Source organism: Anastrepha ludens, chromosome 5 (assembly GCF_028408465.1).
Source record: "Anastrepha ludens isolate Willacy chromosome 5, idAnaLude1.1, whole genome shotgun sequence".
Taxonomy (NCBI): Eukaryota; Metazoa; Arthropoda; class Insecta; order Diptera; family Tephritidae; genus Anastrepha; species Anastrepha ludens.
Genome location: NC_071501.1, coordinates 64,061,612 through 64,205,790, shown reverse-complemented (window position 1 = coordinate 64,205,790; position 144,179 = coordinate 64,061,612). Strand labels below are relative to the sequence as shown.

Here is a 144,179-nt window from a genome sequence, read left to right as displayed (position 1 = left end):
CTTGACATTGCAATGACGCTGAGCGTTTAACTTTGCTAAAACTACAAATAAGTGAAGGACGAAAAAGCGATAAGAAAAAATATAAGCAAGGCAGCGAAGATCTGCGAATTGCCGACGACGAAATGAAAAGGAATAGGGTGAAAACCCCAAATGTGTGTGAAACGACATTAATTTAGGCCTTAGACTAAAACCTTAACAGTATGCAGGTAGTAATCTATTAAGTAAACGCTACGTAGAAGCAATTGTTAATGTTTGTATGAATACTGCATGAATTATTCGGTAACAGAAATACCAAACCAAAGAAATAAAAGAGATCAATTTATCATTTACTAAGAACCAGTACTTTCTCTGAGTAGTTTGGATGCAATTTTTTAAGCGGGTATGAATTCCGATCGACCTTCTAGTTGAGATTGAGAATATTGGCCGAACTCTGCAGATGTTTCTTGATTAAGTGAAAACCATTGATAATTTAAATGCACTCAATATCTTCTAATTGCATGAAAAAGAAATAAAGTTAACATTAAATTCAAAGCTTTTTGGTACTACGTAAATTAATTCCAAATACTTTTTTGAGAAAGTGGAACTTTTCTTACATTGATGAAGTCATATACCACATACCGAATTTTGCTGTAAATTTGAAAACATGAAATCTGCCATACTAGTAGTATTATGATGTATTTGTACTTATATATAACTACTAGGCCGGGTCGATTTGTGGGGAGGCAAAAAAATCGCCCATTGCTCTGTGAAAATCATATTCTAGGGATCAAAATATGAAACTTTGCCGAAGGAACCATACCTCTAAAACGAATTCTGATGCCCCCCAATTTGGGTCGAACTTTTTAGTTTCTTTTCTTATGTAAAGGCCAAAAATGGTGATATTTTGAAATGATTGTATGGGGAACCCCCCAGGGGAGTTCCAGGGTGTGTGCCACTGGCATGGGTGGTTCGGCCGTCCAAAGTTAGTGGGGGTCGGTCATACATTTGGACTCGATTGGAGCACTCTAAATGGGTCAAAGTGGGATTTTTCGTTCGACCCAAATTGGGGGACATCAGAATTCGTTTTAGAGGTATGGTTACTTCGGCAAAGTTTCTTATTTTGATCCCTAGAATACGATTTTCACAGAGCAATGAGCGATTTTTAAATCGACCCGCCCTAATAACAACGTATACTTGGGTTTCCGTTTGTTTGAGTTCAGCCGCATATTCCAACAGCCTTCGCAGTGAGTAAAAGTTAGGGACAACTGCGCCTCCTCAGAGATTTAAAAACTTTATGAAAGCGGTTATATTACTTGGGTATCTTTCATGATGCAACAACAACAATAAAAGCACCAGTGGTTGTCATTGCCAGCAACAGTGGCAATGTCGCAAATTTTATTAACAACATCTTTTGCGTTTTATAACGAAATAAATTCTGTAGTTCGGCCGCAGCAACATCCAAAGTCACCGAAGATTGTTGAATGGTTTATTTATGAGTTTAAGAAAATTTCCTGTCACTTACATGCGAAAATAAAAAAACAAAAAAAAATAAAATCCAAACAAATGCAACATAAAGCAACAAATGGTAGAAGTAGGCGAAGTTACTGCAAAAAATGTTTAGAAAATCTTCATCCTACCCAACAGATGCCCCATAAAATATAAGCGTATTAAGCGTCAACAGCTTTAAAGCTTCAAATTCAATGCAAAAAATATTAAAATGCAGAAGAAGGCTATTGTGGGAAATGTCTTAATCGGCTTAAAACGTACTATCAAAATATTTGACCAATCACTAAATAAGTACTGCCCTGCAATTCCGTTACCAAATGGATATGTCAATCAATTGAGTAATCAGAGGGTATAAAGGCGGATATGCCGTAACGGAAGTAATTAGATAATGCATAGATATTTGTGCATCAATGTGGTTTTGTAAGCCGCAAATTGGTATGAATCCAAAAAAATTCTTGTTTACTTAAATTTTATTGAAGTACATAGTATTTGCGGGCGTACGTGTCGTATGAGTGATGTGTGTTGGTAGTACATAGATTCTGTTAGTAGAGTATTGGCGTATATTTACATAATTCATAGCAGCTTTATTTTTACAGCAGTATTTACTCAGTTTAATGCAGAGCAATTCTAGAGTTCAAGGGTTAAAGTCAATTACTTTCAACGGAAGCCGAAAGCTTACTCAGCGAATATTGACCTTCCGTAATGCTTCAGCATTTTTGTCTATTTTCATTACATGATCATGAGTCATTGAAGATATTACATCTTTAACTGTAGGACTACGTGGATGACTCCATGGAGCTATACAACTTCATATAAGTTTTTACGTCTGTGGTGATCGGGGAGATTAAAGCACAAGGTAACATAAATTTTTACAACACTTTTATCTCAATTACGCACAGAATTGCTTTATAAAATATTGGCATTGTGTACGTGTTTGCGCAAAACATTAGGCGAAGAGGAGGAGATTTATAGAAATTTCTCATTCCAAAAATGCGTCCTCAACCCAAAAGTTGTCAGCGATAAATATGATTCCCGAGTACGTGAAAAAATCTATTTCAATCATATCCTGACTAACTATCGAATTCACTAATTCCTACCTGCTTTATTCCCAGCATATTTCTGTTGCATCTATTGAATTCAAAACATACCAAAACGCACTATAGTTTTTTAAAACATGTGCAGTGACAGACAGAAAGAGAAGTGGTCGTCCTCGCTTGGTTCGAACCAGTGCATCCATAAAAGCAGAAAATCATGTCCGGGGAAATGAATGTATAGATCAGATACATGTCAGGACTAACTAGAGATGGTCTCCACATGAAAACCTTCCGTCGCTAAACTGGCCATCTTTTGACAATGCGCTTGATGAAAAGTAAACGCGACAAATGCAAGCAGCTTCTTTGGTCGCACGCGGTTAACGGCCATGAACATATTATCGTTCCCACGAAAGTCGGTTCTTCGCAACCGGAACGATCCGGATTTATAGCAAAATATTATTTTCATCGATGAAAAAGTGTTCACTGGTGAATAAGATTTTAATAAGCAAAACAACCCAAATCTATGGTAAAAATTCTAAAGACGCCAAAAATGTTTTCCAAGAGTTCAGCGTGGCCACCATCCAGCCTCCGTAATGGATTGGTATGGAATGTCTCGTAAAGGCGATATATCTCTTCATTTTGGCGAAAAGACCGGGGCAAAAGTGTACCAGGAGAATGCCTTAGAAGACGTGGTGAAGCAGTTCAGCAGTACTTTCTTCAGTGGAGAGCGATGGATCTTCCAGGAAGATTCCTTTCCAGCACATAAGTCAAAAACCACCCAGCAGTGGCTAAAAAGCAATATTTCTGAGTTCATAGCCGCAAAAGATTGCCCGACTGGAAGCTCAGATCAGAATTTATTGGACTACAGTTCGTGGTCAGAATTGGAGAACATGACCTGTCGAAGACCTCACAGAAATGTGGAGAGTCTCAAGCAATCTGTGGTTCGAGCAGCGACGTCAACATGCATGAAAACCATGCGTGATTCAATAGCTGAATGACATAATCGATTGAAGGCTTCTGTAAAAGCAAATGGTAGCTGTTTGAATGAAAATTAAATCTTTTTCTTTAAGATTTATATATACCTGTGGGCAAAAAGTAAGGTGAATTTATTTGTCAAAGTTCGCGGGATTAAAATTTCGCTCTAGTTATTTTTTTCATGAGTTGGCAGCACTGTTATTAACATCTGGGCCAACTTTCATGTGAATGTCATTATCAGTAATATATTTACGCTTGTGTTTACCAAACGACCAAGAGTGCATTTTGCGATTTTTACAATATCTGATTTGATTGAGCAGAGAAGTGCCATCAAATTGTGTTTGCGGAATGAAATTTCGCCTGCGGAAACGTTTAGCTTGTTGCAGAAGACATTTGGTGATTCGACCATGTCGCAGAAAAATGTTTATAAGTGGTACAAAGACTTCAAAAGTCGTCGCGTTGATGTGTGTGAAACAATGCTTTCAGACTATCAGGACAAACTCAAATGCATCATTACGGGAGATGTGACTTGGATTTATGCTTACGACCCTGAAACAATCACCAATCAAGCGAATATCGTGATAAAGGCGAGGCCAGACCGAAAAGAGCACGTCAAAGTCGTTCAAAAATATCCTCCGGGGAACGCGTTTCGAGTCGATTGAGGAGATAAAAGCTGAATCGAAGAAGGTGCTGATGGCTATACCGGAAATGGACTATTTGCCATATTTCGGGGATTGGAAAAATCGTTGGCATAAGTGTATTTCATCGAAAGGGGATTATTTTGAAGGGGATGAAATTGATTTACAAGAATTAATAAAGATTTTTCATTTTACAACCAAATTCACCTTACTTTTTGCCCACAGTACAATATATATAATCTGCGTGTGCACCCTTTTTGGGTGTTTGGCCGAGCTCCTCCTCCTATTTGTGGTGTGCGTCTTGATGTTGTTCCACAAATGGAGGGGCCTACAGTTTCAAGCCGACTCCGAACGGCAGATATTTTTATGAGGAGCTTTTTCATGACAGAAATATACTGGGAGGTTTGCCATTGCCTGCCGTGGGGCGACCGCTATTAGAAAAATTTGTCTTTTTTTCTTAATTTTGCTGTTTCGTCAAGATTCGAACCTACATTCTCTATGTGAATTCCGAATGGTAGTCATGCACCAACCCATTCGGCTGCGGTGGCCGCCATATATATACTTCACTTAAATTCACAAAATGTACACTTACACGTGTGTTTTTACTTATTTTTACACTTGTATTCGAAATATTTCAATGAAAATTAAATGCAAATGCATTTGCCCATTTCGCCACTTCCCAATTTTAAACGCGAATAAGAGTTAATTGGAATTGACAACAGTTAGTGTTGCCGGATGCCTGCAAATAAACATAAAAATATGAATAAATATGAAGTATTTCAGTTCAGTGTTGATGATGGGGATGGGGGTTATTGCGCCTCCTTACTACACACACGCGTATGACATTCTAATATAGTTTTGTAAAAATCAATTTTATATGTTTATATTTTGGAAAATGTTTCTCAATTCTAAACTAATGCAAAAAATATTCCAGATTTACAAACTGAACGTGTCTGCATCAAACTTCATTCTTATTTCAGGTGTCTGGCAACACCAACTTTTCGCCATATTACAGAACTTTAGCAATAAATTACTTAAAAACTATCCGAAGGGTACGGTTTTCAGTTTTAAGATGGAGATTCATCCCTCTATCCCCCCTTGCGACCTTTTTGCAAAGCATGTTATATTATACTAAATTTTTCCCCAGGCCCTCTATCAAAACTTCCGTAGATACATTGTTAAACTCTCCAGGTATGTTAAGGAATACTCCCATCGCATATTCTCCACCATGCAGCGCCTTCTCTATCTGTAGCACCACTCTGTGAAGAGCTATTTCAGTGGACTTCCCTTTCGTGTACGCATACTGATTCGGTGACAGTAGGCTAGGTTCAGTTCCTTCCTGAATTTAACATTCTTTCTAGCGTTGAACGACGCAATTAACTTAACATAAATTCGGGACGTTCACATAGCATAAAAGCGACTATCAAGAATTGTCAACGTCTTCTACGTCTCTTTTCATTTTGATAAATTTGTAGGAAATAAGATCCTTTTGTTGATCATTAATGTGTTTTCCTGGAGTTCTTTTTTAATTCGAAGTGATTTTTTTTAGCTGCTCTAATTTGCTACTTTTTTAATTTTTATATAAGAAAACTCAGTTGATGTGGTGCACTATAAATTTCTCTCTTTATTATAATTTTTGTTTTTTTTTAATCATTTTATAATGTTGTGCTAATATTAATTCTCACCCCAACCGAAGATCATTGATGAAAGTGGAGAGGATTTGCGTTCAAATTAGTTTGTGTATACTCAGGTATAACAACTATTTTGTTACTGTATAATTTTTTTGCACTATAAGTAGCCTTATCTGGTCTAGGTTGAGTTGTACTTGACTTTTCTCCACGCCGCATTTTATTAATTCAATAATTTCGCATTATTTATTTCCATTCAAAATTGCAAATACTTTGATGTTAGATAAATTTTCATACAGTTCGGTAAGTAAAAAGCTTGATTTTGTTCTTGACATTTGAAGTTTGAAGTGTTTGTATTTTGACTCTCTCACCTTATAGTACGACGCTGGATGCTTCGTAGACCCTTAGCCCTTTACTGAGAATGCGTTTTTAATATTTTGTTTGCTCCCAAACCTCCTTTTACCAGCCTTATTTAGAGCAGCCTATATCTTCATGTAATGCGTCATAGTCGTCTAAAGAAATCTCACATCCTCCTCTGCGAAAGCTACCACAATAGGAGAAAGATAACAAAGTTTATGTTGTGCTTGCCGCACTTCCGGCAAAAACAGAAAATAATTTTAATATTTTCATTTACGCTGAAGAAAAAACCGTTAACGCAGCAGTTTTGAAGCAACAACATTAACAAGATTAGGAGGAAGTGCAGCAATGAAAGTGAAATTATACTCAGGCAGTGGCGGCAAAGTAGCACAAGCAAACCGCCAGTCAGCCGGCGCATACAAACGTACAAAAAATGTATCCTTATTATCCCTATTGAAAAATATTAGCATTTCAAACAGAAGAGAGTGAGATAAATCAACGAAGGGGAAATTGAAAGCAAAAGTTTGTGGAAAAAGTTAAATGTGAAAACATTATGCGGATAAGTGCACACACACACATACATATTAATGTGCATATACATACGAGTACTTTGCCAAATGCGTGTGCAGATCTATATTTAGACTTATAAAAACCCTAGCCTGGGTGCGTTTTAACTTTTCTCGGTCGCTGGGAATCACACGCAGCCTTTCAACTTCAAAATGAAAAGCAAACAAAAGTGGAATGCACATAGATATTTACGCTGGAAAGTACTCGAATACGACAGACGTACAAAGTACGAGTAAGAATAGAAAAAAATGTGCGCTTTCTTTCGCAGTTAAACATCAACCCAGTACGAAAACAATTGTGAAATATTATGACAAGAGCAAATACGCTTTCACGTCCATTCCCTTAATCTGCGCAGCATCTAAGCGAACTGAAGCAAAGCAAAGCAAACAGAAAACAGCAACATGTCAATTTGCAGGGACAACACTCGAAGGCAGTGTTGGGACGGATTACGTACTACGAAAAGGGCGTAGCGAGGATTTCGAGTGATATCGTCAACCTCCTGTAGGACTTAATCGTTAGTGTCAGACAGCTGGTGTGAAAAACAACAAAACGAGAGAAAAGGTGCAGAAGTAATACAAATCGCGAAAAAGTAGTCTGGGCATGCCATCGTTTTTTGCTTTCCAACTGTAGCAACTTTGATATTGCTAGTTAACCCTAACATTATCTGGCAATACCTTTAGCATTCATGGTTGCCTCTATCAAACTGCGCCGATGCTTAGTGTTGTTGAAGTTGCGAAAGTTTTTATATGAAGTACTCCTTAGAGAGCGAGCTTAACTATTTCAGCTGAAGAGCATTAACCCTTTAGTGCGAAAAGTGTTAGGGGTGTTAGAGGGACTTCAGACTTGGAAGTTATAAAATTTAACTTTCAATTATTAATTTATCATTACAATTATGAACTTGAAGACTATGGAGCGATTCCACGACTAGTGATCCAACTATTGGGGACATTCACGTCAATTCTTCTACAAATTGGTTCAGTAGGCCTCAGTATGATGAGAAGTAAACTGAATAACTTAAAAAAATCATAATTTCGGGATTTATTTATTTGTTTCATTTTAGTACAGATTTTTTTAAATTGAAATATCTTTGAGGTGTCCAACATTTTAAGTATTTTTTATTTAATTTTTTAAGATAAAATAAATTTCTTTTAATTTTTCTGTGAACAAGTGATATAATTTTCTTAAAAATTTTCGGAAACAATTTTTTTTTTGTAATTTTTGAAAAACATTCCTCCTCTGATCTTTTTTTCGCTTCGTTCGAGCAATTATTTCGCACTGATTTTGCTGTAGGTATTTGAATGAAACACGAAAAAATATGGGAATCCCATTATAAAATTTTTAAGGATTACAATTTCCAAAACCTTTTGATCAAAAACAAAAATTTTTGGAAAAAATTAATTGTTATATATTAGTTTATTTGAACATAAAAAAAAGAAGAAAATTATTAGTCCCTTAACAGAACCGAGCATATTTCACTTTAAAAAACTATATACCAAAATTTTGAACATTGAGAGAATCTCAAAATTATAAAATTTCTTAAACAAAATTTCTGTTTACTTCTTATCGAACCCAAAGCTAGAAGTAAACAAATTTTTTGAAGCATGACGACAGTATGAAAAATACTTGGACCACTTGTTTGGCCCTGTTTTAGCTACTCGTGTATAATTGAGTAGGCCGAAGTATTATAATTTGAAAATCCAAGCACTCGAGCATAGATGACCATTCTATCTGAGACCTATCATAGGAAATATGGATAGGAAAGTGAAGAGAGAACAGAGTTATTAAAAAATTGACTCGCCTTTAAACTTTCCTACAGCAGAGAGATTGTGACTAATCCTTTCTAAGATAATCGGTATTAGTATCCTCTTTCTGACGGTAGATATACCTACATTGAACTAGTAGATTTGGAGATGAGATTTTCATTCTATGGTTAGGTGTAGAGGTTGTGCGCCTTGATCAATCCAATCAGCGACTGCGATTCCTTCATTTAAAGCTTAATAAAGGCTTAACAATCCCCTCGGACATCTGAGAGATAAGCCCATATTTTACATAAAATATCGTAGAACTACTTAAATGAACCGATTAATGAATTTGCATCGCTATTTAATGTTAGTTCGGCACAAAAGATGTTGCATCAACCAGAGAGAATTCGAAAAAGTGTTCAACAATTTAATTCTAACTTATTCGTGACTAAGCAGTAAGTATATATGAAGTTTTTATTTGAATCTGTGAGGGGCAAGCGGAACAAGCGGAAAAAGACACGGTTGATTGACTTAAGTTAATAATTAAAAATTAAAGGTAACCCATAAACACCACTTCGTATAATATTTATAAATATATAGATATTTAAACTATGATAGTATTGGATGGTTTCAAAAATTATTTTTATCATAATATCTCAGAATTTCATACATAATGAGAGCTGTAAACTTTGAGATGGCATGAAATGGAAAAAACACTAACACACAACTTCAACATATTTAATGGCTGCAGCGATACTAAGATGGTCGCTATTGCTTTCACAGTTCGAGCGCACCTATAAAACCCCTATCTATACATATAAATTCTGCGAAAAAACTAAAAGTAAATGCTACAAAAAAGTGAAGGCTATTTGTTGAATTTATTGCATTTAGCAGAAAAAGCAAAATATAAAAATATAAGCTATTTTATGCCACAATCAAATATAAAAAAACGCACGCATAGTTGCATATGTGCGTGTAGGCACTTTTGCGTGCATGCAATAGCATTAAAAGGCGATAGCGAATGCTTTTAGACGCCACATTAATTACCTGTACAGACGTGGCTAACACGTGCATAATATATGAGTATGTATGTATACATTGTGTATATATATGTATGTATGAGTGAATGTTAGGGACACCCATAATAGCTGTAATTGTTAGCCCTGGAATTTCGGTATGAATTTAGCGTAATTCCGGGATTGAGAGATCTAGCAAAATTTCGTATTAAATCTTAAAAGCCTGATAAAATTGGTCAAACCGGTCATGAATCTTACAAATCAAAAATTGAAGATGTTCTTTGGCATAACAAAGTATTTAGAGTTGCTTTTCGAAACGAGGAGACTAACGAAAGTTCGGTTAAGTGGCAAAAAGGTATGTTCGCGTTTTATCACACAGGCCGGACACGCGACCGTACCGGAAAAAGTAGTTTCAAGAAAAACGAGTTTAAAGTTTGAATAAAAAAAAAAAAAAAAGCTATAATATGGGGAATTTCCGCATGAAAACTTCGCAGTATATTTTTAAGATATTCTGGACGTATGTAACCCCTTAAGCCTCTAACTCTCTTCCAACAGAAGATTTTAGTTGTTTTCGAATTGGTTCAAACAAATACAAAAGCGTTTTGATAACGGTGGATAATATTTTGAAAAATAATACAACCGTTTACCACCGCCAATCTTAATTCTTTTATTGTCATATAAGTATAATAGCAACACTCGAGGGCAAATACAACATTTTTCTGGGTATTGGAAAAAATAAATCAGTCCTCCTATTTTTGTCCTATCTTAGAAGGGATGTCATCTGAGAAGCTTTTACTGCTGTGTGTTTTATTTGAACCCTGAAAGTTAGTATTAGGTCCCAACCTATGCCTAGGTGATTTAAAATCTTTTTTGTGGTTAGCGTATTGGTGTAAGTTTGCATACTAACTTTTAGTGGGATGTTCTTCTTGACTAGAAGTATTAACTTTGTTTTGTCTGTGGCTAATTAGACGCCACGTCAAACTAGCCACGTGTACGTAAGCTTTCTGTGAGCTTCTTCCAGGTTTCATGATGTGATTAGGTATTACGAGTTTGGCCGAGCCTCTCCTCATATTTGTGGTGTGCGTCTTGATGTTGTTCCACAAATGGAGGGACCTACAGCTTTAAGCCGACTGCGAACGGCAAATGGTTCTTTAAGAGGAGCTTTTTCATATATGTACACTCGGAGGCCTGCCATTGTCTACCGAGGGGCGACCACTTTTAGAGAAATGTTCCTTTTATTTAATATTCATGTACGGAGATTTGAGCCCACGCACTCCCGATTGATAGTCACGCACTAATCCATTCGTGTCCAGCGGCCGCGGATATTATAATTAGTAGATAATATAACAACAATTTATTATTATGTTTCAGAGATATCTCAAACATTGATTTTGCTATTCTAAAATGTATTCGACTATAAAACTGTGGACTAGAACCATACACTTTTTTCCAAAATTCGTATAAAAAAATTAAGAAATTTTGATGATAATTCATAGAATTTTTATAAATCTTGTACAAAATTTCAAATTAAAAAATTTAAGAGTAGATGGTCAGAACTTCTCAATATGTGGAGTCTCTTTGATTATTTCATGTGGTCTATTTGGAAACTGGGAGATTTAGTTAAAGAAACAAAAGTGGATTAATAAACTGTTTCAATAGTTTGAAAGGAGGTGCTTATAGGAGCTTATAGAACAGTTCTTTGGTATTTGGTTGAAACATAGATAAAGCGCGGAAATGAAGTATCTCGGAATGAACATCTCTAGTACATATGCACTTGTATAAGTGAATGTGTGTATACAAATATTTACATGCGAAGCCTTTTCAATTTGCAGTCCAGCCCTGTACTCAATCCCATTCTTTTTTCTGCGCCTTTTAGTTCGCAGCGTATTCAGCCTATTCAGAGACTTGTAGAAACTCGCGATTATATATTTATTAACACCAGATTTTCGCTTTGAATTTCAGCTGGTACACTCATTCATGCCGCACAGCATGCCTTTGTGTGCGTGATTGCCAGCACTCTCCCACACACAAAAAGCACACATATTCACTGGAAATGCTGGTTTAGTATGTTATGTTACTAGTTAATAAGTAAATACCTGTACACACGCACATACTTGTATGTATGTACAAGTATTTTCCGGTACATACCTGCATAATGGGCTCCAATTAGAGGCACGAAATGATTTACTAAGTAGTCGCCAGCTTTTCGACCGTCGTGCCAAATGCGTGAACCCCTAGTCCGCTCTGCCAAATAATTTTCTTTAATATTCTAATACTTACACCGATTTCACACACGTAAATGCAATAAAGAAACCATTTCAATTATTTTATTTTATTTTTTTTCACTTTAGTAATAATTCACTGCTGTTTTTCATTTTATTTGGTCATTAATTTTTACTTTATATTTCTTTCATTGTTTTTCCATTATTTTCAACAATTCCCTAGAAATTATATGAATATCATATAATATTGTGCTCTCTTACACACACATACATACACACTTAAATTGTGTAACATTAATTAACATATGTACTTAAATATATTTATGTATTCTTTTCATTTGCTTAAAGTTTTCCCTCCGTTAGTAACTAAATATTGTAATTAAATGTTGATTTTGGTGTTGGAAAATTTAATTGATTTATTATTAACTATTAAATTGTGTATATGGTATATGTATGCATATACATATACATATATATATGAAATAGTATTTTATAATTTTAATCCATAATTTGATTAGTATCTCATTTTACTGGTTAGTTTCTGAAGTTATTTTGATTTGTGTCTTAATTGAATTGAATGTAGCTCCACAGGGTGTGGGAGTAAACTGACAGAAGAAAGGTTTATAAGAGCATATAAAGACTGGGATTAAAAAATGTCTGGAAACTAAAGCAAGAAAAATATTTTCTAACTATAAATTTTTCCGAATGTATATAAAAAATTTAAAAACAGAAAAATTACATGTATTCAAATTCGGTTTGTCATTTTTTATTGCAGTTCTAATCAATGGTAATACAGCACTACAACTACATAAATTTTCAACCCCACTTAAGTGGTGAAATGATCCCCTAACTACCGAAAACTTATAAACTAATTCCTTTGAAAGACAAACCTAGAATATTTATCAGAAAATTTAAAAGTATTGGTGTAGACGGTTTTCGGATTGCTGAATCCGAATTTGTTATCCGTTTTCCAGATTGGAATCTTTGTCATGTTGAATCGAAGTCATGTTGATTGATTGATTAACCTTATCAAAAGTATTCAAAAAATTCACTGCGAATACTATTGCACTTGAGCTAAATTAGACTTTTGGCTGAGTATCAATCTGGATGTAGACCTGGTCATAATCGCTCCGTAAGGTGATAATGAGCATAGTACTACCGCCTGGCTGTCGGAATAGATATATACCTCCCTTCCAGTATTTATAGAAGAAATCAATTAATTCACTGATTTTTTTATGGAGGCTACCCCGGATTGGAAAACACTACAGTGGTTCCGTAGCCTTTATTTCAGCTGATGGAGAGCTCGTCGCAGATTACTTCCCCATCAACTCTTCCACCTACCTTCGAGCCATCCGTAAATATGTTTGTTATGCCTTACCTCCTAATGTTGTACACCGCCCTCAACTCCCTTGAGGGTATATGACTGGAAAAAGGGTCGTTCGATTCCAGCGAGGATATACACTGATCAAACACCAAGGGGATGAACTTTAAGTTTCAAAGAATGCTGTAGTATCCGTAGCTGAAGTCTAGCTTGTGACCCGAACCCCTCAATCTGATTGCGGTACATGCAGCAGCAGTATTCCCGTGATATCCACGGAGACCACACTCAGCATAGCGTTAAGCATTAGAGCAAAAGTGGTCCGAACTGATCCACTAATTACAATGAGGGGACATTTGGACTCTTTCCACTTCTTAGCTGATGTCGCGCTTTCTGAGACATACCTGTTACTGCCTATCGCTTAATTCAGATTAATCGTTGAGGCCCTTAGGTTGCAAACACAGTGCACGCTGAGACGAAGTCGAAGATGAGGACGAAACGCAAGCAATCAGCTTCAAACGCTGCTGTACTGAATTTGAAGACGAATCGCTTGCTAGTTACCGTGGTTTTTGTTCGTTTGTTCTGGCTATGCTTTGGCACGTTAATTAAGTTAAGACAGTCGATAAACAAGTAATTAAACGAGAAGTAATAATCAATAAAAGGCATACAACTAAATATATTTTAAAGTATTTTTTACCTTATCGTCACAATTAGCCTTTCAGCCCATATAATTGGCGTTTTATTAAAATTAGTCCAATTTTTAATAATAAGTGGCTCAATTTTAATTGGAATATAATCAAATGTGCTAATTGTCATTCTGGTATATTCCACAAATTTCTTTTCATCGTGGCGCAGCTCATCATACAAATGATGAAATTCACCAAATGCTTCTCTTCCCAAATTTATAGGGTGTACTTTTTTATTTACTTGTATACGTTTTAATTTAAAATATAAGCTTTGCTCAATCAGCAGGTCATCATCTGATGAGGAATCCATTGCGACTAACATAACAAAAGCGCAACCAATTCGTCTTGCACTGTGCAACCTATTCGCTTACTCGCAACGCAAGCAATTTCTCTTCAGCATCGTCTTCATCTTCGTCTGAGCGTGCACTGTGTTTGCAACCTTATTGTTGTCCAAAGTAGTATATTGGAACAGTATATGACAGTTTCGACTATGCATCTAAAAAGTCAATTAATCTTAATTTTGAAAAATTTGACAATATTCATATATTGTTAAAGACCCCATTTCGCCATGCGATATAAATATACTTGGTCTTGAAAAACACCGTCATATTTTATTTTTATTAAAAATACTGAACTATTGTCGCACTGATTCTATACCAACAACTTATTTTTTTGCAATCCGTCCGCGTTCATAACATCATATTACGAAAACATAAAAGGTGACGGTCTTGATGATCTACATTTCCTCGCCCCAATACATCGCTCTTCTATTAATCTTACCCATCCTACCTATACTCGTAGTAAATCTTTGTAAGTTAAGTTTTAATTTACGCTGAAAATTCGAAATCATTGGAAGGGCTCTATGGTCTTTACATTTTGCATCGTTTAAGAATACAAAGTCAGCACTTAGCCGACCCGTGTTATTCATTATTTGCAATTATGTTGAAAATTTACTGCAAATGAGACATATCTGCACATCCAGGCATATTTAGTTCGTACAAACGTGTGTCCGGTATGTATGAGTTCCGGAATTTTGCATTTTTATTGCATTCTTTATATTTTATTTCCATTATTGGGAATGTATGTAGTTTGCTTTTATACATTTTTTAAATTAGGGAATTATAATAAATATGATTACATTTATTTTATAAATTCATATATGACCTATAATATATATGTATAATTGTATTGAATTGACTCGTTACAGTTAGTTATTACGAAAATGTTGTGCTTATTTCAATAATTGTGATTATGCAAAATTTTTATATGAGTCAATTTGTACAGGTGTATATAAAATTCCTTTCAGTTGGCTGGATTTGGAGGAGTAAAATTTCTAATATTTTTGTGTTAATAGAAATAACATAATTTAATGAATTAATATTAAGTTTTTATTTAACGATTTAATTTTGCTTTTCGTTGCTAACAAACGAAATTTTTTCCGAAATAAATAAAAAAACATGTCTTTCATATTTTATATTTATGTAAGCAATTTGGGTAGTTCGCAGTTTCACATATATTTCCAGAATTTATTTATCATAATAATTTATTAAAAAACCTATATTTAGATTTTCAAAGAACAAAAAAAACTTAAAACAATAGATCACCGACCCTTTGCGGTGGTGTTAAATTTGGGCATGGGTGTTGTATTGGCCATATTTAATTTCCATTGAAAGAGCAGTGATGCTCAACATGTAAGATTATGAAGGATAAACAATATTTATTATTCTATACATTCTCCCATATTTAGAACCTGCACTGAACTAAACTTAAACTTCAATGCCTTAGATTTTAATTTTACGCAATCAGGTCCTTAGTATTTTTGAATGTTTTTCTCTGCGCCACATCACTTAGCTCATGTATTTACTATTTGCGCCAATTTTAAGATTGATCCATATCTACATAAGTGTTAGCTGTGTAGTCTGTAAGAATATTAAGACTTGGAAATAAATAAATATTTAATGTGCGTCTCGGTATTTTTCCACAAATACCTACAGTTTTACGCCCTCTCCGAAAGCAGACGGTTTTTATGAGTAGCTTTTTCATGACAAAAAAAACACTCGAAGGTTTACCATTGTCAGCCGAGAAGTGGCCACCAATTAGAAGAACGTTTTCTTTCAACTGGTGTTTCTGCTCTCGCAACAAAAACTCTTATCAAAAGAATTTTAATTTTCTCTATTTCCCGCCGAAATGCAAAAGTGTTTTCTTCGCTTTTTCAAAAGCAACTTAAACCGTCCCTCTTTCCTCCACATTTGTTTATATGTACATCACTTAATTACAGTTATTTGCTCTTCATTCATAGCCTCAGAGAGCTCAACGCTTCAATGATGGCTAAATATTGGCCCTGACAGCCTAATTACTTAGTACTTACAAAACGTGTCAAAAGAGAAACATGAAAAGTGCTTTCATCATCATCAGCCCATTTCATTCTTGCTGATTGGCCAAACCATACAAGCAAAAGGTCGTGTCATAATTGACAGTCGTTAATTCCCTATTTTAGCTAGCAATTAGGAGAAAAGCTGTTAGCTTTGAATATGTTTTAGTGCGACGGAGTTGTTAGGAGCAGAAAGATTATGCTTTCTTTATTGGAAATCGAAAGATTCAAATGAGACAAAAAAACGAGCGGCATAATAATTTATGTACGACATTGAACGACTCATTTGTATTGTTTTGCGGATGGAAAAAATGATTAGTATTTCTTATTGAATTCTACCAAAACAGCTGAATGGCTGGTGGAACGAATAGCTAAATGGTAGTAATCATATATTGCATTAAATAAATTTATTTTCTGACGAAGTAAGTTCATTGTTTTTATTGTTTATTTGTCATAGTGATAATTTTTTTACTTTACTTAGGTGTTCAAAGAGAAACTTGTCTTATGGCTGAGTAATTACTTATGTGTTTTTTTTTTTTGTCCCATATGTTCCGTTCAAGTTCACTTAACTAAGCCTGAAATATTGTATTTTAGCTGCCATTCATTTCCTGTTGTTGCGTAAGTAGATTACGTTAGGTTCGGTTGGGTGACTGTAACTCTATGCAAAATTCAGGGAGGCGGAGTGAAGGCACATAACCTAATGTGTTGCCACATGAGGGATGTTCAATTAGATTTCGCCCACTTCATCCTGCACTGCGGCCACTGCTTTCTTTCGATGAATGTTTAAAAATCCCGACTGTCCATTAGATATTCCAGAAAGTAATTACTAAGATAGTGTTGTTCTATCCAGATCAGAGCAATAAATGCTCTAAAAACCTCTCATATCCGCAATTCCGAGAAAAGCAATTCAAAAGGCAGCCTATCAACATGAGTAGAGTTTGCATTTGGCATATCGCGAAATTCGGTGAGATTAGAGCTAAAAATTGTATACAATTTTATTGAATTTGATTCAAATTTGATACTATTAACTACTCAACTCAATGAAATCCGAAACAAGTCAAAGTCTGCAAAAAGAAGGTTTTGTTAGGTGTTACGCTACAGCTCCTATAAATATATATACGACGTTTATAAACTTAAAATTTAATCTCGTTTCTTTTATAAGAGTAAGTTATTAACACTCTCTCTTGCCAACAAGTGTTACTTTGGACTAAGTAGGCAATTGAGTAGTAAACTCCTCTATACGAACAAAACTAACACTTTATAAGTCTCTTATCATGCCCGTCCTAACGTATGGTGCGGAAGCTTGTACAATAACAATATCCGATGAGGCAAGAGAGCAAAAGATACGCGACAAGCAAACTAACAAACATAAAGGTATTACCGAAACTTTACACCCAAGCAAAGAAGCAGCTGAAGCCGATAATAAAGATGGGCTACGTGAAACAGAAAATAAATAGAAAACTCTGCTATCAGCAGATACGGCACCAAAGGTGCTTACATTTGTAGAAACATTGAAGGCTAACAAAATTGAGGAAAATAACATTTTGAAACTGATCCTAGAGAAACTAACATAACAACTTGAATTCAATTTGGTACTCGAAAAGAGGCTGAAAAACGTCGAAAAATATCTGCAAAATAAGTCATAATGCCAAACTTTCTGAAAGTAATGCTTTTGAACGAGAAGGGGCTTTTAAAGGATCAAAAAGAGCTGGAATTTATTTTAGATTTTCAAAAAGTGGATGTATGTTTGATTGCAGAGACACACTTCACAAAGGAGTCATCAATAAAAATTAAAAATTACATTGTTTATCACACTATCCACCCTAGCAACCGTGCAAGAGGAGGGAGTGCAATTATCATCAAAATAAACTTGAAACATCACGAAGGCCAAAAAACATTCACGGAAGAATTCCAGGTAACAACTATTACGATATACGCCAAAACTGAAATATCAATTTCCGCGGTATATAGCCCTCCACGACATACAATCAAATGCGCACAATATATTGAACTGATAAACAGCCACAATAATAGATTTATAATGGGTGGCGATTTTAATTCCAAGCATACTCACTGAGGATCGCGACTCACAACTACCAAAGGAAGAGAACTTTACGATGCACTTAAGAAGACAGGATGCATTGCTGTATCGACGAGCAGCCCAACGTACTGGCCAACCGATCCACATAAAACACCGGACTTAAACATTGAGAATGGCATGGATATGTCATCAGATCACTCCCCTATTTATCTAACACTGCACGAAAATGTGAAGACAATACAACATCCATTTAAACTGACTAACCACCTTACAGATTCGGATTACTTTAAACACATTTTGGAAGGCCCAGATGACCACCTGTCGATAATCAACACAAAGGATCACCTCGAGGACGAAGTACTTCGATTGATAAATAACATCCAACGCACAGCTTGGCAGAGTACACCAACTATAAGGAAAACCATCTCAGGTCACAAGTATACCAAAGAAGTAAAGGAAATGCTATTGAAGAAACGGAAAATACGAAGAAGATGGCATCGAACAAGATCACCTCTTGACAAAGCTCAGCTAAATAAAATAACTAAAAACCTTAGCGACGAAATTAAAGCGTACAAAAACAGTTCAATCACAAAATTCCTGCAAGAATCAACAAATGAACGGAAGACAAAATATTCACTGTGGAAATGTACCAAAAAATGAAAACAACCGTTATCTCAGAACGCACCCATCAAGATACATGGCAATAAGTGGGCCAAAACAAATAAACAAAAAGCAGAAACATTCGCAAACTACCTCGAGGAGACGTTCACACCATATAGATCGGTAATGGCTGATAGCAATGCTATAAATGAGATCCCTCCGGCTTCACAAGACGAAATAATAGAAGAAATTTCATATCTAAAGATAAAAAAATCGCCAGGCTACGACCTTATTACTGCTGAAATATTGAAACAGCTCCCGAACAATATTACTGCTGTATTGACGAATATCGTCAACACCATATTTAAGCTAAAATATTTTCCAATATATTGGAAAACAGCGGAAGTCGTTATGTTCAATAAGCCAGGCCTATCTCAATATCAATACAGGCCTATCTCGCTTCTTCCAATACTATCGAAAATGGTGGAAAAATTGTTAATCAAAAGGATCACAATAATAATACAATAGAAAACAAAAAAATTATACCGACGCACCAATTTGGATTCCGCACGAAGCATTCGACTATCGATCAAGTACATAGGATAGTGCGAATAATAGAAAATGCTTTGGAAGAAAGAAAAACCTGCTCTGCGGTATTCCTTGATATATCCAAGGCGTTCGACAAAGTATGCCACTATGGGCTACAGAAGAAAATAAATGCGTTGCTACCCAAGCAGTACTCCACCATCCTACATTCGTATTTATCCGACCGTTACTTCAGAGTAAAACAAGGAGATTCATATTCATGTCTCAAACCAATCAAAGTAGGGGTTCCCCAGCGAAGCGTACTTGGCCTTTTATTATATTTGCTCTTTACATGCGATCTGACATGCAATTCAAACTGCGTAACAGCTACTTTTGCCGACGATACAGCTATTCTTTCGATAGCAAACACGGAAAACACATCGACATCACAATTACAATTAGCCATAAATGAAATATACGACTGGACCAATAAATAGCATATTAAATTAAATGAATGCAAGTCTGCGCATATAAATTTCACCCAAAACAAAATCAAATATGTTCCAATATATTTAAATGGTAGACAGGTTCCATACTCAAATACTGCAAAGTATCTGGGCATGACTCTAGACGCCAAGCGAAGATGGAACGCCCATGTAAAGAAAAAGAAAGAAATAGAAATGGAATTAAAATACAGAAATGGCTTATGGGAAAGGAATCAGCACTATCCACCAATAATAAAATGATTGCATACAAACAAATTCTAAAGCCTGTATGGTCCTACGGCGCACAGTTATGGGACTGCTCCAGCCAAAGTAACATTCAAGTTATACAAAGGCTCCAAAATAAAATTATTAAATGTGCAGTCGGTGCTCCGTGGTATATCCGTAGCTCCGATCTTGAACGCGACCTAAATATTAACTCGGTGGCAGACACAATAAAAAAGATAGCAAAGGCCAACGATGAAAGATTAAAAAACCGCGCTAATACGGAGGCCACTATTCTTGCTAATCCAGCTAATTGGAGAAGAAGACTGAAACGCAAAAAGCCCAAAGACTTAATGTACCTACTAACCACACCTTAGCGTTAATTGTTGTATATACCTTATTTTCTAAATTCTAAACAAATTGCTCGTTAGTTAATAAAATTTTTCTTTGTAATTAGTCGCAATGTAAAATAATAATAAAAAAAAACCTAAGTAAACAAATAATTCTCCCATATACGCAAGTTATTAACAACACAACAATTGGCTTGAAAATGTGTGACATTGAATTTTTCATAGCTATAAAAGCACCTGTAAGATGTTAATCGATAATCGTGGGTATATACAATGGATAACATTTGGTTTTACCTACCACTCCTACCAGTGATCTCAAAGCTGTTTGAAAAGCTGTTGATTAAAAGACTCAATAAAATAATAGAACGAAAAAAAAATAATTCCAACATATCAGTTTGGTTTTCGAAGTAAACATTCTACAATCGACCAGGTACAGAGGATCACGCACGAAATAGAAAAAGCACTCGAAAATAAAAAAGTATGTTTCTCGCGTATTCCTCGATGTGGCAAAGGCATTCGATAAAGTTTGTCACACAGGTTTGATTTTTAAACTAAAATTAATACTTCCTAAGCAATACTACGAAATCTTGGAGTCGTACTTATCAGATCGCTATTTTCGAGTCAAGCAAGATGATGCTTATTCAAGTCTTCGACAAATAAATGCAGGAGTACCTCAAGGCAGCGTTCTTAGGCCTCTGCTGTACCTTATCTTTACACATGACCTACCGTGTGATCTTAATTACGTCACAGCAACGTTTGCAGATGACACCGCCTTGATTGCAGTTGGTGAAACTGAAAACGAATCGACAGCCACATTACAAACCGCGTTAAATAAGATCTGCCAGTGGACTAATACATGGAAAATTAAACTTACACAACATATACAACATATATACTTACAACATATACCACTATACATAGATGATCAACAGGTCCCATACTCAAACTATGCGAAGTACCTAGGTATGACACTTGACTGCAAGCTTCGATGGAAAGAACATGTCAAGAAAAAGAGGCAAGAATTGGACATCAAACTCAAAAACATGCAATGGCTCATGGGTAGCAGATCAGCTCTCACTATAGAAAACAAGCTGTCTGTTAATTTGCAAGCAGTTACTAAGGCCAGTATGGAGTTATGGTGCGCAGCTATGGGGGTGCGCCAGTCAAAGTACGAAAAACCAAATCCAACACTTCCAAAATAAGGTCCTTAGGTGCATTGTCAAAGCACCATGGTACTGCAGAAGTGCCGACATTGAGCGCGACCTTAAAATAAACTCCGTCAACACTGAAATCGCAAAGACTGCAGTTGCCCATAAAGAAAGATTAATAAACCACATCAATGAAGAAGCACTTAATTTAATTGAAACCAACGGATTAATACGAAGGCTCAGACGCACTAAACCTAGGGATCTCAACCTCCATAGAAATGTTTTATGTCATGTAGAGTGAAAATTGTGTAATGTTATCATAATTAAGTTGCTTGTTAGTAATTTGCAAATATTTATGAACTAGTTGCAATAAAAAATTAAAAAAAAAAAAAAAAAGAAAAAAAAAAAAAAAACTTGGTTTTACCAAAACAAGATTTCGGCAATAGATTCCGGTAGAAGAAATCGGCAGTTTGAAAACTAAAGCTGATTTTTTCCTTTCTGAGAGGTCAAAGTTTTCAGCTTTTGCACATTCTTATGGTACCTACATCAACACTGGACACTATGATTCTTCCATTTTAGATTTCTGGTACGCTCAGCTGTTCTATCTAAAAAACAATGGGGACATTATTGTGACACATTTTAACCATTTAACTCTTCAATAGAAGAATTTTCTTGTCCTTTTGCGGAAAATGGCCAAAAATACTCATAACAGGCATAAAATGTACCAAGAAATATTTGTCACTAAATTCTACTATAAGTTTCTTAGTATATCAAAGCCCAAAATTCAACTTAAACGCCAGAAATAAACGAAAACAAAAAGTGTATGGTAAATTGCATGTATGTACATATTGAAATATCTTTTTCTTTTATTTTTTTTGTTTTGAAATTTCTTTTGCGTATAATAAAAAATTGTTATGATAAAATTTTGAATCTGTCACGCCAAAAAGAGAGTTGTGAAAGCAACTTTTATTAAAATCAAATTTATTACATTTCTAAATAGACTCATGTCAAGGCGGGAATGATATTTAAATTACGTTTTGCTCTCCCTTTTTAATGAAAAGGGAAAAATTTATTATACTCGTATATGAGAGTGATGTAAGAATTTTTAGTGCAGCTGTTTTTAATTATTAATATGTACATCAATTTTATCAAAAACATAGTCCGCAAAGATAGAAATAAAATCTATAGGAATAACAGATTATACAAAAGTTTACTCAAATAATTAGTTTTTTCAACACAAATTTATTTTCCTTTCTCTTTCTGCATTTTTGGAAAATATTTTGCTTAAAAGCGCGCCACTTTCCTAATAACGCAGATCAACTGAAATAACACTTAATTTTACTAATGCAGCCAATTTGGGTGATAGCGCATGATAACTTAAATGCTAATGCCTCTTTCATAGTTAATTTCAAAAATTGTTTTAATTCTAACCTATAAACTAATTGTGTTACTTAGTCACTATTAAATACAGCATTTAATTAGGAAAAGCTTTGATTGTGTGTGTGAGTGTTGGATTTGTGTATGCGAAACACATAGGTAAGTGCACTGTAATTACATTTAGTAACAAATAGAGAAGGTCAGAAGTACATTAATACATGCATATGCACTCATACATATACGTGCATATGTACGACGCGTGTGCTCCAACAACAAAAGTTACTTTTGAATTTAGCATTTGATTTATTGACATTTGCTTTATTTGTTTTTGTTTATTCGCTATAGCGAGAGTTATAACTAAACTTGTCAATTATTTACTTGTTTACTTTCCTGCTATTTAGCGTCTCAGCTTTGCCTATGTGCGTACTCACACATGCACACATACTCGTACAAGTATATCTTATTACATTAGTTAATTTGTTTTGACTTCTATTTATTTATTTAATACTCGCTCTTTGTCTCTCTCTCTCGCTTACCTCTTCTCTTAATTGCCTACTATGTGTTATTATTTGCATTTTTCGTTCGACACAATTGACAAAATGTGTCCGTCCATTTGCTTAATGTAGTGTTAGCTGTTGTTGGTGTTGTTGCTATTGCTGGTACCGAAGTCGCTGTTGTAGTAGTTGGGCGCTGCCCTCCCTCCATTCCCTAGGTTTCCTCTCAGAGATATCTCGGACGTGACATGCAGCACAACAAACTCATATTCTTGCAAATGAAGTTGTGATTGCTTTTCACCGATTCAAGCGCCGCACTGCGCTCTATGTGATCAGGAAGGTAGGCAGATAGGAAGAAAGAGAAAAGCAAATTCATATTAAATTTATGAAATTATTTGGGCGATAATTCATATGTTGTTATCTATGCCATCTTTGTTCTTAGTGCAAGGGGAATAAGAAATGGATTTGAAATGAAATAGAAAATTATTATAACTTCTCAAAATTACTCTGAAAGAACTGGTCAACAAATGAAAGGCATTTCTTTAGTTCTTGCTACGAATACTTTGCTATGGAAGAAAACTTTGTCTTCCTCCTAAAGAATGACTTCAGTTATTTTTCTTGCATCTGTAAACACCAATCGCACTTTTCTTTTATACACTCTCACACATTCCTGAAAGGGTATTCTTTCCCATTTTCAATTGCACCTCATGTACAAATATCTAAAGAAAATATTTGTTTTACTCTTTCCTTCGTTTTCCTTTCTTTCGGCCTGTCGTTGAAGAATGTAAATTTTATCATTCAACTGAGTTCCGTCCTATTTGAGGCCGCTGATTTTTTTGGTTTTTAATTTTTGTCAAAAATCCATACTCTATGCAAATAGTGACAAGGGAAATTAAAGATAGTCTTAATCAACCAGAAAGCGTTTAACTGCAGAAACTCAATTACAAGTCAAATGTCGAAGATAGCGCAAGAATAGTTACTATAGCATTTAAAGATGAATAGCATCAACTTGGGGACTTTCCCCTTACAATGTTCATTGGTTTCACGCAGCAATAGTCAGACTAATTTCAGCTAAGGCGTACTGGTATGATGGCCGGCTTTAGATGGGTGCTAGGTCATAGAAATATAGCAGGACTCTGTATGGCAGATGAACTTGCCCGAAAAGGTACAACCGAAACAATCGGATAAAGCGTTGATATCCATGTCCATAGCCACTTGGAAATTACTGATAGACAGAGAAACTTTTAAAATAGTAAATATAAAATGGCAAAAACTGATAACATGCGAATTAAGCAAATTGACATGGTCGAAGCTCAACAGTGGTCGTTCAAAACGCCTGCTAAAACTGAACAGAGAGAATAAAAGAACGTTGATTTGTGTATTAGATGGTCATTGTCTAATAGGTAACCATGCTAGAAGGCTGGGAATTCCATACTATGATTATTGTAGAAGACGCTATAATACAGAAGAGAAGGAAACCATTAGCCACTTCCTTTGTGAGTGTGAAGCATTAGCATTACCCGTTTGGCAGTACATTTTCAATAGATGTAGCGGATATAGCGCAATTTAAACTAACGAAGTTAAGCTCGTTTATAAAAGCCACAAGATGGTATAAAAGTGTAAGGAAAAAGTTCCAATGGTATAACCAGGGTCGTAGAGAGCATATCCGGGCCCCGGGGGAGAATTGCAAATGCGGGCCCTTTCCATTTATGTCTTGTGCATATAAATACGTATAATCTCGAGTCCGAGCCCTTTTAGAACTCCGTGCCCGGGGGAAAAAGTACCCTACCCCCCCCCCCCCCCCCCCCCCTCTCGTCGGTCTTGTGTCTACGGGATCAAAAAATTTCTCAATATGCTCTTTCACATCTTCGCCTTCCGTCAACTTCTATAGCACTAGCTGCTTCAGTAGCGTTGCCTTTCGCGCCAGACCCTTTGACGCATAAATCGATTCCAACTTGACCCACACTTCTCGTGATGTCTCACATCCACGATGGATGTATAGCCAAAATCAAATCAACTTTAGCTTTACTTTCATTTCTCAACCATGTGCTTCTTGCAACAGGCTCGGTTTCTGGCGGTGTCACAATAGTACCACTTACATATTCCCACAGATCGTTTTTGACCAGCAATGCTTCTACTTGCATGCTCCAAGTATCGAAATTCTCCTTCGACAACAACTCGATCCGGGATGAGCTGGATGCAGAACTCGTGAACATCACACTAAATGTCTCGCTATATTTGTATGTGTCGATTTGATTTACCAAATTTTGATTTATCTTCAAAATATTATCCATGGACAAACTATGGGACTAAATACGCTTTATTTTGGACACCTGGGCGCATAACCTAATGCGATGCACGAACTATTTAGCAATCTTTATATAGAGATTTACAAAAGACGATATTAATGCGGTCACAGAAATAAGAAGAATAAGAATAAAGAAACAGATGATAAGTAATAGCAGATGACACGCATAGTGTTGCCAGAAATAACTTCAGCACACCTAAATATAAAAAGTACCTCTCTTTGTTGCAAGTAATCGGAATTGTTAGACGATTAAATTAAGCAGCTAAAACGTAATTATAATTTTTATTAGTTGCAAAGCAAATTTGTGCACTTGGCATGAGCTCTTGATTCTCTACATCCCGAATTGGCGTGTTGCCCCACCATACATATGCGCGCCCTCTGATCATTTAAAACTTTTACTGTGCTTGCTGATTGCTCTGATAACTACTGTCCTGCCAACTTGTTGATACAATTTTCTCACTTAACCGGATCCATCAATGCCAGCAACTGGCAAGGGCCAAACACATACACATGCACACACATAAAATAATACTTACCAATGCACTTACATACATACAAACATGAAGAGTGGGCACATTCATTACTGGCTCGATAACTTAAATTTTAATTGTTGGTGAGCACTGCTGCAGCTACGAATATGATTGCATTCCACATGCATACAATAAACACAATACGTATATGTATGCATGTCACTCCGTATGCCCCATTGCTGCCCCATGAACTGTAAGTAATTCCACTAAAGTGCCCCATCGATCCCTAATGTGTAACGCATTGCACACACACATGCTAACATTTTCACGCTCGAACTAATAATTTCGTGTTTTTCCCCAGTCGATTGTAATAGCAACTATTGTAATTACACGAACAATTTTCGTGCATTTGCTGGTACTCACCCAGATATGTGTCATGTTGTGGCATGTACTCTTGCATCTCAGACAATAGCACCGCTATATCCTGCGAATCCTTTGTAATGCTGCATAATTCCTCCTGATTGAAGTCGGGTGTTATTTGCTTGCAAAGCAATATTTGGCTGATGACATTGCCGAGGTTGGAAGGTCCGGCGCGGTTTTCTGTGGAATGATGAATAATACAAATGAAAATTCAAGAAATCATTAATTTGGAATTTATATTAATTTATCTCTATATTCATTAACACAATATTGAATAAATTTATGGGCAGCATCAAAAGTTCGGTGAAAAAGTGCCGATATATGACTTTCCAATTTAGTTTCAGTTTTCGACTTTTATTTTGAAAAGGGTATATATACTGACACAGATAGGGAGATAGATAGACAGTCAGAATGTAAAATGCAGCAGAATGGAGTCACACTAAGATTTAAAAGAATTTTTGTATACCAGTAACATGTTCCTAACCTTGGTTGTCCAAAACACCTTCTGCATCTTTGAGGATCTTCTAACAGATCCTTTTTAAACAATTGCTTAACGCTTAAAAGTTCGACTATACAAGAATTTGAATACGCAAATCTAGTACGCAATTCTTAGTAGGAAAACCTTATTGGTGGTGGTGAAAGAGCAATTGTGACTGGGAAACTACCTATTACGATTACCAGCCTTGTCCAACAATCTAATTTGCTTGATTTTGAACCAATAATGAAATAACTTTCAGCTTCTCGCACTGTAATTACAAATCCCATCGAAAAATAATAAAGATACATATTTTTTCTAACCCCCCAAAAAGGCATTTGATGATTGATCAGCATAGCAACGCTCTTTTTTCTTCCCCAGCCGAATTCTAAAAATTGTTCAATGAAATTCTATAGAACATTGAGTAATATCAGCTCATAAGCATGACATTCATCGCTGCCGTGGGCGTAGTCTTTAGTGCCCCGCTTATGCAGAGACTAGCGCCCCTTTGAATACTTTCTAGGCGTTTTACTGTTGTTCTTTTCTCGAGTGTTGGCCACGAGACTAAGACACCGTACAGGGTTTGTTTGAAAAGTAATGAGCCTTATTTTTTTTAAGCATTTTTATTACAACTTTTGGCTTATAGGACTAATATTCTTCAAAATGGGACCCTTGAGCGTCAATACACCGCTCGTAGTGGTCCTTCCACTGCAGGAAACATTTTTTAAACTCATCCGCCGGAATCGCCTTCAATTCGGCTGTCACAGTTCTTTGGATCGCCTCGATGGAGTCGAAACGCCTCCATTTCAGCTTTCTTTTCAGGCGCGGGAACAAGAAGAAGTCCGGAGGGGACAGGTCTGGGCTGTAGGGAGGGTGGGGAAGCACCCGAACCCCCATCTTGGCCAATGCAGAGGTGCAGAGGAAGGCGGCGTACGCCAGCGCATTATCGTGATGAAGAGTCCAATTGTTGACGAGGTTGGGCCTCCCGGCCTTCCTTGAACGACTTGTACCACCGTTTTACCTGGCCGCTGGACAGAGATTGGCCTCGTATGCCTCCTTGAGTAGCCCAATGGTTCCGGTACTCGTTTTGTTTAGCTTTACGCTTTGATCGAGTAACGTTGCTCCAACGATCGTTGCATTTTCGCCACTGCAAAATCCTAACACAATTTTAAAACAGCTTTCACGCGCGGAGCGATGTTGACTGCACCGCTGTTGCCAGCGAACTGGAACCATTTTCTAGTGGAAGGGGAAGGCCCAACGATCATTTTCCCCCATCAGCCGATTCGGTTGATCGCTTGGCAGACGCTCCGCGCGGGAAGGCTCATTATTTTTCAATCAAACACTCTATGTCATGATAGGCCGTACCACCGCTGTATATAGCCAGTGTATAACAGTAAGTATCTGAATGACGAAGAAAACTTGGTTTTCCTAAGGTTCGACAGGTTATTTTCACTAAAAGACTCAAAGAAGGCTTGAAGAAGCCTTGACAAATCAACTATAAGTGAATAAGATCATCACCCAAATAAAGTTGCATGCCTTGCAAGTTCTCTTGACGCAACTTCAGTTTTCTCTTCGGCAAAAATACGAAGAAGGCCAAAAAATAATAAATATTTATATTTTCAAAGACAATTTTCTACGTAATATATTCTGGCTAAATTTTCAGGAGTTTTAAATATTATTTATTTATTGAAAATCTCTAAAATATTTACTGCTTTGCCAACTTAAACTCAACAAATAGTTTGGAAAATAGCTTGCGCAAACTACGATGTATCCACCGATGTCTCACCAAAACTAAATTTTTATGTGAAAAAACTTGCAAATTCTGTAGAGCAGTGCACAAGAATTGAAATTATTTTAAGTAGTTTGTTTGCGCTTGTAGTAGTGCTAGCATAGTTCCTGCATTAAATGTAGCAGAAGTAGTTCAAGCCAATGCAATCAGAGCGCGTGCAAAGGATTTAAATTGAAAGTAAAGCAAAGTTTTGCTAAGCTACTAAAGCAAAGTGAGAGTTGTTGGGATGCTGCTGAGAGTTGCTGAGTGTATTGGGTTACAAAGGGAAGCAAGAGCGAAGGTAATACGCAATGAACTTGAAGAAGTTTGTAGTAATGCTTGCAGCGAGACAAGCAATTCAACGAAATGGCAAGTCGGCATAAGGACCAACCCAAACAGACTTGTACACACACACATATAGGAGCATGCATAGTAAGCAAAAGTTTTTAATACTAGTTATAATTTAAAAACAAAGTGCTCGTACTAATTATACTTTCAAGTTGGGAAAAACAACAAAAAATGTAGCATAAGTCCCGATTGCCATTGTTCACGGTATAGACATCCTTTCGTAGTTCGCCAAACGCCACATTAACAAAGGACCACATCAACGAACTTCTCAGGAGGTAGCAGGAGAAGAGTTTCGTTGAACACTGGCAAAGTTCTAGGCAGAAAACGGCTTTACCATCTAAATTTTGAAACAATAAACTCCAGAATGAGCTAAAATTTTTAAAAAGCCTTCAAATTGAGGTACCCTATATTTGAGCCTTGCACAATCGATCTCTTTTAATCGCAGTGCGCAATAATAATGACGGCTCCAAATGGCAGATGGTTTCTATGGAAAAAGAAAACCCTATAATTGTGACTGCCGATAAGCCATCGCTACTAAAAATATATATTTTGCAATTCGTTGTCTAATGTGCACAGAGGTTTCTAACCCAGTGTAAAAAGACGCTCAGCCCTAAGGGTGCGTGCATGTCAGAGATGCGATAAGCGATAAGAGCGTCGATAAGAGCAGCGACAAAAGCATAGCGTCGAGCTTTAGTTTTGTGTGGTGTATAAAACAGAGCTGCGATAAGAGCGTTAGTTGCATTTGCAATTTAAGTTTTGAAAAGAGAAGAGTTATAATATTTATAATAATGAGTGATTCAGAGGAAGAAAATATGTTGTTGTTGTTGACGCCTACTGCTGCATATTATCATCTACATAATACTGTAAGGGAAAAACGTCAGTTTTCGGCGCATCCTATAAACCAAGGGAGACTAGAACTCGGAGAATTTCACCATCTCTATAATAGTTTGAGACAGGATCCAAAAAAGTTTTTCGAATATATGAGAATGACAAGCGATACATTCGATTATATTCTGTCTCAAATTTCGGATCGACTGCAGCATAATTGGCAAAACTGACATAACAGACCAATCTTGCAAGAGGAGCGATTGATGCTTACAATAAGGTACACACGTACGAATAATTTTATAGGAGAAAAATTAACATATTCATTGGTAAATAACAAAAAAAAAAGAAATATTTTAAACATTTAGAATATTGTCAATCTAAATCGGATATTCATTGTTTTATGCATTGTCATCACATCTAGCCGTGCTGTTTTCAGTGTTACATTCAATATAAATAGGTATTGATTTATTAACCAGTTCATGTGTCTGCTGCAATACTTTGCCACAATTTATCCAAAACGAACCTGTTGTGGTGATTTGGATCTTTTTGATCCCAAATTGCAGGTTTTAAAAATACTGCACTTATAAAATCTTCTGTGTCCATTATCGATAACAGCGAAGAAATTACTAGCCTACAATTTCTACGCTCTTATCGATGATAGCGAGCGAAGAGTGAGTTAGCGCGCTGCTCCGACATGCACACTTCTATTAAAATACATGCATTAATTTTCTACGCTTCGCTCTTATCGACGCTCTTATCGCTTATCGCATCTCTGACATGCACGCACCCTAAGTGAACACGGCTATACTCGGAGCAAGAGCTAACTGTCTGAAGAAACACTGTGCATAATCAGTTTTTCCACGGAGTGTTGCTCTCAGAGAAATGCTTTATAAAACCCTCGCTTGAAGATGCTTTTATCAAGAAGGTAATTAGGAGGTTTTTCGGGTAACCATAACGAATAACACTTTAGTGAGTTACTTGGATTATCTGACACACAATATTAAAAAAAAAAACTTTGGATACTTTTGATATTATCATTCGATACTTTTTAATATTTTTAATGTTAGAGGTTTTTGGGTGTCCTAGATCTGATGAGAATGTGAACAGGAAGCTTCAAAAAATAGAAAAACCGTGGATTCCTTGATTTGTAAGGCACCATTAAAATGCTCAGCAGAATATAGAGGAAAAACTCTGCTAAATATTTAACAATTGATACTATTCCTGGGGGTTGGACTTCGACTGCATCTTTTAAGCTCCTTTCGTAACGTAATTTTAAAGTATTTGAGGTCGGGAGCAGGATGTCTCGCTTAACAATCATAAAACAGTTAAAAGTTTTAAAAATATCAGTATAATAAAACAGGTTTTAAATTTTTCGTAACTTTTCTAAATAGCAATTAAATATAGTTTTATATTATTTTCGAGAGGCATTTGGGTATAGTGATCCTCATAGGGAGTAGTCTACAGTAGTAATTATTTCTGTAATTTATTTAGAAAAATTAACTCCGATCCATTTTTTTACACCATATCATTTTGTAATAAACTGAATATAATATAATATCTATATCCCAAGCTTTTTGCCAAACCTTGCCAACTAACAATTTTCCCAAAATTCTGTTCGGAGTCTTCTTTGAGGGCTTACAAGTGGCAACAGCATGACTTCTGTTCCGATAATTTTTGCACTGCAATGTCATCAATAGAAAAATAGAGCATAAAGAATATGGTCATATTGAATCAAATATTTATATAAGCTAAGTGTCTTGTGCTTACACTAAAAGAAAATTAAAGCCCAACTTAACAACTTAACAAATTATTTATTTTTAATACTAACAAACAAAAACTTTAAACTCATACTAATCCAGCATCCGTCCCAAACTAACTGCGTTTTACCGTTTTTGAAAGTTATCGTTATATGGAAGATGGGCGTGGTTATAGACTAATTTCGCCTACTTTGAATACTACAATCTTGGGCAAAGAGTAATACTGGTTCTTCAATAAGTTTTGCGGTTCGATAAGAAAAACACAATTTTATGATTCGAGTTTCATCCCTGAAGTGAGAATCTAGAAGGGTTGCAAAATACGTTTCCACAGCTGTTATGACGGATGGAAGGCGATAGAAGCCAAATCTGTTGAATACCGTGGAAACTTCAACAATTCGAACTTTAGTTCATGGATTTTAGCCATTGTCAAAATGCTGTTTGTTGTTGTTGTAGCAGCATAAACATTCCCCATATTTACATACGGAGATTGCTACTGGAGTGACAGTCCTTGGCCGGATATCCGGGTCGTTTCGGTAACGTAGAACCGACTTTCGTGGAAACGTGGTCAAAACGCTGCATTGTTTTGATGAAAAATAATTTTTTTCTTTTGCAAACTGTGTCCTTTCGCAATTAGTATGTCCTTCAGCTGCTCTAAAAGGTTACAATAATATTCAAAATTAATTGTGCAACCATTTGGCAAGAAACCCACAACATTCGTATCTTAAAAAACTGGCACCTGCTTTTGGACGACTTTGACGTGGTTTGGCTTCAAGGCTTGTGCGACAAGGTTCAAATTCCAAATTCAGCAACCCATCTTTCTACCGCACTTATTGATTGTGCAAAGTCCTTATGCACTTTCAATATTCGTTCATAAATTTCCTTTGTTTTTAATCCTTCCAAAAATAAAAATTCAATCAGTGCACGATACCTGACTTTTTCTTTTGTAGAAAATACTGCGACACGTCGATACTAAATGGCTTGTAAACGAAGAACGAATTTACAGATTCAAATGAATCTTCACTTACGTTCATATAAAGAGTGTACCAACATTACAGGTAGGTACACAAAAAACATTTAGGCTAGTGGCAATGTACTCTCTTATCGAACCGCAAAACTCATTGAAGAACCTAGTATGTGTATCAAGTTTCATTGAAATATATTCATTTGTACCCGAATTGTAGTGGGCAGAGGCCGGCATGGCTGAATCGACTCCTCTCAATGTTCTGAGCATATTGGTATTGGTATAAATGTATATATTTATCTCGATTTCCTTAAGTCACCTGTCACCCAACCGCCAAGACACGTTTCAAATTCACCTCATGGTCCAGAATCTCAGCCCAAAGACACAACATACGAATCTTCAGGCGAAAGGTAAGAAATGATCGCGCCTTTCTGCTCAAATTACACGATATAGATATTCTCCTGATCTCTGAAACTCACTTTAAACTAGAACTTTATTTTGAATCCCAAATTACAATCACACAATGCACCCCGACGAAAAAGCACATGCCGGCTCTGCTATTCTCTAGATGCATTACAGCACTATCACAGCAAACTCTTTTTCTACAGAGGCTTTCACAATCCCATCAGTGTATAGCCCACCATGCTATCAAGACAGAGGAGTATGAAAAATTCTTTAAAACCCTTGGAAACAGGTTTCTAGCTGGAGGAGACTATAATGCCAAACACATCCATTGGGGGTCCTGTCTCTCTACCTCAAAAGATCGCGAAATTGAATCTCACCACAGCCTCCTCAGGCTCTCCAACGTATTAGCCCACTGATAATAAAATAATAATAAAATATAATAATAAAAGTAATAATATACCAGATCTCGTCGACTTTTGTGTAGCGAAAGGTATTCCAGCCAGAGAAATAACCTGCAGCTCGTGTTATGAACTAGGCTCCGATCACTCTCCCGCATTTGTCACACTAAATAAAGATTCAGCTGAATCACTTGCCCACTGTTGTCTCCACAACAGTAAAACCTTTTGGCCGTATTTCCGAGCCCTTATTACTTCAACCATTAACTTAAAACATCCACTCAAGTGCAATGAAGACATTATAACTGCTGTCAAGCATTTCATTAATTGTGTCGAATAGGCGACATGGAACTCCACACTATGCCTCACCAAGCCACACCACACACCCATGAAGTAAAAGAAAAGCTGAAGGAAAAACGAGAGGCAAGAAAATCATGCCAAGAAGCAGATATCATGAGGACAAGGAAACACTTCCCTCACTCCTCACTCACAAGAACTCAAAGAACTCTTTAAAAAATAGCACAACTCTCAGCTCCAAAACTGTTTCAGCAAATTTGATGCAACCCCTGCTACTGACTAATCTCTATGTAAGGTAAAAAAATTCCAACTCTCAGACGCTCCAAGCGCTACTCAAAAAGTAAAGGATACCCTAGAACAACCGCAACAGATCGACCCGCCCATAAAAATGAAGTTAAAAAAGTGATAAAAAAACATAAAAAAGAAGGCGCCTGGATGTGACCTCATAAGAGGAGAGGCGTTGAAACAATTCCCAGAAGAAGGGCTCACTTCCCTTACGTACGTATACAATTCTATTACATTATTTGGTTTTAAGCTCAAGTAAACCAGGAAAGAGCGCTGAACAAGTCGGATCATATCGTCCCATACCTATCTAAGTCATTGCCTTCTCCTCGAAAGAATGATGCCTATAATTGAAGAACGAAATATAATCCCGAATCACCAATTCGATTTCAGGAAAAAACACAGTACCATCGAACAAGTCCATAGACTCATGACTAGCATATACAAAGCTTTTGAATAAGAAAAATATTTCCCAGCGGCTTTTCTTGATATATCTCAAGCCGTTGACCGCTTTTGGAATGATGGCTTACTCTATAAAATAACAGACACTCTTCTAATAAATTATAACATATTTATTAAGTCCTACCTCGAAAATCGATATTTATTTGTCAAACAAGTCGAGAAACAGTCTGAGTTTCTCTCGAAAGTAAGCTGCCACTTCATTCAGCTATCTTGAAACCGATATGGACATATGGTATTCTTCAAATATATACTTCAAAGATTCCAGTCAGAAACCCGCAGAAAGGTCGCAAACGCCCCTTATTATAACACAAGTGCACAAATTCATCGTGATCTTAAAGTACCTACAATAACTGAAAAAGGCCACAGTAGACATAGCTATAAGCTTATTGTATTTTATAGTTAACTGTAAATACAATTGCCAATAAAAAAAAAAAATAATAAAAAAAAATACGAAAATATGCCACATCACACAACACACGACTACAATCCTACTCAAATCCTCTTATCACAGGAATAATTCCTCTTCTTCTTAATTGGCGCGATAACCGCTTACGCGATTTTGGCCGAGTTTAGCAAAGAGCGCCAGTGGTTTTTTCTCGTGCTAACCGGCACCAGTTGGACACACCAAAGGAAGCCAAGTCCTTCTCCACCTAATCTTTTCAACGCAGAGAATGCCTTCATCTTCCTCTACTACCACCAGCTGGTACCACATAAAATATAGGGTTTTTCAAGAGCGGGTACCTGTTGAAATGGAATGAAATGGCGTTTGCTGTGTGGCACGTAGCGTCGTCCTGCTGGAACCACATGTCATCTAGGTCCATATGGTTCAATATGGGCCATAAGAAATTGGAAGGGCCACCACGTCTACCGCAAAATGGGCGCAATGCGCGCAACGTTTGCGTTAATGAACAGTCATTTTGATAATAAAATTTTATCATTTCAACGTGCTGTTCAATGGTGTAACTTGCCATGATGTAATAAACAACTGAATAATAAACAAAATATTTGACAGATGTCACCAAAACAAAATGGCTGCCACAGGGCGCCAAAATCGACCCGCGCCAATGAAAAAACCCTTTACTTTCAGAGCCGGAGCGTTTGTATAAATTCGGACGACATGACCCAGCCAACGTTGCCGCTGGATCTTTATTCGCTGCGGTATGTCTATGGCTTTGTTCTTACAGGAAAACGCCCCGTTCTTAAAACCTTCTGCAAGCCGCCGAACTTTCTGGTAGAATTTTCGGTAGTTGTTCCTGTTGGCGAGCATCTCAAAATCCTCGCGCTCACGTATTTCGGCCTTTCGTTTCTTCTGTCGGATAATACGTCTCTCTTCCTTCCTTAGCTCTCGGCAGCGATCCCACATGGCTCGCGTTGCGGCCGATCGCAGCGTGGCTCTATAGGCTGCATCTTTTCTTTCTGCGGCAGCACGACATTCCTCGTCGTACCAACTGTTCTTTCGGGCTCGCCGGAATCCGATTTCTTCTTCGGCGCCAGTACGTAGAGACCGAGAAATGTGTCTGCATTGCTCGTGCGTTCCGGTTTGTTGGGCAGTATGTATGTTGTGATTGCAGTTTTTCGATGTCGAACATTCTTGTGTTGTTAGATCTACGCTTTTTGCTGCTTAGAGTCGTGAGCGTAGTTTGGCTGCAACAAGGCAGTGATCCGAGTCGATGTTGGGTCCTCGGATCGTACGTACATCTAATACACTAGAAGCTTGTCTCCCATCTATCACAACATGATCGATCTGGTTTCGGGTTTTCCGATCAGAAGACAGCCAGGTAGCTTGGTGTATCTTTTCATGCTGGAATCTGGTGCTGCAGACTACCATGTTTCGGGCCTCGGGGAAGTCAATCAGCCTCTGTCCATTACCGAATGTTTGGTTATGCAGGCTGAAGTTTCCGACGATTTTTATGTCGTGACGGGGGCAGCGCTCATAGGTACGTTCCAGGGGCTCAAGAAATCTTTGGTGGCATCGTCCTTCTTTTCTATCGCGGCGTGTGCGCAAATGATGGAGATGTAAAAAAATCGCGCTTTAATGCGGATTATTGCGAGACGCTCGTTCACCCGAGTGAACGCCAGTACTTGGCGACGAAGTTTCTCTCCCACAACAAATCTGACACCAAATTTGCGCTCTTTTATATGGCTGTTGTATTAGACGTCGCAAGGTCCTAAATTTTTCTTGCCTTGTCCCGTCCATCTTGGATGGCAGTGAAGTCAGCCTTTACATTCACGAGGACATCAGCCAGTCAGGTAAAGGCACCTTCCCCATTAAGGGACTGGACATTCCAGGTGCATGGTCTCATATCGTAGCCCTTAGTTCGTTTGCAGGGGTCGTCATAAGTGTAGGGAGTTCTGATCCGAGACTTTGTTTGTGTTTTCATTGTGTTTTCATATGAAAATAAATTAGTCTAGATTATTATTTATCATAAAATTAGTAAATGGTTGCACCACTGGGTGTGTTCCGTAAATGTTCTTTTTTCTCTTAAATGAATTAAATAGTTTTAAGTAAAAATATTGCTCATTGTTTAAAAATAAATCGGAATAAAGAAATGGATCTAATAAAAAAAATTCTTTAAGCCGCTACATACAATCGTTATGTGAACAAAATTATACCTTTGAGCAAAATTAAGCGGATATAAAGTGGAAAAGAAATCGGCTGTATTCTACTCAGAACTCGAAATCAGAAGATTTTTTTAGGTGCCATATTACTTCGGAATCCTAAACGGAAACCTTCATATTGACATTCATTGAGCCATAAAGGTTTGTCTTTCATACAGAAGTAGTTGACCGAGTTACTCAATGGTCGAGTTAAGGCTCAGTGGTCGAAAATATTTCTGGTGGCACTATGGACTATGGAAGCTCTAGCACAATTCTAAAAAATTTAAGAGTTCTAAAAATGTGTCCAAAATTATCTACAATTTTCTGTTTATTAGATGCATTTGATAACACTTCAGCCCCCTTTGGTTTGCTGGGTGTAAAATTACATATTAAAAAACTTTACAGTGGAATGAGTACACAAAATGTACAATGATTTCTTCAAATGTATATCAATTTTTGCATTCACATGTGTGGGTATGCGAGTAACAGTATTTCTTCATGTGGGTTTATATTCATTGCGATGAGTAGAAAGTTTTACTTGATTTGTATTTTAGGTTCAACATGAAATGATAGTAGCAGAAGAAGTGACAATAGCGCAATACTTATTTCCTTCCTCAACACTAAAATTATACTAAAACCCTTGCTCAGCCATTCTGCACACAATCTCCATATTTTATACTACAATACTTCAACCGTCACTTTGAAATAAGACTGGAGACTGTAAGTGGCATACCGTATATGAATCTACAGTTCTAATACACTCAACTTTTTTTTTCTTTGCATTGCCTCTTTTTTGCGCTGACCAAATTTCACAAGATTTTCGTTAGTGTAAATTCCCATTTAAGTACGAGTACGAGTACGCTTGCCGAAATCACTTCAATTGCTGTCAGGGGTAATAAAAGTGAGCAGTGCATACCTTTGAGATTTTCACTGACAACCATAAAAGCAATAAAATAAGTTGCAGAGTAAGTGTAAAACCAAGTTTGAATGCGCTTTGAAACCACTTTACATACGCATGCGCATACTATGGTATATGTAAGGGTGTGTGTATGAGGTGCGAACTATGGAGTAAGTTTAAATGCACGAATGCATGTCTGCCTTAGTATTTGTGTGCACGTAACCACTTACCGTAATAACCGGACATGTCCATTGGCACCACCTGTATGAGGCGATAACTTTTTATTAGTTCGTGTAGAAATCGCTGCGCCAAGTAAAATAGCAGCACTAGATGCGGATTATCAGTGAGCACACCTTCGCTGACAGCGCTGTAAAGAAATAAAAGAAAGCAGGAAGAGTAGTGAATACAAGAAGTCATTGTGATAAGTTAAACGTAAGTTGAAAATAAAATGATATGTTCTATATTGGTTGGGGTATTTCAGCTGCGAATGCTGATTCTGGAGAAAAATCGCTTAGGTAGGTACGTCGTGCATGGATACATTGTCATGACATTCAAAATAGCGTAAGAAATGATAATATTTTACACATTCGATGCCATTGCACTCGTCTTGAAATTTCATTAGAAGTGAACGTATTTGTGCAAGTAAGCACAAGGAGATGCAATAAACGAATATATAATTTTTAGATGAAAATTTAATAGTGCCGTTATACGCTATTCGGTATACTTGCACTTAGAATCATTTTCTCAAGTGCGCATTTAAATGTATATGCTCGTTAAACATATTGTCGTTTTCTGGATTGTCTGTTAGGCGCATATACTGCGTCATTTCATATGACCGATACTTATTCCGTATAGAAGAACCCCAGCAACGTTAGTATAAACAAATTTCACAGATCAACGCGAGTTCACTATTTTGAATTTGTCTTTTTATACCAAAATTCAAAGGCCTATAAAACTGAATATTCGAAAATTTTCTAAATTTTTAGAAAGTCTGCAATTTTCTCTAAAATACTGTGAATTTTTTTTCAATTTGCACAAAGTTTAAAACTTTGGTTTATATGATTTTGTGGAAGAATGCACTATTTTTTCATGAAACAATTATTGAAATAATTTTTTTGCAAATTTAAACTGTTCAACAGCAAAATTTTTATTTAATTATATATATAGCATCTTGATCGTAGTACATCGTAGTACATTGGTATTCCTGGCTGAGTGCTTGGACAACCCCCCACAAATCTATATCTGGCATCTTGATCACAAATTTCGCGGAATATACTCTGAAAATTCAAAATAAAAGTTTATTCCTCAAAAGTGATATTATCGCCTTCAAAGTACTCGCCATCAACTGCAAGCCACTTATGACATCGTTTGATCCAGCTCTCGAAACATTTCTGGAACTCCATTTTCGGTGTAGCCTTCTTAGATTTCTCCATTACTTCCTTTTGGCTGTTGAAACCCTATCCCTGTAAAGTTTTTGCTCGATTAATCTGAAAAAAATCTCATTTAGTCATATCAGGAGAATTCAATGGCGATTGGATAGCATTCGTTTCATTCTTGGACAAAAATTCACGAATTTCGTGCAAAAGCCTCGGGTTGTTTTCCCACAAATCCCTTATTTTGCTTGACGAATTGCTTCACGGTAGCAACTCATAACGCCGAAATTATAGTATTTATTAACTAAAAAATTCGTTTGTAACTAAAAACTAAAAAAATTCGTTTTTAACTAAAATTAACTAAAAAATACCGTTTTAATCTGTAAAACCGTGGCCATTGCTTTCTTTTTTGACTGATTCATTCGGAGCTCGCCACTCACTCGCTTAATGTCTGGATGGTGTGTCGTACTCATAAGCTCAGGGGTTGTCTCTAGTAATGATGCGTTTGATGAACGTTTGGTCGGATTAAGCCTTGGAAATCTTTTTTTTTTTTTTTTTTTGGTGATATCAGCGCGGTCCATTTTTGACATGAAATTCAAGTCCTTTGGACCAACCATCAACTTTACAGTAACAGGTCGCAAACTCAAATCATTAAATATAATATCCTGAATGGTTCCATAAGCAATGTTTAAGTCCTGTGCCACATCTCTGATGCTTAATTTTCAGTTATTGATTAACTTTTCTTTCACTTTAATGATGTTTTCATCAGTTTTCGATTTCGATGGCCTGCCACTCGTTCATCATCCTCGATGGACTCACGATTTCTTCTGAAGCGTTCAATGTATTTTTAGTACAAAATCGTTTTCGCATATTCAGAACCATATTTAAACCTTAAAAATATGTAAAACACGTGCAGGGGTAGAATTACTCAAGACGGCATAACTTTTATCAATGTCAAGCAATGGCGATGCTATTTTACAGATTTGGTTACCTAGCAAAAAAAAAGAAGTCAAAATTCAATATATGACTTAAAGCGACACTTGGCGGTTGTTCCGGGAACTTTCTGATCAAAGCGGAATACTCATAAATAATTGGCTTTTACACCCTTTTGTTGGCGGTTTGGCCAATTCCTCTTCTTGCTTTTATATTAACGAAATATGGCCATTTTTTTGTTCCTTATTTACTTTTAATAACTTTTTTATGAAAACATAGTTAATTTCCTATAAAAACCATATAAGGGGGGATTCCCATTTCAAACGCCACAAAATACGGTTTTTTTACGATTTTTTATTGGAAAAACTATCAGTTGAGTCTTTTGGAAAATTTACAGCCATATTTATTATGCACTATATAAAATGAACTCGATTTCCTGGAAAATTGTGGCTTTGACAACGCTCGAGGTGAAATTTCTATCAAAATTCCTGGTCGCTGGCCGCCACGATAACTCAGCTCCGGGTTGTCTGAAAGGAAAAATTCAAATGGCATTTTACTCCTTATGAATATAGTTTCAGTATGAGCTATTGAAAACATTTTTTTCGAAAATTAATATAACTGCGATGGTTGCAAGACAAAGTTTGTTTTTTCGCACATTTTTTCCTCGGATTTTTTTATAAAAAAATGTCATGCATGTGTCTTATTTTCCGTAGTTTATGATAGAGACAGATATTATTTCGAGATTCGTGTCAAACTTGACAGCAATCGACCGAATAGTTCTCGAGATATCATGACGGCCGCATAGAAAAATGCTGTTTTGAAAAAAACGCATTCAAATATTTATGTGAAAAAAGGTATATATTTAAGACTCACAGCATTTTCGTGTTAATCAGTTATTCCAGGACCATATAGTACTCCCTCTTCCTCTTCAAAAAATTGATTTTGTACCATTTGCTGACCCCGACGTAAAATTCGAGCTTCTTTCGTTGCATTAAGGCTCGGCTATTGCTCGCGCGCTTTCTCAGCATTATGGAGCGCGCCGAGTTCATTGATCACGCGTAACTTCGTCAATTTAACGAATTTTGTCATGCAATTTTTCACAGAGTTCTTTGAAAGTGTAATAAACAAGAATCGGTAAAAAAAAATCGATTTTTTTAAGCCGGGGAATAGGAATCCCCCCTAAATTCAAGCTTCAGTCTTTGAGTAACTCTAAAAAATGTTCGTTCGAAAGTCTCAATCGAAGTCTAGAAAATATTTAAATTTTGTGTTTCTTTTCTTTGGTAGAGTAGTGATTATGTTTTAACTAATTATTTCTCCTTTTTTGTCTGCTTTTCGATGTAGAATCTGTTGGTATTGGAACAAGGCATAAGAATTTAGTGGCAAGGTCTGCTTACCCATCCACTACTCCGATATGAATGGAAATACACAGAATTTAAAACATAGTCTGGCGATTTATTAAACTCTTTATGAACTTTCTTATAGTCATGCATTTATTTGATAATTCGGATTTTAAAACAGAGAGGTTGTCATTAAAATTCAAAGGTTTCTGAAAACACTGTGGAACAAATTCAGGTTAGCCAAAATTAAGTCCATTCTGAGAGTGGCGGGTGAAAATAGAGGCGAAATTAGAAGACCCGTAACGCGCCGTTTTTTTATGTTAGTTCGAATTTTTTTTTAATCGGCCTTCGAAGTTTGCAGTCAAATGCCGATTTTCAGTATATTGTTTCATAAGTACCACAAAAATTTTCGAAATCAATTTTTTCAAAAATTGTAATTGTTGCACAGGTCTCTAGCAATAATTTGGCTTTTACAGATTGAAAAAATATCAATTAGTCGACGAGTTATAGCCAAAAAACCATATAAACAATTTTGCTCCGATTTCGAACTTCGAAGGCCGATTAAAAGAAAATTCGAACTAACATAGAAAAACGGCGCGATACGGGTCTTCTAATTTCGCCTCTATTTTCACCCGCCACTCTCAGAATGGACCTAATTTTTGCCAACCTGAATTTGTTCCACAGTGTAATTCTTAGCGCTACTTCAGCAGTAGATATCGAAGGCAAGTTGCGAAGTCGATTCAACACTAACATTAGGCTGTCATCTTTCAATACAACTTCATCTTGGAAAATAAGAAAAAGTCAGTTCTCTTCGACCATATCGAGACCTTAGAATAGACGCACCAACTTTGGAATGCCCTTTCGCCGAAACCGTACATTGATAAAGGGCCCGTGAATTGATGTTCTGTCAAAAAAGGATCGGGAATTGTTCAATAAAACCCAAAATAATTGCTTAGTTATCAATATTTATTTTGTCGCATTAAAAATATGCTCCTTTCGAACGAATGAAATGTGCCAAAGATTAGTCCAATCATCAAAGTACCTTTTAAACGAGTTTGAAGAGATCTTCTTCAGCTCCTTCAGCGAATTCTCTTTAATGAACTCAAAGCAGCGTCCGAAGAGTGGCAGTTTTAGGAAAAGGAAAAAGATACAGGGGGTTAAATCTGGTGAATACGGTGGTTGTTCGAGTTTTTGATCAAAAAAGTGTTCACAATATGAGCTTTGTGAGACGGTGCGTTATCATGGTGTAATATCCGACGAATTGAGCCATTTCGTACGCACATTCGTTCTCAAAAGCCGCATAACTTCCCAATAATATTCTTTATTTACCGTAGAACCATTTGAAACGAATTCCGAGTGCACAACACCATCATAATCAAAGAAAACGAGTAGCATGACATTCACTTTTGACCGACTTTGACGTGGTTTTTTGGGTTTCTGCTCATGTGGATAGCGCCCTTCAGCCGCCTGTTGACTGGTTTGCATGTCAAACTCATATACCCACGTCTCATCATCTGTTATGATGCGCTGGATAAACGTTAGATCCGAATTCCTTTGCTGAAGCAGCCACGCGTCTCATGCCCAATTTATGGGGTAAAATGTTGCGAATTGATTCATGAAACACGCTAAGATCACAACTACCTCCCTCAAACTCAAATGATGGTTTTCCAGCACCATTTCCTTGACTTTGTCGACGTTTTCATCCGTTGAAGACGTTGATGGGCGACCACATCGGGGCAAATCTCCGACAACTTCTCGGCTCTCTGCAAAAGCCTTATACTACTCGTACACCCGTGTTTTGATAAAGCACACTCACCATAGGCTTTCTGCAACATTTTCAACTATTCGGCACACTAAATCCCGTTCAAAACACAAAATTTAAGACAACTTCTTTGTTCGATATTTTTATCCATAGTGAAAATCGCAGACAACACCTGCGATTCACTGATATAATTATATAATTAAATGCAAAAACAAGCTAATTCACAGATCACGCTGAAACTCTGCGACACTATAGAGCGCAGTTCTACAAGCATTCCAGCAAAAAAATGTTGACATATGTGTAACGCGCGCTTTTTAAATGAACAATTCCCGATATTTTACAGAAGTAACTATCCCGTATCTTTTTTTTTTTTTGGGTAGGAGGTTAAAATCAAAATGTCAGAAACATCATCAACAGCGCCGTCGCACCAGTGGTATGTGGGGCATGCTCCCACTAACACTATAACATTCCTCCTCCTCGGCTGATATCTCCGCGCGTGTACGTAGTTACCGTAAGTCCCATAGTTATCTATGTAAACAAGGAGGCCATTCGAGGGTTGACTTTGGCCCTTATGGGGTCCAGAGTTTAGAGCCAGACTTCAAGCCGGAATTAATGGGGAGCCATCTCAACCCAACCTATGTGGTCACTGAAGACTACGCGCTTTGTGAGACCTGCCACGTTTGAAAGGAGGAGGCATTTTTGCAAGATTTCACTCCACATACTCAGGTAACAGAGATTCAAAGCCCCAGCCGTTGTACAGTATCTGTGTCTCCTGTAGGAATATATAGCGTCAGTCAGTCAGTCTCGGAGTCATACTCAAATATCCATGTTGTATCTCCATTACAGACAACCCGACTCAGTCTGACAATCACTGATGTCGCTACATATAGTATGCCACACACTCGTGTTCATCTGGTCATAGAGGTATTAAGAACTCGCATCTACTTGAAGGCCCTGGACCCGGTACCTATACGTTTTGTAGCTGCCGCATTAGCAAAGGCATCCTGTCCGAATTTGAAGTCTGCTTTCATGAGGTATAACTATACTCGCTTGCGGCGAGTCTTGTTCGATAGCTTTTTTATTGCTTTCATATTCGACTTTTCGTCTAACGAGCAGAGTCAAACATAGCGTGCGGAGAAATTGCCAAACGGAGGCGGCTATTCTCTTTTAAAATTGGCCAGTGAGATGTTCTTCTCAGCTCAATTTGATATAAAAATTTAAAATTTAAATTTACAGATTTTTGCCAAAAACGAAAATTGGTTGTATACCGCTAAGAAATAAAAAAATATTTAACTCGCACCACTATCCTTTAAAAATCGGTGCACTCGCAAATAACTTTATAAATTTTTTTTATTGCAACAAAAATCCTCCGTTGAATTACCTTCATATTATGTTTACTTGATACGCAATAAAAAAAAAACGTTAAATCCATCTACTCAATTCCTCGCTGTTACCAGGGAACGGGGAAAATTCTCGTAGGTTCATGAATTTCCACTGTAATGATACCGTTAACCTAAGTAATTACTAATTAACTGTACACGTAGCAGACCACTTCAGCGTTTACATCGACTAGCTAAACTTTCAGTACCAGCGAAATCCATAACAAAATTGTTGGCCTTGAGAGATTTGTCCAATTTCACCTGTTCAGGGGCGCCGCAACCAAATTTCAAGACAGCTTGGCAGACTAAGCGCGTTGATTTCATTTCAGTTGCTACAAAAAATAGTAATATAAAAGCAGTGAGTGTTAAGAAAAAGTGTAAGGTGGATGTTCTGTGTGTGAGTGCATCTGTGCGCGTTTTGGCAATTTGTATGCCACACTGGGGGCGCAAACGCCGATGGGATAACCGGGAACTACAGCAGCAAGGACCAGAAAAAGCTGAAGAAAAAAGAGGGTATGTAATGGAAATCAGAGGAAGAAATCGGTCAGTGATCCAATAAAACATTAATGTCCTTTTTATGTATGCAGTACGCAATCTGCATGTGCGAACACACACATACTTATTCCATATAAAACAGTAAAAAATAAAAAATACCGTATGTCCCATATGTATTCGTACAGCATTGTATAAATTACGTGTGCTTGTAATTTCGCAACTTTTGATTGCTTTACGAGCGAGATTATTAATATGTTATTGGATAGCAAATGAAAAGCGTTGTATTTTTCTTGGCAGTTGGCGAAATGAATAAGACTTTTTTCGGTGAGTGGAAAATTGTTTGATTTTTCCATCTTTTTTCGTTTTCTGTGTTCTTTAATTTCCTTCCACCTCCACAGAAATAAGCAGCTCTTGACTTTTGTAAAATTGAATTTCTGTTGGCAGGCGAAGGTCGCTCAAAGAGTGTTTTAAGAGTTGTTTACAAAGTGTGTTCATTTTTCTTTACATCATTCTTGCTAATTGGCTTTTCCTTGTATTGTTTCTTATTTCGGGTTGTTTTTAATAACGCTTTGTTGTTTTTCTTCTCTGCGTTAATGAAGCAATCAATTTCGCTGTTCACTTTCGCCTCACCTTTAACTTTGTAATGTTTGATGGACTAAATGTCGTATTACAATAATAAATTATATTGGCATTTGAAAATAAAAAAAAAAACAAAAAAGTGTTGCCCAGAAACGCTAAGTAAGTGTTTTACATCAAACTAAAAGTAAAATGATTTACAGTCAAAATGATTTAAAGTTCACTTGATTAATTCTGATAGACATGATGCGGCATATTCCTTTTCCATTCAGCTCTTCTGCGACTCATTCACTTCGTTTGATTTCAATAAGTTGCTGCTTTGTTATATACTCCTTAATAGGTTATTATGTGTTGGCAACCATGCTGATCTGCCATCATCTGTCAAATCAGTTTTTGTTTCTTTTTTTTGAAGTCAGAGGTGACAAAACACGATTGAGCAGCACGTGGAAATGATAAATCTTTATTTAAAACATTTAAAATAATTGGTTATTTCGCAAGATTGCGTCATTGGATAAACATAAACTTTTTTGTATGGATTTCAGAATAAAACACAATCAACCTATATACACGATGTTGAAATAGCACAGATCATTGCACAACAACTGCCGGATCTATGCAAGAGATTCATTGATTTGTTGGACTTCTCCAATTCGAGTCATCGTGCGAAACAGTAGAAAGCATTCGAACGATGTCACAAATATAATGTCCAAATATAATTTCACAAAAGGTGATTAGCCTCCTAATTTTGTTTTGGAATAACTTTTGTACTAAATTGCAGAAAAAATGATTTTCAGTGATGGAAATCTTTATTCTGGCTCCTTCAGCGGTCTTTTTGACAAGTGTCAAATATGATTGATGTAGGACACCATTTGCAAATATTATAAATTTTCCGATAGAGTGTTTAATTTTGAGCTACCTTGTTGTGAGATTTTTGAATAAAAAACCTTATTTTATTCCATTTCACCCTGCTTTATCAGAAATCCTACATATCCACGAGATAGGGGAAACTCAACTGGATTTCTATCAAGATTGGGCGTTGATTAATTCCTTTTTTAATCAGCCTTGTAATTGTCTAAACTTTTAATTTTACATTGCTATTCAATTATTTACAATTAAAATAATTGCAATTAACTTTTTTTAGGCCTGTGTTATGTTACTCTTTAGAGCATCGGTCGATTGTGGTTTATTTGCATAGACCTGAGACTTCAAGAAACCCCACAGGAAAAAGTCTAGCGGGGTCAAATCGCATGACCTTGGTGGCCAATTCACATCACCCCTGCGAGAGATAACCTTACCCTCAAATCGTTCATGCAGAATGTCAATCGTGGCGTTTGGTGTGTGGCTCGTAGCGTCGTCCTGCTGGAACCACATGTCGTGTAGGTCCATATGGTTCAATATGGGCCATAAGAAATTGGTTATCATCGTTGTTTAGCGCTCGCTGTTGACGGTGACCGCCTCACCAACGTCGTTTTCAAAAAAAAAACGGACCAATGACGCCGCCGGCCCAAAATCCACACCAAACGGTAACTTTTTGAGGATGCATTATCACCTGGTGAACCTCGTGTGGATTGGTGTCGTCCCATATACGGCAATTTTGTTTGTTAACACAGCCATTCATCCAAAAATGCGCCTCGTCACTAAAGATGATTTTCGCCCAAAACTGGGGTTCTCTTCCGAACGATTCGAAGCCTAGTCAGCGAACAAACGGCGTTGTCTATGGTCATCAACTTTGAGCTCCTGAGTCAGTTGGATCTTGTACGGGTGTAGGCCCAAGTCCCAACGCAAAATTCGCCAAGTTGAAGTCTGCGAAAGGCCAAGTTCTTGTGCACGGCGAGGAATAGACTGACTCGGGTTCTGCTGTACATTTTCACGGACCGCGGCAATGTTCTCGGCTGATCTTGCGTTCCTTGAACGTACGGGTATTGGCTGATTGTTTACTGACCCGGTCGTCTCAAATTTGGCCACCAAACGTTGAAGAGTCGACTTTGAAGAGCCACCACGTCTACCGAAAAATGGGCGCAATGCGCGCAACGTTTGCGTTAATGAACACTCATTTTGATAATAAAGTTTTATCATTTGAACGTGCTGTTCAATCGTGTAACTTGCCATGATGATTTGGCATAAACAACTGAATAATAAACAAAAGATTTGACAGATGTCACCAAAACAAAATGGCTGCCACAGGGCGCCAAAATCGACCCGCGCCAATTGAAAAACCCTTTATAATTGGCGTTTAGACTATTTACTTCGTGTTTGAACCTAACTTACAGTTTTAAACCGACTCCGAATGATGGTTGAAGGCGGACCATTGCTATTAAGAAAACTTTTAGCAAAAACGTTGTTTGCCATTTGGTGCTTCGTGCACGGAGATTCGAATCTGTGCACTTTCGAGTGGTAATCACGCACCAACCCATTCGGCTACGACTACCATACACTCAATGGAATTCATATTTTCTGTTCCCTTATTGCCGACTTCTCAGCGTTTTAAAATGTTTAGTTTTTGTGTCGCCATCGCTTTGAGTGAAAAAACAGAATCTTGCTGAAAGGTGTCACCCCTATCAATCAAGAGTTTCACTGCTGTCTCTCGAACCTCGATATAGCAACAAAATTCACTAGAAATCCTTGAGTAAAGAAATGTGGCGGCATGGCAAGTCCCTTAATGCTCGCAACATCTAAAGCTATAACAATGGCTGGAAACTTCATTTGAATGACAAGGGCCCTCTTATTGAATGAATCTGTAGATCGGACAGTGGGAGACCGTTTCTCATATTTTTTGTTTTACAACAGATTCTGCATCGCCGCCTTAAGCTTTAAATTCAAGGCGAACGAATGGACGCACTTAAGAAAATCAGAGATTTCGGAATCGGTGTGATATGTATGTACATAAACGACGAAAACTGCATGCCTCTTCATTTCTTGAGCTAAGTTGTAGTTCTCCGTGTCCTACCTGAAAAAGAGCAAAATAATAGTTTCGGCAAATTAAAGCTACATATGTGCACTCCGTACTATAATAACAAACTTGCTATTTGTGATATATGCATTACACACTTTTGTTCATTTAAATAATTCAGAAAATTTTAATTTCAATGCGAGATATTTTGTGAGCCAAAATTGTCATTAAGGGCCAATTATATTTGTACACTTAGGCAGAGTATATTTATTCAATAAGCATGTAGAAAAGAACCAAAAAATGTAAGGAAAAAATTCCACTTACATCAAAAAAGCTTAAGGGGTTATACGCAGTTATGACTTTCAAAAAAATCGATTTTTTTTTATTGCATTTTTGTAATGTACATATATTCAAAAGTATACGCACGAAATTTGAAGTGGATCTAAGCAATACTTTCGGAGTTATACCTAAATATGTAGAGATGCCTCGGCACGTTTTAAGGTAGGTATTGAAACTTTAAACGTGTTTTTTTTCAAAACGGCATTTTTCAAGTCGGTGTACACGATATCTCGAAAACGGCTTGTTTGATCGGTCAACCGTTTTAACTCAATCTTTAAAGATACATTTTCTAGTAATTAATCGTTCCTTTTGTAAATCTGTTACTTATTTTCCATTTTATAATCAATTTACGGCCAAATTTTAACGTAAAAATCGAAATCATTTCTATTTCATTCACTATTTTGATTAGCCGAAAGATTAATTACTAGATAATCTAATATATTAACAAAATTTGTTTGGTTTTTTGATTTCAGATAATCCAATCCTGAGTTACGATGTACACCGTAAATCGTCTTTTTTTAAAGGAGGTTCCAGAAATCGCCTGCAGCGCGCTCTATAATCAACATTTTCATAAATAAAAAATTTTGTTACGTTCTTGAAGGATGCTTTTATAACCGCCAAAAATTTTCAAATTAAAATATTCTGAAACAGTGCATAACTTCAATGACCTCAACAAATCATTTTTTGTCGCTCTTCGCTTTGGCCATTTAGACGCCTTTGAAGTACACAATCGCCAACGATCGTTCCATTCGAGGAGCAAAAAAATATTTCCTTATAAAATGCCAAATATGTGAAAGAAAATGTAACGCTACAAAAAAAGTCAACAGAGAAACATTTTTGAAGAGCAAAAAGTTTTATGCAGCTGTTGCCAATAGTTATTATGACTTTGCTACAGCGACAAAACTCTTCGGCGCTTTTACACTTTTGCACACTTGCACCGCTTTTTGTCTGTTCTTATTTATTTTTGTAATGATGCGCAATAATAAAGTCTCCAACATGGTATAAGGGTAACGTAGCGAAAACGCGGCCGAGACATGTCGACGATGACTTTATGCAGTTTGGGCTTTCGCATTGGCATTGACATTGACATTTTGGCTAAGGAGCAATGCCTAGTCCATGAAGTTGTAGCCAAACGGCGAATATAATAGGAAAGGCTAACTCAAAGTGCAGCATACATAAACATACATATACAGATGAAAAAAAAATTCAAGGCGAAATTCAGTGGCGCCTAATGCATTTAAAGAAAGCCAATGAAAAATTAAAAATATTTAAATAAAAAAAAAATTATATGCAATAACGTCTTTTATTTAGATTTATTATGCCTATTAAGACGAGAAATATGCCAGTCGCCAAGCTGCATACGTACAAACAAGCAGCACCAGACCAATTGCTTTATGTGACAAATTGTAGCTGCCGGCGAAACATAGCAGCGACATATAAAAGCGCCAAAGCCAACTTTGAATTCACTCTGCCGCGCTTGTGCGTCCTTACTAATGAATTCAGTGACAGAACGCATAATTTGCGTACATACGTACATACGTACAATATTAGCACGCACATTACTTTAATGCCACGCAATTTGTGCACGACATATTACACATAAGCCGCTGTACTGGCAAAGCAATTGCTAGGTATATTTTAACTGACAATTTTCGCTTTAAAGTTAGCTCCTCCCCGGCATCATTCTAATGGCACAGTCACTGTTTAGCTTTTGTTGTTGCTACTTTTGGCTTATAATTTCCTGCGTGCTTGTGAAATTGTGCCAATTGAATTTCCGGTTTTTAAAAATATATGCCCACCCATTTGCATATTGTGATATGTAAAATAACACAATTTACTTGTCGTTACGTGACTCCTTGTGCAGTAGCAACCAAAAAAAGCGGACAAAAATGAGTGCGCAATGTGTGTGACTATGCGTGTGTGTATGCGCACTATTTGACTGATTGTCTGTTGCTGTATCAACCCAAAGCCTGTTCGTGTTGCTAGGCACTCCCTCTTCGAAATCAAGGATTGACTCGTATTGTGCCCTGAAAACTTTACAGAGCGTTTTGCTTCAAATTCTCTTATGTTGTATACGCGTATGTGAGCGCATATGTTTTTGCGTGGTTGCCTGTTTTCAAAACATTTGCCTACAATTTAACTTCCCAGTCATGCATTGTCCATATCAATTTAAATTTTAAATACCACCCACAAAATGTGAAGTTGATTAAATATTTTCGTTACCGTTGATGTGGTTTGCCGCCAATTATGGCTTCACTCACTTAATCAAGTGTTTTGTGTGAATAATTGTGTGTACGAGATACTTAATTCTTTCCTTCTTTCTTAATGTGGTTTGCCGCAAATTATGGCTTCACTCACTTGTGTGAATAATTGTGTGTAAGAGATACTTAATTCTTTCTAACAGTGTATTATAGATGCATAAGAAAAATTAAATATTTATGAAATTTTAATAAGAAATAAGCGCACCCTAACTACACATAAATACAATTAGGTAAAAGTAAAAAATCGTGCACACACAGTGTGAGTATACTTTTATTATGTTTAATAATGTATGGTGGAGCCCGCAAATATGTACAGGGTTGCCCATATTCGACGGACCCATCTGGCAACCCTGCATCTTTTGACAGAGACGTCAGATCGCTTAATGACATACCGCGTTGAATGCGTCAGTCTAAGCAGATTTTTACCATGGAACAGTACACGCCACGCGAGTGCTCTCAATTTGTTGAAATTTACATTAAACAAAAGAAGTCAAAAGAAGAAGAAGAACAACAAAATCATCATGTCCGATGAGGCTCATTTCTTATTGAATGGGTCGGTAAACAAGAAAAATTGCCGTATTTACGCTACTGAAAATCTTCACGAAATTCAAGAGGTACCTCTTTACGACGAAAAGGTCACTACTTGGTGCGGCGTTAGTGCGAAAACGATTATTGGGCCGTTTCTCTTCGAAAATCAAGATGGTCAAGCTGTTACCGTCAATCAGGAGCGTTATCGCGATATGATAACCACTTTTGTGATGCCAATTATTCATCGAAAGCGTATGAGGCAGTTCTGATTTCAACAAGACGGCGCTCCACCACACACAGCTCGCACCATAATCGATTTTTTGAAGAAATTGTTCCCTCGTCTTGTGATGTCGAAAAATGGCGATTTTGACTGGCCACCACGTTCGCCCGATTTAACGCCACCTGACTTCTTCTTGTGGGGATATTTAAAATCAAAGGTTTAGAAGAGCATAGACTATAGAAGAGCTCAAGAACAACATCCGTGAGGAAATAGCCGCTATTCCAGCTGAAATGTTAGCTAAAACTATGGAAAATGCTGCAAAGCGGACACAATACGCCGTATAAGCTCAAGGCGGCCATTTGAGAGATATCATATTCAAAAGGTAATGCCACAAATCTACTTGAACCAAATAAAATGATTATTATCGTCAACATCAAAAAAATTGTGTTTTTCTTTGATTAAAAAAAAAAAAGCACATGGGTCCGTCGAATATGGGCAACCCAGTACAGAACTTTCTATGTACAGAATACTCCTCTTTACTCAAAGTTTTTTGTATTGTAGGGATAATGTATCCTTAAATTGCATAAACTTACAAAAGAGTTGTATCTATAAAAAAAACTATAGGTGGTCTAGAAATTTAAAAAAATTATTTTTTTTTTGTTTTTTCGATATTTTGAAAGTATAGTATCTTAAGAATATGCTGTGAAATTTGCATGCGGAAATTCCCAATATTATAGCTTCTATAGCCCATTAACTAGGAGGAGAGCGGTCTAGTGGTGCCTGTACCTCAAACATTAAACTCATTGATCTAGAAACGACTTTTTTCGGCCAGGAGTTGTCAAAAAAGAAAAAACTATCCAACTGAATCATCTGAAAGTTTAATATGTTGTTTACAACATCAATGGCTACCGCGCGTACTAGAAACATATTATTATTTCAATTATTTCGTATTTTTTAATTAAAAAACTAACGAAAACCCATTTTTAGAGAGTCAAATTCAAAACCGCGCCATTTTGTCAATTTTTTTTTATTCTACCTAGTAGCGGGACATAGCTACAGTCGTACTGATTAATAATTTTATTGGTTTTTGTGATTCAGATAAATAGAAGAGCCAAAATAGACAACACCGTCCAGGTCCAATTTTACGGGAGGGTCAAATTCAGCGCCATTTTTTAAATTTTGAAAAAAAAAAAAAAAAGTTTGCTTAATATAAAAGGCCGCCGTAGCCGGAGTTCACAGATAGAACGTTGGTTCGAATCTCAGTGAAACCAAAATTAATAAAAACATTTTTCTAATAGCGGTCGCCCCTCGGCAGACAATGGCAAACCTCCGAGTGTATTTCTGCCAAGAAAAAACTCCTCATAAAAATATCTACCGTTTGGAGTCGGCTTGTAACTGTAGGTCCCTCCATTTGTGGAACAACATCAAGACGCACACCACAAATAGGAGGAGGAGCTCGGCCAAACACCCAAAAAGGGTGTACGCGCCAATTATATATATATATATATATATATATATATATATATATATATATTGTGAATCGATAAAATTCAAAGCCCAAAGTTGACTTAAAAATGTCTTTAACGGGTAATGGCTTCAACTGGGCCCCATCTCGCCTATTCAATAACCGTGACCTTCCTTGTCGACCTTCCTGTTGTCCAAAAAGTAATAAAAAAGGGGTATACATAGATGACACAATGCATCATAAGCAATTTTCCAATTCCCATATCATCGCGTTTATAACCAAAGGTTTTAGTATTTACTCATCGGCCTTTGATATTTCGTGCACGCACTCCACCCTTTTGTTAGCAAAAATATGCAAACCAAATTATTTATTATTACATCTATCACAAAAGTAATAAATACCTAGCACCCTTCTAAAAATAAAACGCATGTATTTACCTGGATGCTTAATTGTTGTAGCAGAAAGCTTGGGTGGTATTGAAAAAATCGTTGTACATTTTTAATTGAATTTGCGCTTTCAAAAGCTCAGCTGTGAACTAACCTGCGAGAAAGTTTTCTTGAATACCAAAGATTTAGAGCACACAAATTATTGCTTTGAATGTATTCAAGTTAATTTTACCTTACATTATATTAATCGAATACTTCACTAACAATCCTCATAAACTAGCAAATTATCTCAGGTGAGAAAGCAGTTAAACAACGTTAGTTGCACACACTCACAAAAGAGAGGTGTAAATGAGAAAGTGAAACAAATAAATTGCACTAATATGCTAAGGTGTAGTGAGTTCAATTACTTCAGTAATACAGGGTGGCGCACGAATCGTGCTACAAAAACAAAACGTAATAACTTTTTTTCTGTGTGAGTAATCGGCTTTTTATTTTTTTTATTTTGCAGATTAGTATTTAGATTTACAAAAAATGGAGGCTTGGGATACCGAAAAGAGGATTTGGATAGTGCAGCGGTACCATGCTTTGCAGTCCATCATTTCCGTCCAAAGGGAATTTAGGCGGGAGTTTGGCGGCCCTCCCCCGAGCAGATGGACCACTATGAGGCTGGTGAACATGTTTGCTGAATCTGGAAGCATCGCACGCAGACCGTACCATCGAGATCCCCATGTTCGGGTCGAAGCCACAATCGCGGCTGTAGCATCGTCAATTCAGGCAAATCCAAGAGTTTCGACTCGTAACTTGTCGGCGCAAATTGGAGTTAGCAGACGGTCATTGCAGCGGATAGTTCATGATGACTTAAACTTATTTCCGTACAAAGTTCAAATCACAAGCAAATTAAACCCTCTGGATTTGCCTATTCGCCTGGAATTTTGCCAAAAAATTATTGAAATGGCCGAAGAAGACAACAACTTCATAAATTGCTTGTTTATGTCTGATGAGGCCCATTTTGATCTAAACGGCAATGTAAACAAGCAAAATTGCCGTATATGGAGTCAATCAAATACGTAAATACTCCATGAGATGGAACTGCACCCAGAACGAGTCACAGTGTGGTGCGCAGTTTCATCAAGGTGCATTGTCGGGCCATACTTCTTCGAAGAAAACGGTGTAACAGCGACTGTAAATGGGGACCGTTATTTAAACATGTTGAAGGAGTTTTTTTATCCAGAACTGCGGCGAAGACGTATCCCTTTTAACAGCATTTGGTTCCAGCAAGATGGAGCAGCTGCACATATAGCCAGACCGGTTATGGAGGAGCTCCAACGAAAATTTAAAAATAAATTGATATCCAGAAATTCCACTTTCCGCTGGCCCCCAAGGTCACCTGACCTCACTGCACCAGATTTTTTTTTATGGGGTTATCTCAAACAAGAGGTGTATAAAGCAAAACCAAGTAATTTGACTGAATTGAAGCAGTCCATCACAACAATAATTGAGGCGATCCCGACTTCAACCCTTCAGTGCGCAATGAACAATTTTCTCATCAGGTGTCGCATATGCGTGAATGAGCATGGAGGTCATTTACGTTCTATTATTTTCAAAACTAATTAGTTACATAAAATAAAATTGAATTATCTATACAATAAAAAAACAAAAAGTTAAATACATTGATTAGAAAAAAAGTTATTACGTTTTGTTTTTGTAGCACGATTCGTGCGCCACCCTGTAGATACAACAGAAGTTCGTTCGCGGAAGTATCTGCCTCACATATTATCATACATATTTACCTATACATATTTGACGATATGCCAGTTCATGCAAATAATCGTTCAAAGGAATCATATTGACATTCTTGGCATCCTGGCGAGCTATGTTAAGTTTGCTGCCATGTCTGTTGAGTACATAGTATCATAAAACAAAAAAAAAACCAAACAATCGAACTCAAACTTGAGAGCATTGAAGCGCTGTTCGTGTACCAAATGTAGGTATGGGTGTGAGTGCTATGTATTGTAGTAAATAACAGGTGGCGTTAAAGTAATTCTCCTATCAGAAAATGCTATAAATTTTGCGATTGGTCCTTAATGTCAGTTCTGTTTTGACATTTGTGTAGTAAACACATGCGAAATAAACGTTAATAAACAATGTTACGCCACACTGCTCCAGAACGCGGAATATTGCTGACTATTTATTTCACCAATAATCGGTCGGTGACTTTGGCACAACGTGAATTTCGTCGCAGATTTCCTCGCCGTCCAACACCTACTGGTGAAACACTGCGACGTTTAGCCGCTCGCCTCGAAGAGACTGGCACAACGCGAGATGCTACCAGGCGTGGCAGACCCCGGAGTAGCCGTTCTGCAGAGAATATTGCTGATGTAGCCGAGGATGTCATGGAAGCGCCGTCGACATCGACCAGACGACGTGCCACGCAAATGGGTATCAGTCGACGGTCTTCACAGCGAATTTTGGTACAAGATTTGAAGATGTTTCCGTACAAAGTCCAGACGGTGCATCAGCTGTTAGCTGCTGACCACCAATCGCGTCTAACATACGCTCAAGTCATCCTTAATCACCACCAAGAGGAAGATGATTTTTCATCAAAAATAATCATGAGTGATGAGGCCCATTTCCATCTTAGCGGGTACGTAAATAAGCAAAATTTACGCTTCTGGGACACTGAAAATCCGCGTGTAACCCACGAAGAGCCATTACACCCGCTCAAAGTCACTGTATGGTGTGCTGTTTTCGCTGGAGGAGTCATCGGACCTTTTTTTCTTCGAAGACGTCGCGGGCCAAACGGTTACTGTGAATGGTGAGCGCTACAGAGCAATGATCAACGAGTTCTTTTTGCCGCAACTTGATGAATTGGGATTGGAAAACATTTGGTTCCAACAGGACGGTGCAACGGCACACACTGCACGTGCCACAACCGATATGCTGAAGGATGCATTTCCCGGACGCCTAATCTCCCGTTTTGGCGATTTGTACTGGCCAGCAAGATCGCCTGATTTGACCGCTCCAGATTTCTTTTTGTGGGGCTTTTTGAAGTCGCGGGCTTACGTCAACAAGCCTCAGAGTCTTGCAGCTCTTAAAGACAATATCCGTCAAGAATGTGAGGACCTATCGCCGGAAGTTTTGGCCAAAGTGATGGAAAATGCCATAAGAAGGGCTCAAATGGCAATCAACTGTGGCGGCGGCCATTTACATGACATCATATTCTCGACTTGATGTAAAAAAATTTAAAAGACCAAATAAAAATAATCCACAAGAAGAATCAAAGTTTTTCATTTTTTTTTAAATTACAGCCAAAAAACTTCGCAAGGTTACTTTTGCGACACCTTGTATGTTATATCGGCCTTTACCTTAAATATTTAATATTATATAATGTACTGCAACCGCAATGCGCCAGTAAATCCATTATTCCTATCAATCGCCCTACTCTTTACTTTAACCCCTTGCTGTATTTTTCTCATCAACTGATAGAAAAGAAAAAAAAAAACTCTGATAGTTAAGTAAGAGATGAGACAACAAACTAACAAACTCCGAAATATTTTGTAGGACATATACATATATATTGAACATCATTTCAAGTTACCGAGACGGCGATAGTCAAACACACAACCGCATGGCTGCTGCTGCGACGGAGTCGAAAGTAAGTAAATTTTGCAATAAATGTTGCAAATGTTCACATGAACTGGCAAAAGTTGTTCCAAAATTCCTTTCAAAAACAAAAAACGATAATAGGAATAAAAAGTATTCATAGCGCTTGCATACAGTGTGAATAATCTCGTGAATTCTTGTGCATACTACAAGTATGCGAAAAGTTGCTGCAGCAATGCTAGCGCGGTCTTTAAAGTTGTACAATTACTTCCATACTCACAAAAGAAGATCAATATTCTTACAAAAGTGCTCACATTAACACATATTTTATCACACTCGAGTACGACTCTCCCTTGCCATAAAATACGAGTGTGGGTTGACTGAAAGTAATAGGTATTCGGGTATCGAGTGGTGTGATGTGCTATCGTTTTGGTACATCCAAGGACAAAACTCGGCTGATTTTACGTTTAAGTGTATGGGTGGATTATAACAGTATGCCATGAAATGTAACCAGTGCTTACATTAACTAACGGGTGATTTTTTAGCTATTATCTTTTTAAACAGTTGGTTGAAACAGCTGACGCACGTTTCGTGTTTTGTTTCATTGTCAAACATGTTCAGTTTGGTCCATAACTTATCCATGAATCGTCTTACAAACGAACAACGCTTGCAAATTATTGAATTGTATTATAAAAATGCAGCTCGCAAGTGTTAGCTTATGCCGATGACATTGTCGTGATTGCACAGAATGAACATGAGCTTAAGAAAATTTATATGCGATTGAAAAACACAGCTTTAGAAGTGGGTCTACGGGTAAACATAGATAAAACGAAATATATGCACTTCGCAAAGAAACCGAGTGAAGATGCACACATTGAAATAGATGGTGAATGCATACAGAAGGTCGACAAATTTAAATACTTAGGTTTTTTCATCAGCAGTAATTCTGACACTTCCGTGGCAATAAATGACCGAGTAAGTGCGGCAAATAAAGCATTCTTTGCTCACATAAAATTATTCAAGTCCCGATTGCTATCAAGAGATCAAAAGATAGCAATGTATAAAGCGCTTATAAGACCCATACTAACATACAGCAGTGAGGTATGGGTACTTAAAACAAAAGACATGGACCAAATACTAAGGTTTGAAAGAAAGATACTGCGAACAATATATGGTCCTTCCCGGCGAGATGACGGAACGTATCGGATAAGATACAATCATGAGCTAGACACATTGATACGTAATGGAAACGCAATACGCTTTATAAAAAGTCAACGAATCAGATGGCTGGGGCACATGTACCGAATGCCCAAATGGAGAGCTGCCAATATAGCGTTCCATAGACAACCAATTGGACGGAGATGTCGAGGGAGACCAAACAAACGCTGGGTAGATGAGGTCACAGCCGACCTGCAGAAAATGGGTATCACAAACTGGAAAGGAGTAGTAGAGAATCGATCGGAGTGGAGAACCGTAGTTGTGGAAGCAATGGTCTGCACAAGACTGTAATGCTAATGATGATGATGATGATTATAAAAATGCGTGTTCTGTTAAGAAAGTTTATCGCGCGCTTCTTCCATTTTATGGCCAGTTTAATCGATCCACTGAAGCAGCTATTCGAGCTATTGTGACTAAATTTAGAACCAAATTTACTTAATTGGACATCAAACCATCAACACGCTTAGGAAGAGTGCAAACTGAAGAAAATATCGCCGCTGTATCGGCCAGTGTTAATGATGACCATCAATTATCGATTCGTCGCCGTTCGCAGCAATTGGGCCTCTGTTACTCAACAACGTGGAAAATTTTACATAAATCAGAATGTGTGATATAATCATTTTTGTTACAACTGCGGAATGTTTGTTGATAAAAAGCATCGTTTGGAATTCGCAAAAAGTAAGGCCGTGGTTGAAGAATATAAACTTCTTTTTGAATGCACATACATTGAAAGTCAGTAGTTTGAACCTGAATATATTTGTTCAATGTGCACTACTACAATTAAAAAATGGAGATATGAAAAACGCGGCACGCGTCTTTTACCGATAATGATTCCAATGGTTTGGCATTATCAGAAGATCTAGAAGCAGGAAGATTGTCAGACTAACATCGCAGGTCATCACTACAAAACTCGTGATAGTATAAAGTATGCGAATGTTATAACTATCTCTAAACCAGTCTTACGAAAAATCCCAGGCGAGCAAATTTCAACAAAGAAGACAGAAGATTCATCTGAATCCAGTGACGGAAATTTAAATTAACTTTGATTGAACGTCATTTAGTATCAAATGAATACTGTCGTGATCTTGTACGATATCCAGGACTATCGTTTATTTGTAGATGTTTTGAATCGAGTACATATAAAAGTACAATGCAATCGGTTCAATTGAATAGGTTGGCATTGCAAACTTATCAAAATGACGTCCTTTTGCAATGCAGAAAAGCAGCACAATGGATTCGATTGTCTCACATTGTGTACGGTTTGATTGATTTCGATAACGTTAGGTTAGGTGAGGTTTAGTTAGGTAAGACTACGTCCGGGTAAGTCAGAAAATTGCAGAAGTAAGTCAACAAATTGCGTTACTTTTTGCATTCTTTTTTTTTTTTGACGTTATAATATTCTTCTACGGTCTCTGTTCAACTCGAGAATGTTCTGTTTTTATTTCATTTCTACAAAAACGTTTTTCACTTGGAAAATTTCTTATCAATTTTGATGAAATAATGCTTGCTAGATTCGGCATGAACACAGGTATGAGTAAATATACTTAATTATACACGTATTTCGCGAATAATAACGGAGAACCGCATTAAATTTGCAAATATGAAAGTAGTGAACAAAACTTTCAGTTTACTGATTTTTGTGTTTTACAAAAAAATCCGTTACTTCGACACATTTTGATCGATTTTTGAATTTTAATGCCTTTTACATTCAGAATAGACACAGCTATAAGACTCTCTACTAAAGAAAAAGCTTTCATTTCAATATAATCGACAACTTCTCGTTAACGTCGCAAAAGTTCGAAAAATTGACTACAATTTAAGTTTTGTGTTGAAAATGCAGTGGTTATTTTTGCTTAGCGTGAAAAATAGAAGACATACGTCAGAAGGACTAACATTTACCTCAACAAAACTGTTTCAAGGTTGGAAATCGGATAAAATGCAGACGAGCTACGAATTTTTAATTGTCGGAAAACACCCAACATCGGGTTTTTAACGATAAATATAAAATCTGAGGGTGTTAAAAATTTTATGAACACGGTTCCGCGTCGTTCTCGGCTAGATCTACAGTGCTCATTATGTCACTTTAAAAGTTCTGTTTCATTCTAGCGCCGTGTAATTAGCGCTCCGGCCGATTTCAAGTTATTTACTACTCCTCCAAATACAGAGAGCACGTAAAATTTTTTTTCACTATTGCTCTGACCTACTAGCAGTAACGAAACGAAGGGAAAATGCGAAGCGAATATAATATCGGAGAAGCGTGGTACTGGGATTCCTGTGTTTTTTGCCTCCCATCTCCGTTTGCGCTCTTGTGCTAGAATATCTATAGGGATGGTTCCGCTGATAACTAACACCGCTGCTTCAGATACTATTCTGCATGACGAAGCCACTCTGAGAGCTCCGATGCGTTGCACAGATTGCTGAGTTTTCCGCCGGCATTGCACCCTTAGCGAATCTACCCATACTTCGCATCCGTATAAGAGAATCGAGTTCGTCGTGTCCATTAAAAGTTTTCGCTTGTTCTGCGTTGGACCTCCAAGGTTTGCCATGAGCTTACTTAACATGCGCTTACTTTGGCAGCTCTTGTGGCAGCATAGTTTATGTGCACTCGGTACGTTAGCCTTGTGGCTAATTGCACTCCTAGGTACTTGACCACTCTTTTTGTCGATAAAGTGGCATTGAGTACTTGTATGTCTACTTCTAGTGGGATACGTCTGTTCTTTAGAAGGATTAGCTCTGTTTTCTCTGTGGCCAGCTATAATCCATGATCTTCTAGCCATGTCTGAACTCGGATCATCACCTGTTTTAACTTCCTTTTGGCTTCGTCAGTGTTTCGGGCGATTATTACAGCTGCAATGTCATCTGCGTATCCCACTAAATGCACATCCTTAGGCATCTCTATTCGAAGGATTCCATCGTAGCCTATATTCCAGAGTTCAGGTCCGAGTATTGATCCTTGGGCCGCACCTGCTGTTATTTGTTTGGTCTTACACCCTTCTCGCGTTTCGTATAAGAGCACGCGATTGCTTAGATATGTACGAATAATCTTCAATAGGTTATTCGGGATCTTGAATTTTACCTTTAAGGCTTCAATTACGTCGTCCCAACTTAAACTGTTGAAAGCATTTCTGATATCCAGTGTGGCTAGTAATACTAAACGTTTGGAGTATCGATTACCTGCCTGGGCATGTTCTACGCTAGTTATTACATCTTGGATGGCTCCTAAGATAGATCTGCCACTTCTGAAACCATGCTGCCTGTCGGAGAGGCCGCCGCTGTTCTCTACGGCTTCGCTAAGCCTATGCTTTATCAGTTTCTCAAATAGTTTTCCTGCGCTATCTAGCATACATAACGGTCTATAAGCGGACGCTAATGCTGGGTCTCCCTGCCCCTTACTGATTAGTACCAGTTTTTGTTTTTTCCATATTTCTGCAAAAATGCCTTGTACATGTACATGTTTAGCAGCAAAAGAGGCCGCTTTATTGCATTTCATTGCTTTTGCAGCATCCATTAGTTCTTCTTCTGTGAATGGGACAGGCTCCGTTGCTTCATACTCGAGCTCTTCCCTCTCAGCATGGTGTGTTGGGAAGAGTGTATCGACTATGTTGCTTACCATTTCGGTCTCCATATCAGCAGCAGGGGATTTGGCTCCTAGCTTTTTCATAAGGATTTCGTAGCCCAACCCCCATGGGTTATTGTTTACATCGTTTCGTAGCTCTTTCCATTTGTCTCTTTTGCTTTGGCTTTTAGCTTTCCTCCATTTTTTTCTGCTCTTTTTGTAGTATTCGGATTCCGTTATCGCCGGGCCCAATCTTCTGGCTCTAGTATACTTTCTACGCTTATGGATGCACATATCTCTAAGTTCTGCGATCTCATGTGTCCACCAGTATACAGCGTTTCTTTTTTGTTCTTATTTATTTTAGGCATAGATGCGTTGCAACCTATCGTAATGCATTATTGGTACAGATCGTCGTTTTATTTACGTCTATAGTCGCAGGGAGCGTCGCTGGGCTTAGCTCTAGCTATGACGGATAATAGATAGCAGTTAATATAGGAAAGGCTGCAAAGAAACCATTGTTTGTTGCATAACAGCCAAGAGGAGTGTCTTCTTATTTAAGCGAATAATGGCATTTTGCCTGCGTTCCATTAAAATACTCGTTTAGGGTGCTCGTTCAAGTCTGCGTTAAGACCAACAGTAGACTGCAATTCACTCCAAGATTGGGATCTATTAGAGGTCACTAGATGTATACTGGCATCACAGTCGACGGGGTGTCACTCTATTCAACGAGTAATTACACACCGAGAGGGCCTCCCGATCATTAGATCTACAGAATGTTTACCAACAACGGCCTCTTTACTGCCAATGAATGCCCCTCCCCCAAACACTTCGCCAGAACCTTGAAGACTAGGTGCCCTTTAGGCAACACATAATAGCGGTATATTACCCTGAAAGCTTCACAGCAATTTAAATAATCGCATAAGCGAAGTAATGGTGAAAAAGAAGTTTGTAGCTAATTTAATATGGGTTTGGCAAGTATCTGAAAGCCAATACCATCGAAAAATGAGTGACCCACACCAATTATGTCGTACGTATATACTTATATGTACAAATATAAATAGATAATTAAATCTAAACGTCGCAAACTTAAAATAACTTTCTTAAGAACTTGGTGCAGTTCAGTTTAAATAGCTAAAGCCTCTTCATTATTTTCCGATAAATCGATTCACCAACAGACTATTCAACCAACTAGACTTTTACTACATTTTCAATGCTCTTTACTTGCCATTTGTGACTTTTAGTTTTTACCACGATTTTTGCTGCTATTGAAGTTGTTGGCCACCTTGAAAGTTTTCTAGTTAGTTAGCCTTTTTTTCAAACTATATCTCCCTACTTTGAACATCCAACATCGCCATATCTCTTCCACAATGCATTATCCTTTCAACTCTCCTCTAAATAAAATTTTTTTCTTTGAAAGTGTCATTGTTGCGGTGATGGTAGTGCGGAAAACTTTTCTAGTGGTGAATCTACGCCAGTGAAAAGCGTCGCATCGCAACGCATTGGTGGCATTGCTGGTATCAGCTTTACATTTGTGCTAAGCGCGTGCCAAATTGGCTTTGATAAATTAAGTTGGTAATTAGGTAGATAAATTAAGTTGAGCGGTCAGATTGAGTGCAATTACGCCAAAGTCTGGCAGCCAGCAGTCTGAGAGATAAATGACATGCACATACATATATTTATTCAAAAGTTGAGGGTAGAACTTTCTTATTTAGAGAGAAAAAGTGTGTGATACTAATTATGGCTCCAAATAAAATTACTCCGTGTCCCGTAATTTCTGGCAGACATTATTGTATATAGAAGAAATGCTTAAATTATTTTTAATGCTTCAGTAAAAGCCAACTACTACGGGTACATATATATATATTAAATAAACCTTCGAAATCTATTACAGCGAATGTCTTCAGGTAAGGTCAGTTGGCGTTAGGTTAAATATAATTTGTTGTATATTCAGAGAAATAGATGGGAAAGAATAGAGACAGAGATAGAGATAGTTAGTCCTGTGAAAATTTTCCAGATTCTTTGGGAAATCTGTCAATATCCTCCAGTTGCAGAGAAAGAATATTACTGATTCTCACAATATCGGAACCCAAAACTCGTAGCCGTGCTCTAGCAAAAGCAGGGCACTCACTGAGAAAGTGATCAGTGCTATCCGCTGTCTCCAGGCACATAGGGTCCTCAATGATTCCAATGGTGGTCATATGCTGACCCCATGGGTTGTTCCCTGTAATAATACCGACCATCAACCGAACGTCTTTCCTTCCAAGTTTTAGTAATATAGAAAGTTTGACAGTTTTCTGTTCGAACTTGTCACAAAACACTATGCAGTTCTGCAGCGTTCTAGACCGAACCATCGTTCTTTATGTAGATTGCTTACATAATCGCTGATGCAATGCATGATTCCTGCGGAACTGATTGCGATTATTGGATCTGGCCCTTGTGGGGAACCGCTGATTCACGGTTGGCCGATGCAACGGTAATCTCGTTTCCTTGAACACCTGAGTGTCCTGGAACCCATATAGGTACAAGCATGTTCTGTCTTGCGACAGAATTAAGCTTCTTCTTACATTCTTGAACAATCTTTGAGGTTTGCTTCGCGTTCTCCAGGGCTCTCAGTGCAGCCTGACTGTCACTGAAAACTCCAATCTGTTTACCGCTCCATCTCCTCTCGATTTCCATTCGGCTACATTCAGGATGGTAAAAATGTTCGCTTGGAAAACAGTTGCCATTTCCCCCATAGCATAGTGATACTTATTACTATCGTTTAAATACCATCCGGCTCCAGACCCTTTCTCTTTCTTGGACCCATCGGTAAAGAAAATATCCTGAATGCATTTTGGATTGCTCCATTGCTCACGCAAATGACGTCAAATTTCCTTCCAAATGAAACTGTTGGTATCAGGTCGCCTTTAGGTGCCAAAAACAGAGGATACTGCTCAGATAGCCACTTAAAGTTTTATCTGTGTCCCGAAGTTCTGTCTTCGTGCCAGAAACCATATTTATGAAGTCTACACATTACTTTAATGCGCGATTCACCTTCAGTGACTTGGGAGACAGCTTCTTACTACTCCTAGATATTTAACTTCATCGGAAAGACCAAGTGTCACACCTTTCAGTGTTGGCAGAGACTGAGTCCATCCAATTTCCGTTTTCTCGTAAACAAAATTATGGTGGTTTTGTTCGGATTAACGGAGAGACCTTGTCTTATGCATCAGTCATTGATTTTTCCAAAATCCTCTGCACTTTCGTGCAAAGCCTCCTTAGGGATTTATCCGATGTTAGCGCATAGACATCGTCCGCATATGCTTGGACATGAAAACCGAGTTCCTGCATCTCCGCTAATAGGGAGTCCACGACGAAGCACCACAGCAGCGGAGAAAGAACACCCCCTTGGGGACATCCTTGCTTGGCCCTGACTGTGATTTGCTCGTCGTCGCTTCCACCAGCGGTTAACAGCCTCTCAGAGAGCATGGAGTATATCCAAGTGGCATTATCAAAAGCCCCCTCAATGTCCACGAACACGCCCATTGTGTATTCGTCAACTTCCAGCCCGGCTTCAATCTTGCTAACAAGATCATGTAAGGCTGTTCACATGATTTTTCTTTCTGGTAAGCGTGTTGATTTCTACTAAGTGGACTTCTCGGCATTATCTTCACTCGAATATGTTTCTCCACCACTCCTTCTAGACTTTTCAACACGAACGATGTCAAGCTGATTGGTGTAAAACTTTTTACTAGCGAATAGTCGTCTTTTCCTGGATTCGGAATAAATACTACTCTTACGCGTCGGGATGGTATATGACCAAGTGAAGATCCTTTTCAGGGTCACTATTAGCCTTTCTCCGCCTTTCTTAAGCATTGCTGGATATATTCCGTCAGGTCCAGGGGACCTCACAGGAAGACAAGGAAAACCTTATCAATTCTTTTGCCACTATCCGACTAGCAATATAAAAGACCTTAGTTCATAAAAAATTACTTCACTAGCTCTACTAGCAACGTATCTTTGGCCTAGCGACCATAACATGAAGCGTTTACAAAAGCCGACATGGGGATTACGTTCTGGACAACCAATATTGACTTATTATTGCCAATATTTTAGGTAATGAAAAATACTGCAAGAAATATACATTTTTCCTCTCTTATCTATCATTCGTTGAACTTAATGGAATTTTTTCATAAATTTTTATCTTCTTGTCAGTGCCAGTCGGCTGTGTGATGCGTTTCAAACCAGGTTTTATTTCTATAGCATAATTTGCTTTTTATAACTAGGAATCAATTTTCCAGAGCAATAATTTGGGAAATTGGAACACGAAAATTAGTAAAACAATGAAAATGTAATAAAATGGCAACAATGTAAAGATTTTAAAACGCCAATGCAACGTTTCTCCTGAAATATTCCATTGATATTGAATTCATAAAAAATTAAAATGAATCAAAAATGCAATACAGCCAAAGAATGATTGATTGCTGGTTAGTGCCGAAAAAAGCAATACAACAAATATACTTAAAATAATTGAAAATAAATCCAATGTTTTACATAAACCCCATAACCCTTCCATGTTCCTGTCATACTCGTATCAGCGATAGCGTAAAATTCAATACATAAAAATCGTGCGCTTACAAAAATATTTATATGAGAATGTCAGCGGTGGAGTATATCCCCGCAGTCAAACCTACTAGTTCTGAATTGTCTTGTTCCAAGTTGGTTTTGAAGCTAAAATAGTTCGTAGCAAAAGTCGATGGATATGGATGGATATGTCTCTATATTTGGAGCCTACTATTAGGCTTGAACGTGTCCAGAAATTCTTTGTGCGTTATTATTTGCGTTCTTTGCATTTCACTGATCCAGTTCCATTCTATAAAAGTCGGTGCTTGCTAATTGAACGAAAATCACTATAAAGTAGAAGGACTATTCCCGCCCTCACTACCGTTTTCGATTTGATAAAATGGGAGATTGGCTCGCCATCTTTACTCGAAAAAATTAATTGCAATATAACGAAATCATAATATTTTCTATTAAGGGATGATTAAAACTCATTATACCTCCAATGCTCCGATTTCTAGAACTTTGAGAAATTTTCATTCTCCTTCAACCCATATTGGCCTAGACTTTTCTTCCACAAAGTATTACTTCAAAACGTTAGTAAATGAATAACTTAGCTAGTTTCTAAATATTCTTTAATATTTTTTCTCTGTAAACTGTAAGAAATGTTTTTTTTTTCATTAAAATGAATCAAGTAAATCACATGCTTAATTTATTTTTGATTGCATTGTATTTTTTTATTTTTCTGTTTCTCATAATCTGTTAGAAATACTGCATTTTTAGATTAATAAATAAATAAATTTAAAGGTAATCTAGATATAAAATTGGACCCAGTTGTGTGTTAAAAGGTTCTCAAATAAAGGAAGAGAAGGGAAAATTCGATACATTCCTCAGTACCACTACAACTAAGGTGAACGGCGGAATAGACAAAAAAACTCTTATCTGCTTATAGGAACGCCATGACTTTAGCGGCCCCGTTGTGATAGGCCAGTCATAGAAAATGTTGTTAGAATCTTGGAACTCGTGGAATCGGACCGCCATGTTATCCTAACAATCTACGGTACAACTTCCCCAATCAGCATCCGCGTAGCCAATCAGTGGGTCATTCGTCTTACGAAACACTAATCCCCTATGTGCCGAGCCGGCAAGATATCTCAGAGCTCTCTTCGCAGCCAACCAATGGCACAACTTTGTTAATTTCACCATAGGAGTAAAGGAAAAACGCTGATAACTTTTTTACTTCACCTAATATTTAGTTTCATATAGAATACTACGAATTCGACATACCTTGTCACAGTATTGGCAATGATGGCTCCTAATTTTAAAAAGTCACCGTGGGTGTAGATGGCGAATCGAAAGGTATGTTGTTTACAGACATATGAATCTGCTCTGAAACAACGTGTTTTTTGTCGTAAGGCAAAACATGTATTTCCAACATGATGACTGCTCAACTCAACTCCAGGCGAAGTGTTAGAGCATGGGTCGATGATAACTATTCCAAATAATAGACACCTACACCATAGCCGACGAGAAGTCCTGCTTTATGCCGATGGATTTTCACGTGAAGGGTTAAATTAAACTACTCGTGTAAAATGCGATGACTTCGACTGAGAAGTACTTGAGGCGGCTGACGAACATCTAAGAACAAGCGTCGTGAAACGTAATTTAAGGAAAATAATGTAAATTTGTATCCGGAGTAGAGACGGTCTTGTCGAGAACGAATGAATGAGTATAATGAATGAGAAAGTTTGAATTGTTCATTTTTTGGTTTTAGTCACACTTTTTCTAATGTTTTCCTTCTTATGAAATTTTACCCTTCTTTAGTTGAATCTGAAATCCGCATTCGTATTAGTTCTTTAATTTACAGTCTGTTTAATAGAAGCGTGAACGAAAAAGTTCAAACTTAGAGTTCTGTTATGAAAATATTATATGAATATGCGAACGGGATAGCGAACGGTATATCGAAATTAAAAACGTTGACGACTTCCCAGCTAAAAAACAAGTTGGTATACCAGGTAACGAACTAGTTCATAAAAGACACAAAAACTTTAGTAAAATTTTTTACGGGTGATTGAAAACTAAATAAATAAAGAATTAATAAATGAACTTTTTAAAATTGTTTTATTAAGCATAGAACTCAGTTCGTGTTTCGTGCCCGTAAAAATTCATAAACATTACATTACCGTGAAATTTCGTATGAATCTGACGGCAACGTAGTATTCAGTTCAGTCCGTGATGCTAGCAAACATGGAAGGATGTGCGATTTGATCTCAACAGTTTTATTTTTTAGTTGTCATTTTTTTCTGTTTCTGTTGAGATTGCAGCTGAAATATCCGATTTAAAATAAAATACCGACTTACTCGTTTGTATTACAACTTTTAATGTGTATCAATAGAAAAGTGCACAAAAAGAATGAATAACAAAAGAGGGAGAAAAAGTATAATAGAATATTGACACTTGAACAGAGATGCCATACTAACCTGCATATTGTATTAGAGAAGTAGTGAAATATTTCCAACAGTTTCAGTGTGCATACATATTTTATATTATAAGGCAATTTCAATACTTCTTTAAATAAAGGTAGGTGGAAACGTCATTCCAAAAATGGTTTGATTAAAATTTTCCCAATCGTTTTTTGCATGATACCTACATTGAAATGCTTAAACCATCAGCACTGTTATTTACAATTTGCCCTGAAGAGTTAGGTGGCAACGCCATATACGAAAAACTGTAATTAAAGCATTGTGTATTGCTTTCAACAAACTTTCTTTGATACCCATATCCTTCTAATTAAATTTTACTAGGATTATTCCCTCAAGCGTGGAAAACTGCCGCAATTGTCCCCATCCGCAAACCCAATAAGCCCAACTCCCTCATATCTAGTTATAGACCTATACCCCTTCTCCCTTGCATGTCAAAAGTTCTAGAGAAAATGATTTCCCGGCAAATCATCTGGTTTGCCCAAAAAAATAACCTACTTAGCCCACACCAGTTTGCGTTTCAAAAAGGACTTAGTGTAATAGATCCACTTCTAATATTTGAACATTTCGCTAACTCAGCACTTGCCGATAGAAACCATGTATCTGTGCTTAGCTTAGATTTTGAAAAGGCACACGATCGAATAGGCTCTCACAATGTATTGGAAGAGCTAAATCGCTGGAAGATTGGGGGAAAATGTATAATACTATTAAATCGTATTTATGCAATCGCAAATTTTATGTTCGTGCTAACAACCATGAATCCCAAATCCTTCCCCTCTTTAATGGTATTCCTCAATCTGTCTCTATTTGTCATTTTGTTCATCATACCTTTTAATGAAGTTAACTCTTTAATATCCAAACATCTGCATGTCGAGCACTTCATTAACGCAGATGATGTAGAAATTTTTTCAAATACCAAAAATTTATCAGAAGTTGAAAGTACATGTAGCGGTATCCTTGCGGACCTCGAAGTTTGGTCACAAGCTTCGAGAGCCAGTATTTCTATGAATATAAGTTGTACATTCCATATATGTCGCAAGCATAAATGCATATTCCCACCTATATCCTTCTCCAATACCATAATCCCCCACACCAACACACTTAAAATATTAGGCATTATCTTTGATTAGCGACTAACTTATAAGCAACATTGTGAATACGTTAGGTTAAGCCTATTGTCAAGACTAAACATTGTTAAATACTTATCCTCAAAGCACTGTTTGATACATACAACTACATTATTAAGTATCACTAGATCTCTAATCTTATCTAAAATTGACTTCGGACTGGTTATATACGGACACTGCGCTAAAACTCATCTAAAGCGCCTAGAAGCACCTTACCACGCTGCAGTCAGGAGAAGCATCAGAGCCTTCCCCACTTCCCCCATAAACGTTACCTTAGCGGAAGCTGGACTTCCCACCATCTCGGAAAGGGTGGCCAACAATACAAGGACAAGTATTTTGAAGATAATTCAATGTAGAAACAGACTCTTGTTTAAACACATCAACTCGAGTACTCAAAAATTAAACAGAAAGAGCCGGGAATCAACAATCTCCATCATTTTAAAAGAAGCCGAAAAACTGGATATCATTGCTCAGCCAGTACTTGTAGAACCTGCAATACATCCACCGTGGGTCGTTCCCAACTCGATGATATTGAACAATCTATCCAAACATTTAAAAGATTCCACTAATACAAACGAATACAACCAGATTTTTCTCGAAACCATTTCCCCATTAAAGAAAGATTAGGAGATCATTTTTACCGACGGATCAAAAACCGACACCTGCACATCGTTTGCAGTGACAAACGCAGAAGATGTTACCATCTATGCCGGAATTTTGCCAAGATTCACTTCAATATTTACAGCTGAAGCAGCTGCGTTACTTGAAGCAGTAATCTTTGCCTCCCAGAAATGTAGCAAGCACTTAATTTGCACCGATAGCAAATCCTCAATCGAAGCTATCTTAAACCACACAAATGACACCCCGATGATAACAAAAATCCGCAATATAATTTCAATACACACAGGTGCAATCAAAATTATGTGGATTCCTGGACACTCTGGGATAAATGGTAACGAAAAAGCTGACAAGAGAGCGAAAGAGGCGAATAAGGAACCTCTACACACATTTGCCTATATCACTTGCAATGACATAAAGTTACTAGCGAAGGAACTTGCCGCAGATAACGCAGCAACTAAATGGAACATTTATCAGCATCCTTATAAAAACTTTAACCCCTTTGGGGGAAAAAATATCTACCCTCCATCTACATTATGTCACCAAGCAAAAATCTTTACTCGGCTGAGAATCGGTCACACACTCATGACACATGCCCACCTGCTCAGCGGTTCACCGAAGCCTACATGCCCTTTTTGTGGCTCTAACGAATTTACTACACTTCATCTGATAGATACTTGTCCTTCCCTACAAAATATCAGAACATCCTTTTTCTCAAGCATTAAACCATCGGAACTCCTCAAACAGACCACGGTATGCAATTTAAATAAGATTTGTGATTATGTATCTAGATGTAAGTTAAGGCTATAAGACACGCTGTCGTTTTTATTATACTAATTAATAGCCGAAGGCCATAGTGGCCAGTGCTTTAGCTCTTTAAGTGGAATAGTTATTTATAATTGTTACTCTTTTAATAAATAAATAAATAAAATGAAATGCCAGGTAAAAATAATTTTAAGCTGGTTTAAATATCAAACAGTTCAAATCTTTTTTTTTTATTTAAATGGTATATATGATAAATTACTTGTTACTAATTTGTGCAACAAATTAGGTGGCAACGCAATCAAAAAGAGTTAAAATCGGGCAGTAGTTTTCGAGTGTTGTCCTTCCGAAGAAACTTTCTACCTTCTTATTATATACGTAGAAATTTATTGCTTAAGCCGATGATGCTTAAGAAGATGATTGATGATTTTAATTTTAAAAATTACGCATTCCATGAAATTTAAATTCAATTATACATATTTTGTTTTCTACTTGTACATGCTCTCTTTAAAGTAATGGTAAGTTATTTAAGTTGGACTTTTAGAATACACTTCATACATTTATATTCATCTAATCATCATTTAATGCATTCTTAACATAAAGGCGCCACACTTTATTTACAATAACATGCTCACAAATATTTGATTTGCGGACATCTCTCGTCATTTTGCAACTGGTATACTTCTAGTCACTCTCGAACTAGTAATACTACTCCCTACAAATACCTGTCAATGAACTAAAATGTTTACTGGGTTGTTTGGCTCTTCACTGCACGTCTATACTACACATAATAAATTCGAGATTCGGATATAGTGCATATCCGTTACTTATAGACATATACAGGGTTTGATTGAAAAGTAATGAGCCTTATATTTTTTAAGCAGCTTTATTAAACCTTTTGGCTTATGCAACTAATATTCTTCAAAAGAGGACCGTTGAGCGTCAATACATCGCTGGTAGCGGTCCTTCCACTGCAGGAAACATTTTTTAAACTCATCCGCCGGAATCGCGTTCAATTGGGCTGTCACAGTTTTTTGGATCGCCTCGATGGAGTCGTAACGCCTCCCCTTCAGCTTTCTTTTCAGGCGCGGGAACAAGAAGAAGTCCGGAGGGGACAGGTGATACAATTGTCTAAAGTATTATCCTGTTCGTCACTTTCCAATACTTCACGACTCTTTTCCACACGCAATTGCTTTTGTTCATCAGTCAAAACCTTTGGAACCAATTTGGCACACACTTTGCGCATTTCAAGTTTTCCGGTCACGATTTCCCGCACATTGTAATAAGTGAAATTTAACTCTTTACTGATCTCACGTAGACTAGCACGACGGTTAATGTTCAAAAATTCACATCTTCGTCTGTTTGCGTCGTCGAAGGCCTTCCAGATCGCTGTTCGTCTTCGACGTCCTCCCGGCCTTCCTTGAACGACTTATGCCACCGTTTTACCTAGGCACTGTACAGAGATTGGTCCTTGAGTAGCTTAATGATTTCGGTACCCGTTTTGTTTAGCTTTACGCAAAATTTGATCCAGTAACGTTGCTCCAACGATCGCTGCATTTTCGCCACTGCAAAATCCTAACACACTTTTAAAATAGCTTTCACGCGCGGAGCGATGTTGAATGCACCGCTGTTACTAGCGAACTGGGACCGGTTTCTAGTGGAAGGGAAAGATCCAACGATCATTTTCCCACACCAGGCAGACGCTCCGCGCGGGAAGGCTCATTACTTTTCAGTCAAACCCTGTACATACATATACATTTATTTTGTGAATAATATGGAAGAAACAAAAAATGTCATGTTATTGACAAGAAAATCGCATGAAAATCAATGTCAGTAAAAAAATAAAATCCCGCTTCGTCAATTCAAGCATCATTCATTTCCTGTTGACAAACAATACCAAGTATGAAAACAAGCTATTGTATAGGGTGGGCCATGTAAAATTTGCTTTTTGAATCGGCTATAAAAAAAACTAATCAATATTTTTTCAAACTTTTTTTTTACTTTGAAGATTGAACATTGTCATTTATGAATAAAAAATAATCTCGTTCAAATGACTGCCACGACTGGCTTTATAGTAGGCCATTCGATCAACCCAATTTTTAAGCACATTTTCGATTGTTTGGGCTCCAATTTCATGAATGGCAACTTCGATTTCGTGTTTTAAAGCATCAATCGTCTCTGGATGGTTCGCATAGCATTTGTCCTTAACGGCTCCCCACAAAAAATAGTCCAACGGGCTTAAATCACAACTACGAGGCGGCCAATTGATATCGGAATTTCGGCTGACTATTCGGTTTTCAAAAACGGTAGCCAAAAGATCGAGTGTCACTTTGGCAGTGTGACAAGTGGCACCGTCCTGTTGAAATCAAATGTCGTCAATGTCATCCTCTTTAATTTTTGGAAACAAAAACTCGTTGAGCATGTCACGGTAACGCTCGCCATTTACTGTAACCGCGGAAGAAGAAGAAGACTCACCACTTTGGAAATAGGTTTTCAATATTTCCAAATTTTGTTCAGGCGTATAGCGTCCTATTTCGTAAATGTCAAACCTTTAAGTAAATTATGAACACATTTGACATGTCATTTGTGTTACCATTCTCAAAAAAATAGGTTGTTCAAAAGGTGTATGGCCCACCCTTTACATACACACATACATACATAGGTACATACATGCATACCTACCTACGCACACGACATTTATAAGCAACACAAAGTTGTTGTGCAATGATAAATCACATTAAAAATTGAGAATTTCATGTCGGAGTGAGAGGAGAAGGACAAGTTGAATGGGAAAAATCGTTGTCTGTGTGTAACTAGTGTATGATTCAGCAATTTAGGATGTCTTGTCAATGTGGCAAGGATTTCATATTAAAAGCACGCGAAGCGGCGCTAAGCAACGCCTCGAGCAGAAATGCCATGAGTGAGTTTATTGAGGATGATATCATACAGTTGGGGGCAAGACTGCAGGCGCTACTGAAGTACTGTCTTTGCTTTGGGCGTAAGTAGTGGAAATTCAATATTATTTGTACATGTATGGATGTGTGCCATACGGTTTTATAATTAACGACACTTCAAGATCAGTGTTTTATATATGTATGTCAATCGATCATCTTATGAAATTTCTAGCACATAATTTTTCATTTTCTTAGCTCGTCCCAATTCTTACTAATCTGAAAGGAAATTAATGAACTTCGTTTAGTATGTGGCAAAGATGATGTTGCATGTCTTTAGTATACTAAAATATAATATTTTCTTAGTACAAGAAGTTCTTCTCTGCGCTACAAACCTATTCATGTTGATGGAAATCAATGAAAATATTTAAGTGTTCGTACAAGTGTAATGCGGAACGCTAAGAATTTGAGTTCGTGGAAAATTACAAAAACGGTATTCAAAAGCCTACAAAGAAGCCAAATCTCACTTCTTGACTTTTTTAAAAACACGTCTAATTTTTTTCTTTTCGTTATCATTTTTTTAAGATTGGTATTATACAGAGCTACCGGACAAGTGATCCTGGATAATAAATAACTTAATTATTTAGGTCATTTCTGACCATTTCCGCTATATCCGATTTTAAAGATTATTTAACAAATATTAGTTTTTTGTGCTTGTACGTAATCTTTTTTTAATATTTTTGTTTTCCTTTTGCTTAAAGTGTATGCCAATTAACAAAAATCATCAATATAATTACTATCATATAAAATCAGCACCACAAGAATAGAAAAACTAGTTTAAATTCTTAAGCTTTTTGTTTCAGTCACGTATTTTTACAATTTTTTCCTTATGAAGTTTTACCCTCCTATAAATGAGCCGACAATCCACTCACGGATTAATTCTTTTCATTTTTGTATTTAAGTATTCAGCCGCCATTCGGCGTGACTACCACTCGAAAGTGCGTAGGTTTGAATCTGCGTGCATGAAACACCAAAATGATAGAAAAAGTGTTTTCTAATGCAGATAATGGCAAGTTTCCGAGTGCTTTTCTGCTATGAAAAAGCTTCTTATAGAAACCATTTGCCTTTTGGAGTCGGCTTTAAACTGTAGGTTCCTCCATTTGTCGAAGAACATCAAGAGGAGCCCCACAAATAGGAAGAGGAGCTCGGCCAAACTCCTAACAGAAGTGTACGCGCCAATTGTTTATTTTTTTTTCAAGTATTACACCTTTTTTGGGTAATTGATAAAACATACTAGTTTTCAGAATAACTTCGATATTGCTTTCATAACAGCTCGCCAGTTCTCAACTTGTACTCTGGCCACGGTTTCTTCGCTATTTTGCAGGCATCGGTTTTGTTTTATTTGTCAACAGCCTGCTTCTAGAATTGCAAAAAGATCTCCCTTTTGTAGACGCTTTGGGAGCACTCCACTGCTACCATTTCGGATACTTAGAGGAAGCTTCCTGCCTTGCCAGCTCATCAGCTTTCTCATTTCCTTCTATCTTCTTATAGCCAGGTACACAGATAAGAGTGATGTCTGTTATACGTGCTCAATTGAATTGGTTGTTGGTGACTTTATACCTAAGATGGCTGCTTCTGATAGTTGTTGGGGATGATTTTTGATTATCCTACAATCTTTCATTATCTCGAGGACCTCTGCTTGAAAGATGCTATTCCAATTCTCCAGGTGAAAGAACTTGGGAGTTTCGAGGTCAATCTGAGTATACACCCGCGCCGACGCCGCAATCCACCTTCGATCCATCGGTGTAAAGTGCGATGCTATCTTCTCTGACTTGTGCATTTAAACTACAATATATACAACAAAATTCAAGTATTCGTTGTGTGGCGGAAAATGCATAACACAAAGTCTAAAACTGTGTCAAATGAAGAAGTACCTGCTATGGGAATGGTCTATTACTCGAATCGTATCGAAGGGTATCGGAGAGGACATAGCTGTTCAACTGATATGCTTAAATTCTTTGATAAGAGCTACCTAAAAACACTAACATTGGGTCTCTCCGTTTGTTGGAAAACAACAAAACGCACACCTCAAATAGGAGGAGTGGCTCGGTCAATCAGCTAAAAGAAGTGCACGCGCCAATAATTTTTAAGGCGTTGAACGATATAGACATTCACTCATATCGTATTGTGTTAGCAGATTTTTGACGTACTGCTTTTGCCCAACAACTATTGCGCCAGTCTGAGCATTTGCGCGCGGCCTCCATTCCCAAAAAGTAGTTTAAGGGATCCTTCTCGACTAACATGAATTCGCTTGAGAGTATAGATTTAATATCACCACGGTTAGCTTTTGACACGCACGCTACACTTAAATCGTCAACATAAATATAGGGTGGGCCATGTAAAATTTGCTTTTTGAATCGGCTAAAAAAAAAAAAAACTATTCAATATTTTTTCAAACTTGTTTTTATTTTGAAGATTGAACATTGTCATTTATGAATGAAAAATATTATCGTTCAAATGACTGCCACGACTGGCTTTACTGTAGGCCATTCGATCAACTCAATTTTTAAGCACATTTTCGATTGTTTGGGCTCCAATTTCATGAATGGCAACTTCGATTTCGTGTTTTAAAGCATCAATCGTCTCTGGATGGTTCGCATAGCATTTGTTCTTAACGGATCCCCACAAAAAATAGTCTAACGGGCTTAAATCACAGCTCCGAGGCGGCCAATTGATATCGGAATTTCGGCTGATTATTCGGTTTTCAAAATCGGTAGCCAAAAGTTCGAGTGTAACTTTGGCAGTGTGACAAGTTGCACCGTCCTGTTGAAACCAAAAGTCGTCCATGTCATCCTCTACAATTTTTGGAAACAAAAACTCGTTGAGCATGTCACGGTAACGCTCGCCATTTACTGTAACCGCGGAAGAAGAAGAAGACTCACCTCTTTGGAAATAGGTTTTCAATATTTCCCAATTTTGTTCAAGCGTATAGCGTCCCATTTCGTAAATGTCAAACCTTTAAGTAAATTATGAACACATTTGACATGTCATTTGTGTTACCATTCTCAAAAAAATAGGTGGTTCAAAAAGCAAACGATATATGGCCCACCCTGTATGTATGTGCATTCTGAACATTTAATAAACTCTGATTAAAAGCCATTACTACACGCTTACTTTTACCTCCATTTAATATTTTTATATTCTCTCAGCCTCCCTGTGGTGGTGCATGCACGCGCGAATTTATGATATCCTTTAGTTTATTCAACTCAAAATTATATCACCATCGTCAGAGGCTGTGAGAGTGCAGCTATTTTTTGCCCATCGGGTTTTTGCATATTAATTATTAAATTCAATCAGTTTGATGCACTTCGTGAGTCACTCACTTACAATATTCATATGGCACTGTAGCTACGTCGAGGTGTTGATTAAAATGTGATTTAATAATGCCGGTATACTGATGGTGGAATACTCGTACACGTGCATTTCATATACACAAGCATAGTAATTGGGGATTCTTTAGGCATGCGAACGCACAAATTAATGCAATTTGCTATCAATAACACAGCTACCCTAATTTGCATGAATATGTGAAAATATTGCATGCATGCATATGCTGCCAGAACTACAGACTGTTAATGATGAATTTGAGTTTTCTGCTTACTTAGTAAACCCTTTAAAGAACTAGTTTATGATATCAAATGTCAAGGATCCAGTAAATAAAGTTTTCATATTTTCTATACATAACAGGTTATAGGACATTTTGTACTTTTAAACAAGAACTGTAACAATTATGAGGTATATAAAAACAGATTTATCCTAATTTTGAGATTTTAAAATTTCCGATCAATGAGAATAATATATTTCTGAGTTTTATTATATTTCTCGGAAAAAGAAATCATAAATCGGATGTTCTTCTTTTTCAATTCAAATGTTTGCTCATGAACTCTGGCACGAGATAGACAATCATCGCCATAAACTTGTTTCATCAATTCAAATGTTTCGGTAAACGTTTTACTGATTTTAAAAGAAAACTTGATATTATTGTAGCTCTTTGTTCGAAACTCATTTTTGTACCGATGACGCAAGCATACTGACACTTTAGATGCAATAACTTCGCTTCCACTGAACCGAATGTCACCAAGCTTTCACTGGAGGTCAGCTACACCAGACTTACACACGGAGACATCTGGAAGGGAGACACTGGAAATTCTCTTTTCATGTCTCATTCGCGGCCACACGGGCAAAATTGTTTTCGGCAACATTTTGACGTTTACTACTTTAGCATCTTCTGGTTCGAATCCGCTAACATGTAAAGCGGAAAACGTTCGTCAACAATTTCTTAAATATATGAATGAAAAATGCAAACTGGTTAAATAATAAATAATTTGTTGTTTTTTTATTTAAATATATTTATAAATTGTTGTACCTGAATAAAAGAAATTAGATTAAAAATACTTCATATATAAATAATTAAATTAAAATTAGCTTGAGTATCTAGAAATGCGGGGAAAATTAGAATTCAACATAAACATGCCCCATAATATATTTTAAATTATCCCTCGTTTACTAGCAAAAATAATTTGTTATCGTTGTTATCTTCCGTTTGATTGAAAACCAACACATAACTCAGAACTTTCTCCCACAAAAGAAGAAAACAAATAAAGCAACTGTCAAAAATTGCTTTAAGATTGGAAATACGAATAAGAAGAGCAAAGCGTGTCGCCAGTACAGGATACAAATTCCCTTCTCTCTCCCGCGTCCGTCCCCCACCCCCGAACAAAATGTTTCCCTTCCAAATGTTTCCGTGTGTAAATGGGCACCTAGGGATGTAACTTCCAACGCACTAACTCATTAAAAAGATGGCGACATCAAAAACATTTGTATGACGTCAGCCTTGGTTATTTTGGAATTCACCTTGCATATATTTTTGCGAAACGTTTTTAATGCAATGTTCCGCTTAAAATATTTTCCGAAACTCTAGAAAGTGGCAGAGATTATTGCATTGCCAAAACCGGGTAAAGATCCAACTACCGTGTCTTCATTAAGACCAATTAACTTACTACCGACAATATCTAAAGTTGCTGAAAAATTGCTGCATGATCAACTAAGCCAATTTCTAGACCAAAAACCTATAATACTAGATTATCTATTTGGATTTAGAAAAAAACATTCGACTATTCAACAGACTATTATCTCATCACAAAGAGTTACTTAACCGCTGGAGTTCCGCAAGGAAGCGTTCTTGGACTACTACTAGTTATATGTTGTATTCACCGCACACACACCACCTCCTGACGAAACTAGTTCTTCAATTGCTACGTTCGCAGATGAACAATATTATTAGCATGAGACAAAAGCTTAATTATGGCTTCTGAAAAGCTGCAGCGATACACAAACGCAGTTAAAGAATGGTTTGATAACTGGTGCAAAAATAAATGAAGACAAAGCCTTATAGGTTATATTTACTAACAAAACAAACAATAGAACCAACTACTAAATACTTGGGAGTTCACTTGTACTCCAAACTAAATTGGAATCACCACGTAAAGCAAAAGGTCAAACAAATAAAAGAAAAATTCGACAACTTGATTGGTTAGTCTGCTCAAAGTCCAGAGTTACTATACAGGACAAGCTGTTAGTGTACAAAACTATGATCAAACTAGTCTGGCTATATTGACAACAGGTGTGGTGGACGGCTAAAAAACTCATATAGAAAAAATCCAAAGACAACAATGGAAGATTCTTCGGAGTTTGACCATGTCTGACAGTTACACGAAAAATTATGACATCCACGGGGCTTTAAATATAGCAACAGTAGACGAAGAAATCAAAACAATAACAAGGCAGAATCAACAAACTTCTTGAAATAGAAAGAAACACAAAAAGACGTCTAAAGAGAACCCGACCAAGCGACCTAATAAATGCTAGACAACAATAAATATGTAAAAATAGTTAAAATGCTGTTATATTGTTGTAAAATTTTAATTATGTAAAGTGAAACTAGAAACAACAAAAAAGATGTCACTCAACCATTTTTAAATCGTAGCAAAAAAATGCACATATGTGGGTATATAGGACACTGTTCACCAGGTTGACTCGGTGACCCTAAGGCCCATTATGATACCTGCATTTCATTTCCATCCCCTAACTAAATTGCTTAAACTACTTAGATTTTTTTAAGAAGTGAGACATTGTGCAAATTTTCCAGGTCTTCAAAGAAATAAGCACCGAAATATTTGGCACGGCTTCTTTAAAGTGCAGGACATTCACACAGGAGGTATTATACCGACTCAATGTCTTTTTCATCTCCACAGCTTTTGCGGAAGTCAATGTGAGGTACGCACAGAAGTTTCACGGGCTTGGATCTAGCATACATATATTGTATCAAAAAGTCTAATTTACCTGGCCCGACAATTTCTATATTTACAGCAACTAATTCCAATTTAACTACATTGCCTTGTGGTATTCCATGCAGCCTCACAAGAAACGAGATATGCTTTAAAACTGCCACAAAGGGGTACCGCAGACAGTTGAAGGAGCTCCTACGCTTATCAAGGCAGCAGGGTATACATTTTACACCCCCGAATCTTGTTCAGGGCACAAAATTTATCGGAAACCAGTCTCATATCAACAAAAAAAATGCAAATTATAAAGAACTTAAAATTTTTTACGGAAGGATATATAGCATTATTTAATTGCCAAAGGGCAACTTTTATCAAATAATCTATTTTACCAACTTACTGAGACACAATAATTTAAGAAATGTTTTTCAGAAACTCTGTTTTTATTAATGCCGATGGAAGAAATTTTCTGGTTTTGAAATGTGGTTTTAACTCTAAATTATTCCACCTAAATGCAAAACACAATTTGTTGTCAAGTCCATGTGGGGAAAAACAAGCAATTCGTACCAAAACAATTGATAAAAAGTTTGCACACCATAGGAGAAAAAACATAAAGCAAAATTTTAAACACTCACCCCCAAGTGCAAAAGCCTTCGAATTTACATTCTCGTGCGCATCTACAAATATACCAAATTAAATATGTAGAGGCTGTTTGTATACCTTCGAACAAAATTGTTGGAAAATTTGAATTGATATTTTTAAACCCAAAAGGGAAAACTTTTACAATAGTTTTAGCGCGTCGATTTCATGCTGTCCTTTTACAATAGCGTAGTGTAGAAATATACAAGGTGAAGTCCAAAATAAACAAGACTGATCCAAAATAGAAACGATAGGAGCTTTGTTCTGATAACTTCCAGATTATTTATTAAGGGTACCCGGAAGTCTAGAGCACGAAAATTTCACCTATTTTCACGACTTTTTTTTTTGCCATTAAAAATTTGAAAAACGATGTTTGAACTTTTCGGGCTTATTAGTAAGTTTATTGAGCATACAAAAAAAATTTTTTTTTACTTTTGAAACAATACTTATTATTATAAAAATGCCGCTGAAGATGACCCTCTCGAAAAATCGAACCCGGACGGCGTGGATGGTTTCGAGACTTCTATTCATCTGAAACACAAAATTCAAGAAGATTCTTAATCAAAAAGAGCGCAGTTATGGTCGGACCTAGAACAAATCGAAAAAATGAAAAATTGGCAAAATAGCGCACTTTTGAAAAAAAAGTTCGTAAAATCGGGTTTTTTTTACTAGTTTTCTAGTTTAAAAAATAGGAAATTATTTAAATAAAATTATGATTCTAGTTCCGACGACAGCGATACATGTTGTGAACAACATATCCAAATTTCAAGTGATTCGGTTGAATAGTTTTTTTGTTTTCATCCCCGCCGTGCCGAAAAAAGTCGTTTCGAAATATTTGAGTTCAAAGTTTGAGGTTCAAGAGCGCGCGGTCCGCTCTCTACCTAGTTAAAGGGCTGCAGAAGCTATAATATTGGCAATTTCCACATCAAAGTTTCATAGTATATTCTTAAGATACTACACTTTCGAAATATCGAAAAAACAAAAAATCGATTTTTTGAAAATTCTACAATAGACCACCGGGTACCCTTAAAAATAGTCCCCTCTGGCCTCGTTACACTGTTTTGTGCGATCTTAAAGCTTTTCGAAAGAGTATTTCAGGTCATTGACCGGAATCTCCTTCAGGATATCGGTACAAGCCTTTTGGATGGCCTCTACGGACACAAAACGTTTTCTGAATAGGTAAAAGTCGCTGGGAACTATATCAACGTTATGACCCATGTTGCACAAGTCGTCAAAGCAGCGTTCCAGAGAATCGAATGGGAGATCCTTAAGCATCCACCATATTTTCCTGACCGATTACCATCTTTTTCGCTCCCTGTTAAGCCATATGAAGGGCGTTACCTTCGATAACAAAGAGGCTCAATAATTTCTTTGACACCAGACCAGGCGATTTTTGGCGGAACGGCATCAACAAATAGGTTGGGAGGTGTGAAGAGGCGAATAACGGCGAATACATAATTGATTAACCTATTTATATAATTATTGGTTTTTGTTTAAATAAAAGCCTTCGGTGAAAACGCTACGAACTTATTCCCCAACCTAATTCCATACCCATTTTGATGTGGAAAGCAAAACACTGTAAGCATACTTACATACATACCATGCATGCAGGCGAAACAATAAAATATTTTACTTCCAAGACAATAGACAATGGACAGTGAAAGTTTACAAGAGCATGATACAAACAATAACGCTAAGAAAAAATATGAGCCTCCATCTCCCTTTTTATATCTCATGCTTCCATGTAACATTTTTTTTTAAGATAATTAGTAGCTCCTATGCAAAATATGGTCGGAAGAATGCAACCTGTGGAATGCAAGTGTGCTCTGCTCAATTCATAACAAGGGTGATCCTACACTCACTGCACAAGTCAGCTACTGCGGAATTAGTCTTCTAAATATAGGTTCTAGCGAGCGTATTGTTTGAAAGACTGAAGCCCACCATTAACCAACTGATTGGACTTTATCAGAGTGACTTATGGTCTGGAAAATCCACAATTGACCCGACATTCACAGTACGCTGAGACCTGGAATATACCCATGAAAGGAAAATCGGCACACACCATCTTTTCGTCGCCACACACCATTTTAAAGCCGCATTCGACAGCACGAAAAGTAGTTGCCTATATGCCGCGTTGTGCAAGATGATGTTGCTCAATACCAGCAAGGCAGTCAGAATTTGGAAAGACATTTCCTATTAGCATCGATAATAATGTCAGTCTCCAAATCCAATGAAGAATCTCTCCTGCCAAGAGGTGCTACTGTGGAATAAGTAGGAAATTGAGTAGTGAAGTTCTCTCTGAAGGGATCATGTCGAATGGATATAAACGGATATAAATCCTCTGGTTCTGAAAGTATTCGCAGAAAGGCCTCTTTCATGTCGGAAATCATGTGGAAAAGGAATTGGCCTCACTCGGTGTTTCAAATTGGTGGCGGTTAGCTCGAGAAAGAGATGACTGGCGCGATTTGTTAAACTTGGCCAAAATCGATTAAAGGGCTATTGCGCCAATCAAAAAAAAAATGTGAGCCGTCATGGGATGCCTGGCAGATGTGAAACATCGTGTGCGTACAAGTAATATGCATAAAAGATAATATTATTACAGAAATTAAATATAGCCTAATGAAAAAATGAAGTATTACGAATTTCTTACAGAAAATGGTAACTTTGTTTAATAAACATTTATTTACATGTGATATCAAAATTCGATATAAATACCAAGCCACAATTTAAATATTTTCATCTGTGACTTCAGTAATAGTTATATTCGATGTTTCCTATGCCGGTATTACTGTGACGATTGGTCGATGATAACTAAAGTACGTTACAAAGGTATTGGATGAAATATTATCAAGATATCTCACAAATACAGCAACTATTGTTGTTCCATATTTGGTAGTAGATTCTCTTGGATTTTTGTTGATTTGCAATTGAAATTCTTTTTGAAGTGTGCTTTGAGTGCTGAAATTTTTTGAATTTTCAGGTGGCGCAAAACTAATCATCCAGTTTTTTATTTGAAAATTTTTAAATAAAATTAAAAAAAATTAAATAAAAAAATGACTTTGAGTGATAAAATTTTTTGAATTTTCAGGTGACACAAAATTAATCATCCGGTTTTGTATTTGAAAATTATTAAATAAAATTAAAAAAAAATGAAATAAAAGAATTACTTTGAGTGATGAATTTTTTTGACGTTTCTGGCGCAAAATTAATCATCCAGATAAAAAAAAATAATTAAAAAAAGAAATTATATTGAGCAATGACTTTTGACCTTTACGTCCACCAGAAATAATCCGATAGCATGATTAAATTTGTGTCACTTTGTGTGATAATCAAAATGTGCCTTCCTCCATAGGCTTCAACTTCAATTTCAACTTTTGCTCATTATGAGCTGGCATATCTCGAATTTGCTATTAAATAAGTTTGCACTTTTCATTTCGAATTAATAAAGCAATAAATTTGGCATTGCAAAATGGTTCTCCACTTGGTTTAAATAATTGAGTAATGAAACTTCTTTCTGCTGTGGCTCTGCTTTCTGTGACCTTTTGATATTTTTCAACTCAAACACTGACATTCGTCATTTCTTCGCACAGAGAGCGCGCCTCAAAGGTGCCCACTCCAGCCAGCCTTCGAGCTTCCCATGAATTCTCTGTAATCGAATTCCTATTATCTACATAGCAAATTACCGAACACATTCAAAAACACATAACGCACCAACATTTACTAAGCACTCACGAGCATCAAACTGGCCGCTCTCTAGCAACTCTACATTTGTCTCTCTAACATGGCACACATACTAACACACTTTAACCCACATCATTTGTGAGTTGTCCCTTTGAAATTGGCTTAGCACTTCTCATACTAGTACACATATATATATGTATACCTTAGTATAGCGTGGCGACCCACGGCAAGCGTCGCCACCCCAACGATTCGGTTTACAAGTGAGCCTATAGATGTTTCACATCAAAAAGAAGAAAAAAGAACTTTGCATTCAGAAGCCATACCTAAGAACCGTGTCGGCCGGCGTAATCATTTCATTTATAAACTAATGCACTGGCAATAAGACTTTCGTATACACGTGTACTCATAGTTTTTGTAAATTAAAAATGCAACAATGAATATTGCGGAAAATTTTTGATTTCTTTCAGCCAACTGAAATTTATTTTAGCGCTCTATTTTCTCTTCCTCTGCCGATTTTGATTGCTGAATAAATTTTAATTTTGTTTCTCAAATACACAAATATACTTTTACATCACTCACCTTTTCACCTGAGGCATTATTATTTGTCCTGTGTGTTTGCATGCTTCAACGCAGGTTCTTCGCAATTTTCGAATTTTTTCCCGCAATTCGGGACAGTCTTTAGTCTGGCCAACATGTATTAGCATATCACGAAAGAGCGCCACTTGGCTGTTGATTTCCACAATGAGCTAAAATGAAGTATTCACAAGAGAAGAAGTAAAATTAAACAATGGGGAAAATCATACGAAATTCAAGCAAACAATTAATATATTATATACAGATAAATGCTAAACAAACACAAATTGAACTTACGAACTCGTGAATGCACGCAAACATTTAAATATTAATTAAATTGGCTTTTGGAATTGCTGAGGAGGGCAAGGCCACCTGCTAAACTAACATTTCCGACTATTTGGGAAGCGAAAGTAATAATGACAACAACAAAAACTTACCAAACCAACAAACTCGACATAATTGTCTTGCTCACTAAAGTGGCAAGTGAACTGACTGATGCCACAATGAACCTTAGAGATTATTGCATACCAGTATGTATGTATGTATGTATGTGTCTACATATGCATGTAATTACGAAAAGGGTAAATAACAACATCAAAAGGGGCAAATGCCAAAAGAAACAGCGAGGCGAGAGGTAGCGGTTATGAGCTCAGGTGGAAACTTTGTTATTTCTATGCAAAGCGAGTGGTTTTAATATTTAAACCCAATGTGCAATTATTTGCGTTAGAACAACAAAAACTTAATTTCAAATCAGACAGCGCAAGGGAAATTTATAGGGCGAGGACGATGTGGGCGACTGGTTTTGGGTGGTCTGAACTCTTTTTTTGCCACCTTCATACAAAGAAAGGCTAGGACTTGTAGATTTGGTATTTAAATAAGCAAATGAAAGAAAAATGTTATTTTTTTTTTAATTATGAGCATTTTCTTTGAAATGTGCTTGTAAATTTATGAAAAGTTACATGATACCTTTGGCAGAAAATTGAGTTCAATCAATTGAATTGGGTTAAGTTTAATTTACTCCTGAAATTAAAAATATTAAACAATATTACAAATGTTACAAATAACGAAAGATATTTTAAATGTTTAACAATGATTAAATCTCGAAAAAAACTAACTTTTTTCATTTTACTATCATACTAGTACTCTGTGGGCAAAAAGTAAGGTGAATTTATTTGTCAAACTTCGCGGGATTAAAATTTCGCTCTAGTTATTTTTTTCGTGAGTTGGCAGCACTGTTTATAACATCTGGGCCAACTTTCATGTGAATGTCATTATCAGTAATATATTTACGCTTGTGTTTACCAAACGAGCAAGAGTGCATTTTTCGATTTTTACAATGTCTGATTTGATTGAGCAGAGAAGTGCCATCAAATTTTGTTTGCGGAATGAAATTTCGGCTGCGGAAACGTTTAGCATGTTGCAGAAGGCATTTGGTGATTCGACCATGTCGCAGAAAAATGTTTATAAGTGGTACAAAGGCTTCAAAGAGGGTCGAGAACGTGTTGATGACTTGGAGCGCTCCGGACGACCATCGACGTCAACAGATGACCAACACGTCAATAAAGTGAAGGAGTTAGAGCTCAAAAATCGTCGGTTGACTGTTAAAGACCTTACTGATATGATCGGAATATGAGAAGGATCTGTAAAAACCATTTTGAAAGACCATTTGGGCCTACGACAAGTCAAATCTCGTTTGGTACCGAAAACACTCAATTTTTTGGAAAAAAGTCTTCGCGTTGATGTGTGTGAAACAATGCTTTCAGACTATCAGGACAAGCTCAAATGCATCATTACGGGAGATGAGACTTGGATTTATGCTTACGACCCTGAAACAACCGACCAATCAAGCGAATATCGTGCTAAAGGCGAAGCCAGACCGAAGAGAGCACGTCAAAGTCGTTCAAAAATAAAGGTCATGATGACAGTTTTTTTCGATTTTCGTGATGTGGTGCACTATGAATTCCTTCCACCTGGCCAAACTGTTAATAAGGAATATTACTTGAGCGTTATGCGTCGTTTACGTGAAGCAATTCGTCTAAAAAGACCAGAATTATGGGCCAACAACTCTTGGGTTTTGCATCACGATAATGCACCGTCTCACACTGCACTCTTTCTTCGTGACCATTTCGCCAAAAATTCCACGCATATCGTTCCGCAACCACCGAATTCGCCTGATTTGGCTCCGTGTGACTTCTGGCTATTCCCAAAACTCCAGAGACCACTCCAGGGAACGCGTTTCGAGTCGATTGAGGAGATAAAAGCTGAATCGAAGAAGGTGCTGATGGCTATACCGGAAATGGACTATTTGGCATGTTTCGGGGATTGGAAAAATCGTTGGCATAAGTGTATTTCATCGAGAGGGGATTATTTTGAAGGGGATGAAATTGATTTACAAGAATAAATAAAGATTTTTCATTTTGCAACAAAATTCACCTTACTTTTTGGCCACAGTCGATACTATCATACATCCAAAAAAATGAAATGAAGTTAGAAATCGTTAATTAAACAATTGTACTGCCTGACCAAATTATCATTACAAAATAAATTACTTATTTATCGAACGAAAATTGCACCGATCGGGAAATATGGAATTGAGGATTGGGGCACTGCTGCAAAAAGTAATCTAAGCATACTGTAACGAGTCCAGTGTAACTAACTCAGATATTCATCGCGACCTTGATATCGATACTATTGACGAGACAATACAAGGCAGAAGACACATAAGTAGACTATTGACTCACACAAATCTTCTCAAATAAATAAAAACCTACGCAAAGTCGGCTTAACCGTCAAACACCAGCAGATCTTGCAAATTCGATGAAGTCAATTGTTAACTAATCGTATTTGTCACCGGTTTTAGTCACTTGTTTTAAATGCTATGTATATTTATTCTAAATGAGCTTGAGAGTATTGACCCTTCAATATCACTTCCATCTCTTTGCAATTAACTAAATTACTTAGTGTCTAACACCAGGTGTAATATTTTATGGAAGTAAATGAAAAGAAAAGAAAAGCAAAAAACAAAAACTGGCGGAGCGAAGTGAGTTCTGTACTATACGTTAGCAAAACGGACATTTTCACTCAAATTCGAAGCATGGAACAGATCAGATGCCATTAACTTAGCTTTTAGTTAATAAATAGTTATACAAGTAACTGTTAAACTAGAATATATTTTACACAGCGAAAAATGTAGTAAAAGCAAAAATATTTCATTAATCAAGTTTGAATATCATCGTGTGAAGACTTTGCTGTGAACTTTATTCTTTGCTTTAAGAAGAAGCACCGGATACCAATACTTTTAAAATATAGCTGAGCTCATGAGATATAAAGAAAATTCATATAAACTTAAGCCCGAGGTTCCCAGAATTAATATTTTCGTTCTTCACACAGGCGTAAATGCAACTGGCAACGTAAATCAAGTGAAGGGTCACAAATACATACTTCCACCACGTTAATCAAAACTACACACTGTACTGGACATGGGGTACAGATTTTTTAAATTCCTTATTAATTTCAATTTCGTAATGCGCGACACGGTGTGCCAACTTAATCCGGTTGTACTTTCTTATTCTTTCCCAATTTCACTCAACTATTCAGTTTTTTTAAATAATATCGATTAAGTAGCCGAACGTTTTTTGAATCGTATCGTTACTGGTGATGAAAAATGGGTCCCTTACAATAATCCTGTTCGCTAACGCCAATGGTTAGATAAAGATGAAATACCAGAACCGACCCCTAGAGATGGCCTTCACCCCAAGAAGACTCTCCTGTCAATTTGGTGGGATATGACCGGTATTGTTTATTATGAACTTCTGGAACCAAACCAGACGATAACTGCTGATTATTATTCCCATCAGCTATCAAACCTGAATGAGGCACTTAAAAAAAAATCGACCGTCTTTAGTGAATAGACACAAAGTTTTGTTTAACCACGACAACGCAAGACCTCATACCGCAAAGCAAACATTAGGCAAGCTAAACGAGCTCGGATGGGAGCTAATACCGCATCCACCATACTCTTCGGATATTGCACCTTGCGTTTATCACTTTTACTGTGTACTTCAATCCCATATGAGTAACAAGAGCTACTCCCCAAGACAAGCTATAAAAAGGGTTATCAAAGCGTATTTTGGCTCCAAGGACAAACAATTTTTTGAGCAGGGAATTAAAAATTTGCGTAAACGTTGGGAAGACATTGTAAATAATGAAGGCAAATATATTATTGATTAATAAATACTTTAAACATCTTTTTACTAATTCTAAAACCACCTTCAAAAACGCACGAACTTATGGACTGACCTGATAGTTATATAACAGCGTTTTAACTATTTTTACATATTTATTGTTTTTTAGCATTTATTAGGTCGCTTGGTCGGGTCCTCTTTAGACGTCTTTTTGTGTTTCTTTCCCTTTCAAGAAGTTCGTTGATTTCTGCATTACTGTGCGTGAGTATTTTTTCAAAGTGCCTTGTTGCTATCTTTTTGATTTCTTCGTCTACTGTTGCTATATTAAAAGTGCCGTGGATGTCATCATTTTTCGTGTAGCTGTCAGACATGGTCAAACTCCGAAGAATCTTCCATTGTTGTCTTTGGATTTTTTCTATATGAGTTTTTTTTAGCCGTCCCCCACACCTGTAGCCAATATAGCCAGATTAGTTTGATCATAGTTTTGTACACTAACAGCTTGCCCTGTATAGTGAGTCTGGACTTTGAGCAAACTAACCAATCAAGTTGTCGAATTTTTCTTTTATTTGTTTGACCTTTTGCTTTACGTGGTGATTCCAATTTAGTTTGGAGTACAAGTGAATTCCCAAGTATTTAGTAGTTGGTTCTATTGTAATTGCTTTGTCATTTATTTTAATTGGAACTGCAGTAAATTTGGTTTTGTTAGTAAGTAAAGGGTGATTTTTTAGCTATTATCTTTTTAAACAGTTGGTTTAAACAGCTGACGCACGTTTCGTGTTTTTTTTTCACTTTCAAACATCTTCAGTTTGGTCTATAATTTAACCATGAATCGTCTTACAAACGAACAACGCTCAGCGACGAAGCTCATTTTTAGATCAATGGATACGTAAATAAGTGAATAAGTGTGATGAAGTGAAGATTAACCAGAAGAATTGCAAAAGCTACCAATGTATCCAGAAAAGGTCACAGTTTGGTGCGGTTTATGGGCTTGAGGTATCATTGGACCGTACTTCTTCAAAGATGCTGCGAATCGTAACGTAACTGTGAATGATGAGCGCACCCGTGAAATGATATCCAATTTTTTTGCCCAAAATACAAGAGCTTGACTTGCAGGACATGTGGTTTCAGCAAGACTGTGCCACATGTCACACAGCATGCGTAACAATGGACTTGTTGCGAGTACGGTGAACATTTTATTTCACATTCGGGACCTGTCAAGTGGCCACACAGATCGTGCGATATAACGCCTTTAGATTATTTTTTGTGGGGTTATGTTAAAGCTCATGTCTATTCAGACAAGCCTGCTTCAATTCACGCATTGGAAGACAACATTACAGCATTTATGTGTGAGATACCGGCCGAAGCATAGGAAAGAGTATGCCAAAATTGGACTAAGCGGATGGACCATTTGAAGCGCAGTCGCGGTCAACATTTGCATGAAATAATCTTTAAACCTTAAATTATATGGACTGTACTATCGATTTAAATAAAAAGTTCATGCATTTTTGAAAACATTTACTACAGCACTTAAAAAATCACCCTTTTTAACCTATACGGTTTTGTCTTAATTTATTTTTAGGCACCAGTTATGAAACCATTCTTTAACTGCGTTTGTGTATCGCTGCAGTTTTTCAGTAGCAATAATTAAGCTTTTGTCTCATGCTAATAATATTGTTCGTCTGCGAACGTAGCAATTGAAGAATTAGTTTCGTCAGGAGGTGGTATGTGTGCGGTGAATAAAACATATATCACTAGTAGTAGTCCAAGAACGCTTCCTTGCGGAACTCCAGCAGCATTTGATGAATATCTGAACGTTGACTGTCATATTTGGTCATGCAGTAATTTTTCAGCAATTTTAGATATTGTCGGTAATAAGCTTATTGGTCTATAAGATGATACGGTAGTTCGATCTTTACCCGGTTTGGACAATGTAATAATCTCTGCCACTTTCCAGAGTTTCGGAAAATATTCTTATAATGAAATACTTTAAATAGCAAAAATACACACAAGTTTTAGAACAATTTGCAGATTAGTTTCCACACAATGTTTTTTATTTTGTTTTAATGGTGTGAAGTAGCAAACAATTGAAAAATTGTATTTACAATATTTTATCAATAAACCATTTCAAATAAACCATGGTTGAAATTCGGTTGATGATTTTCATTAACTTACACAACCTTTAATTAAAAACAGGAAAAAGTCGCACTCATAAACTACAATTTAAGAAAGTGGGCGTACAAGCAAAAAATGTATTTTTTAAGTAATCTTTAAAACAGAATGCAGTTAAACTATTCTAACGACACTCCTATTAGCCGGGCACCTCCCTTGAGCGGACGCTTTTTTCGGTACAAAATTTATGTATGGGAAGAAGTTGCTCTCTTTTGAGGGGACACCTTTCTTTGACGGACACAAAAGCAGACTGAAGGTGAGTATCCGCCCAAGAGAGGTCTCACTGTATATCGAAAATGGTGGTGTTTTAAAGTGGTTAAAGTTTTATAAACAAATTAATCAAAAATGATCTTAATAAATATGTTTTTAAGTATGTAGGCCGACTTGCCCGGTAACCCTTTATATATCTAATGGAGGAGGCCAAAACAAAGGATATACGCGCCTTATATACGGATATTTATATTCCGCTATTTGTAAATTTCACATTTTTTTCTTTTTTTTTACTTTATTTATATACTTATATACTGCGTTTATATTAGAGTAAATAGAATATGCATAGAATTTCTTAGCAATTAAGAGCAACTAATGCGGATTAGGGGGATCTTCGATGGCAACAGTGCCGAAAAATGACAGTTAATATCTAATGTGAATCAAAAATAATCAAACTTTACAAAAGACGAATAAGAAAGGCTGGATCCAATGCTAGTTTGCACAACTCATTCGAACTTACATTAATTGTTTTGACATTTCGGAGCAGCTTACGAAATAAAATATTTCTTAGTCTTGCCTGCGGTCTATCTTTACTGGAAAAACTATCCAATAAGTAAATCACTACTCCCCGCAACAACATACAATTTCCATTTTAAGAATTAATTACTCCGGTATTCCCGATTAAGCTGCCGTCTGTCTATGCTATAAACCGGCTACGTACGGTATTACTGAAAAATATGAATGTTGTTTTAGCTTCCATATTTATTACCATTTCATTTTCTTATTTATTTGACCAATCAAGTTGAATGTGTAATTATTTGTTAGATGACTGTTGGCTTGGCGACTTTTTTTTATCTACGATTATTCTAATTAATTGACTAATAAAATTTGAGAATTTGGTTACCCAAGTAAAACTAGAAATGTGCAATTACTTTAAATATTTTTGTATTTTATTACATTGTAACATGAAAGATAAGCTGGCTGACATAGACCTAAAATTTGCCAAGCTTCAAATTCATGTTGCCTTGTCGCCTTAAATTTCAAACGACCAACAACAACTCGTACATTTGTAATTAGCGTTTCTATGAGCAACTTGATAAGCGTAACATTTTAATTTTTGATACGTACACTTAGAGCAAGACAAACGGCATCGGTCGCTGGTCGGCTGGTGCCGCCTCTCAAAGGGTTTGGCTTTTGATTTATTACTTTCGCTTTTCAACTTGGCAAACATTTTTCATTAAACCCAGCAAAGGCTGCCTCGCCTGGTGGCTTAGGAGAGGGTCAGGTGCAAGCACTTTGAGTAACTAGTAAGCGATTGAGTGGCTGGGTTGCCAAGTGCTTTTAAGGTTTAGCTTTAGAGTTACACCTTCCCTGTGTCAATGCATAAATAGAACATGTCAGTGTTCTAAGGGTCTCACACCACCTGTAAAAGTAGTTGCACATTTAGGTCTTCATTGGTTTTTTTTCTCTCAGTGGTTTGAAAGGGATGAAATCTCATTTGTGCGTTGTTTTATTAATTTCTTACCTTTCAAGTATAGTTTTTTGCACGCAAATTAAAATGTGCGTGAATATAAATAATTTACTAGTTTATTGTAGGTGGAAGAGGTATATTTATTAGATAGTGGTGCAAAAGCGACATGCTTTGAGTTGTGGAGGTGTAACCGCCATTCTAATATATTTTTAACCATGGCGGAAACTTTAAATCGATGTACCTCACACGATACTTCCTCAATGGAAAATAGTTATATTTTAATGTATTTATACGCTTTATGTGTTTAAAAACAACAATATATAATTCAGGTCTTTTTTATAGAGAAAATGTTTAAAAAAATTGTGACTTGTGTTGCTTATATTGTCAAGGATAAGTCAGATTTAGGTGGATTGATGGTATAAGCAGTTGGAATGTCTCAAGAACATATGATGGTTTAATTAAAAATGTAAATATATATGAATAGTAGGGCGGGTCGATTTAAAAATCGCTCATTGCTCTGTAAAAATCGTATTCTAGGGATCAAAATAAGAAACTTTGCCGAAGGAATCATACCTCTAAAACGAATTCTGATGTCCCCCAATTTGGGTCGAACTTTTGGGTAGGGGCAAATTTTGAAAAATCCCTCTTTGACCCATTTAGAGTGCTCCAATCGAGTCCAAATGTATGACCGACCCCCACTAACTTTGGACGGCCAATCCACCCATGCCAGTGGCACACCCCTTGGAACTCCCCTGGGGGGTTCTCCATACAATCATTTCAAAATATCACCATTTTTGGCCTTTACATGAGAAAAGAAACTAAAAAGTTCGACCCAAATTGGGTGACATCAGAATTCGTTTTAGAGGTACGGTTCCTTCGGCAAAGTTACTTATTTTGATCCCTGGAATATGATTTTCACAGAGCAATGGGCGATTTTTTTTCCTCCCCACAAATCGACCCGGCCTATGTTTCCCACATTAAAACGCAATTATTGTAAATCTGATTCTTAAAAATTTTTAATGAAATTGCAGGGTTTCTCTCAAAGACATAGTAAAACCATATTAACGGAAAAAGTGCAATGACTCAATCAGGGTGGTAAGCCCTGAAAATTTGCAAATTTACTAGAATATATTTACTTGTTTGGGCCGGGCGTATGATGAAGTGTTTCAATATCTTAATTTTCATAATTTTCATATGTTACTGATTTACGACAGCCTGAGGGGGCATATAAAATACAAATTCATAATACAAAATTGAGCTACACGAATTACCTTGATTCGTATGAACTAACCACCCGAAACAAACGAAAAAATCGAATGATTTTTCAAACAATAAATTGAAGTTTTCTAATAAGAGATAAAAAAAATATAATAATTACATAATTCTTAAAGTTATAAACGTGTAAGTGAATTATATACTGCCACAAATTTAACCCTTTTAGAGATCCTATGAAAGTCGAAGTGCATCTTCTGTGTGTGTGAGTGAAAGTATAACTCATTTCCAACTAAATAATTTGCGCGTAGAATGGTTCCATGTCTAGAAGCCCATCCACGTGGGGAAAGGCCCTGATTGTCATTCAATTTGGAGTGGCCAGGACGATTTTTCTGCATATATCCATGCGAAAGCGAGCTAATGTGAGAAGGCGAAGTAACCCAGAATATCTAGTTGTGCGCTAGGTTTGGGATCTGCCACGTAAAAATCACCTCCAGTGAAAACAGAAAACAAAGCTTCTGTTGAGAACTGCTTGTCCCGATGACGGCTCCTACAAATGAACTAAGGACTATGCTTTGAAGGCATGCACTTGGAATGTCTGATTCCTTAATGAGGTGCATGAGGTGCAAAGGCTAACATCAATGTCATTCAAAAGATGTGATGGACGGGGCAAGACAAGAAGAACATTGGAGCGCAACTTTGTTGTTGGATTTGTGGTGAAAGAGACCTCGCCGCCAAGTACTTTTGTTCCCTCCGGTGGACGGGCGACTCCAAAGATCCACATTAAAGCGAGATTTTTCAACAGTGCGCACATTCCGCGACGGAAGAGGACGATGCGACCAAATATTGCTTTTATGCGCACCTGGAACGTCCCTATGAGCGCCAGAACATAAAAATCGTGCTTGGCGACTTCAATGCCAGGGTGAGCAGGGAAGGAATTTTCGGTGCTACAGCAATGGAGTAGCATTTATCGTTCTTTATGTAACGAAGAAGAAGTCGGATTTCTGTGGGCCCAAAAAAACAATTGATACGAAGAGGAGTTTCATGCTGCCGCGCAACGAAAAGATGCTGCCTATAGCGCTGCGCTGCGATCGGCCGATTAAGATGAAAAATGTACGTGAGAAAGTGCGAGACTTGAGATTTTCTGGCAGTTATTTAGCACAAAACCTCCTTTCTCGAAAGCAGTGCTTCTCTATAACTTCAGAGAAATCTCAAGAAGAAGTATATCCCTCATATCGATCACAATTAAGTTTTATCATTTTCACGAGTTGCTAAATCGCATAACTTTCCATGGCAATTTGCTAAGAGTGACGAACTAATAAAAAAAATTACGGATAGCCTCTGTTTGTCCTTTTCAGAAATCACTTTATGTACAATAATATAGTGAAAGTTTCGATAATATATATATATATACCTGTATATATAATTGGCGCGTACACCCTTTTTGGGTGTTTGGCCGAGCTCCTCCTCCTGTTTGTGGTGTGCGTCTTGATGTTGTTCCACAAACGGAGGGACATACGGTTTCAAGCCGACTCCGAACGGCAGATGTTTTTATGAGGAGCTTTTTCATGGCAGAAATACACTCGGCGGTTTGCCATTGCCTGTCGAGGGGCGACCGCTATTAGAAAAATGTTTTTATTAATTTTGCTTTCACCGAGATTCGAACCAACGTTCTCGTCAGGCACCAATCCATTCGGCTACGGCGGTTTCGTCCTCCGCTCATTACAGTATCTCATCCAAACGCAGTTCCGTTTCTTCTTGCCATACCAAACCGAGATATCTTCCCTTTTTTCTCGCCCTAGCACCGCACTCGAGAAGAAGGTGCATTAGGGTTTCCAGAGATAGGTCGCAAAAACAGCGGGAGTCGGTGAGCTATTTTCCGGGTCTGTACATTAGCAGCGACCTGTGAGACTGGCCGTGAGCATTCTTGGCTAGTCTTTAGTTAGTCTTTGTGGCTTACAACATGCGTGATTTGAAAATTGTATTTGCCTTATATGAGAATATAACGAAAAGGAAAAGTAAATCTTCGTTTTTCATCCGTTGTCCAACAGCGCTCGAGAGTTTTAACCACCAACATCGTAGATATATTTTTGGCCTTCTCTTTCAGTTACTGAAGAATGCAGTCAGTTTCAATGCTCGATTATATTTCAAAATTCCAAATGTGAATGGATCTGGGCTTTTAGTTAATGGGCAAAAGTGCACGTGGTGCATAAGAACAACTCGCACTTTGATATTGGAAGAGCTTTAGCAACAACCAGTTTATTGCGCTAACGAAATCAATTTATAAGAAATCTAAAGCAAAATGCCACACTTCAAAGCGAAGCAAACATAAAAGCGCCACAACACAGTAAGGTCAAATGTAGTGAACTGGCGCACAAAGCCAGGCTTTTCTGACGTCTGATGCATTCGAATGCGGGAAGCAGGACAACAAAACCGATAAACAGAGGCCCCCACACAAATCACAGTGGCCCAAAATGCAAAATATGAAGGTAGGAATAACCAAGTTGTGATTACATATAACCCAAACAAACTTATAGTGGCCTACCACAAGCGCTTGTGTGTGTGTGTGTGTGTACATAATTTTATTGTTTTCTATGGAACTTTTGAGCCAAAATGAAGATGTGCTGCCTACATTGTGGCATTGTTCCATGCGGGTTGCTGTTGCACGTAACTTTTACATTAGTGAAATATGCAACACTACAGCAATCTTACGACTACATGTAGTGCATACTTATGTGTGTGTGTGTATGTAAAAAACCACTACAATGCCAAATGCAGGTGTTTTGTGGCTGCTGGCGGGAATTGAAGCAGAAAATTGAAAATACGAGTTTGAATGCCCAAGAAAAACACCAGTCTCATTCCTTCACTTTGTTTTTTTGTTTTTTTTCCCCAAAAACAGGGTGTGAAAGGAAAGCAAAGAATTACTGAGAGTAGTATGTGAAAACACACACACACACACACACATATATATATGTGTTACGTAAGTGCATTTTGTTGGGGATTTAAAGGGATTCAACTTCTAAGAAGTTCATTTCCGAAATGTTGCAATAGTTGTTAAAATTTTTTATGGAAAAGCTCTGGCTAAATCTTGGGAAAATACGACTTTTTGCCAGTTGCTGCTAGCGGGCCGATGTATTTATATCTACATATGTACATATGTGCAAATAAGTGAAAAGGAAAGTTGGGTTCGAGTGCGTAGAATAATCAGCGAAGGTGGCAAAAAATAGAATAACAGCACAAGTCAAGCAACATACATTTTTTCAGCTTCCAATTGTTTTCTTTTGTTTTTCTTTGTGCTTACTTTTGTTTCTGCTCGTTGCTTTTTTCGGTTACTACTTTTCGCGCTACATCATAAGCAGATTACGTGACGTTACGTGGCTTTTTCGAAAGAAAATTAAAAATTCATAGCATACACACTGGCGCAATGAAAAAAAAAATCGGTAATCTCTCATCAGAAACGGATGCCTGCTACCACATCCACCATCCATCTATGGGTTTATTTATATGCGCATATGTGCAACAGCGATTTGCACATGCCACCAGCAGTGAGCGCCAAACACCTACATGACACATGCCACATGCAAATATCTCATTCATTGCGTGCGTCAGGCCGCCAGTTCGTCGGTCCCTCACTCATGTAGGTGCCAAAGTCAGTGTGTGAGCTCGTAAGTCAGCACATACCGCTGTTTATATGTCATCGTTGCTTCCCACACACACGAACAGATGCATGGAGGTGTTTTGGAACTCGTTTTTTGATGCAAGTGTGGCGATGAGTTGCCATAATGGCGTCCGTATCAGTGTCATAGATTATAGTCAATGTATTAGTCGCTGAAAAGTTATACGTGGAAGTTTTGCGCGTTTGCACGTTTCCCGCCATATGAATAATTTTGTTGGTGCCAGTGCCACCGGCTGTCAGCTGTTTCAGCGGTTATCGCCTTCGAGAGAGAAAAGTGCTACTCGTTTTTTCGTTAGGGAGCGCACTTGTCACGCATAAATTATTAGAAAGAATTTTAAATTCAAATGCGTTTGAATTACTGTAGAAAATAATTCTGTAGAGCAATGCAGCTCTTTCTACAAAACTTTACATACCAACATATCAAGGTAATCTCTCATATTTAAATTATATTCTTTTTTGTGGAGAGTCAAACTCCGAATTAAACCTTTAGATCAGCAACATCTAATTCGAAACATTTTGTTTTAATTTTATTTTTTTCAGTCTATGATATTTCACTCTTACAGACAAAAGTGCAAAATTCAGCGAGAATAATTTATGCGATTTATCTGATATTATTGCAGTCAACCGAACATTATTTCCTTTCCGACAAGATTAGCTACAGACTAATTAAACTACCCACTGTCCGTTTTGGAAGGGCGGATTCATCCCGAAAATATTATTTAATTCAGTAAAAGGTGCAGTTTTAGTGAAACTTGAACTGAGTACTCCCAAATAAAGCATTGAAAACTGTCAGAGGTTACAAGTCGGAACATTGAAATGTAATCCTTCTCCAAGTGATGGGCTGTATAAAATTCCATTTACGATATTTACGATGTTAATTGTCACACAACCAGTAAGGCAGTTCTGCTTTTCGAGATTTCAAGATTAACATTCTCACGACGTGATTCAGAAGAGAGCAAGCGTTCAGTGAAATTTAAACGTTCGGCAGGCAATTAAAACGTCCGAGTGTATTTCTGCCATGAAAAAGGCTCTCATAAAAAATATCTGCCATTCGGAGTCGGCTTAAAACTGTAGGCCCTCCATTTCTCGAATAGCGTCAAGACGCACACCATAAATTCAAGGATTAACTCGGTCAAACACCCAAAAAAGGGTTTAAGCGCCAATTATATATACAGCGCACGCTCGATAACGTGAACGCTCTAAAGCGTGAACACCCCAAAACGTGAACAGACATGTTTATGCATTGACTACTCTAAAACGTGAACAAACCCAAAAAGCTCTATAACATGAACAATAAACGTTACCATTATTGGAATGTAGCTTACATTGATCGCAAGTAATTCTGAATTTGGGGAATCCCCTAATTATAAAATAGGCTTTCTTTGTTCGTAATTGCATGTAAGGAGTAAAATATTTCAGTCGCGGTTTTGGTTTTGCAAAGAGTGTTTCGTCTTATGTTTTCTGGTGAAAATGAGTTCTAAAAAACCCGTGTGCTTGACATTAGAACAAAAGACTAAAACTCTCGGCTTTAAAAAATAAGGCTCAACTGTGACGATTTTAGCAAAGAAATATAATGTTGCTAAATCAACAATTTGTAACATTAAAGCGAAAAAGCAAGTGACTTTAAAATGCGTAAACAACACATATTTTGGACCTGGAAATTGAAAAACACTGCGTTCTTCAGAGTTGTCCAACATGGAGAGAGCTCTTTATCGTTGGTTTATCCGAATGCGAGATAAAAACTGGCCAGTAAGTGGTCTAATGTTGAAAGAAAAGGCAAAAACACTGCATGCAAAATTTAAAGAAAATGAAGCAAACTTCTTCGCTAGTGATAGATGGCTCCAAGGATTCAAGAAGAGGTACGGTATTCGTCTTCTTAAAATATCAGGCGAAAAACTGTCTTCGCAACCTCAGCTAGTGGATCCGTTTAAAGAAAAACTTAAACCTAAAATGGCCGAATTGGAGTTGTGCAACGATCAGTTATATAATGCTGATGAGTCGGGGTTATTCTAGAGACTTTTGCCAGAGAAAACGTACGCGTCAAGTTTGGAGAAGAGAGCCCCAGGGGTAAAGCCGAGAAGCAGCGAATCACGGTTTCATGCTATTCAAACGCCACTGAAACCCACAAGCTTAAGCCTTTGGTAATTGGAAAGGCGAAGAATGCACGCTGCTTTAAAAACCTTCAGTGTCTCACCGACTATAAGAGCTCGAAATCCACCTGAGTGACGTCGGCTATTTTCAAGCAATGGTTTCATGAGACATTTGTTTCACAGGTGAATATTCCATTTAAGCTTAGTCCGATTTTTAAGGTTAACTGGTTGTGGTTTAAGGTTACATCGTTTTTAAAGGAGAAAGCCTTGCCAATTAAAGCTCTCCTCCTAATCGGCAACGCTCCTCTCACCCTAATGAAGCTGAACTGACTATGGATCAGAATGCAATAAAAATCACTAAGTTGCATTACAGAAATAGCCTCTAGCTTCAATTGCAGCGACAAAGTCAGATTTGCTCGGGTCGTTGAAAAAAAACAGCTATACATATTTTGGGTGCGGCTTGGTTTCGTTTTGGTGAAGCAACATTAGCTAAGTGCTGGAACAGTATTTTAATTTTTGCGATAAGCAATGATGATCCCGAAGATAATGTTCCGTTGCCGGTTTTAAGAGAAAAATGGGAAGTTGAACTTCGCACCTTGATGAGCAACACCGTCGATCTCCTTAGTAGTTTAAATCTTGAGGTTCGTTCGTGTTCGCAGATATTATATACTCAAAGATATGTATGTGGGTTATTGAAAAATCTTTTTTTATTAAAAATTTCAGATTGAATTCACGTTACCAGCCATTCCTGAATGGAACGAAGATATCGAGGAGGCAATGAAGATGTCGATCATCAACAAGAGGACGAATCCGATGATGACAGCGTATCAGAGCAACTGGAGAAAATTAAGCCGACTGAAGCAGTTGAAATTTTCAACAAGGCGGTAATATGGGCTGGTCATGAAGACGTCGATCAAAATGATATGAGTGTGCTAAGACAGTTAAGGGAGAAAGCTGTGCTTAAAGTTTTAGAAAAACAGAAGATACAAAATAAGATAATAAAAACAAAAATATCTAGAGCACTCGTATTTGACTGTCACTACTGAATGCTTAACTTTTGAGGCTATTTTTACTCTTGCTTATTTTGAGGAATTGGAGGCCTTAATTCACTTGCGCCTCAACATTAATACCATTACTGAAGATGGCCTTCAAATCTAATAGAGAATTGCTTTGCCAACAAGTGCTATTTTGAACTGGATAGATAATTGGGCAATATATTTAACTATTTTTGTCATATTTGAGAAAATTAATAAATAATAAGATTTTGGTCACTGTCCTCTTTCTATTGATACACATACCTCCTTTAATTTTATTTAAACGAACTTATTGAAACCACTATCCTTGTTGAAACTTTAAGGTTATTTAAAGAAAACCAGGACGTTCTTTGAAAACAATAAGAACGCAGATTTGTTATATTTTATATACTTAACTGCACCGGGTGTACAACTAAGTTTTAAAGGTTTTTTTTTCGATTTCAAAAATTTATTGTTAAAAATTGGTACAACCTATTTTATCCAAAATACTGTCCATCACTAGCTATAACTTTTTCCCACTTCTCTGGTAATGCATGGATTCCGTCCCAATAAAACTGCTCGCTTTTGGAGGCGAAGAACTCATCAAGCCAATTTTGGATACCTTCAACCGAAGTGAAACGCACTCCCGTAAGGGCATTCTGCATCGACCGGAACAAATGGTAATCTGATGGTGCAAGATTTGGGCTATAAGGCGGGTGGGGTAGAACTTCCCATCCGCTACCATCGAGATAGGTTTTGACCACTTGTGCGACATGCGGCCGAGCATTGTCATGATGAAAGATCAATGTCTCATGTCTGGTTTCCCATTCTGGACGTTTTTCCGCAATTGCTCGCTTCAATCGCATAAGTTGTTGTCTGTAGAGTGCTCCGTTTATCATCTGACCACTTTTCAGTAGTTCGTGGTAAACGATTCCCTTCTGGTCCCACCAAACGCAGAGCATTACCTTGCTGCCATGGATATTTGGCTTTGGCTCCTTGTCGGCTGTGTCAAAGTCACCACTTTTGAATCGTCGGAACTAGTACTCGCAGGTTGAAATTGATGGAGCATTCTCACCGTAAGCCTCACACAGCATCCGATAACTTTCCGCTGCACTTTTCTTCAGATGGAAGCAAAATAGCAATGCTTCCCGCGAATGAAGTTTTGTAGGCACAAAAGCTGACATAGTCTTTGTATAAAAAAATTTTTTGTTTACACTTCGACGAAATGACACAAACTAAGAAACGACACTTTCAATGATGACGCTTTCACATGAAACTCGTTACACAAATACTCAGTACAATTTGACACTAGTATTACTATATGTTTTAAATCCTTTAAAACTTAGTTGCACAATGTGTGACAAAAAATTAGATCTTCAAGATAATTCAAGGACCAAATTTTAAAGCAAATTTTGAGGATAACTATGAAAACAAAATTATGGATCTCGTGCACAGTATCCTTCCGTTACGAACCCACATTTTCTAACCTTGTCTAGTTTTAATTTTTGAGGCCAATATCCTTGTTGAATCTTAAAAAGCAATAATCTGACGTTCTATGAAAAAAGAGGTTGTCTGTAAAGTCGGTTTACTGACGACAGTTTAACGTGACAACGTCATAAGAAAATATTGATGGAATGGTTGCAATTTTCAAAACAAAATTTTAATTTTATTTGTTTGAGAGATATTTTGTATGGATATAGAGGAGGAGGTAAATGGAATTGCAATGGAATAGGTCAAGTTACATTTACACAAACGTGAAAAATGACGAAACACTTATCAAATTCATGAAAGATATCTTCAATTTCGATTGTGCATCAGACGTTAATAAGTCAACAACACTAAGAGGCACCATCATCGATTTGACTTTTTCAAGACACTTTAAACTCGAAACACTCCCTTTCATTTCCTACTTTTTCTATCATCGTCCTATTCTCAACAGAGAAATGGTTCATTACCATGCACACAGGAAGAAGGCATATGCAAATACAAGTATGTGAATTTATATACCTACATATGCGCATATACATACATATACATACATACATATATATGCTCACTCAAGTAGGACAGAGCCAGATGTCGAATGTTGCCGAACGCGGGGGCCGATTGTGCTCTTTGTCGTTCGTTCCGCGCTCTCGCTTGCAGTTCAAGCACATTAGCTTACATTTGCTTGCATACGGAATAGATTCGTATATTTGATATGTCCATATGATTTGTATGCATCTTTACATATAGATTTGTTCTTTTTGAAAATTGCGCGAAATTGTATATGTATATGCATGTGTATATACATATATTAGTATAAAACATATCTTATAAGGTATATGGTAAATATTACCATCCATTTTTTCCTTCATATATAATAAAAAAATTAATAATAATAAAATTAAAACAACAGGTATTATTAACAAACTTGGTTTTATTTTAAATTCTTCAAATAAATCAAATTAATAATAATCAATAAGAAGGCATATGCAAGTACAAATACGTGAATTTATATATGTACATATGCGCATATACATACATATATACGCTCACTTAAGTAGGAGAGAGCAATATGTCGAACGTTGCCGTTCGTTTGCTTTGTTCGTTCCGCGCTTTCGCTTGCAGTTCATTCAAGGTAACGGCAATGAGCAAGGTAACGACAAATAAGCAAGGTAGCGACAAATGAGCAGGGTAACACTAATGAGCAAGGTAACACTAATGAGCAAGGTAACGACACATTTTTTCGTGCGTGCAGCCGGCTAAATCGAATTATAAGACGTTATCACGTCAAAAACCAAAACTGTCAGTTTGCTATATTGGCATCTACTTCCGCGTGTATATCCTTTTCCCCGCAGTGTTGCACAGCGCAGCAGCTTGGATGATAAACACATCCTTTAAAGGGGCCCTTGGAGTGTTCGAAAGAAATATACTGTGACAGATTTGTATACTTTTGCCTGTTGACAATGTCGAACATCGTAGGCGATAGAACGCTGAGCTGTTAGGGATTTACGATGGCATAAACACAATGCAGTGAATATTCAACGGCTCGGCTTGCTAGGTTACGCCGTGCAAAGGGATACGAAAGCGTTGAGTAGTATTTACTCTCGTACAACTTCAAAAGAATAATTGCGCGAAATGACCTCAATAAGGCTCCTGAATTTCTAATTATAAATTCTGATTATATTGTTAAAACATGGAAGAGGTCGCTTTTTGCTCAGCCAAAAAGACCGCTTAAATAAAGAGTGCCCTATCCTCATATTGGTTAAAAAATACTTATTTAGTGAGAGCTGTTATTGTGTTGACCAACCCCGCCGTTTGTGGCATAACAACAAATAAAACCTTATTGAAATTAAAAATATTGTGTAAAAGTTCCAACAAGTTGCGGTTATATCGACGAAGCTAACATCGATGAATGGCTGCGCACCTACACACACTCAAAGCATACTCTACTACATAATTCTCACTTTCCCTTTTCATATCCTTTTCTAAGTCCTATTGAATTTCCTCCATCCGGCCGCACACAATCCACAATTACATTCGTTTAACTTAGTGAATGCGAATATGTGAATAGGAATATCCTTGCGTGCGGTATTGACCGTTCGCATGACTGGCCGCTCGCCGCAGGTGCCTCATGGATTAGATGAATGAATAGCAAAAAGTTGTAGTGGCGATAATACATTGCAATTGCTTTCGCTTTTTTTTATTTTGTTAGTGGTCACTTTTATTCTAGAGGCTTATCGCTATTGGCAGCATTAAAGCCACTCCGCCTCTGACCCTGGACAAGATTGGCATTTAGTGTATTTATTTATAACTCTTCTCTTTCAGACTCCGTTTACAAAGCATTTTTTTTTTTTGCTTTTACAAGAGACCGCAGGGTTTTGTATTACAGGCTCCCGATTTGCAGGTAAATGCCGTTTCGATAACAGTAAATACACAATGAGCAAAGATAAGAGTGAAAAACGATGACAATGAGCTGTTTGTGTGGCAATCTAGAGACGTACAAAGAACTGGGAAGGACGCAAGCGTATCTTGAAGTAACTCACGTACGCATCCATTATTAATCACCCTCATATATACACATACATGCCTATTATAAGTAGAGGCTCACACATGTGTATGAACACATATACGAATTCATATTAAGTCATCGACTCAACTTCTTCGCACACACATGCATAGACACGCACTCACATCATCATTATCCATCCCTCTCATACGCCTAAATTGCAAAGCCTTCTACTGTTGCAAAGCAAATATTCGTTGGTTTACGTGCTTATGTAGAGCCACTGCAAATCATGCTTAGACTGATGCAGATGCAAAAGCCACTTGATAGATTTTCATTAAGGTTGAGCAACTACTAAAAGGTTTCCACCTTTGATGTGATCTGAAACTGTCTAACACAGAACAAAGCCTATTCGGAATATGTGGCACGAGAGGGGATATGCTTGTGAACATTATTTTTGTAGGTAATACGAAAGGTAATAACGCTCGATAGCTAATGCCTTTACAAAATTATGAACATTTAAAAAATCGAATTGGCATTATTTTTCTTTCAACAGTTTTTCAAGAAGTTGAAATGGTAATTGAAGTAGTTGAAGTAGTTATTTTACCAGTCCTGTGAATTAGTTTGCCTTAACAAGGCCAATTTAAGGGGGGAGCCTGGTTTATGAGGTCTAAAAATTGCATCTCGTTGCAATTTTTTTTTTAAGGAAAACATTAATTTAGCACTGCAAAGTTTTTTCTATCTTTTAATAAACATTTAAAAAGTATACAAAATTTTTGTACTGGTTAAAATAAGTTGAAAAAAATGTTTAACATAGAAATTAGTAGTTCATGGTTCATTAGTTTTTTTCATTCATGTACGCCAATTCAAAGAAATCATAAAAATGAAAAGTCGAGAAAAGAAGATAAAGTTTGTGCTATAGCTGTCCGGTCACAGCGTAACTACCTAACGCTCGCCTACCTTTGGCTTTGTATCTACGGAAATATTGAGAATTAGGCTCTGTAACTTTGTGTGAATATTCTGAAATATATTAGGAATCGCTTAAAACGAAAAAAAAAAATGATTTTTTTGACCTTATAAACCAGGCTCCCCCCTTAAGGCATTCAGAAATTCATCTATACAGACAGCTTGGAAGCCACGAGTACGCTGATTAGATTGTCCCGCAGGGCAATGCATATGTATGGAAACCTAACACACACGCAGTGCACGGTCGGTATAAGTGACTACGCACTATCGCAACCGTCCAGTTGATGCAATAGTTTAATTTTCAGCATTTTAGATTCTATAAAAAAAATGTTCTATTTGCGCGACTTTTACTTAAATATTTAGTATACTCTAAATAAAGCAGAATATCCTGGAATGGAACGAGAGCCTTCAAAACAAAGACAAAACCTTGCCCTAACACCAGCAAAGCTTTTGCAATCAAAAGCGTGACAACCCTTCGGAAGTGCGTAAGTTCGAGTCTCCGTGCATGAAACACCTCACCAGCTCCTCTTAAAGAATCATCTGCCTTTCGGAGTCGGCGTAAAACTGTATTTTTTTATGGAGGTAATGTGCAACATGGACCGGAAAAAACTAATAAAAAAGCAACGAGAATTTTAAGTCACTTTAAAATTACACTTTAGGAACTATAAAACTGCGGACCCTATTTTTTATTTTTTACTGTTACTAAAAAGTTAGAAACTTTATGTCAAATTTTCATAAGACCTTAAACTGTACTTGTAATTGTTGCAGAATGAATTTTATTTTTATAAAAAATTAATAAAAGTTAAAAAGCAAAAGAAATGTAGTCAAAGCTAATTAAAAGCTGATGCGATTGCCACAGCAGAAATTCTATATCCATTTTTCAAGATGTCTGGAATTCGGAAACAACTCCACCGGAATGGAAGGAAGCGGTATTGGTAAACTTGCCCAAATAGGGTAGGTATCTTGTGTTAAAAGAAAAGGCTCGACATTTTTTGACATCTCTGTTTTTGCAAAACTTTAAATAAATGGTATTTCCTTACCACACACGCAACCAAATCTGTAATTGGATAAGAATTCTTCAACCGAAGCTACCTAACTATGCACCATTTAGTCCTCTCTTCCACAAATCTTGTCTCTCACATTAAGCGTGAATAGCTCAGGAAGGGTAGAGGAACTGAGGACAGCTAAAGTGTTACCAGATCTTCTGGGAGAGCGAAGGCTTATTTGTTTGAGCTTCATAACTTGGCTAATCACCGTTTGATATCACTGTGCAACAAGTCCATCTTTAAGAATTGGGAAGATTCAGGAACGTTTCACTAGATTTGGCATTCATTCGCTTCGTTGGCCTTGTAGATTTGTTGGCCATTTGTTAGCATTGCCAACATTAGAAATACGAAGAAAAACTTCATTGGTAATGTTTACAAGGGACATGCCACGAACCATATCAAATGCCACTTCTTACTGGCGCTAATGGAGCTTTTCGATTGTCTTCCTCGTAATCTTAGACTCAGCAATAAGTTACATTTACTTTATCACAAGACCAATAAAATCGTAATGAACCGCTTACACGTTGTATAAGGCAGTATAACAAATTCTGTAAAAATGTAGACATATTCACTAACTCAAGAGAGGCTTTAAGTCAAAGCTTAATTTGGAGATACCCTTTTTGAATTTTGACTAATTTGTCTCACCGTCGCTTGGGCATCGAGAGTCATTCTCTCGACAGTGCGGGCAACGCTAACTAAGTTTCAGCGCTTCGCACGCGTGTGCATCACGGGAGCGATGCGGACCTGTCCTACAGCCGCGATGGAGGTGATCCTCGAGCTGACACCGTTCCATATAGTCATTCAGCAATCAGCCAAGCGTACCCTGCAGAATATTACCAGGGAAGGTTTTGGGAGAGGAAAAGTGATGTCTCTAAAAACATGGACCAGAGATTATGTCACTAAGATGATCAAATTCGAAAAGAAGTTCGGAATTGAACTGAACAATAAGTTGAATTGGACTAGACCTACATTATAAAAGAAACTCCAGGAGTGTACCCTGCACTGGTACACAGATGGCTCGAAGACCCCAGAAGGCACAGTCGCTGGAACCAAATGGTCTGTGCCGATGAGCAGTTTTCCAAGCACCTTTCAACCGGAGATATATGCCATGTGTCTATGTGCAGAGATAAACTTAGACAAGCCATGGGAAAACACACCATCAAGGAGAAGGTTGAGAAAAAGTAGATCATCTACTTATATGTGAACGTATTATTAGCCAACTGCACCCAGAGTAAAGGCACATACACTCAATCCATCCCTACTCTATCCTAAGTTTAATAAGGTAATTGGGCTTGGATGAGGTTCTGTGCTGAGTAGAGGGCACAAAAGACCATGAGGTTGAAGTGTAAACCTCATTCACATCTATCTATGTAATGTATCTCCCCGTATTATTTACCATATTATATTATATTTAAGCTTTAGTATTAGTAATCTATTTGAGTTTTACTTTAATTGATGAATGAATGCATAAATAAATAAATGTTAAGCCATTCAAAGACTTCGCAAAAGTTAGGTACAATTTTTTGAAAAGCCTTCTAATTTTTTTATGTTCCGGCCTAAGCTGCTTACAAAAACGTAGAAAAATGGTTAATATATGCATATGTCTAACAGACATCAAAGATGAAGACATATGCTGATAAAATTCCCAGGAAAATAGTTTCGTAGAGCACTTTACCCCTAAAATGGTCGTTTAACCCCTATTAAAAAGAAAAAAAATTACTAGAGGCCTTTTTCATAACTGCTCAACTTGAATCACATGAAAAATTAGCGATTTAGCGCTTAAACAATTTTATTAGCGATTTAGCATGAATTTTTGCAGACCCGTATGACATTCATCCAGCAGGTTAAGTCGTCGTGGAACCAATAGTATGTCCAAAATTTAATTTCAAAAAATACATAAATCTGTCTTTTAAACATAATCGCATCAGCTGGAGCTTTTCTAGCGTGATCGCTCTGTGTAATTTCGTGCTTTGTTGGACCCAGTTTTCCAGTAAATGGCTAAAAACCGGTGTGTGGATGAGTAATTTACCTATTTTCAATATATTTTTCGACATTTTGCTCGTCTGCAAATCTTCGGTATTTCGCCCTTTTCCCGCATGTGATACTTCCAGCTTCATTTTATATTAAAATGTGGAAAACAACTTCGATCATTTAAATCTTCAACGCAGTTTATTTAACGATTCAGCATGGATTGTATTGAAAAATGTTGCCAAGTGTACAATAGTATAAAATATAGGATGTATTTACGCCTTCGGGTATACTTAAAAATTGTAAACAATGCCGTGCTCGGCTGACTACTGGTGCTACTGGTGGCAGAATTTCGCAGTTATGCACACACGAAAGAATGTACTCGAAGGCAGAAACGAAGCAAGCAAATGCGATGTATTTTACGCACACGGAATATCAAAGTGTATTGACCAGTTGAGTTGCTAAAGGAGAGTGGGTCGCATTGGCCCACTGGGATAATTTTTGGGCGCTGACTAAATTTTTGTTCCATAGATAATGTGTTTCCATTTGTTGATATTGCTTTCGCTTTTACTTTTGCTTGGATAATTTTTGTTTTGCCATTATTATTTCTACTCGAGTGCGAGTGCTATTACTTTTGTACGCCTACAGCTGTAGCCGCAAAGCGCTATTTATACAACGTTTACTGTCTGCTTTATATTTATTGCTATTGCTACGTCTATTTCTACACCAAAATTTTTCTTATTTTCCCTTTTTTGTGTTGGATACGTGTGCAATGGGGCGACCATAAATACTTATTGTAGACTTTAAAGAGACTTGAATCGAAAAAAGGCAGAAAGCAGAAAAGTAACGGAATAAAAGCAAATGCCTAAATGTGTCTTTCGTCTAAGTAAGTGTCTACTTAAGCACGCACGTTCCTCATCACTGCCGTGTGTCTATCTTATCTCGCTTATTACACCCATTTCCGGATGTCCGGATGTGCTCATTTGTGCGTTGTATGTCATTTCATTACATGATTTTTTGCTTGAAATGTAAAGCTGCTTCGCAGCCACGCTTTCTTTAATGGAGATTTATACGTGAAACAAAATTTGTTAAATGATCAAAAACAGCCTTGATACTGAAAGCAGTCATGCATGTATCATACATATATGAATGCGTACATGTCTGACAGCTGGCTTCTAGGCTAGATTAAATGCGGCTGTTTTGGTCGAAAATGTGCAATTCGTTTGCAAAGATCTGCCAAATAGATTTGTGAAGCTTTAGCTCGCCTTGAACTTTGTTCCGGTCAGCTGAAACCACAAAGAGCATTTTATGGAGTTGAAAAATTTCTGACAAGTACTCTTCATAGTAGTGTAAAGTTGATAAGCAGCCAAACTTACCAAGCTTTATTGGAATTATTATATTATATACTTGAAACTACATGAAAAATATTTTTAAAATTAGAAAATCAGGGTGGTTACAACATGAATCCTTTCCCACAAAATCATAGAGACAAAAGGTAATGTGTTTAATGCTTATTATTATTATTATTATTATGTTAGGCTGCTGCGCACTGCGACCAAAAGAGATCTATTGTGCAAAGCCTGTTGAAGTACCCTATGTTATAAGGATTTAAATTTTATCATATTCTAAGGTTTATTGTAGTGTCAGACCTTTGTGAAGCAGAATTTGGAAACCTCATCATTTCACATTAACAAATTTTATCTATTGACTTTTGTAATGCAGAACTTTAAATGCAATATAATAACAGATACAAAAATCGGACAAGAGAGAGGCCCGCTGAACTCCATCATAATAAAGTTAAATGCTCCACTAAGGTAAACACTTTTCTCAATACATTATGAAATAGTGAGAAAGACTTTCCAAACAAGTGAAATATATTAATTATATAACGTAAAATTCAAAAAAAAGTTATTTATTTTATGATTTTAACATACAATATTCCACGTAAAGCCGTGTGAAATAGCTACATATAATTCAAACAAAAACATGAAATATTTTTTAGTTCTCACTTAGAACAAACATTTGCTCTACGTGCCCTTGGTTGGCACTATTTTGAGGCACCATACTCGCTGTCAACAAATTATATGGGTTATTACTTCGCGCTTATATCCAGTCTGCCGTAGACGAATGAGTTGGTGCATGACTACCATTCGGAATTCAGAGAGAACGTAGGTTCGAATCTCGGTGGAAGATCAAAATAAAGAAAACGTTTGTTCTAATAGCGGTCGCCCCTCGGCAGGCAATGGCAGACCTTCAGGTGTACTTCTGCTTAAAACTGTAGGTCCCTCCATTTGTGGAACAACATCAAGACGCACACCACAAATAGGTGGAGAAGCTCGCCCAAACACCGAAAAAAGGGTGTACGCAATTATATATATATATATACAGTGAAACCTCCCCTTGCGGACACCTCCAATAAGCGGACACTCCTTATAACCGGACAAAAACTGAGGAACCAAGCTTTATGTTGTGTTTTTAGAACGAATTCCACTCTAATAACCGGACGCTCTAATAACCGGACGCGGACACTTTTTCTCATTTTTTTTGTTCTAATCACCTCTCGAAAGCGGACGCGGATCTCTCGGTAACGGACAAGCAAAATATATCACTGAACAAATGTGTAAAGAAAACAATAAAAACCTCTCTTAAGCGAACGCGATACTCTAATCCGCGGGCAACAAAGATAGTAGATAGACAATAGTTGAAATAAAAAAAGAATACATAACTAAACTAAACACACGAATCTACATGCTGAAACATGTGAACGTGTAACGGGATCTACATATGTGTAGCTTTTAGCATGAAAAGAACAGAAACTTTTGAATAATTTGATTTGTATTTTGCAAAACTTTTATATTGTGTTAATTGTTTCAATAGTGAAAATGTCACAGAAAAAGAAAATGCTTTCCATTAAGGAAAAAATGGAAGTTTTAAATGTGGTTGATAAGGAAAATTTATCTGTTCGTGCTCTAACAAAGAGGTTAGTACTACACAAAATGGTTTTTTTTTTTAATATCTTTTCAACAGGTTTCCTTTTGTTTTGCTTTTAAAGGTTCAATATTGGAAAAACCCAAGCTGCCACTCTCGTGAAACAAAAGGAAGATATTAAAAGAATATGGATGGGCGGTGATAACGTCAACAAAAAGAAAAAGTTCTTAAACTCAGATGGCTCAAAAATTGACCATTTGAGTTTCGAATGGTTCGTTAAGGCCAGAAGACAAAATATACCAATATCGGGTATTATTATAAAGGAAAAAGCAAAAGAAATCGCTGGCCGATTAGGTATTCAAAATTTTTCTGCGTCAAATGGATGGTTGGAGAAATGACGTAGGCGTCATAATGTGACTTTCAAAAGAATATTTGGGGAATCTTCCGAGGTTAAAACTACCAAAAACTACCAAATATTTTATTAGGCTACAGCTACAAAAGATATTTACAACGCGGATGAAACTGGACTATTTTTCAGTGCTTTGCCCAATAAAACTCTTTCTCTGAGGAATGAAAAATGCGTGGGCGGTAAGTTATCAAAAGAAAGATTAACTGTGCTATTGTGTGCCAATATGGTTGGAGATAAAGAAAAGCCATTGGTTATCGGAAAAGCAGCATGCGCACGCGCCTTTAAAAGAGACAATATAGTAAGTTTGCCAGTGGAATGTTAGTCAAACCGGAAAGCTTGGATGTCTCGTGAAATTATGTGTGAGTGGCTAGAAATGCTTGATAAAAAAATGGGCTGCCAGAAGAGAAAAATTTTATTATTTTTGGACAATGCTGCAACTCACCCACGAGATATTAAACTAGCTTACATAAAGTTGATCTTTTTACCTGCTAATACAACATCCGTTTGTCAGCGCCTCGATCTGGGTATAATACAAAATTTTAAGTGTCATTACAGATGCCATATAATCAAACATATTTTGACAAAATTAGGAGACATTCCAATAGACAGACTTTCAAAAACTTTTGACATTTTGGAGGCTGTTTATTTTTATTAAATCTTCATGGGACAACGTAACGGCAGAAACAATTAAGAATTGTTTTTCGAAAGCCGGGTTTCAAAAAGCTCCGCTTGAATGTTCTGACTTCGAGGCAGAGGATGATACTCCCATATCGACACTAGCGGCTTTGATAAAGATTTTAAATGAAAATCAGCAAAGTCAGTATATAGAAGAGTTTTTGTTAATCAACGAAGTTGTTAATACAGAAGACAATAATATTGACGTTGTCATTGACGAAATTAATACTGAGGAATTATCTGACGGAGAAAGCGAAGACTCAAATCATATATGTGTCCAGGATGAATGTCAGATCAAGTCATATCCTGAAGCATTAGAACAACTGCGTCGCATTAAACAATTCCTAAGAGACGATATTACTGGATTCCAAGACTTTAGAATGCCATCTTGAAAACCTTTTTCTGAAACATAAACAGGAAAATCTACGACAGACTACGGTATATGAATTTTTGAAGCCTAAAATATAAATATGTTCAATCAAATATGTACATATATTCAAATGTGTAAATATATTCATTGTTCCCAATATAAAAGTGTACATACATAAAAGGACTATGAATAAGTTCGTGCGGTTTTTTTTCGAAATTTGAAACTTTATTGACGTAAAATGGTTACAAATTTAATATTCAAAATATTGTCCATCGCTTACTACTACTTTTTCCCATCTTTCTGGCAATTCACGGATTCCCTTTGTGAAAAATTCGGTCGGTTTTGCCGCAATCCACGAATCGATCCATTTTTGACTTCATCGTAATTACGGAAGTGCTGGTCAGCCAGGCCATGTTGCATCGATCGGAAGAGATAGTAATCGGATGGCGCAAGGTCTGGACTATACGGCGGGTGGGGTAGGACATCCCATTTGAGCGTTTCTAAGTATGTTTTGACCACTTGTGCAACATGTGGCCGAGCATTGTCATGTTGCAAAATAACTTTGTCGTGTCTATCGGCGTATTGCGGCCGTTTTTCTCGCAGTGCTCGGCTCAAACGCATCAATTGTCGTCGGTAGACATCCCCCGTAATCGTTTCATTCGGTTTCAGTAGCTCATAATACACAACACCCAGCTGGTCCCACCAGATACACAGCATAACCTTCAGGCCATGAATATTCTGCGCCGACGTCGATGTTGAAGCATGGCCAGGGTATCCATACGTTGCCCGACGTTTTGGATTGTCGTAATGGACCCACTTTTCATCGCCAGTCACAATTCGATGCAAAAAACCCTTTCTTTTGTGCCGTTGAAGCAGTTGTTCGCATGCCATAAAACGGCGTTCAACGTATCTTGGCTTCAATTCATACGGCACCCAATGGCCTACCTTTCGGATCATTCCCATGGCTTTTAAACGTTTGGAAATGGTTGATTGATCAACTCCCAAAGTTTTTGCAACCTCTTCTTGCGTTTGAGCCGGATCTTGATCGAGCAATTCCTCCAATTCGGTATCCATGAACTTTGGCGGCGCACCCTCGCGTTCTTCGTCTTCCAAGCCAAAATCACCACTTTTAAAGCGTGCAAACCACTTCTGGCACGTTCGCTCAGATAGAGCATGCTCACCATAAACTTCCACCAAGATACGATGACTTTCGGCTGCTTTTTTCTTCATATTAAAATAATGAAGAAGAATTCCCCGCAAAAACACATTATTTGGCACGAAATTCGACATTTTCAAGTGTGGTAAAAATATTGTTGTTTACGCTTCAAATAAAAAACTTATACTGACGTTTGTGCCTTACGACAGTAGCTCTCCAATGAATGTTTGGAAATGTGGATCGATGGAATAATAATCAAGTTACGCCATCTGTTGTAAAACCGTAACGAACTTATTCATAGTCCTATTACATATATATTTTTCAATAAATATGAAAAAAACTGAATGTACTATAAAAAACATAAAAAAATTATTTAAAGAGGTGGCATAGTAATTTTAACTTAGAGATTTTTTTCAACCCCCATAAGCGGACGAAAATTGTGGAACCGTGAGTGTACGCTTGTGGGAGGTTTCACTGTATATATATATCTACCTACCTTATAAATGCATTATTTTTCAAACTTTTCCGTCAAAATGGCGAGAAGTAGGGGTAAAAATATTTTATAAAAATATTTCTCGTGAAATTCTACTAAATTTTCGTAATTTTTCAAAAAGCGCTCAGGTGCATAATTTAAAAATAAAATAGCCTATAAAAATATTTTACATGCAAACAGATTTGAGGTTTTTGCTACATGGCTTTGGTACTTTCATGCTCAGTTGGAACCATTGCGCCCCAAAATGGCTGTGGCACTGTATAATTCATGGCAGCAAAGTGCTTTACTCAGACGTGAAAAATGTGAAAGGCCAGACGGTGTTGAAGAGCCAAACAGCTTTACTCTCCTTTCAATGAAAATGAAATGATTGAAAATGAAAAAAGATAAATGCTTCAATGCCAGGAGGAAGCAATGAAATATACCACAGAAAACAAAATATGGTAAAAACTATTGCATAGAAAAAAACCAAAACAGAATAGCACAAAATAAAATATCTTTATAGAACATTTTCCGAGTACTGCAACAACTTGTTTTTATAGCTATATTGTATGTGTGATGGTATTGTCAGCATTGGTGCATTGCTGCCGCGAGCGAGATGCTGTTAAACTGGTGTGTGGCGTGCATGTCTGGAGGCTGGCTGGTTGTCTGCTTTTGACTCGCAACCCCCCGCCACACTCAATTAACATGTTTTGGTTTGTTTTTGCTCGCGCTTGGATTATTTGATTTATTTTATATAGTGCTTCCGGTATTTCAACGAAATGCTCGAGTACAGCAAGATTTTCACACTCTCTACTTTGAAAAACGACCATTGTTCAGCGCGCCAAAGCTTATGTTCTTCCGCACTACATTTGTGCACTTATTTCTATTTTATTGTAAGTTGTAGTTTGTAGTTCGTTGCATACAGTATGTGCATATATTGTTTTTAAGTACACCCTTACTCATATCTTGGAGTTGCTTGTAATTTACTGCCTTCTCGAGTTTTCGCCGTCGTCAAAGGGAGCTAAGTGCTATGTCGCCGTTTTTTCTTATTCACACTTGGTTGAGGCGCACAAACAGGGCCAGGAAAATCTTAACCTGAAAGAAACTTATCTACTTCAGAACTAGAATCATTTCGCTTATTACAAAGCACTTCGTTTTAATATTGGGAGTCTGTCTGCAGACTGGAACGTAACAACTCCAAAAAATTGTTTGGACTAATTTCGTTATTTCCTCATATTCTAACCGTTACGTTATTTGAGGCAATAAACGTTAATTCGAGCCAGCTGAAAGATGTTTGCTTTATTAGAATTCAATGTAGGTGCGACATGTAGCTCTTAAAGAACGACTCGGATTTTACTATATGATTAATATTAAATTTTTAATTCACATGTACATACATACATGCGCGTATACATCATCACTTTCAATACACACCCATAACCTATCCGCGTGACCCCGCTATTGTTCGAAAGAGTGCTAGAAATATTCTTCTGTCATTCGCTTCCAGACGCACCGTATCCTCTTTCATAGTTTCTGTGGGCCCAAGCCTTATTCTTGTAATGAGATTTCATATGAGAAATCAGATAAAAGCCGCACTAATTTAGATCCAGTTGGAATCAAGTCGATAAAGTCGGAAATGAGGTGGAATGTCGCATTTGGCTATAAATGGTTGAGAACAACCACCTATTTGTGGTGTGCGCCTTGATTTAGTCCTAAGAATGGAGAGACCAACAGTTTTAAACCGATTCTGAATAGCAGATAGTTTTTATGAGAAGCTGTTTCATGGCAGAAATACACTCGGAGATTTGTCGAGGTAGTGTATCATGCATGGAAATTCGAACCTGTGCTCTTCCGAAGAGCAGTCATGCCACCGAACTAGACAACAGTTTTCTGGTGAAACAATATACGCGAAATAATGCGACTGAAGTCAGTGGACCGATTTGTCTTACTTACTTACTTACTTAACTGGCACCTACAACCATGTTCGGTCTTGGCCGCTACCAAAATATTGTGCCAATCGCCTCTGCATTGCGCGCGTTGATGCCAGTTAGAAACACCAAAGCCAGTCAGGTCGTCGTCGACTTGGTCTTTCCAACGTATATGAGGATGTCCTTTCTTGCGAGTTCCACCAGTGCATTTCGAAAAGGGCATCTCCTTTGCTGGAGCGTTATTGTCCATTCGCTCAATGTGACCTACCCAGCGCAGCGGCTGAATTTTAATGCTCTACACTACGTCGATGTCGACGTACTGCTCGTGATTCCATCGTATTAGATATGCATCATTCCTGTAAAGCGGACCATAGATCTTGCGAAGATTTTTTCTCTTTAAAGCTCCTAATAACCGTCTATCGGTGTTCGTCAATGTCCAGGACTTAGCGTCATAGAGAAAGACCGGGAGGATGAGTGTTTCATAGACCGTTTTTTCGTGTGTCGAGAGAGGGCTCTACTTTTCAATTGCCTACCCAGCCCAAAGTAGCACCTGTTGGCAGAAGTTATTCTTCGCTGGAGCTCTTGGCTGACGTTGTTGTTGGTGTTAATACTGGATCCTAGGTGGACAAATTCCTTGACTACGTTAAACTCGTAATTGTCAATCGCAAACTGCTGTACAATACGCGTAGACTTTTTGGTTGTTGACACAAGGCACTTTATCTTGCCCTCGTTTACCGCAAGACCCCTCGACGGGATTCTTTTTCAAGACTGGAAAAAGTTGCGCTGACTAATGCCAACAATGTTGATATCATCAGCGTAAACGAGCAGCATGATACTTTTAGAGAAAATAGTGCCTGAGATGTCAAATTGGCAGCGCGAATAATTTTCTCCATCATCAAATTGAAAAAATCGCATGATAAGTGGTCGCCTTTTCTGAAACCCCGCTTAGTTTCAAATGGCTCCGAAAGATCTTTGCTAATTCTCATTGCACTGGTGGTGTTTTTTAGGGTCATCCTGCAAAGCCGGATGAGCTTTGCGGGAACTCCAAATTCAGACATGGCGACATACAGGTGATCCCTTATCGTGCTGTCGAATGCAGCTTCTAACGCAAGTTAATCGTGGCTGTATATTCACCAGAAGCATATCACTTAAGTAGTTGCGGACTTCACTACTGGGTTGAAACTACCATGGGTGTGTGCGAGTGCTGCTCATAAAATATGCGCATTTTGCAACGTACTTGTAATGTGCTTGCAACGACGAAATTGTGGCACGCATTCTTGCACACATATGCAACTTTATTACGGCTCAGAATTTATAGCGTCGCTTAGGCGTTTAAGAGTAAAACGTTTTCACTGTAGCTAATATACTTGCCTTTAAGTTTCTGTTCATTCAAATACAATGCAAATGCATAAGTCTAAATATGTACTCTGTAATTTGTTTTATCTTTAGACTGAGATATTTATGCTCCATACTGATCAAGTTATCATCGCTATTTAACATCAAGGAAATGTAACGAATAATGGCAATCGCTGAGATTTATTGTTATTGCTCAGTGTTGACTTAATCTTAATACCTAGTTCTATCACTGTCAACTTCCAAGCTTGCTCTGTACCTGAATCTGTACCAAGATTACTTTTAATGAGCCATGTCTCACTTTTAAGACGAGATAATAGAAATTCTTAAGATGATGATGAACAATGTTAAGCAGAAAGTCTCCTATTGAAATGAAGAACTTCGGGCAACTTAAAAAATGCTCCAGTATATCATAGTACGGTGCGAAATTTGTACTATTTTTTATTCGTCCAAACATCTAACTTCGATCTAAAATCAGCTTTCCTCTGATAAACTGCTCCGATTAGATTTAAGATAGATTAGGAACAATGGATGCAATTGATATGCTTTATATGCTCTGTGAACATCTTTTCAGTGGCACCAAAGTGTGATCTCCTTTTCTAACTTAGAAACTATTTGGCCAATTCGATTTTAACAAACTGCATTGCAATGGCTTATAATATTTATTGTACGCAATATATTCAATAAAATGCATAGTCACCACCATTAGCAATAATGGATTCATATTTTCTCGTAATACTTTGTGTTAATTTCTGCGCAAGTTGAGTAGGCTCTTAATCACCCGCATTTGCTTTGATTACGGTTTGGCCGTCCGAATTTGCTAACTTTTTGCTTAATTATTTCCTTAACATTTTTAATAGAATTGGCGTCAAGTGACTGTCAAGGCCAACCCACCATTTCAATTCCATTTTTTTGTTTCTAAGCTACACACCTCCTGCTTCGATGCTTTGGATAGTTGTCTTCTTCTAAGATCCAAGGTTGGCTAACAGTCCGTTGAAGTTGTCGATCATCAGTGATTCATCCGTGAATAGTACGTTGCCCGATTCCGTTTTGAATTTACCGTACTTCATGCTAGTATTTTTTCAATATGTGATAATGAGAAGAGCTCTTTTTCAATGTGCTCTTGTATATGAGGTCTTCTGCACACAAGCATCGAATCTTATTTTTGGATACTTATCACCACTTTTCTTAAAAATTACTTCAGCTTGGTCTCTATCACAAGCAATTCTAAGATCTTCTGACCTTGGTTGGAGAGGAATTTTTTTTTGTTTTGGGTCTCGTCCGAGGCAGCCATTAACGTTTTTAACTTTGGAACACGTTGCACCCATTTATTTATGAACTTCTTAGACTTCTTTAAATAATTTTTTCCCGATGCACGTAACATTTTTGGATCTTTAGGGTGTGTACATAGGAACAATGCTTCAAATCGTTTTTCATACACGCAACTCATTCCGTAAAAACAACAGACGCTTTCTAAATTTCTCGAAAAATAACAAATTGCACAAGCGTATTGTGAAAAGGATACGCCTCTTTAGCACCATTTAAATGTTTTCTTAAAGGAACTCTAAGTTTGAATTTCACATGAAAAATTTCGAAACCAATAACCTCAGTGTTCGATAAATTCAGCAGTTTGTTTGAAGGTTTTTCCCAGCTTCAAGGAAAGATGAATCAGAATATTTAATGCTTCCTTTACACATTTTCATACCTCAATGCGAATGTCTGGATGTAAACTAGTTGTATTTGTATTAAATACTTGAAACTCAAATTTGTTTTTTTTTTACTTTTTCAATTAAAAAATATAAAAAATTCAAATTGTCTAAAGAAAAATTTCAGTCAGAATTCCAGTTTTTGTTTTTTTTTTATTGAAATGTTATAATTTTTTATTTACATTCCATAAAGATTACACCTAGTATAAAACTAATAAGTACATTTGGCACTATTGCTGACAAAATAAGAACTGGTGTGTAGATAATTTTTTTATTAGTAAAACCCACGTGAACTGATTTGGTTTCATTTAGCTTTATGTTCCAACTTTCAGTCCATGTGACTACTTCGTCAATGGACTTCTGCAGTTTCTGAATGGATTCGTTTTCAGTTAATCCAACAGTTAAGATGCATGCATCGTCAGCGAATGCAGCTACTTTGCACATTTTCGGTACTGGAAGGTCTGCGGTATAGAGAATTCCAGTAATAAAAACTTGAATGCACCAGGAAAATCAGAAAAACTCTGTTTGGTAGCGAAAGTTTCAGGTTTCGTGGCAGTTGAATTCTATAATCGCCAATGGAAGACAGAATCTCTTTTACCATCTCTTCATTAAGTTCTAACCTCTTTTAAAAAATCAGTCACTAATCGCATATCCTTCATTTAGAAGTAACGGTTTAATTTAAATTATGATATTAATATGTTCTCTTAATCTAAACAAATCGTCGGCGTTTATTTTATACGGAGAAAAAACGCAACACCGTCAGAGAAAGAATTATCAAAACTCAGCAAGATTCTTAGTCACTTTAAACTTCCCCTTTATTATACTAGAATTTAACGGGCTAGAAAACTGCGTGCCCAATATTTTTTGATGATGATGACACATTTTTAAATTTTGATGAAAATTCGTCGAATTTGTATAAATGTTATAAAATGTTTGAAACTTCGATTTACATGATACGAGGGGTGCCTTGTATATTTCGGGATTTGGTAACCCTGGTGGTGCAATCTGGCAACTGACAGCTGTATCGCAAAGTTTGACACTTTTTGGCTTTTACGTACTCAGAACGTTTTGAAATACCAGCGCTATTTGTGTTGTTTACAGTAACTTAAAAGATTCATCTCGGTCCAAAAATGGAACTAAGTCGTGAACATTTTCGTGCGATTATTTTTTACAACTTTCGACGTGGATTAACTCAGCAACATTGCATGGATGAACTTAATTCATTTTCTGGCGACGAAGCTCCATCAAGGATCAGTGGTTATCGATGGTATGGTGAATTCAATCGTGGTCGTAGCTCACTCCAAGACGAATTTCGTGAAGGTCGTCCAAAATCAGATGTTGTTCCGAAAACCATTGATGCTGTGCGCGAACTGATATTGCAAGATCATCATGTGACCTATCGTGAGTTTGAGACAATCTTAGGCATTAGTGGGACCAGCATACATTCAATTTTATTTGCGAGACAGTGACTCTATTTTAATAAAATTATTCTTCTTGGCTATTGCATAATATACTGATCTAAAATATACCACGACTATACCACGACAATGATGTTACCTCTTGTTTTCATTTTTTTAAGACTAAGGTTTCTGAGCTCTGTTTGAAGCACATTCCTATTTATCATAAGAAAGTATATAAGTCACCTTGGCATACCAAACGGCTTAGGCACCTAAAGAATCTAAAAAACAAATTCTCTAAACTGTATAAAAGGTCTGGAGACCCAATACACTTCTCAAAATTTCAATGCCATTTAAAACAGTTTAACTGTTTGAACAAGTTCTTATATAGAAATTACATCTTGAATTTCGAAAACAATATTATTTCGGATTCGAAGGCCTTTTGGCAATTCATCAAATCAAAAAAGTCTTGCTCAATGGTGCCAAACAATGTTTTTTATAATGGTAAATATGCAAATTCTGCCATAGAATCTGCCAATTTATTTGCTGACTTTTTTTGCTCTAATTTTGAACCCGACCTAGACTCCGATTCTAGTTTGCCCTCTAATAGTTTTTCACCTCTAAATTTTGGGACTTTGTACCTATCTGTTACTGATGTCGTCAAGGGTATTACGAAGCTTAAGTCTACAACGAAAACTGACTCGGATGGCCTTTCGGGCATTTTGCTGAAGAATTGCTTGTGTCTCGCTGAGCCTCTTACAATTATATTCAATAAATCGTTGTCCTCTGGTATCTTTGTTGACGACTGGAAATTTACTTCCATTACGCCTATATTTAAGAGTGGAAATAAAAACGATGTTAGCAATTACAGACCGATTTCGAAGCTTTCGTCTGTCTCAAAACTTTTTGAGATAACAGTAAATGATAAGTTATATTTTGCTGTCAAAGGCCTAATATCTACCAACCAACATGGTTTCGTTGCAAGTCGCTCCACTGTCACTAACTTGTCTATTTTCAATGATTACTGCATTTCAGCCTTCCAGAACAGATCTCAAGTTGATGCAATTTATACAGACTTCTCTAAAGCGTTTGACAAAGTATCGCACCGAATACTCTTGTCGAAGCTTGCATCATTGGGTATACACTCCACTTTTTTGTCTTGGATCAAATCATATTTGTCCAACAGACACTGCGTTGTAGCCGTCGATAATACGACATCCCGTGCATTTATTGCATCCTCCGGTGTCCCACAGGGAAGTATTCTAGGACCCCTCCTCTTTATACTCTTTATTAACGATATTGGTTCTTGCTTTTCATTTGCAGAACACTTGTTGTATGCTGATGATCTTAAAATATTTGCGGTGATTAACAGTGTTAGGGACTCTGAAAAGTTGCAAACCGACTTGCACAATGTCCGGAACTGGTGCTATTTAAACCATCTGTCACTAAATATTAGCAAATGCTTTCACGTAAAATATGCTAAATCAAACAACACTTTGCATACTTCGTATAATATTGCTGGCTTACCTTTGCAATCCGTTGAGGAAATTAAAGACTTAGGCGTTATTTTCGACTCTAAGCTGAATTTCACCAGCCATGTTAACCACGTCATAAGACGATCATATGCGATGCTAGCATTCGTTCGCCGAAATTGTTCTGCATTTACCAACCCACACACTCTCAAAACATTGTATTGTGCTTTTGTTAGATCAAGATTAGAGTATGCCGCTATTATTTGGAGACCGTACCAAATAGGTCTGTCTAATCGGATTGAGAGAGTGCAGAAAGTCTTTCTTCGTTTTGCGCTCCGATCTTTAAACTTTTCTGAACCTGTGCCATCGTACCGCTCTCGATGTTTACTAATTGACTTAAAACCACTTGATAGCAGACGGTCTATTCTATCGTGCTCATTTATTATTCGTATTATTTCTGGATCTATTGATTGTCCTTCCCTCTTAAGTAAAATTCAATTTAATATACCCAATATGAGGCTCCGACAGTACGAAACCTTTAAAATTGGCTTCTCGAGAACCAACTATGGGATGAATGCTCCGATTCCTAGGGCATGTTCAGATTTAAATATGTTTTTCAATTCTTCTGGTGCTGATTTTACATGGCCGTATGGCATCTTAGTCAATCATCTTAAATCGTTCTTTTCTTAGTAACTAATAAACTATTGTACATTAGCTTAATATAGTCTGTAAGAATGTATCCATTCAAAGACAATAAATAAATAAATAAAATAAAATAAAATAAAATAAAATATTGCATAAACATTTGACTGTCAAAAAAATTTGTTCGCGTTGGATCCCACACAATTTGTCAATCGCTCAAAAAAAGGCTCGTGTCGATTGGTTGAAGTAAATGCTCAAAAAATACGATCGCGGGGCTTCGAAACACGTCTATGACATCGTGACAGGTGATGAATCATGGATTTACGCGTATGAGCCCGAAAGTAAACAGCAGTCGACTGTATGGGTGTTTCAAGATGAGTCAAATCCAACAAAAGTTGTTCGCGCACGAAGCACCTCCAAGCAAATGGTCGCCTGTTTTTTTGGAAAAACTGGACATGTCGCAACCGTACCACTAGAACAACGCAGAACAGTAAATTCTGAGTGATACACAACCATTTGTTTGCCAGTTGTTTTCCAAGAAATTAGGAAAACCAATCGCCAAAGACGGATCACTCTTCACCAGGACAATGCGAGCTCTCACACATCGGCTCAAACAACTGCATTTTTGAGCACCCAAAACATCGAATTTATGGGTCATCCGCCGTATAGTTTTGACTTGGCACCGAATGACTTCTTTTTATTCCCGTACGTAAAAAACAAACTGAGAGGTCAACGTTTTTCGTCACCTGAAGAAGCGGTTGCGGCATTCAGAATGCATGTTTTGGAGGTACCTCATTCAGAGTGGCAAAAGTGCTTCGACAATTGGTTCAAACGCATGCAAAAGTGTACCTATATATCTTCATGGAGAATATTTTGAAAGGCAATAAAGTAATTTTCGATGATTAAAATTTGTTTTTGTTCTCTTATCCGGACATATAAAAGGCACCCCTCGTATCTGTTAAAGAATAAACTATATGTTTATAAAAAAAAAAATAATTTAAATTAAAAAATACATTAGTAAATAGTCAAAGCTTGAGGAAATATTGAGGTGTTATAATGTTTTCTTATTGTTTCTTAAAATACTTGTACATTTTTAATATTTTGCATTACAGAAACGCATTAACATAAAACATTATAGCCGTTACAGAAGCTGATGAGTACGTGAATAAATATTTGTCTGTTCACCACTATTCTCAGTAACTCGTCGTTTGGTCTAATTAAGGAAGAGGTTCCCCATCTGTCTATAGGGCATTCAATTTATTGAATCAACAAATAACTCCAATGCATTGATATTCCTTAACAACATAGTTTGTCTGTATTTTTTAACATTTCATTTCTTTAGTTGCTTTTGCTTTCACAAGTTTTCTTTGATATCATTCTAAGCAAACAAGAAACATTTGGCTAACATTCATTTCGGACAATTAATTTTCATTATGTTTTGTATATTACCAAAAATAGTTTTAATTATTTTCTATATGCTGCACCCTTATTTTGTTCTATTGGCAAAAAAACAAAAATTAAACAGCTATTTTTCATTCTCTTTTTAGTTGTTCATGACTTTTTGTTGTGTTTCTTAAAGATAAAATTTAGAATTTTATTAACGTTAGCTCTACACTTAAGTATTATAACAGATTCGATCTGAAAAGGCATTGCACTCCGGACCAACCTGTTTGCGTAATTCCTAGTTTCATTAAGTCTGCAAATCAATTTTAGTCTGCAAAAATTAATTTTAAATTTTTAGTTGTAAATATTAACTTAATTATAAAAAAATTTACGGCGCGGACTTCTACTGAAATACGAAATAGTTGTTCGGAAGGTTGGGCATATTGTAATTCCGCGGCAGGCAGAAAGGAATCCTTTTGAGTTTGCCGTACTTTTTTTTGCATATGACAAATAGTGGCAAATCATGTGGCGTTGTTGTAGTTGTAGCAGTATAAATGTATGGGGAATGCTGCTGGAAGACGTAGAATCGACTGTCGTCAGAACGACATCAAATCATTTGTCTTTGAGGATGCTTGACTGTGTTTATCAGACAAGTGTCCTTATACCCCTCGCTAAGAAGTCGTCGCATATGGAGATAGTCGACGCAATACAATTTTTGTCTGCTCACATCTGCATTTCATTTCCCACATTTCTGTTGGCTCAGCTGCTCAATCTCGGTGAATACATGACTTCAGTACAACTTTTTTTCGTCAGTCACTTACTATGTAGACCAACTTCCATAGTTTTCTACCCAAAGTTTTTTCTATATTTTTCGTATTTTCTCATTTTTACTGCATGGCTCCAAATCAACTTTTTGAAGATCAATGTTGCGGTACTTAGTTGAATGTTTTTATATAAATTTTTAGAAAACAACCCTTAAAGAATCGAGTTCACTTGCGTTTGCTTGTATAGTATTAAGTTTTGCGCGACCGCCAGTAAATCTTTATGTATAGTAAGTACATACAAATATTTATTTTTTATTTTTTATGGCAAGTAGTTGGAACCAAATGTTGTAAAGATTTCGGGCTTCACCAAAAGGTTTATTATAGCGTGATAGCATTCGCCATTCACTGTTACTTTCCTCTAGCGCCTAGGCCGCACCAAACGGTTGTCGTCAATGGATGTAATGGCTGTTCTTAAATGACTTCGGGTTGCACTTCAGCCTATATACGGCAATTTTGCTTATTGACGTAGCCATTAAGCCAACGCAATGAACACTTTTTACAGAGCGTCGGTTTTTGTGATGATGAAGTATCAATAAATACGGAAAAAAAATGTAATTAATTTGACAGTAATCACGCGAGAACTTTTAAAAAAACCCTTATCTCTTATATTCGTGTACCTGGGCGGATTTAATTCGGGATTTGAGTTGGGTGCTTAAGAAATAATGTTTTTACAAAAAATTAACTCTCTAAATTGTGTTGGAGTCCAGATATTAAAATAAATGTTTCCAGTCCTAAATTGAGCGACGACCGCTGCAATCGAGATTTAGTCCATAAACAGTAAGCCAAAAAATTTCACAGAAAACATTACTTTAATGAATTTCTTTCTTTTATGAAAACAGCGCATAATAGAAAACTGTACTTGGTGGAGAAAAAAAACGTTCTTATATCCATTTCCTTCTTATACATAACTTCCTTATACGTAAAATGCACTGTAAAACATGCACACATACATACGTATAAAAAGATTGATACTGTTATGAATACGAATGAACCTGTTAACAATCCTATCGAATTTTTGAATTCCTTGGACTTAACAGCGTATATTGCGTGTGTTTCTCCTCATAGTTTGTGCGCCTATAATTCTTTTCCGCACCATACAGCCATCTCAGTTATGTAATGGAACTAGAATAATACACTTCTATGCCGCCTTTGAACTGCAAATGGTTTTTATGAGGAGCCTTTTCATGGCAGAAATATAATTGGAGGATTACGATTGCTTGCCAAGGCGAGTCTGCTATTAGAGAAAACTTTGTTTATCATTTGGCGTTTCATACTTGACTTTTCGAACCTGAGCACTACCAAATGGCTACAGCTGCCTTGATTCAAAATATTAGCATTTATGTTGTATACTTCTAAAAAAGAAACTGTCATACTTGAAAGGAATGATAAATTGAGAAACTCTTTTTTTAGCTCAATGAGAAAGTAAATTAATATGAAAGTAGATTATTTGCAAATTAAAAAAACGTAAAAAATATTTTTCGTAGCGAAAAATCCTTGAATTTAAGACGATTTTGACACCATTTTACAACGCCATTCACCCTGCGTCATAACCATTCCATAAAAGGCGACCCATATTTTTAGCAAATTAATGAGGAATCACTTAAAAACAAAAGCTTTGGACTGCCATTTACCAGCGTTGAAGCGATTAGCAGCTGCTCACAGCGGCAACAGTAACAGCAAAAGGAACGTGAGAAGAAAACAATCAAGTGCAAGAACAACAACAAAAATACATATTTAGTGAACTTAGTCTCGTCGTTGAAAATGTAAAGTTTTCGCGCTTTGCCGCATTTTCAACTTCATTAATTTGCATGCCGTCCGGCAGTATGGATAACGCCGCTAGCTAGTCTTTCATTTTGGAGAGTGGCATGCCACATATTTCCGTTCAAAAATTCAATAATTTCCGTTTTATTTCAGAATTTGCTCAATTTGGTTTTGTTTTTGGTGCGTATTCGGATGAGCTTTCGGGTAAAAGGAATTCCTTTACTTAGGCTCTTTTCAAGCAGAAAACCGGTTTTTAACTTGTGTAGTTGACTGGCTGCATACTTCGTTACAGAGAACGCTAAATTGGGCAAACAGACTCGCATGCATCTCTAATTTATTTCCATCAGACTGCCATTGAAACATAAGAGGATAAGCAATGTGGCGAAAGGAGAATCTACATCACAAGTTTCAAATGGAAATTCCTACCAGCGCACAGCAGTGGCCACCCATTCAAAAGTACTCAGCGCGTACAGCTCTATTGCCGCGTCAGCTAACGGAATTTTCAAGCCGCCCCTTTTATGCATACAGCTTTATCGAATTTGGCTTTCACTTCTATTTCGCTCCAATGGCTTCTCACTATAACAGCTTTCAAAAGATCTAACAGCCATCAATGCCAAAACCAACATTCTTCACGCACTTCCTTCGACATCTTCTGCTTTCGCCCTTTTCACCAATCACCTAATCGCAGTACATCCGTCCGCTTTGTAGCGACATTAACCATTTTGTCGAGCCGCGTAGCAAAGTCCTCTTTACGAGCTTTGAATGGCTTTTAAATGCGCCGGTCGCACGCGCTAACCTTCGCAATGTTTGTAGGTTAGACTGCTTGTTGGGCTCCACGTAGCTCGTTTTCAGTTAGTAAAGTTAAAACATTGAATCAACCATAAAATGAAAAGTTGAAACTCGCAAAAGTATTTCCAGTGGATTAAACCTAAAGATAAATATAATTATAAAGGTAAAGATAAAGATAAAGATAAAGATAAAGATAGAGATAAAGATAAAGATAAAGATAAAGATAAAGATAAAGATAAAGATAAAGATAAAGATAAAGATAAAGATAAAGATAAAGATAAAGATAAAGATAAAGAAAAAGATAAAGATAAAGATAAAGATAAAGATAAAGATAAAGATAAAGATAAAGATAAAGATAAAGATAAAGATAAAGATAAAGATAAAGATAAAGATAAAGATAAAGATAAAGATAAAGATAAAGATAAAGATAAAGATAAAGATAAAAATAAAGATAAAGATAAAGATAAAGATAAAGATAAAGATAAAGATAAAGATAAAGATAAAGATAAAGATAAAGATAAAAATAAAGATAAAGATAAAGATAAAGATAAAGATAAAGATAAAGATAAAGATAAAGATAAAGATAAAGATAAAGATAAAGATAAAGAAAAAGATAAAGATAAAGATAAAGATAAAGATAAAGATAAAGATGAAGATGAAGATAAAGATAAAGATAAAGATAAAGATAAAGATAAAGATAAAGATAAAGATAAAGATAAAGATAAAGATAAAGATAAAGATAAAGATAAAGATAAAGATAAAGATAAAGATAAAGATAAAGATAAAGATAAAGATAAAGATAAAGATAAAGATAAAGATAAAGATAAAGATAAAGATAAAGATAAAGATAAAGATAAAGATAAAGATAAAGATAAAGATAAAGATAAAGATAAAGATAAAGATAAAGATAAAGATAAAGATAAAGATAAAGATAAAGATAAAGATAAAGATAAAGATAAAGATAAAGATAAAGATAAAGATAAAGATAAAGATAAAGATAAAGATAAAGATAAAGATAAAGATAAAGATAAAGATAAAGATAAAGATAAAGATAAAGATAAAGATAAAGATAAAGATAAAGATAAAGATAAAGATAAAGATAGAGATAGAGATAGAGATAGAGATAGAGATAGAGATAGAGATAGAGATAGAGATAGAGATAGAGATAGAGATAGAGATAGAGATAGAGATAAAGATAAAGATAAAGATAAAGATAAAGATAAAGATAAAGATAAAGATAAAGATAAAGATAAAGATAAAGATAAAGATAAAGATAAAGATAAAGATAAAGATAAAGATAAAGATAAAGATAAAGATAAAGATAAAGATAAAGATAAAGAAAAAGAAAAAGAAAAAAATATACATAAAGATAAATATAAAGATGTACGTGTACCTACATAAAATAATGTGCCGTAGAAATCAATTATTGCTGTATAATGTTAGGTTAGGTTGCGGTGGTTACCACTCTCTGTGATCACTCAGGCCTGAAGACCCATTGTGACATCCTTACTTTCAGCTCAAGCTTCACTCTAAAAAATGATGAAATATTGTGAATGGCTGCATCTTCCAAGTTTGCTAGATATCCAAAGAAGCAAGAGTTTACACATCCATGTCGCGCAACACTTTCACTACATCCTTGTTCCGGCAGCTGCGTGGCTCATTAAAGGTAATCCCCTCACATTTCCTATGTATTCGAATTCCCGAACGGTGATTCCGAATTCAGTGCTCGGTGATGATACAAACTATTGTCCTAATGGAAGTTCGGTCGAGGTTGGTGAGGAATCCAGTCCTGTTTTCATTCATTCTAGGCCTGACCTTACTAAAAATCTATGCTGTTTCAGTGATACCATCATTTGTATCACATTTAATTTACCGTTTTATTCCACTGTACAGAGTATAGTTGGGGCAATACTCCCGATACAACGTTTCTTATAAATTTTCTAAAATTCGTACATATTAAGAAATATCAATTTAAGGACAGCGCTGCTCAGCCGGCTTGTATATTTCGCTGTAGCCATTTATCAGAAAATTCTTACACTTTCCATTTGAATTTTGTTTTCCTCTTTTATTTTTTAGTTTCCTTTAATTTTCTGTGAGGCCCTTTTTTGGTAGCTGACTATTTACAAATATTTTCAATCCAGTTGTTTCACCGCCTCTTTGCAGCGCTGTTATTTCTCCCAATTTATTTTTTGAAAAAATGCTTACTTTGCATTTTTTACCGCCGAACTCAAGGCCGTCACAACATTGAAGGCTCGTCAATCAGCAAAAGGCTGAGAAGACTCAACGCCTGACAACTGCAAGACTTTAGCGATTACTCGATTACCATAAAATGTCAATCATGATGGGTAGGAGCATACTGCGCCAGCTGCCTCCGGGCACTCATACATTTATTTGAATTGGTGATTTTTTATTACGACAAATGCGTCACGCAATCGTTACGGCATCAATAAATAGAATAATTCTTATGTACATGTGTGTGTGTGCCTATATTAAAGGGTATACAATTGTGTAGCAGTGCTCGCAACTGAATTGAGCAACGCAGATCGCGATTTCACTTGACTTGAATTGTTTTGCCAAAGGAAGCAGCAGTCACAGGAAACGGCAGTGAATGTGGCAGTGCCGGCAGTGGCATATGCCATAACTTTCTGATATTTTGTACGCATTCACGTTGCACACATATATACATAAATGTAAGCAAAATTGGAGTGTGCACTTGAATGGTGCTTTTAGCGAAATTGTTCTTCGCAATATTTATTACGCGCCATTAAAACAGTGAAACGTTTGCAACGTAGGCAAAACAATACATAGTATGTATGTATATACTAGAGGGACTCTTTTCAAGTTTTAATTTTCTAAAATAATTTTAACACGTCAGAAATTTTACGAGTGATATTCTGGAGAATGAATGACGCATTATTGCGTTTGGGGAGTAACAACTTTTGCAGATATGTTAAATTATGAGTACATATGAATAATTTTGAAAAAACGCTATCTCATAAAACAAGACTGATTGGAAAAATTTGATTTAGTTTTTATGAAAATGAATTCTAGGATTATGTCTATGAATGCCCTTTAGTCATTTTTTTAGGGTGGAGAGGCTTTGTTTGACAGCTCATATTATGATACGAGTATTAATGCTTGAATATGATTTCGGACATGTGAACAGCGCGATTAACGCGAGGCCCAATTTTCGTATATTCATCGAAGTAAATCAGGCTCTTATTTCCAAGTCATATCGCATCGATGGAAGAGCCACACGATTTCTTCATTCATCAGAATTTATACAAACATTTTTGGTATGCAGTTTTATGCTTCTTAAATTTTAGTATAATACGGTGTGTGCCTGAAGTTGCTGAATCTCGTTGATTTAAAAATCGTGGAATAGGAATGCAAAGTTTGTAGAATTTTTCCAATTTTTGTACAAAGTTTGAGAATTAAATGTTTGTGGTCTTTTCTAGGCAATGTAGAAGCACTATACTTTTATAAAAAGAATACTGAGCAATCAAAAGCGGAACAAAATTATTTAAACTGTAGAACAGTAGAACAAACCAGTTTAAAAATTGACGAGTAGAAAGTGGTAATTCGGCTAAAGTTGTTTTGTCAAAAAGTTACAGATAAATCAATATATAACGGCCACCGACTAGTTTATTTGCTGTTGCGAACGACACTTATTATTTTTTTTTTTCTTCCGTTGAAAACTAAGTGCGCTTCTGATTAGTGAAATCGAAACAGCATTGCCCCGGGGCCACCAAACCTTGGGGGTAACATATTCGCTCTGCTAGCTTCAGATCCCCAGTCAAAACGAAAAAAAATTGAAAGTGCGCGTATCAGGGCACACGTTGTGTCGAAGAATTTGCTAATTGAAAAGTAGGCTTCTTTCTTCAGTAGGCCCCCAAATTCATTAAAACATTTTTAACCAACAGAAAATTCTGAGTCAAACTTAACAATGCCTATTTAGTTTGGCTGTGTTCGTAAATGCAACATGACGCGCAAACTACAATTGCATAACAAACAGAACGTTCAGAAATGTCAATATGGCAGCACTGCAATAATCAAGCGTTCAAAAAGACAACAATTCTATCAGTTGTCACTCATAATTTCTATCAAATTTTTTACTGCATTTAACTACGATGTCTGATGAAAAGTAAGCAAAACTGTTTTATTTTAATTTTTGTATTGAAATTTAGCTAAATTATGTTAATAATAATTGTATAAATTATTATTTTTAAATTTTTAGTGCAAATCTCAGTAATGCGGAGACACAGTTATTGCTGAGAGTACGGTTGAATATGGAGGACGAGTTTAAATCGGGTTGAAGGAAAAAAATGTATTGTGGAAGAAAGCTGTGACCGAAGTTAAAAATGTAAATCCCAATATAAGACTGGACATCACCACAGCGCAGAGAAAATGCTTAAATCTCTTGGTAACGTACAAGCGCATTAAGAAAAGAAATGATTCTTCCGGTAGAGAAGCTACATCCCGGAGGTATTTTGAGGACTTCGACGAAGCTTATGGTACAAGGCACTCAATGACTCCTCCAACAGCAAATTATTAAAGTGAAACTATAAATTATTAATTTTCATAAAACTTATAAAACCTTACTTTAAAAGTGGCCCAATTCAATCGGAAATGGGAATAGAAAATGTCCTCGGGAAACGACTTTATTGTTTTAATAAACGATTTGTTTTTAGGTATTTTTCTTTTTAAAGACAAACATTTGTACCTAAACATTTTTCTCTTTGACTTCAATAGCCTTCTTTTTCTTAAATCTAAAGAAAGTCTATCTTTTCTTTGCTCACAAATTTCGTCTAGAGTTAGATTCAGCAAAATTTCCATTTTAGTATTATACGCGTTCAAAAATGCAAACAAACGTATTTGCAAATTGTCAAAAATTGTATAAGAAGTATCAAATGTCAAACTTGCAGTGTTGCCACTGATGCTTATGCTGCAAGTCATGTCGCATTTACGAACACAGCCATTGCCTTCCTTTGGAAAATGGCACTCCTCGAAGTTTTCAAATATCAATTACTATATTTATGGTCGCTTTCAATAAAATCAGCCAAATTATATCCCAATTTATACAGATGACGTATTGATATTTTCAAAGATACTCGATTTGATACTAATGAAGCAAACATTTACTGAAATCCTAACTAAAAATGGTGTATAATCTCCGATATCCGAGCCAACTTATCGTTTGAAACATGTAGCACTTTACACAAATATAATATGTCTTTAACTTAAGATATAATATTAAAGTTCCACATGTTAGCATACTTAAAGTTTTAGGTCTTATTTTTACTCTAACCTTAACTTTCACTGTCTATATTTATGAAAAAAGTTATTTACGAAACTAAATATTCTCTGTTATTGACTACGGTCTTCCAATTTATAGACATCACTAGGCAATTCACTTAAAAACTCAGATAGCGGGCAAAACATCAGGGCCTTTCCCACATGCACCCAAGGTACTTAAAAACTAGCAAGCACCCACTAGGGACCCTACGCTTTTCTTTATTGGAAGACGAATTAATGAGTTATTCAAAGAAAACGACCAGTACTGATACCTTTCAGCAACTATAGCGGTTGGACTTTCATATACTCAGACGATTAAAAAATGTCACATTATTGTTCCTTATTTTCAGCCGATGCGTATGCTGTGAAAGAAACAACCCAATGAGCAAGGATATCGAGGGGAAAATTCACAATATGCACCGATAGTATATAAACCATATCAGCTATTCAGAATATTCTCAACCTAAGTCCACTGATTGTTGGCGTATGCCGATGATATTTACATCATCGGCCTTAACAACCGCGCTGTTAGTTCTGCCTTCTCCAAACTGGATAAAGAGGCAAAGCGAATGGGTCTGGTGGTGAACGAGGACAAAACGAAGTACCTCTTGCCTTCAAACAAACAGTCGGCGCACTCGCGTATCGGCACCCACGTCACTGTTGACAGTTATAATTTCGAGGTTGTAAAGGACTTCGTATACTTGTGAACCAGCAGTAACACCGATAATAATGTCAGCCTTGAAATTAAACGTAGAATCTCTCTTGGCAACAATTGTTACTTTGGACTAAGTAGGCAACTGAGCAGTAAAGTCCTCTCTCGACGTACAAAACTAACACTCTACAAGGCTCTCATCATGCCCGTCCTAACGTATGGCGCAGAAGCTTGGACGATGACAACATCCGATGAAGTGACGCTTGGAGTGTTTGAGAGAAAGATTTCGCGTAAGATTTTTGGACCCTTGCACGTTGGCAACGGGGAATATCGCAGGCGATGGAACGATGAGCTGTATGAGCTTTACGACGACATAGACATAGCCAAGCGAATTAAGATCCAGCGGCAACGTTGGCTGGGTCATGTCGACCGAATGGATACAAACGCTCCGGCTTTGAAAGTACTCGATGCGGTACCAGCAGGTAGTAGCAGAGGAAGAGATGGCTTCCTCTGCGCTTGAAAGATCAGGTGGAGAAGGACTTGGCTTCACTTGGTGTGTCCAATTGGCGCCGGTTAGCACGAGAAAGGAACGACTGGCGCGCTTTGTTAAGCTCGGCCGAAAATCGCGTAAGCGGTTATCGCGCCAATTAAGAAGAAGAAGAAGAAGTCCACTGATATCATGCATTCAAGACAATTTGATTAAGCTCAAAAATACTCTAAAATTAATGTGAATTCCGAAAAACGAGAAAACAGTGCGCGTTCTTTTTTTGGTCTTGGATCTGCTGAACTCTTCCATTTGGACGATTGGGCTTTGCTTTCAATTTCATACGCCCATGATTCGTCACCAGTTATGACCCTTTTAAGCAAATCTGGGTCATCGTTGACGTCATTCAACAATTCCTGAGCTATTCTCATGCCACGTTGTGTTTGGTCAAAATTTAGAAATTTTGGAACGAACTTCCCTGCCACACCCTTCATGCCCAAAATTTCCGAAAAGGTTTCATGGCATGAGCCAACCGATATGGCGATTTCAACGATTTTCTTCACTTTCTCAACATTTTCATTGGTTGCTGATGTGCTGGGGCGTCCAGAGCGGGCGTCGTCATTCACATATTCTCGACTTTCTGTGAAAAGCACTTAATTCCATTTTTGTACACAAAATTTGATGCAACTTCTTTGATCCATTTTTACCGATAGCAGAAAGTCGCCGAACACAAAAACACTTGTCTTATTTATGCCTCTCACAAACAAACTTAATATGCTATATTACTAAATCCGTGAACATATCTTCGGGACGAGTGTACCAACATGAAAAATTACTATCGAAAGTCGAACGCACGTAGCCCACGAAATTTGAAAATTCATCTTATTTTTTGAACACGCTTCGTATATCTACTATTTTTATTTACTATTTAATTTTTTGTATTTATTTATTTCGCAAAAAATAGGTGAATTTGTAAAAATAAGCATTCAACTACTTTCCCCTTAAGCTTTAGCTCTCTTAAGCTCAAGTAATTTCAATGTCAGACTTACTACTATTCTACTATTCACTAAAATCATCAGCCTTTTATAAAAATGGAAGCAAATACAACAAATCACTTACCGTATTCAGATTTGTGATCTTATCCAACTCCACCGCTGTGCTGCCACGATGATGATGCAAATGTGGCAAGTGATGTGTTGTCAACATGTTGCTAAGAGCTTTTTTTGTTGCTACCCTTATTCCCCCTAAGCCAACAGTCTCTGATTTATGTATATACAGCTCACTTCACTTTCAATTTATTTACGCTGCTTTCAAAGAATTTGATCTCATATATTTTGATTATCACAATAAAGATTTCAGAGCTTATTTGCACACAAATATAATTTTCTTAAATTTCATTGTCAGCATAAATGATATTGCATTGCGCTCGCTGCATTGCAAGCCACATAAATACTCTGTAAATACATAGACACGTCAGCATTGAATCTAAACATAATAAATGTGTGTTTTTGTTGAGTTATTAGCGGTGAAATGTTGGCAGCTGACGACTGCACGACTTGATGCTAAACTTACACATACGCACACATGCACTAGCCCATAAGCAGAGATATGTTTATGTAGAGAGAGAGAAAGAAAGGCGTGAGCTTGCATTTCAAGGAGTCAACGATAAATGGTTGCTTGTTAACCGCACTCATATGTAGTCACTACTGCAGCACTAGCACTCAAACATGTCCATACATGCATCCAATGCACTTTGCTCGCCACCGCGGTTACGTGAAGGGTTGCCTAAGTGTTTTGCTCATTTTGTGAGCTGACTTGCTTTTGCTGCCGAGCTTGCTAGTTTTTAGATTTTTATTTTTAGTTTCAATTTTCCTCAGCCCTTTTCATAGCCACGAAAAACAGCAAATAAAGTGAATGAAAAGTTTTTATTTATAAATGTACTACATACACATGTGTGGATATGCGTATATGAATGTATTTACAGTGGCGGCGCTAGGCGTCGGCTTCGTCGCGGCCACCATCTCACACACCCTGGGATACTCAAAATTCTGGCCGTGGCTAGTATACTACTTAGTATACTTGCAAGGCTTTACAAAAGCGAGGGCGGCGGCGGCGCCCGACTTTTGCAAATCCGAGGCGTAACCGGGGTATTTACTGGTCGGGGCACATATCAATAACTCCGAAAAGGAAAATTCTTGATAAAATAACATTATTATTATTTTAAGCAAAATGGTATTGTATCATTTATATAAATAACTTCAACATTACGTAATAGTATTGTAGCAATATCACATTCTTATTAATAATTTTAATTAATTAATATAGAAAAAATTTCATACTATTATTTTTTTAGAACTTCAGAATTATTTTCCTTATTACAATTACATGATGTGATATTGAATACGCAATTACTAAAAGTGCAGTGTTCAAATTTCCAATCACATTATATAGTATATTTTCTTTCATGTGAGCTATAATTTTACTAATAAAAAATGTATCTGGAATATTCAAATCTTAAACGCTATTGAGAATAATATTTAACCCAATTGATTCTGTTTTCGTCAAATAAAATATTTTGACAACAAACAAACAGGTTAGAATGCGCCGACTAGTATTGTGAGGTTTCATGTTGAATTATCGGCTCTACAGTAAGTGCGGCCACACTATCATGTATATTACTGGACTGCCGGCCGCGAAAGTCTTGTAATCCGCTAGAGCGCGCTGCGGCTCGAGCAGACCTCAAAAGTCGCTCTTCCTGGAGTCAAATGCGGCCAGAAAGACCGTACTTTCGGCGGAGAGATCAAGAAAATTTATTTCGTCAAAATCAATAGTTACCTATATCTTTTGTAAGTCGTAAATACTCGTAATATTAATCAAGAAATAGATTCGATTTTATATTTACCTAGGTAAGTTAAGTACCTACCTACTTATTTTTAAACCTGCGCTATTGTTTTTTCTCGAAATAATAGAAATAATTCGCCTCCCGACCAATGCCTTCGAGTATATTTTGTATGCGTCAAAATTCGTAACAATTATTTTCACAGAGTTCTTTTTTCATACATACATACATACTTACATCTCGTGCGGTGTTGCGACAATAAGTAAGAAGTCATATGAATGAATAGGACCTACAACGAATTATTTCACTTCTCCATAGAAAGACCTTGTTTATAATAAGTTGCTTCTGCATTACGTATTCAACAAAATAAGCAGGTTGGTAGGTACCTACTTACCTTTGCCTTTTTAATAGTGACTATAAAATAAAAATATTCGATCTGTGGCATGTACGTACATACATATACAGGGTGGTCATAGATGAAATGCAAATACGAAAACCATAGATTGAGACCATTACCATTGAGACCATCGGCCCGCGACCGATCAAGGTGGCGCTCTTAGGGGCGGCCTATATCCAGCAATAGATGCATATCAGTTGAGATGATGATGATGATACAAAGTTGGCAGCTGACTCATAAATTTTGTATAGTTTTTTTTTTTTCATTTGCAACAAAAAGATTGACAAAAAATCAAGGACCTCCCTGTGTAATAATCATCAAGCAACCCTTATAATCTGTATCCTGTAACATAGCGTTCTTACCAAACTTAACTAAAAAATATTCAAGGTTATAATGTCTGGAGGACCCTCTAGAGACAGAGATGTAGGGATAAAATGGGAATCCGGTGAGTCAAAAAGAAAAAGAAAGTCTAAAACGGTTATATCCAACCAAGCTCTGAGTTCCAGTATGATTAAATTTCTTAAAAAGCCTTCTTCAGGTGCCACTGCTTCAGAGTCATGTGATAAAGTTTTATTTTCTGAAACAGAATCAGCTACAGAGTTCAATGAAACTTTTAGTCAAATTTCTGATACAATTACCTTCAACATCGAGTGAATCTGCTGTGACCCAAATTTCTGAATCGAATAAAGAGTTAAAAAGTGAGTATATGTGTGAGTCAGAAAATCAAGAGCAAGAAGTTCATTTAAGCGAGCCATTAATAGACGTTAGCCGGGGACGTAAGCCGGGGACGTAAGCCGGGGACGTAAGCCGTGTTGAACAAATGTCACTAATATAAAGATTTTGCAATTTGTCAACTGGAGCTATGGAAGAACATTTCATTGGGTTTATTGACGTCGCAGAAACAACAGGAGAGTATTTAACAAAATCAATATTACAAAACTGGAAAGAAATGATCTAGATATCCAAAACTCTCGAGGACAGGGATATGATAATGGCGCCAATATGGTCGGAATTAACAAAGGTATCAGAACAAGAATACTCAATATAAATCCAAGAGCATTCTTCACAGCATGCGGATGCCACGGTTGGAATTTACTTTTGATAGATGCAGCTAACTCTTCAACGACAGCCAAAACATTTTTCGGCTTTATCAATAAAATCAATGTGCTGTTTTCAAAGTCAAGCAAGCGTTGGGAGATAGTAAAAAAGTAAATTAAAATTGACTTTACCAACTCTGTCTGAAACGAGATGGGAGAGTGGAATCGGAGCAGTAAAAGCAATATTTTTACAATTTGATGATGTCATCGAATGTGTGAATGAACTGAAAAATAAAACTGATGATTCCGAAACTCTAAGCTACAGTGAAGCAGTCCTAAAGGAAATGTTAACTTTTGAGTTTATTGTTGCATTACACTTGTGGTATGTGGTTTTGCTACGTGTAAACAGTATAAGTTAACTATGGCAATAGGTTCAAGTCAACTTTCAAGTCGCTACTGATACTTTACGTTCATTTTGTAGCTGGATTCAAGAATTTCGAAACACAAGATTTGAAAAAAGCATAACAGAAACTAGATTATTTGTGGAGAAAAGTACTTATGAAATTCAGTCTCAATTTAAGGAAAAAAGAATAGCCAGGAAAAAACGAATGCTTAGTTACGAAAATACTGATGAACCAGTTAAATCTCCTGAAATGCAGTTCAGAGTTAATTATTTTAACACAATGATAGATGCTATAATAGTCGATACCGAATGTCGATTTACAGCGCTCAATGAATATTTTGAGCAATTTGGTTTTATTTATGATATCAATTATTTGAAATCAATGCCAAAAGAGGATCTTCTCAAACATTGTACAGATTTAGGTACAAGGCTTCGGGAAGGCGAAAACAGTGACATACAGCCTTTCAAACTATATGAAGAACTTCAGCTTTTAAAAACTAATTCACTAGACTCTATCAACGACGCGAAATAACTCATCCAATACATTTTAGAAAATAATTTAAAAGAAATATATCCAAATGTTTATATTACAATTAGAATCAAGCTCACAGTTCCGGTCAGCACAGCTTCCGCTGAGAGAAGCTTCACAAAGTTGAAATTGATAAAAACCTGTTTGAGAAACACAATGAGCTAAGATAGACTATCCGCGTTATCAGTTCTGTCAATCGAAGCTGAAATAGCGGCAAGACTTAACTACGACACAATCCTGAAAATTTTCAGTAAGGCTAAAGCCGAAAAGTTCGACTATTTTAATTTCTGTGTGTAATTATTTTTTGTCACCATTTTATTAACAATAAAACTCGTTATACTCATATTTTATTTGATAATTTGGCTCTCTTAATTTTACGTTTATTTTTCACTGCGAAGTAAAGAGGGCTCGCGAAGTTGATGCCGCCGACGAACACATTTGGTCTAGCGCCACCACTGGTATTTATAATATGAAGGTTTGTATATGTAAGGCTGCACTGAATCCACTGCCTGTTATCTCTTTACACAAGAATGAGTATTTGCTTACATATGAAAAAGTGTGTGTACAAGGTGTGTGTATTAAATGACGAAACTGATGCTGTAAGAGGGTTTTTTTATTCCATACATATGTACATATATAATTCAAAGGGTGGCAACACTATCACCTTCACATTGAATCATCAGGGGTCGGTGAATAATCATTGAGTGGTCAGAGGGTCTAGTTGTCGAAAGACAATGGGTAAAGTTGTAAAGCAGCCGCTGAATTAAGAGAGAGTTAAGAAGTCCTTTTAAATAGAACCTATTTAAAGCCGTAAACGCAATTCCACAATACGATTGTTTGTATATCAAATTTAAACATTACTTTTAATTAACAAACAAATTTAAATTTGAGCCAACAATAAATATTGCTGTCATCTCCAAACATAATTTTCATATCTTTTTTGTTATCACGGCAGCGCGCCTTTCGCATCTCTACTTCCTTGCTATTTGAAGCTCAGAAAGTCTTCTTCTGTCGTTGTGCTTTATTTTTCACCGCTTCAATGGACTCAAATACTGCTAGGTTGACATATATTTCCTTATGAATTAAATTGAAAGTCGTAGGGTGCTCCGAATACTGGGGATGATTTAACAGCTTCTTTGATACTCATTGAAGTCGGCCTCTTCCAGATGGAAGTACCAAGTAGCAAAAAATCCGGATTCGTTCTGTGCTACTATTTTTATCCAGTAAGGTTAGGTAATTTTCAATAAAATTTAATATGTCAGTACAATCTTTCTTGGCCAATTCGCGATCAATAATAATAATAAATCTCTAAGTTGCATTGAATTGTTCAGAAAATTATCAAAAATAAAACTAATTTTTAGAGGGTTATGTTTTCGATTATTATTTATGATTATTTTGTGAGTAGTTATTTTTTTTATTAAAAGTAATGATTATTTTTCGATATTTCATTAATTGATTTTTGTGTTTTTGATTTTTGTGTTTTTTTATCGAAATTAAAGCTAACTTCTGGAACGTATTATTTTTTGTTTCTCTGAAATAAAAATTACCTTTTGTGCAAAATTGTTTTTAGTAGATCGTAGATCCGAAACACTTAACCTTTTTCTTATACATATATACTGCACATGCCGGCAGTCCAAGCATTCACCCTATAATTGGTTTTCGAGAAGGTTTCGTACCGTCGAAGTTTCTTAATAGGAATATTAAATTGAATTTAACTCAAAAAGGAAAGACAGTCAATAATAATGATATAGTAATGATACGAATAATAAATGAATACCATAGAATAGATCTTCCGATATCAAGCGTTTTTATGTCAATCAATAAACATCGAGAACCGTGTGAAGTTGGCATTGAATTTCGTGCAAAATCAGTAGGCCTTAGAATAAATGAAGGCAAAACTAAATATCTGAAGGTCTCCCGCAGCGAAGAAAGACGAAGTCCTGAAAACATCCAAATCGGGATATTAACCTTTGGAGGGTGTTCAACACTTCAAATATTTGGGAGTGTTAATAAAAATGACAACAGTAGTTACGAGACAATACAAGCCAGAATAATGGCAGCAAACAAAGCATATTACGCCCACACAAATTTGCTGAAGTTCAAACTGCTCACACGTGAATGTAAACTACGCCTCTATCAGTCAATAATACTACCGGTGCTGTCCTACGGCTGCGAGTGCTGGACATTGACAAGCAAAGACGAAAGTAGCTTAAGAGTTTTCGAACGAAAAGTACTCCGAAGGGTGTTTGGCCCCATACGCTGCAACGATGGAACGTACCGAATACGCTACAACGATGAGTTGCTAAACTTATGCCAGGGAGAAGACGTCGTGAAATATAGGTATACATTAAATCCCAAAGGCTTCGATGGTTAGGGCACACTGTGCGCATGGAAGACAGCCACCCCCAAAAATCTTTTTTATAAACGAATTGCCCGAGGACGTCCAAGGTTAACCTGGCTTGGCCAAGCCATAGCCTACCTGAAAAAGCTACGAGTTAGGAGCTGGAGATCTGTTGCTATGAACCGTGCAGATTGGAAGAGGATTGTGGATGAAGCTAAAGCTCACCCTGAGCTGTAATCGCTACCTGATGATGATGATGTTGATGAATAAACATCGAGATCGTACGATGGTAAAGGTTCTGAAAAGTATAAAGAACGAAGCAGAAACGAAGAAAAACTTTTTGAACTCTCTCAACCCGATTAGAGAGACCTGTTTGTTACGATCTCCAAACCCGAGCGGCATATCTTCGATCAAACAAAAGCACAGGGCAGTGTTTTGAGAGAGTTTGGGTTAGTGAATGGCTTATAACGTGGTTACCGTGGCTTGTGAAATTCAACTTAGAGTGTAAAATAATACCCAAGTCTTTAATTTCTTCAATGGATTTTACATGAAAGCTATCCTCTCCCTTATGTACCGAATTTCGTTAATTTATGCTTAAATTAAAATATGCATTTAAACATTTTTACTATTGCTATGTATAAGGGAAATACCCCTAGTGAGTGACCGATTTCAAGCATTTTTGGAAAATCTCTTAACTAGCTTACAACTGAACTGCATACAAAGTTTAATTTTTCCTCAAAAAATATATGAAGCTGTCCACTCTGCACCGTGCGGCAGTAAAAGTTGTCAAGGAAACAATAAATCAATTTAATTTCTTAAAGGACTATAATGTTTCAAAGGGTAACATTTCCAAAAAATTATTTGAAATATTTATACTCACTCTCTGGTATTAAGATGGATATCAAATAAAAGAGAATATATCCAGATATTAAAAAGGAGCTTCATTTGTTTTCGTTTGAATTGTTCTCTTATCGTGGCATACCAGTCAGGTGAATAATAGTATAGCTTGAGAGCCTTTA

At 36.9% G+C, this 144,179-nt stretch overlaps 1 protein-coding gene across 1 annotated transcript; it reads right to left on the bottom strand.

Annotated features, from left to right (window-relative positions):
* Positions 1-23,455: 23,455 nt before the first annotated feature.
* LOC128864325 (uncharacterized) lies at positions 23,456-137,034 on the bottom strand. Its single transcript, XM_054103934.1, has 5 exons — positions 136,734-137,034; positions 85,932-86,098; positions 38,184-38,320; positions 26,483-26,659; positions 23,456-23,605 (listed from the first exon to the last, which is right to left on the bottom strand). The coding sequence occupies exons 1-5, from the start codon at positions 136,818-136,820 to the stop codon at positions 23,508-23,510; spliced, it is 666 nt and encodes a 221-aa protein (XP_053959909.1). The 5' UTR covers positions 136,821-137,034; the 3' UTR covers positions 23,456-23,507.
* Positions 137,035-144,179: the final 7,145 nt, after the last annotated feature.

Excerpts from the sequence above, each read along its gene's own strand:
- LOC128864325 (XM_054103934.1), bottom strand. The coding sequence starts at position 136,820 with ATGTTGACAACACATCACTTGCCACATTTGCATCATCATCGTGGCAGC. Across the intron at positions 86,099-136,733 it reads AGATCACAAATCTGAATACG|CTCATTGTGGAAATCAACAG; the intron begins GTAAGTGATTTG and ends ACTTCATTTTAG. Across the intron at positions 38,321-85,931 it reads ATAATGCCTCAGGTGAAAAG|CGCTGTCAGCGAAGGTGTGC; the intron begins GTGAGTGATGTA and ends ATTTCTTTACAG.